Here is a 144,179-nt window from a genome sequence, read left to right as displayed (position 1 = left end):
GTTTGCTGGTTTATGGTGGATCACCACCACATATAGTTCTTGAGGAACTACCCTGGTGACTAGTTCCAATAACTAAGTTCCTATAACTACCCAATGCGAAAGCCCCTATTAGTAACTTTTGAAAGGGTGCTGGCCCAGTGACAGCTTTTGTACCTTTTTTGTGAGAGTGTAGCAACACTCTAACACTGACTACACAGTTGTCTCTTCATGCATCAACAGCTTGAGGCTGTCCACGCTTACATTTACATTTATGCATTTGGCAGACTCTTTTATCCAAAGCGACTTACATTGCATTCCAAGATACACATTTACATTGTTATCAGTTCTTACTTACCCTGGGGAATCAAACTCATGACCTTGGCGTTGCAAGCGCCAACACTCTACTGTTTGAGCTACAGGAAAGCTCAACACTTGACGCGACAAAGCGACCGTTGCAAATCCATTTGTTTATCGTGTCAGAACTTAGTAGTGCTAGCGTTTGAAGTACATCACAATTAGAACGGGGCATCAGTTTAGTGTTGAGCCGCATTCAGTGTAGACATCATCACTGATTATAATGGATTTTATTTGCTTTTGCATCACTCGCGTCTGGTGCACATTCCATTCAACTCGGAAAGTTGGAATGTCCATCTTCCTAGTTGGAACAGTGTAGTAAAACGCCACTTGAAGTTGGACTTCCAACTTTAAAACTCGTTTGTAAACCTAAAACTCTGATTTTGCAAAATCCAGATGTTTGACATAAGGATCTGTATTAAAGGCTTAGTTCACCCAAAAATGAAAATTCTGTCAGTAATTACTCACCCTCGTGTCATTTCAAAACCGCAAGACTTTCGTTCATCTTCGGAACACAGATGAAGATGTTTTTGATGAAATCTGAGAGCTTTCTGTCCCTCCATTGACACTACTGACACTTTCAAGACCCAGAAAGGTAGTAAAGACAACATCATTAAAGTAATCTGAAGATGAACGAAAGTCTTATGTGTTTGCAATGACGTAAAAAAATTCAATTTAGTGTGAGCTATCCCTTTTAAGATTTCTGATAATTGTACATTGCATAGCATTCATTGAATTTGAATGGTGATGTACATTTGTTTACATTTGCATTGAAAACATGACAACATGAGATTTGAATCCGTGGCGGAAGGAAGTAGTTGCACACAAAAGAGGGTTTTTACACTCCGTTCTTGTTTCCTATTTATTTACACACTTGTGCCGTCGAACTGTTGTATAAACGCAATATCTCACTCGTAGCTGATATACGTCTCTATATCAGCACGTCTGTGATTCGGCCGTAGGCAATGACAGCTGTGCTGATATAGAGCCATATCGCATGGCTAAGAGTGTAAAGTTGCTCATTTACATGAATTTATTTCTTTATATGTCATCTCCTGAGCATAAAAGCCTGTATTGTCTAAAGTTGACAGGACCAAGTACAGTAGGGGTATCCCACATCTGACTTTGATGCAGTATCTGCCTTGGGTTTCTTATAATGACACAAATAATGAAAGTCAAGCGTCTGGATTCTGGTGTGCAGTACACACACACACACACACACACACACACACACACACACACACACACACACACACACACACACATAGAAACAGTACTCGCTCACATACCAGGAAGCTGAAATTGTGACCTCTGAACTAGTCCAACTATTCATCATGGGTTGGCCTCATCTCAGATCGGATGGGTCCGCCAGCTGCGAAACATACGCACACACAGGCATCTGTGACCCATCTGCACACAGCGAGTCTTGGGGGCCGTTCATCAAATGCTGGAGACACTGAGACTAACTTTCATACTCGCACACACCCCAACTCTCTCTCTTTCTCTTTGTCTGCTTGTATATTTTACAGGGTTACATTGCAGCAGCGTTTAAAACTAATTAATAATCAGTAAACAGACATTGAAATTTCAGTTTTAATGTTTACATTTATTCATTTAGCAGATGTTTTTACCCAAAGTAAGTGACTTACAAATGAGGAAAGCACAAGCAATTTATCATACATTGTTATTGTTCAAATGTAGTTTTTTTTTTCTCCAAACTTACTATCCCGAAACCAAATGCTTTGTAACTCCTCCTAGAGCTTTCAAGCCACATCCAGCAACCTAAGCACAGACCTTCAGCCTATTCTGACTTACTTGCAATATCTTTTCTAACTGATTGGACATATAGCTCATCAAAAATCCCCAAATATTCACTTGACTTCCATTGAAGATTTCCGCACTTTGATGTCTTCAACATGCGTATATGGTCAGCATATACAGATCAAAACTTGTTTGGCGTTTGTGGCACAAAACCTCTCATATCTGTCAGATTGTTTTAGATTTAAAATCTGAGATGCTATACAAGTCCCAGGGTCATTTTCAGCAATGAAAAATATTACTCAGCATTTTCACTTGAAAGCAACTTGTATTTACAAGATCTTTACATGACAACTCTATTCGGTATATTAGATTAGTATCTAATCTATTGAACAGGACCACCTGAATTCATATCTGTCAATTTCACTAATGCTGGATTCTACATGCTGTCATCACATAATCATAATTAATTTCATTGTTAGAATGTTATTCAAAAGTGTAACTGACTATGATGACATCATATTATTTGCATACTGAATTCCGTTTGGTCTACTTTCTTGCATCTATTTGCACACGGCACGTCTGTTTAACCATCTATATGCCTTAAACTGCAAAGATGGTGTCGTGCTTTGCTTTATGTGCTGATTGACAAAAACACAAGATGTACAAGTGTCATGATAATCGCTGTAATGCAACTTTTACTTTCCATTTTCTCAGAACAAAGTCAGCTTCCCTAACATTATGCTAGAAATGCAAATCTAGTTTCGTTATGCTTTAGGTCTGTATACGGTCAGTATCATGCAAGGAAATGGGCCTGATTTTGCATACGTGTCCTAAGCTTACTAGCTATCAGGATATTTAATCACACCATAATTTGCATATTTCTTGTAGCTTGTTTAATAGTTTTAACTTTCTTTAAATGATTTCTTCGCACCTTAATAAATAGCTATTTTTGTCTATTTTACACTTGAATTTAGCTGCGCTTTTTAATCTTTTTAGTAGTTAACATTAGTCTTGTGATGATGTCATGAGCCTTGAGCGTTGATACGTTGCTTTGGTTCAGTGATTCAGGTAATGAAACACTTAAAATATCATCACTTCGTCAATTTAGATAGCAGAGAGAAGCAGTTGTCTTTCTCATGGACTAGTGTTTTCAATGTAAGCCTGTGGATGTTGTTGTAATGTTCTGGATTGCTCTCTTGAGTGGAATTATAAGTTTCAGAATTTTTCAGATGAAGTCATATCATTCTGGTCCAGAGTTAAGTTGAATCCAACCAAATTCAGCAAACCCTTGCAAGAAACAAAACCTTCCCACAGATGGAAAAGCTTTTTGGTCCGGCTTAAATCCAGGTTGTGTTTGGAATGGTTAAAAGGACAGATCTTCCATGGGTCACGAGTAAAGAAAACCTGCTCTTGTTTGCTTAATCAAGTGTAAATGCATGCTGTATTACGTGCCATAAACTGCCTCTAAATCATCAGTCGTATTTCTCCAGGCATTTAATCTGATTATATATCCACGTCTCTATGAGTCTGCTGTAATTTAGTGCGGTTTCTTGGCTGTGGAGGTCTTTGGATTTCCTCTGAGAACCTGTTGGATCGGAGTGTCCATTCCATTCTCCCCTCTCTCACTCAAACTTTCATAACTAATTCCAAATGTGGCCGATCCCACTCCCAAACGTCCCTCTTACACACCCTGCTTGGAGCCTGTTTTGGGGTGGTGGGTTAATCAGAAGCAGGTTTGTGAGTCTGTCTACACCCTTACAGTGGGTCACACTCACATAAACACACTGGACAGCCATGGAGAGGTTTAGATGGATTACATGTGCCGTACACCCTCTTTTCGTTGGAAAACAGTCAAAGATGGATCCTCAACACACACACACACACACACACACACACACACACACGCATGCACGCACACCCAGTAATTGCTGGAACACATTTCAACTCACACCCATACATCAGAATTTAATCTGTTCGTGTTTAATATCAACATACTGACAACATCAAAATGTAACTCTCTTATTAGATAGATAGATAGATAGATGGATGGATGGATGGATGGATAGATGGATGGATGGATGGATGGATGGATGGATGGATGTGCAAAATTGCATGTGTGCAAGGATGAAAGTTAATGCACAAATACTAGAGATGAGATTTATGGTACAGTGTGTGCAGTTATTGTTCATACACATGCTGGAAACTGCTGAGGTGCCTGTAATCTCAGCTGTAGCGTCAAACACACTGTTCCTGGACTGAAGAAGCTCATAGTCTGAAACAAACATCTGTTGAACGTGCACTTTCACTCTTCTTCCTTCTGTCATTCACGCATCCCCCTTTCACTGGAGCAGCTATTTCCTGTTTTCCTCTCTCTCTCTCTCTCTCTCTCTCTCTCTCTCTCTCTCTCTCTCTCTCTCTCTCTCTCTCTCTCTCTCACTGTAGACTGTCCTGTATCTGATCTGTTCTTCTGGATCTCTAACACTACTGTTAACAGTTCTCCAGGGTTCCTGCCCTTAAAGTCACAAATTCAGCTTGATCAAATTTAAGGTCAAAACGCCTAACATATCCGAAATGGTATAACAGAAGTATGGATCACATGGATCCACCAATAAGTATGGATATACAATATACATTTTTCTTTCTTTCTTTCTTTCTTTCTTTCTTTCTTTCTTTCTTTCTTTCTTTCTTTTCTTTCTTTCTTTCTTTCTCTCATGCGGTCTTTTTGACAGCAGTATATCATTTAGATTAGTCTTTCAGATGTTAAAGGTTTTTATATCATTACAAGCTTTCAGTGAGATTAATGACACGATTACAGAATAATTCGATCATGATGCTGCTATATCAGCATAAAGCCTTTTACTCTGTGTGTGCGTGCGTGTGTGTAAAGTTAAGCAGTCTGAATGATTCAGTGATGTTAGATTAACCCTCAGTGTGCCGTATGTGTCCACAGGCGCAGAGCTGAGTGAGCGTTTCTAATTCATTCTCTGTGAGCGACGCATCAGGCTTGTGCAAGGGATTGTGGGACTGTCAGCGGAACAAGTGATGAGAGTGTCAAAAACATTGAACTTAATGCTCATGAGATGAGGGCTAGCCAAGGTCATGATGTTTAAATCACATTGTTGCATATTAAAGGGATGGTTCGGAGTAAAATCAACCTAGGGTCCTTTGCACCATGACCTCGAGCCAGTTTGTAAGTACATCAGGAGTTTATTTAAATAACACTTGCCTGACGGCTCATGCAACCGCTAACCCGGACGTCGAGGTCCCTTCAGTGGTTTGGGGAAAGCACGTAAAAGTCCTGGCAGAAAGGATGTAGTGTAACGAAGAATTATAATTTTTTCCGAAGTGTTGACAACTTAGTGTTAACTAATAATTGTAGCAAACTGGTACTCCCAACAAAATATTAGTACATTCTTGGAACTGGGCATCGTTACACTACATCCTTATGCATCGCTTTCTGCCAGGACTTTTACGGGCTTTTCTCAACTCAGAGAAGTGACATCGGTGTCCGGGTTAGCGGTAGCATGAGCCGTCAGGCAAGTGTTATTTAAATAAACTCCTGATGTACTTACAAACTTTCCAATGCCTCGTGTTATGTGTACAGAACCTATTTGTACTACTGTAGAAGTTTGGTGCCATTCTGGGCATTATTAGTGGGGTAATTTACGAGATACATCATAGGATCCATTAGCGCCTGCACTAATCCATCCGGCTGATGTCTCTAAATAAGCTCTAACTTTAATAATGTTCAACCAAGGGAAAAAAGGCTTCTGGGGGGGTGTCTGGCTCGAGGTCATGGTGCAAAGGTTGATTTTACTCCGAACCATCCCTAATATACTTCATTGAGTGGCTTTCAGAATCCTTGGAGGCTTTCATTGTGGCAAGGTAGAGGCTATGTTTAGAATATTGTGTTATATTAATACTGTATGTATACTTTATAGCAGTGGTTCTCAATTCCAGTCCTCGTGACCCACTGCTCTGCACATTTTGTATGTCTCCCTTATTTAACACACCTGAACCAGATCATCAGCTCATTAGGAGAGACTCCATGAACTGAACTGAGTGTGTCAGATAAGAGAGACATACAAAATGTGCAGAGCAGTGGGTCACGAGGACTGGAATTGAGAACCACTGCTTTATAGGCATTCATATAAAAAAAATTTTATATTGCATTTTTCCAATTGTATATATATATTGTAAATAAAATAAAAAATACTTTTATTGCATTCAATTGATCAAAAGTGACAGTAAAGATATTTATAATGTTACAAAATATTTCTATTTCAAATAAATTCTGTTCTTTTGAACTTTCTATTCATCAAAGAATCCAAAATGTATCATGGTTTTCACAAAAATAACCACAAAACAGTTTTCAACATTGATAATAATCATAAATGTTTCTTAAGCCGGAAATCATCATATCAGAATGATTTCTGAAGGATCATGTGACACTGAAGACTGGAGTAATGATGCTGAAAATTCAGCTTTGATCACAGGAATACATTAAATTGAACATTTAATGTAATATGAACATAGAAAACACTTATTTTAAATGGTATTTCATAATATTACTGTTTTTACTGATCAAATAAATCCAGCCTTGGTGAGCATAAGATACTTTCCGATCCCAAACTGGCTTTTTTTATGTGTATTGAAAGCAATAATAGAGCATATTGATGAACATGCTGTAGATTGTACAGACACACCTCTAAAGTGGCAGACACCACAGACCTCTGGCTTTTTGGGTGGTATTGAGCGGATTTCTTCTGCACCGTTGGACACGGACGGTCAGGCCAGTTAAAGGTCACTAGATTTCATTTCCAACATAAACAAGAACAGGATCCCAGTCAAACACAATCTATAAAGGGCTTTAGAGAAAGAGAGGGACAATTTGCTTCATAAAATGGTTTGAACTCTCTCCTAACAGTGTCTTTTATACCACTGAAGAGATTGCTGTGCAGAAAAAACTTTTTTATTTTTTTTGGACAGCTTCCTCTAAACCAAGAATTCACACTGAGCAAATACATAAACATTAGCCTTTACTTGCAGGAAAACTTTACTACCAAAAACTTTCTACTCACATTTGCATTCAAAAAGCTCTCTGGCAGACGTGAGATGTCTCTGAAGATTTTCTTTCCTCTCCCCCGTTGAAGATCAATAAAGCTCGAGGCCTCATGTCCTATTCCTGCATTCACAATTACTGTTCACCAATACATAATGTAAGATTGACATGGGTTATGCAAATGTGGCTGCAACCTGTTATTCTTTAATTAATATAGTGCCTTCAAATGACAAATCTAAATCACATTAACATTAACTGTTGTCTGCATTAGCTATAGGTTTGGGGTCGGTAAGATTTTTTTATGTTTTTGAAAGATGTCTCTTATGCTCAAGCAAGGCTGCATTTATTTGATCAAAAATACAGTAAAAACCGTAATACTGTGAAATAGCATTACAATCTGATTTCTATTGTAATATATTTTAAAATGCATTTTATTTCTGTGATGCAAAGCTGAATTTTCAGCATCATTACTCCAGTCTTCAGTGTCACATGATCCTTCAGAAATCATTCTAATATGATGATTTGATGCTTAAGAATCAGATTTCAGAATTATTTGATGAATAGAAAGTTACAAAGAACAGCATTTATTTGAAATTGATTTTTTTCTGTAAAAAAATAGCTGTATCTTTTGATCAATTTAATGCATCCTTGCTGAATAAAAGTATTAATTACTTATAAACAATAAAGAAATATCTCACTGACCCCAGACTTTTGTACAGTGGTGTACATCTGATAAAAGATTTTTGGACAAAGAAATCATACAAATATATTTGTCCAAATATCTTTGTCTATTTGTCCTTTGTTTATTTATAAATATATATTATTTAGTTGTTTTTACTTGCATATTTGTGATAAAAAAATATATAGTTATTCTTCCATCTGCACCTTCTATTTCTTATACTTATTGGGAAAAAAGTTTAAACTAAAGATAAACGTCTGATGGCAAATGTTCAGTCATTAGAGGATACGCGAGTTATGACAGATGTTTAATGCATTGCAGGGTTACAGATCATCTGCAAATTATCTCTATCTTTATTACCTTTTTAAAGGTCACATTTGATGCTTCATGAGTTTTAATCCCTTTTCCTCCAATTGTCTTGCCTTCCAATTGCATTTTCTTGTTGCGAATCAGTGTATGCATGAATAATCTGAGATGCTTGCGTGCGTACTGAAGAATATATGGCACAAGAGAACACAAACCACACACATTCTTCACCTGAAGACTCGTCTCAATCACACATGTACCACCCAGCGTGAGAACATTCTTCTGTACCTTCTCAGTTTTACTCCTTCTCAATCTTTCTCATGGTTCAGGCGTCTCCAGCTGTTTCTAATACTCCTCTCAGTCATGCTGGATGCTTTGGAGCTATATGATTACAGCTGTGTGTGTGTGTGTGTGTGTGTGTGTGTGTGTGTGTGCTCTAGCCATATGTTCCCATCTGGCTCCATCCCAGGGGAAGTGGAGCCACTCTTAAAGAGCTTGGCTAAGGTCTGGTGTTTAGCAGCTCTGGGCTCGCTGTGTTCATTTCTGCGTCGGTGGAGTCTGGGCGCAGTAAAGCATATGATTGATGGATGAAACAGGAAATTGTTTTTCTTTCTTCCATTGGGTTTTCCATACAGAGATGCTGATTCAGTGGTCCGTTAAAGTCGGAGTTGGCCTAATGCCAGTTAGCTCTTGCGATGACTGGAGGAGTCTAGAAAAGTGTGCGTTTTCGCCTTTAAAACATTCCCTGTCGAATGTTAGAACGGCATGCGGCAGATGTTTTTGCGATGTTCATGAAACATACACGCTGTCAACGCCTCGTGCGTTTGAACATAGCTAACATGCGTTGGTCTGGCGGTAACAAATCTCAGTACTCAAGGGGGGGAAAGAGTTTCCATTTGTCTGTGTCATTAAACCAGATGTGATTATTCAGGGAAGTTGCTGACCTTAACTAACTTGCTTAGTTTCTCTTCTCTAGATTCTCTTTAAACTCTCGGTCCTCCCTGACAGTAGTTGACGTGAAAGGGAAAACTGTCTTTGTAAGCAGAGAGTTTACGGTAATAACTGCTTTAGTGCCGCTTGTGGCAACAAGTCAAGTCACCTTTATTTATACAGCGCTTTATACTATTGTTTCAAAGCAGCTTTACAGTGATAAACAGGAACATAATGATTAATGATGCAAATTCTGCTGTAAAGCAGCTCTAAAAAAGACAACGGTGTCATTAGTGTCAGTTCAGTGTTGATTCAGTTGAAGGTTCAAGAATTGTCTGAAGTTCATCAGTTATGAAATGAGTTCAATTCAGCTCTATAAAACAGTGATGTCATCATCCAGCTCAATTCAGCTCTCATCCAATAGTGTCAGTGCTATCAAATCAATAATATTACTGAATATTAAGTGTCCCCAACTGAGCAAGCCAGAGACGACAGTGGCAAGGAACTCGAACTCCATCGGTGACAGAAATGGAGAAAGAAAACCTTGGGAAAAACCTCCTCTGGCCAAATTCTGTCCAAATGAACAAACATAGTGTTATTATGATTCAGGTCAGATACTCAGATTGCAATACTGAGAATGTAAATTGTGCTTGTGTTGTGGATCGCAATAACGCACTATAAAATAAAGAGTGAATAGCGTAGCTTGATAGTTTGAAAGAATTTTATGAGAAATGTTTGAGTTCATATTAAAATCTCTGATTTTGACTTTTGCACAAATTTAGGTCTATTTGGTCTTTGAACTCTTGCTCTAAACTTACAGTTTATTATGTAAGTTACATATTTTGTCTGTTTATAGTGTCTTTGTGTGTGCATATTCAAATTTACCAGCAAAATTCTGTCCCGAAAGTGTGTGAGATACGGGAAAGAGTCTAAATGTATTTTTACAGAAGTAATTTGAAACAAATGTAGATGTAAAAAAAACAAAAAACAAAAAAACCCCAGCATAATTTCATGTGTTAAGCCACAGTTCACTTCCGGGTCAAATGGACCCAAATGATAAAGATATAACAATTTAGTTTAAATGGTTATATCTCTTAAAATAAAAAATAAATAATAAAAATCAGAAAAAATAAATCATGTGTATTTTGATAATTAATTCATTAATTAATTAGTCTTAATTAATTAGCATTTTTCCCCATACTAAAAGCTATGAATTATATATATATATATATATATATATATATTTTTTTTTTTATTATTATTATTCTTTTTTTTTTGCGTGTCAAAACTAAGCCGATTTTGATAGGAGGGTTAATATACTGACAACCACCTTAAATTACACCATCATTACACTAAAATAGTGAAATAAACATAAATTTAACAACATAATATGTAACATAAACCCCAAATGTGCCGTTAACTAATTAACTAGGTTTTTTTTACCATACCATTTCAACAGTCCCTCACCATTAAAATTACAAATTTGTTTGTTTTATTTAAAAAATTTAAATAAATAAAAAATTTGAGCTTGTGTCTGAAAATGTGATTTTTTGTTGTTGTTTTGAATTTTCTTTCCTGTATGGTTACAGATGAAATTACATTTTTGTGAAATATTTAGTGTCACATTAATACATGCGATTCCCCAATGGAGTCATTCAGTAGATTTCACCGTCAGGAAAACACGTCACCTGTGTTTAGCTCTGGGTAAGCTCTGTTTTGTTATCAGTGTGAATCCGACACTCAAAACCCATGTAAACACACAGCGCTCAGACAGACAGACTTCTGAGAATGTGCTGTCGTCACATTTAAAGTGTCCTGTAAATATGTTTGTGGCATGGTTTGCGTTTTAAAGTCTGCCAAATGGGGTCACGGTTGGTGGTGGCATATTTTCACTGGGTGATTCACGCGTGGAACATTCTGTGAGTGTGGGGGAACATGGTTAGAATATTTTGAAATGAATCATTTGATGAGGAATGAATGGACTTCTCAAGGGGGTTTTGTGGTGGCTCTTACATTCCCCTTAGATCTGAGAGTGTGACATTTCAAGATGGTTTCCAACCGCTTTCTGCTGTGGTTACAGTCATGCCCACTGTATCTTTGTCTTTGAAATATGATAGATATAGGAACATTTGCTAGTTCTTATAGAGATTGTTAAAAAAAATATTAAAAATGTTTTCCCCCTAAAATAAAAAATGCAGTCCCCATGTAGTTTTGTTTTTCTAGGGCTGTGTTTACACCTGGTGTTAAGATACTTTCAGTGAATCAGATCACAAATAGATGTTCTCGATTACACCTGGTGTTTTAATCCGTCTCTTTTGTCCACTTTCAACCACTTCTGTCCTGATATCTTCGAGGGGAGGGTCTATGGGCGGGTAAATGTATGGGATTTTTCAGATCTTTCAGTCTAGTTGATGAAATAAGCTCATGCAATTTGCATATGAACGTGAAAGCAGGCGACGGAAAAACATAAGTACAGCAGCAGCTTTCGTTTCTGATCTGACAGCCGCGAGACCAGCCGAACGCTGCGAGTGTGTGTTGGTGAGAGAACATTGAGCTTGGTACGTTTTTCACCTTCAAACCAAACTTTAAATCCCGTCTGGCTAGTGCGCTTCCCATAATGTTTACTCAATTAGGTCAGAGAGTAGACGTGTTTTTTGGCTGTTCGAACACATTCGACCACATGAGTGTTTACACTACGAAATCAATCCGGTCAATGCGTTTTTCGACTACCTCTGTCAAAAGTGGACAAGCTCAAAACGCTTTAGACCCCGTTTACACCTGTATGTAGCGTCGTCCACTGGATTGACGAAAATGCTTTTTTTAATATTAAGGCCTAGGTTTCTTACGAAGACAGACTTTTGGTGCTTAATCATTCATGGAAAATCTTAAAATTTTTCAATCATGCATATACTGTACGAATATACTGTCGTGTCGAGTTCAGGTGCAACACTATTTTTGATCACAGATATACTATTCAAGCTTTGGAGGAGGAGAAGTTTCAGAAAAATCTCTTAAAATGAGATTCTTAAAGATTTCATCTTTTGTGTTCCATGGAAGAAAGTCATGGGTTTAGAACAACATAAAAACATTTTCTTTGGTGAACTGTTTTTTTTAGAAGACACGTGTAATCCTACGCAGTGTAATCTCTCTGTAATCATCTCACATGTCCTCAGATCAAACTAGCACCGTCTGCCTTACAGTCCGATCCCTGAATCACAACGCAACCATCAGCTGAAGATGAAAGCCAAGAGGAAATGAGAAAAGTTTTTTTGTGAACTTCCTGAAGACCTTTGTTTTGACCTTTAAATAGTGCTCAGACTTCCACCAGATCTTGTGATGTGAAATAAAACTTCCTCTTCCTCTACTTAAAGTATTCATGGTGCTTTACCCAGAGCTGTCATCTGCTGAATCACAGTTTAATGAGATATGGATGGATCACCTTTAGCAATATACAGTATCTATAACTGTGGAAAACAATCTATTGTTATTTTAACTATATTTTTCTGTTATGTTTCTTGCATTGCATTTTGAAACTGTTTGATAACATTTGTGTGAGGGTCAGGTTTAGGTGCAGGGCTATATTTAGAGGATAGAAAATATGAGCTTTATATAACAACAGAAAGGAAAGTCCCTACCATGACAGAAAAGTGTGTGTGAGGGTAATATTTTCAGAAGTGAAGATGTTTAAGGTCAGGGTGATGCTGCTTTCACACCCAGCATTGACTTTGACAACTCACTGAGAAGATGAAGGAAGTCAAACATAACACACTCACACAAACAACTGATATACACACACATATATAAACATGGGGCAAGAAAATATGAGAGTCATAAATATTTTGACAGCTCTAGATGTGTGAGGTCCAATATCTGCACACAAGTATCACACCATTACTTCCACTGCTACTGTCTGCAACGGATGTGAACTCAGCTGTTTAATCACATGGTTCAAGCTCTTGCCTTAGCAGACAGTACGCTGGTTCTGTTCTTCTGGACTGGAGAAAGACCAGTTGTTTTGTTATTTTACCAAGCTAATCATGGTACAAATAACACATCTTTATTTCCTGGCTTTTACTATTAGCCCTTGTTCACTGAAATGATGCTGACATATTGCATCATTTACTCCTAGTTTAGAGAACTGAGACGCTTTTATGTGCCATAGTTTCATCAACATGCAATTGTGAAGGGGATTTGAGAACTTTGGCTGAGGGGATGAATTATCAGTGCGTGAAATTAAGTTCCTCATATAAAATAATAATATAATATAATATAATATAATATAATATAATATAATATAATATAATATAATATAATATAATATAATATAATATAATATATTTTGGAGCTTTTCCACGACCATATGTCCATGACCATATTCACTGAATGAATTCCACAGGAAAAACAGCCGCATACAGAGTAAATAGTGACAGATTTTTTGGTAACACTTTACAATAGTGTCTCCCCAGCTAACAGGGAACATTCTCACCTATATAAACAAACGTCCCGTAGATGGTCAGCTTGCACTTTGACCTCACGCACGAGCAGATCCGTTTCCTCTCTGGAGAAGCGTTCAGTTTTCCGCTTGCAAATTCTGTCATGTAAATAGAGAATCTGCCATAGCGCGAGCGCAACTGGCTTTTAATGGGAATGTGAGATGAGACTCTGATTGGTTTATTGCACGTTAACGCCCAAAACACACCCATTACTCATTAAGAGCATAGGGACGACCCTTTTAGACCATGCGCCGGGAGCGCCGACCATTTTTCCCGTCGTTAAACTAGCAAAAGTGGATTCGGACACAACCTAAGTGCACTTGCGCCATGAGCTTTAGACAATGCGCTTAGATCCTTAAAATAGGGCCCTTAATGTTAAATACATGTGAAGAACTAAAGGGTGGACGACACAAACGTTTTTTGGAAGTTGGAGCCTACTTCAAACTTCAAATTTCCAGCCAAAATGAAATTAACTTTACCACGCAGATTTAACTAAATCCTCCATTTCCCCCTCTCGAAATAATCAAGTTTATTCACGCAGTATACTACTTTATTCTCAAAATATTACGACTTTAATCTTGTATTGCTACGACTTTATATTCGTAATCTTAGATTTATTTTATTTTTTTACGTTGCTGTTCAGGGCTTTCGTAACTTACATCACTTACAAGGAATAATAGACAACAGGGGGAATTGTGGTTGGTCACTTTCTATGTCCTGTGGGTGGTTCTTGGCCAGAAAATGGGAAAGTGGACCCGAGTATATTCCAGTAGTCAAGACTAGCCAGCATGAACCAGTCTGGACCAGCATGGGAATGCATTCTGGTCTAAGCTGGTCTATTCAGCTGGGTGAAAGAGCAATATGAACAATACAAGAGAGGTATGGAGAGAGCAGAGGTTGGAAATGAATGTGAATGGTGGGAAAGTAAGAAGAAAGTAAGCAAAAGAAAAAGTGCAGTGCAGTAGGAGGTTCATAGAGAGAAAGAGCTCTTTAAAAGCGGGTGTGAGAATGAAAGAGGGCACGAAAATGGGGGAATGAGAGGAAAGAGGGAGATTTAGTTCTGTAGTTGGGTGTGGGAATGCAAGGTCAGAGCTCTGCTGGAAGAAGAGGCTCTTGGCAGGACACAGCTGAAAGGGATTGTGGGAATTTATCCAGGATTAGTGGAGTGTCTGATGCTCTACAACTCTCATACGAACACACACACACATCTTCGCTACAAACTAGGGCTATATATTTATGATGACTTTAACATGTTTTTCTGGTCCTCTGTGCTTCCTGAAGGTTGTGTCATCAGACTAGAAGTGTCTTGTGAATATGCAAGTGTTTTATTGGTGTCTTAAACTTCTGCTGCACGATTGTTAGAGTTGTTATAGTTAAAGAAAATTCTGTCAGTAATTACTCACCCTCATGTCGTTCCAAACCCGTAAGACTTTTGTTCTTCGGGAACACAAATGAAGATGTTTTTGGTGAAATCTGAGAGCTTTCTGTCCCTCCATTGACAGCTACGCAACTGACACTTTGACGCTTCAAAAAGTTCATAAAGAGGTCGTAAAACTAATCCAAATGAATCGAGAGGTTTAGTCCAAATTTTCTCTGTGCCATTGTGGTGTTATTCTGTCACTTTGCTATTCTTTTCTATTTAGAACTATATAACTTTATTGTTATCGTAATAGTTTCAATGAATCGATTCTAAACTTAACAATTTGTTTGAATCCTTACTCAAAAATGTTACATTGTTAATATGCTTTAGTAGAGTCTATGGTTATATTTGTGCATTTAAATTGTGAAATATTATTTTTCTTGAGTTAATTTACTAAAAACACACTGTGGAAAGTACGCCTTATTTGTTTTTACTTCTTGCATTGAACATTTGAATCAAAGTCGCAAAGAAATTAATATCAAAAAGGCTGAAAAATACTGAGAGTAGCTTCTCCACACACATAATGCAGTTCATACAAACATTTGTTAAGAAGCCAGCGGTGGATAGGGAGAAAATGAAATGTTCTCTTCGGCTCTTCTGTGGTATTTGGGCCCGTGTTGACTTTGGGATCTGGTAACGTTCCCTTTGCAGTCATCCATGTAGGCAAAGACAAGGAATTATAGCCTCACAGAACTCCAATGGAAAATAAACATATTTTCAGCACTGTTAGTACACATCTGGAGAAGATAAAAGATCACAATAATCTTGTATGTATATGTCAGTTTTATTTTAGTTCTTTCACCATAACCTAGTGTTTTGAAACAGATGATGTTAATGAAAACAGAAGAACCAAAATTTCATAGTTGCTAGTAGATTCAAAATCGATACACAAGTGAAGCTCTAGTTAAAATAATTAAATAAGCATTTTTCCATACTTTTTACTAAATAAACACAGGGAATAATGACGTCATTATTTTTATCACAGTATATGCACCCCAAAAACAAAATAAACAAAAATACTGTATTTACCTACATATATTTTTGCACTTTTAATATCTGAAAACATTGAATCAATTCATTGAACTATGTCTTATCAAGATATTCATAATATTGGTAATTTTTATTGCCAGCAAATTCATGTAAATATTTGGTTACACTTTATTTTAAGGTGTCATTATTATATATTTAAGTACTGAGTAATATTAAACAACTACATGTACTTACTATAGGGTTAAGTTATGATTAGGATTTGGTTGAGGGTTAGTTGCATGTAATTATGCATAATTTACTGTTGTTGTTACTATGGTAAGTATGTAACGTAACAAGGACACTAGCTAAGTTTCCATCCACTTGTCAATCGAATTATCTGAAGTTCGGTAAAAAAACTCATGCGAATAAAGCTGGTGAAAGTGTGTTTCCATCCAACGGCTTTAAAGCGAATAAAAACGCCTCGGTTACGACTGTAACCTCGGTTCCCTGAAGAGGGAACGAGCGTTGCGTCGAGTTTGACGCTATGGGAACGCTTTGCGTGATGACGTCTTGAAGCACATGTAAAATCAGTCCAATGGTGTGGCGGAACGTCAGAGGCGGGTGACGTCACGTACCAGGAAGCTATAAAAGCCGGCCCGAAACAGAAAACGAAAGCTTCGTAAAGTCTGAAGTCGTGTTGACAGGCATGAAGGAGATATGGCAAGGTGACGCAACGCTCGTTCCCTCTTCAGGGAACCGAGGTTACAGTCGTAACCGAGGCGTTCCCTTTCAAGGGAACTCGCGTTGCGTCGAGTTTGACGCTATGGGAACGTCTATACCAACGCCTCCATAGCTACAAATGTCTGTCCTGTGTGAAATCTGGTGAGCAGCACTAGGAAGACAAAACATGAGACCCTGGAGAAGAGTCTAGATCCAGAGAGTAGAACCTGACGAAAGTGTGCGGTGAGGACCAGCCTGCCGCATCACAAACGTCCTGTAACGAAACTCCTGATATAAGGGCCTTAGAGGCCGCCATACTCCTCGTAGAGTGCGACCGGACAGCCAAAGGAGAAGGCTGTCCAGCCGCCTCATAAGCAAGTGAGATAGTCTCAACCACCCACTGCTCATCCTTTGCTTAGACACTGGACCTCCCTTGTTAGGGGAGCAAATGTCACTTTTACGCCACAGGGCAGCTCTGTGGACATACGCGTCTAACGCCCGAACAGGGCAAAGCAAATTATTAGCCTCCTGGTCCGATTTCGAAAGGGAGGAGGACCTCCAAGTGCCACGAGGGAAACGAGATACCAAAGGGGTCTTTCCCCACAGACATTCCACCCAAAGGACTGTGGTAAGCACCTACGGCCGCCACATAAACCTTTAAAGTGGACGGGGTCAGACCTGCAGTGAACCGGTCCTGCAGGAACTCCAGAACTGTACCAATTGGGCAGTTGACTGGATCCAACCGACGGTCACTACACAAAGAGGTGAATACTCTCCAGTTCAGGGCATAAAGTTTCCTCGTGGAGGGAGCTCTGGACTGTAGAATGGTCTCAACAACCTCAGTTGAGAGACCTGACTCTATGAGCTGGGCCCCCTCAGAGGCCAAGCCCACAGGTTCCACAGTTCTGGGCGGGGGTGAAATATCGAGCCCTCCGCCTGGGACAGAAGGTCCCTCCTGACGGGTAGCTCCAGAGGAGGCCCGTCGAGGAGCGACACAAGATCGGGAAACCATACTCTGCCCGGCCAGCGCGGGGCTATAAGAAGCAGGCAAACCCGGTCCCTGCGAACTCTCTCCAGAACTCCCGGGAGCAGAGCAACTGGGGGAAAAGCGTACAGACGTAGCCTCGGCCACGTCTGCACCATAGCATCCAGTCCAAAGGAGCTGGATGCGTGAGGGAGAACCAAAGTGGACAGTGAGACGTCTCTCGAGACGCAAACAGACCCACTTATAATTTCCATATCAGCTCCACCACCTCGGGGGTGGAGCCACCATTCCCCGGGCCTCGGCCCCTGTCTCGACAGAGTGTCTGCTCCTATATTCTGGACCCCGGGGATGTAGGCTGCCTTGAGTGACAGCAACTTCCCCTGGGACCACAAGAGGATATGGCGTGTCAGCGCAAACCCCCTTGATATAGGCGACTACCGACGTGTTGTCCGTATGTACTACACATGGTGTCCCCTGAGACCTGTGATAAAGCTCCTCAGAGCCCGGAAGACAGCTAACATCTCTAGGCTATAGAATGCCAGGAACGATGATGGTCTTCCCACAGACCTTGAGATGAGCGACCCTCAGGATCGCTCCCCAACCCGTGAGGGAAGCATCCGTCGTTAGCAGTTTGCGACGACAAGGAGCTCCCAGCACTGGGCCCTGGGACAGGAACCAAGGTTTCTTCCACATAACCAAGGCACGTAGGCATCACCGCGTGACCTTGATTGTGCGAAATGGGTTGCCCCTCGGGGAAAAACCCTCTGGTCCTGAGCCACCACTGCAGGGGCCTCATGTGCAGCAGTCCAAAAGGTATCCCGTTGGAAGCTGCTGCCATGAGACCCAACAGTCTCTGGAACTGTTTGACAGTGAGTAGCTGGCCTAGCTTTACACTTCTCACAGCTGCCAGGATCGAAGCGTGGCGATGACAGGCGCGCCTGCATCGACACTGAATCCCAAACCACGCCTAAAAAAGTGGTCCTCTAAAATAGAGAAGCACACTTTTCTTGGCGTTCAGCCGTAACCCCAACTCTTTCATATGGGCGAGAACAACATCTCGATGTTGAACCGCCATCTAATGCGACTGAGCTAAAATCAACCAATCGTCGATGTAGTTCGTGATGCGAATACCCCGGAGGCGCAGAGGCGCCAGAGCTGCATCCACGCATTTGGTGAAAGTGCGGGGTGATAAAGCCAGGCCGAATGGAAGAACTCGATATTGGTATGCTTTGCCCCCGAAAGCAAACCTCAGGAACTTCCAATGACACGGACGGATGGAAATATGCGTCCTTGAGGTCTATCGTGACAAACCAGTCCTCGGACTAATCTGTGGCACGATTGTCTCAATGTTAACATTTTGAACTTGAGCTGCATGACAACTCGAAGACCTAAAATGGGACGCAATCCCCCGTCCTACTTTGGAACTATGAAGTACCGGCTGTAAAACCCGGTTTCCCTGTTGGAGGGAGGTACATATTCTATGGCCCCTTTCTCTAACAGAGTGTTTACTTCCTGTTCCATAACCAGAACCTGCTCGGGGCCCACCATTGTGGGCAGGACCCCCATAAACCGCGGTGGGCGTTACTAGAATTGTATCTAATACCCTTTTTACACGGTCTGCAGGACCCAACGAGAAACATTTGACAGTAGCTTCCACGCTGTCAAAGATTCTACTAGAGGTACCAGTCTCTCGAGACTGGTTTCTGGATTTTGTTGCTGTTGAGTAGTCGGTTCGTCGCCCTGTAACGGCGCACCGGCAGGGAACGACCAAACAGACTGCTCTAGCACCCTCCTCAGAGGGGGCGGGCATCCCGAGGCCACTACGTTTCCGGGTGGACCTTGAGATATGTGCTCGCCGGAGACCGCTGCGCCCTGTAACACCGGAGGCGGCAGGGTTAGCAGAACGGTCCCCTGAGGGCACCGAAGAGAGACGGCACCGTATTTTTCTCCTGCTGTTGAGCAGTCGGTTCGTCGCCCTGTAACGGCGCACCGGCAGGGAACGACCAAACAGACTGCTCTAGCACCCTCCTCAGAGGGGGCGGGCATCCCGAGGCCACTACGTTTCCGGGTGGACCTTGAGATATGTGCTCGCCGGAGACCGCTGCGCCCTGTAACGCCGGAGGCGGCAGGGTTGGCAGAACGGTCCCCTGAGGGCACCGAAGAGAGACGGGCACCGTGAAAAGAGGTGTTAACCGCTCTGCTTCGGGGGGACTACCCTCATTTGTCCTGAGCCCTCAGACATCAGGACTTTTTCCCAGCAGCCTTCTTGGCGGTAATAACGGTCCGCAGATCCGTTTTACCCCTTGAAGACTGCTGGGTTTGAGAGCGCCCTCCGTGTCCCCGAGATTTTTGTGGGGGAGCACGGGAGGAAACGCTCTGTTTCTGAGTGGCGCGGTGCTCAGCGCTCTTTCTAGAGGAGTGAGGCTGCTCCCCTCAGCAGCCTCATAGAAAGAACGGCGGGGGAGAAGTTTCTGGAGAGCAGCAGCTTGCTTAGCGGCTTCTTGTGATTTTGCTACCGCAACACTAACTGCATCACCAAACAGACCAACAGTGGAGACCGGAGCATCTAAGAGAACATGCTTTTCTTTATCCTTGATATCACTTAGATTGAGCCACAGATGCCTCTCAGTGGCCACCAGGGCTGCCATAGACCGCCCGATAGATTTAGCGGTCTCCTTGGTGGCCCTGAGAGACAAATCTGTGGCTCTGCGAAGTTCGGCCACAGTGTCAGGTCCAATTCCCCCGCCCTCCTCCAAATCCCCCAATAATTCAGCCTGATAGGCTTGTAAAATGGACATCGTATGCAGACACGCTGCAGCTTGACCAGCGGCTGCATACGATTTATGAACCAGGGAAGATGTTACTTTAACTGGCTTAGAGGGAAGTGTAGGAGCTTTCAGAGAAGATGCCGTTGCTGGAGAGAGATAGCCCGCAAGCGTCTCTTCCACCTTCGGCATCTCCCCATAACCATACTCTTTATATTTAGATATTGAGGAGTAGTGAGATGTTTGTGGTGTATAAACTCTGTGAGACACTGGTTTCGCCCACGATCTCGACACCTCGGTGTGGAGATCGGGGAAAAACGGCAGGCTCCTGCGCTGGGGCTGCGCACGAGATGGCAGGAAGCGTTCGTCGAGCTTACTTTTCGAACGAACGTCCTGCCTATCTTCTGGCCACTCAATAGACAGTCTGTCAACAGCTCTAGTAATGACATCGAGCAGTTCCTCAAACGCATGAGACTGAGGTGGCGAATCCTCAGACTCAGCTTCAATACTCACAACATCCAACTCCTCAGAGCTGGATAGTTGCAGTACTGGTGCCTCTATCGGGGGGGAAGAAACCGCCGCGCGTGCTTCCACACCCTGATGAGAGGCACTGGATCTGTCAGTAAGAGGCTGAGATAAGGCAGAGCCCGTCTCAACATCCACTGACAGATCCATTTGCGAACCCCAGGTCTGAGATCGCCGCCGAGCCTCAGCCGCGGCGGGACCCGAGCCCTGGGGAACGTGGTCGGGATTGAACCGAGCCAAGCGGGATCGGAGCGTCCGCAATGGAAGCGCACAGCAATGCACACAGTCACCACCCTCGAGTGCTGACTGGGCATGCTCCTCTCCCAAACAAACAACACAAAGAGTGTGTGTGTCACCTCCCGTTAAATAACGCGGGCAGGGATGGACACACACTCTAAACTGCTGCTCGCTCGCCATACTGAATATATATATATATGATATAGACAGACAACACCAAATATACAGACAGATTTCACACAGAGCGCAACTGAAGACTCAGAAAGCTTTCGTTTTCTGTTTCGGGCCGGCTTTTATAGCTTCCTGGTACGTGACGTCACCCGCCTCTGACGTTCCGCCACACCATTGGACTGATTTTACATGTGCTTCAAGACGTCATCACGCAAAGCGTTCCCATAGCGTCAAACTCGACGCAACGCGAGTTCCCTTGAAAGGGAACCTGTGCATAATGACGTCACATGCTGCGATCAAATTGGTATATCGAATTGATTTGAGACATTTTAAGGTATTTCCATTCATTTTCGCACTGAATCGCACAACATTCAAGCAAACATTTGCGAACAAAGTTTTGCTAGACAAAATGGATTTATACAAATAACGTTTCCATCAGCGTTTATCGCATAAGCCGTATATCGATCAAGATAAAATCCGATGAGACCGAACGTATTTCATTTGAGTCGATATTCATGAAATTCAATAGAATTTTACTGTTTCCATAAGGCATTTTTCATTCGATAGCACTTCATTCGGATAAAAACGTGTGGATGGAAACATAGCTACTGTCAAATAAAGTGTTTCCAAATATGTTATGGCTCCGTACAGTCCATAAAACTCTTTCTGTCATCATCTTTTTCACTTTTAAACATGACTCATACAACAAGCTTGACTTTGATGTTTTTCAGCATTCATCAGAGGGATGCCATTGCTCTCTGATCCGGCTCAGGGCTTCAGAACAGGAAGTGGGGGTCTTTACGAGCCCCTGTAAAAACAGCTCACAGCGAGACCCGCTGGAATGCTGATCATCATAATGCGGTCGGCGTACAACCAGTACCAGTGAAACTTGTGTCAGTTCAGCTTCACCATCAGATTTTACTGTGTGTCCCGAAAGATTTACACTCTCATTTAAAAGGGTTTACTTACTCACTTCTGTGGCCAATTATACAGGGAGATAATTATAAGACTGTTAAGTGTCACAGTTAACATACTTGAAATTAATCTCTGTATACTGAGAAAACGTTAATAATCATCTTGGGGAATGTTTAGAGAGAGAGAGAGAGAGAGAGAGAGAGAGAGAGAGAGAGACAAGAATCAATTTAACTACATTTACAGTTTTATACTGTGGTGTGAATTCAATTTTAGTATGTTAGACGACCACAGATATTTCCAAAGTCAGTCCAAAACAAATTCCTGCAGGATTTGCCTTCTGTCATCATAATGCATCCTTCAAAATGCTTAAGACTTTCTTTCTGGCATGAAATGCTAAAGAGGTTTAACAGAATGTTCAAGCTGCTCTTTTTAATACAGTGAAAATGACTGAGAACTGTATGTGATGTGCTTTTTGTGAAGACTGAATTTTAATTTTAATTTTTTTTCAGTGAAATTCTTTCCACTGCATTTTCCGCTGCACTCATTTTACTTATGAAAGTGCAAAGCGCAATATGGCGAAATAAGCTCCGCCTTCTAAATAAAAGAGCCAATCGCTAATCGGTAAAATCACTGCAGCTGCAGTGTTTAAAGGAGTTTAAAGAAGTTTAGGTTGCTGAAACTGTCAGTGCTCATTAATAATAATTAATTAAATAAATAATTAAGCTTTTTTTAACATTATGTGAGAATGAGAAACAAAATTTATGAGACAGTTGTTTTCAGATTTCATTGGTGATTTTAGATTTTAAATTTTAAATTTAATAATAACCTTGGTGAACAGCTTTAGAGATATTTCCCCTTTCGAAGAGAAAGGAGCTGTACTTGATGACTGAAATACTGAAGCTGCCCGAGAGGAGTTTCAGAGATGGCCGACACGTGAAATGACTTGTTTTAAAGAGACTTTCCCTCTCTGCAAGTCTCAGATCCCATTTGCAGTTTCACATGTACAACTCATGTCAATTTTATCTGTGTAGCGCTTTTCACAATACACATTTTTTCAAAGCAGCTTTACATAAATTCATAATGTTATTGTTTATAATACTGTAATGCCTTATAGTCCACATTGAGCAGTTTAGAGCTGGACAATAGGACAGTTTACATTCAGCGACGATAGAAACGATCAACCTGGTAAGATTTTCTATATAGTAAATATTACTTTATGTGAGTTAAATTGAATGTAAAAGGGTAAGTAATTAAAAAAAAAAAAAAAAATAAATTTTTTTTAAATATTGAAGATTATGAAATCTGTAAAAACATATCTCAGAACTTGAGACATATTGCACTAGGTTTGATGACATTAAATGTTTCCCTGCCAGCATTTTTTTTTTTAAAGTCGCCAGCATTTTTGATCATTTTCACAAAACTTTCATGGCCCCAGAATATTTTGTTGAATGAATGTCTGAACATACAATATAGCCTATCAAAAGAAAGAACAGAGCCTCTGCTTTTGAACAACAACAAAAACATTTTAAAAACAAAAAGTTGAGAAAATTGCGTCTTTGTCAAAGACTATGTCCGGATCGGATTCAGAAGGATGATCAAAACACAGATGGAGTAGATCGAGTCCATCAACACCCCTAATGCTTCACAGTCCTAAAGCTCGTCCTGGGCGACATCTCATCCGGTAACATTAGGGAGTTTTGATTTATATGCCATTTAATGTTGATGATCGCGGTATTTTACATGTGCTTAAGCAATGCTTCAATGTTTCTGCTTCTTCTTCACCTGTGTTTTGAACCGGAGATTCTTTACTATTTCAGAAGATGTGTAATAGCGCCCCCTATACCGTATAACTGTGAAAACATGGATGGAAAATTCTGTCAATGGCGGGGAAGTGTTGTGTCAATGCCGTGAAAAGAGTTAATAAGCAATCGCACAATTCCGAAATAGAATTTGACCACCCATTGTTCTTAACATTGTAGTAGAGTTCTAATCCTTCCTCATCTCTCTTGTTGGTTAATTAAATACTTTTGCTTTTTAATTATGCTTTCAGCTGCCAGTAAGTGTCTAGTACTCTTAGTTATGGTTACCAAATATTACCATATTAAAATTCATTGTGCAGATTTTCATTTAAAATCAGTGTGGAAAATGCCGTCTTTGATGTCTTTTGTGAATACACAACTTTTAATTTAATTTTTTTAAGTTGGAACTGCAAGGCCAAAAGTATGTGAACACCCCTTCTATTGAATGGGTTTGGCTATTCCAGTAATCCATCCTAAATCTTAATGCTACACTATGCAATGACATTGTGGGCTTCCAACTTTGTTCAAAGCGTTTAGGAAGAGCCTTTCTGTAATGCATTAAGAAATGGTTTGCTGACTCTAATGGGAAGATCTTGACTGGCCGGCACAAAGAACACATTCAGGATCAGTTGGAACACAATCTAAGGCTCTGAACGGGGATAAAACCTAAATGAATTAATTAAAACTAAATCCATAAAATGATCCCATGATGGATACCTCTAAAAGACTGTGTTATTGACATATCTATATAGAACTGTTTCTTCTAAGAGTGTAGTGGAAGTACCAAGTAAGCTGTGGCAGTGATGAATGCTTTTAAAGTTCAACAAGACACAAGAGCATTAGTGAGGTCAGGTGCTGATGTTGGCTGATGGACTTCTAATCCCAGCAGGGGATTTGTACACATTGAATGTACTGACCACATGAGATGTTTAAATTCTCTCTCTCTCTCTCTCTCTCTCTCTCTCGCTCTCTCTCTCTCTCCCTCCCTCCCTCTCTCTCTCTCTCTCTCTCTCTCCCTCCCTCTCTCTCTCTCTCTCTCTCTCTCTCTCTCTCTCCCTCTGTATGAATATTTGAACGTTCAACCTGTCATTAAACACACACTCAGTATTTCAGCCATGGTTTGATAGTTAATCATTCAGCAGCGTGTTTGTCAGAGTAAGAGAGATTCAATGATCCATTCTTATCTCGACACACTGAACAGAGAGACTACAGTTCAACAGAGCCAGTATGCATATGAACACTAGACAAGAAGCGAACCTGCATACAGTAAATACAAAAGTTTGGGGTCAGTAAGATTTTATATTATTTTATATTACTGCTTTTATTCAGCAAGGATGCATTACATTGATCAAAAATGACAGTAATTTATAACAGTAATTGTTACAAAAGATTTTTATATCAGTGCTGTTCTTTTGAATTTTCTATTCATCACAGTCTCCTGAAAAAAATGCACCATGGTTTCCACATAAATATCACACGTGCTACAGTATATGTAGAATTCATAAACCCTTGTTATAGCGCCACCGGTGTCCGTTGAGTGAACTGCAACCAGAAACGTACTGCTCATTCTCGACACGTACAAAAGACTGAACGTGATTCAAGGCCCGATATACTCACGGCGAAGTTCTTTTTCGTTCTTCGCTTAGAAGTAAAAAGAAGTTGGAAATACCTCTGCAGCGAAATACTGTTAACGAACATCCAGATGCCGTCCACGCGACATTTAGATGAATATGTAAATGTGCTGTGCACTTTCCTCTCAATTACAAAAAATAAAGACAGCGGTGAGAAAACAGCAAAGAAAGCATCTGATCATAGCGATGTGGAAATATTTGCACCAGCTCTGCGATTCACCAGCATCATGTCGACAGATAAGGTCATTAGAATTACACTGTTATACACACATATATATATCAACTATAGTTTGATTATAAAGTATATTTGAGACTATAGACGATATAGATCTGGCTATGAGAGACTATAGTTTGAATTAACCCTTTTCTTTGCATGACACATTGACATTACAGTACAGAATGGCTCTTTCTGCTTTATCCCTGAACATTGTATAAGCATTCGTTTCATGTCTCAGAATGGAAGAGAGGCACGTGTAAACGTCACATCCTTTTGATTTTCCTGGCAAAACGTCCCAAGTCCTTCACATGAAAATCAGTCTATAGGCTGACAAGGAAGTCGGGAAGGTCTCATTATTGAAGTTTCGTTATAGCTGTTTACATATTGGTAATTAAAAAAGCGTTAGAATGATTTCTGAAGGATCATGTGACACTGAAGACTGGAATAATGATGCTGAAAATTCAGCTTTTGTATCACAGGAATAAATTACATATTACAATATTGTTGAATACAAAACAGCTATTATAAATTGTAATACTATTTCACAATATTACTATTTTTACAGTATTTTTGATCAAATAAAGGCAGCCTTGGTGAGTGTAAGAGACTTCTTTCAAAAGCATTAAAGAATCTTACAGACCCCAAACGGTTGTGTGTATGGAATCAAGACAATGCATTTAATATTCACAAATGGGTTAAAATATGAATATAGCAAACCCATATCAGAGCCTCTAGATTATGACATGCACTGCTCATGTCTGTGCTGTGATAGTGTGCTCTTTTCTGAAGGGTCTGTTCAGTCTTAACCTTGTATCCAGACTTTTGCAGAACTTGCATCAAGCTCTAAATATGGGTGAGTATTTTGCATTGCTTACAATAACCTATAGTCTAAAAGATTTTTTGCAGAGTTGGTCATGCATCTCGCAGTAAATATCTGCTCTCCTGCAAAGCTCGACCTGCAGTGCTGCGCGTGTTACGCTGGTCCGCGCTGCTGGAGTGTGTAGTCCGCTTGACAACACACCGCTCAGTGCCACACATCTCAGATGTTGTAAAGGGGATTTCCTCTGTCAGCAAACACGTCCCACTCACTCTCTGTTTGAGTGACTGTGTGTGTGTGTGTCTTCACTTCGATGATTCGCATCGCTCAATTTTTCTGTCATTCATTCATCCTCCCTCTCTTTCTTTTTCAATATCTCTGTTTGCATGATTTGACTCAGTCATATATAGTGTTCAAACTAAAATGGCAGCGGCTGAAAAACCAATGGGGAAGTTTCTTGAGTTGTGCATGTTGGTTGCCAGCCTGCGCTTACTGTGGGTGAGCTCTCTCTCTCTCTCTCTCTCTCTCTCTGTGTGTGTGTGTGTGTGTGTGTGTGTGTGTGTGTGTGTGTGTGTGTGTGTGTGTGTGTGTGTGTGTGTGTGTGTGTGTGTGTGTGTGTGTGAGAGAGCGAGGGCAATGAGGAAGTGACACAGAGAGACGCTCTAAAATAACATGCTCATGAGTTTCAGCTCTTGTGCCATGACAAACACAGGCAAGTCTGAAATTAGCAACTTTACTAAATAGTTTCCAAATTTAAATCGGCAAATCACACAAAATTCCACAGTACGCCACACCCACACTTATGCAATCACCTACAAAATGGCTTGGCATTTAAAACTGGCACAATATGCATCACCTTTCATGTCTATTTCATCACTTATGATGTAAAACGCAACCTCTGATTCATTGATTTTTATTTTTTTTTAAGTTGCGTCTATTCTATTGTTTTAGAGTGAAAAAGATGTTCAACACAAAATAGTATGTAATAGGACTTGATTTTATCCACATTACTGTACATATATGAAATATATATAAGATATATATATATATATATATACAAAAACATATAAGTGCACATTACATATATGAAATATTGGACTGCAATCAAGTGGCGTTGAAAAACTGGAAGCTGGAAAGCCTTTTCAAAATTTTACTTTTTTTTTTTAAAGAAATTAATACTATTATTCTGCAAGGATTAATTAAATTACGGAGCCCCTAAAGGGACATGAAGGAAGAAAATATGAGATGGAGGATAAATTATTTGTCAATGCGGGGTTTTTTTATTAAAATGATTTGCTTTTGCGTTCCCCAAGAAACTTTGCGTTCGCTCGCAAAAACGTTTGCGTTCCGCCAAGAAACTCAAAAGGTTTTGTGAACGAACGCAAAGTTTCTGTATTTTTTCTATTTTAAAAAAAATACTATAAATACTGTCAGGACTTTTTGGATTTCATGTTGACTTTAAAACACTTTACACACATGGTTTCCGCTTATCTTTATTTTACTGTGAGGAATGGCAAAAGTGTGTTTATGTATCACACAGTTGGCATCCAGCAAAAGTCACAATGCAGTATACATTGTGCTAGGACACACACACACACACACACACACACACACACACACACACACACACACACACACACACACACAGAGAGAGATTTAGGGAAGAGCAGGATTAGGGCACTTGGGTGGTTGTTTTCTCTTGTGGAGCCACAGTTAGTCTCATGACCAATCAGAGCGCTTGATTCCTCCACTGTTTGCATTATCTGCTCTATGACATCACCAGGTCCACTTGCATACCTGTGCTGTCATTGGCTGGTTCTGCTGAATTTGCTGACCAGCTTCAAATATCACAGCCGGTGACATCATCAGCTGGAGCTCAACCAAATAATGGTGACACTTACAAAGAAAAGAAAACATCCTACTCAATATCACACACACACACACACACACACACGTTTGTTTCATTATATTAATGAGGACATTGCATAGACTTCCATTGATTTTATATCTAATTATATTTTCTATGGCCTAACACAACCCCTACCCCTAAACCTGCCTATAACAGAAATATGTGCAAAATACTAGAATTAAAAACATGTTTAGTCTGATTCATAAGCCTTTTTAACTATTGAGGACTAGTAAAATGTCCTCACTAGTTGGTTGTTATAATATTTCTCGATATAAGTGATTTATTTGGCCCTCACAAGTATTGCCAAACATGTACACAACATGCACAACATGCCAAACATGCACACACACATATTTAGTTTTATGGGGACTTTCCATAGATATTGTGATTTTTATACTGTACAAACTGTATATTCCCCTAAACCTACCCACCACAGAAAAGTTTCTGCATTTGTACATTTTCAAAAAACATTATTTAATGATTTATAGGCTAGGCTGTTTTCCTCATGGAGACCAAAAAAAGTCCCCATAAAAAAATTAGGTTATTTCTGAGAGAAATTGTTGAATACAACACCGACCTAAAATCTACTTGTGTGAATATACTTAAAGGAACAGTTCACTCCAAAATAAAATAAAAATTTACACCCCAATATTGTCCAAACCTGTATGACATTCTTCCATGAAACACAAAACAAGATATACTGCAAAATGTCGCTCTCAATTTTCATTTGTTGTCGCGTTCAGTTCAAACAGCTTGACATGTGAATGCATTTTTAGTGTGATAGGAGAGGTTAGAGGGGGCATTTGATGTCAGTGAAGTGTATCAGGGTTTGGTTTTTTTTTGGGGGGGGGGGGATAAAATGTCAATTCCTCATTTTAATCTCTGATTTAGAGAGAGATTAAACTGTTTCTAAAGACTAAACTGTTACTGTCTGAGTTCCAGATGGACTTCTCTGACAGTTTAACTTTCCCTTCCTTTTCTTTGTAGTATCACATTGTCTTTCTGTCTGTCTGGATAGTTCTGTCTAGTTCTTCTTTAGTTCTTTTCTGTTGTTCTTCAGCTTGTAAAGAGCTGTGCAAGTAATCCTCACTCCTCTGGCCTCACGAGGCGCGAGCCTCCCATGCTGGAAACGCCGGATCCAATCGTACATTGCGCATTGATTTTAAAAATAAATACATACCGTTCAAAAATTTGGGGTCAGTAATGTTTTTTTTGTTTTTGTTTTTTCAGCAAATATACATTAAATTGATCAAAAATGACAGTGAAGACATTTATAATGTTACATAAAAATCCTATGTCAAATAAATGCTATTCTTTTGAATCCTGAAAAAAAAAGTTCAGTTTTAACAAAAATATGAAGCAGCACAATTGTTTTCAACATTGATAATTATAATAAATGTTTCTTGAGCAGCAAATCATCATATTAGAATGATTTCTGAAGGATCATGTGACACTGAAGACTGGAGTAATGATGCTGAAAATTCAGCTTTGCATCACAGGAATAAATTACATTGTCCAATATATTCAAATAGAAAACAAATATTTTAAAGTGTAATAATATTTCACAATATTACTGTATTATTGATCTAACAAATGCAGTCTTGGTGAGCATCAGAGACTTCTTTCAAAAATATTTAAATAATTTTACTGATCTAACCCCAAACTTTTGAACAATATAATAGCCAACATTTAGTTTGATATGACCCAGTGCACTTTTTAACACTTAAAGGGGTCATATAATGTCATTTTTGTACAAGCTAATATGATTCTTTAGGGTCTAAATTAAAAGTTTGTAATATACTTTAATTAAAAATTCTCATTAGTATTGTAAGAAAACACTAATTTTACCTGGTCAAAAACAGCTCTGTTTTCAGCACGCCGTTTAAGTGCATGTGTCTTTAAATGATAATGAGCTTTGCTCACCCCGCCCCTCTGTCCTGTGCGTACACCGTTTAAAATAATAATACAAAAACCATAACGTGTTGTTCATTATAAACGTGGGATTATGAATTATATTGAGAACGTCGTACATAGAAAACATGCCATAATGTACCCTGAGTGTAAAAATAGCCACATTCATCGTGAAGCGTGCAAGCTATTTGCAAAGATTAATATAAAGATTAATATAAAGGTCAATAAAACGTTACACTCACTTGTTCTTCTGGAGGTTCAGCAGGAACACGAATAGTTGGTACTGATCCTTTTTTCAGGAGCAGCTTCTTAGCAAAAACAGCTTTATACTGTCCCTCGTTTGTAAAGCAGTCTGGTGAAATGATTTGCGCAAACATGACAGCATTGACGTTGATCGTGGGGAATATTCCCTTCGAAAACAAACTCAGCCACTGCGTCTTCAGCTGTACGGATTTAGAAACATCATCAATATGACTGCTGTGTTCGTTATTACACCCAAGAACAGAACACCACAATCGTTAGACGCCATTCTGCTCTGCACTCCAGCTATCAACAATGAACGCGCCGGTCGGGTCTGTGTTTGAAACGCTGCTGTCAATCAGCCATCGTGGGAGGGGCGTCGATATTGTGACGTCACAATATCGAACAGCTTGATTTGAGACAGGAGGAAACATATAAGAAGATTTAAAAAAAAACACTGGATGGATTTTTATCATTTTATGATGGTTGTGTACAGGCACTGCCAACACACATTTCAGTACAATCAACTTGTAAAAGTGCATGTACCATTATATGACCCCTTTAACATGGCAATTCACACATTCACATTCTTGATTACCATGATTGCTTTATGTACGTATGTGTTAGTTTTTTTAATTGCGTGTTAGAACATTTCACACCATGCACGCCGCATTATCATATAAAAACCCGTTTTGAGACCTCTGCATTCTGTTCCATTTCATTGTGCTCCGTTGAGCAGTTTTGAACACAAGAACACATCCTGTGCAAACAAAAATTTACTTTTAAACCTCTGTATTTATCAGTTGATGTTTTGCAAGATATTTTTTAAAGAGGACCTATTATGTCTTTTTGCAAGGTCTTGATTTTGTTTTTGGTGTCTACTAGAATAGGTTTTCATGTTTAAATGTTCAATAACACATTATTTTTCACATATTTTGCAGCACCTCTCTTCCCAGTCTGTCAGTAACGCTCTGTTTAGTTCCTGTCTCTATGAAGCCCCTCCTTCTGAAAGCACACTGTGCTCTGATTGGTCGGCTGGATCAGTGTGTTGTGATTGGTCAAGCGCTTTGAGTGTGTTTGGGAAATGCCACGCCTCTTACCATAACCGTGAGTTTCAGCAAAATACTCACTAACTCAACCAGGCCCCGCCCCTTTATGTTGCGTATGAATTATTTAAATGATGAATATTGTGACGTTTCCGGAAGAAACTCAAGACTACAATGGAGGCATTTCAGGGAGTTCAGAAACAGTGACGCTGATATAGAGAAGAACTCCTGCTGGAGGAAACCTTTTTCATGCTCAAAAAGCGACATTACACACTAAAGAAAGTTGAAGATGTAAAAAAAAGCATAATAGGTCCTCTTTAAAATCATTGTTCCTGTTTTTTGTTTGTTTTGTTTTTTATAATATGTCTCTGGTAATACAGCCTTCCGCATGTCAGAGGACACTGAGAGCTAACTCAGCTTGAAATAACCCAGGGGCTCATTGCAATCGCATCAAATAGGGAATGCCTGCTTGCTATGCTATGCTATGCTATGCTAATATACAGTGTGGTTTTGTTTCTGTATTCTAACAGACTCGGTGTTATGTGTGTGTACCTGTTTGTGAGGTTGTGATAGTGGTGCAGGTGTTTCAGAGTGAAACTTTCCCACGGTGATACGAAGCTTGGCTGATACCTTACGACAGCACGGCCCATTTACCCTCAGCAAGGAATTCATGTCAATAAATAATGTTCAGTCATTTTTAAACATGGGCCTGTCATTGTGCAATGCACCAGAAGATGAAGTCTGCGAGCGGCCTGTGTCAGCCGGAGGCGTCAGGCACTGAGCAAACTGGGTCTTTGAGGCTCTGCCAAAAGAACTGGCATTCACATGGTCGCTTTCACTTCTTCTTTCTGTTTGATGCTGAGACAGCAACCCCAAAAAACTATTTGAAGCATCTTCGTTTTAAACAGCAAGACTATTGTTTTATAATTCGGTAGTCAAGTCAGGTCACCTTTATTTCTATAGCGCTTCATACACTGATTGTTTCGATGCTGCTTCAAATAAACAGGAAAATAACAGTCTAGTTGCAAAGTTCAATTATTAAAACACAATTTCAGCTCTACAGAAGACAGTAGTGTCATTAGCTCAGTTTGGATCAATGTTGGTTCAGTTTAGATCATTAACAATGTCAGCGTTGCAAAGTTCATCAGTTATGAAACAAGCTCTATAGAGGATAATAATGTCATTATTTAGCTCAATTAAGTTCAAGTTTTGTTCTCATCCAATAGTGTCAGTGCAGTGACATACCTAAGAAACTATTTTCTATATATTAATATATGTAATCAATTAAAACGTTAAAAATTGCAAAAAAAAAAAAGTCCCCTTAGCCGCAGCTCTCATTCATTGTGTTTAATTAATTAAATTAATATTATGAATTAAATAATATCTAATGCAGTGACATTCATACATTTTTAAGTATGATTTCGGTGCCACTGAAAATGCTTTTTGGGGCCATTTTCTGGAGCCTTATGAAAATGATAAGGTGAGTTTGAAACATGGCAGTAGCAGGGGATTGTGGGATTGTATATTTGACCTGTCAGTCAGGGTGTCTGTGTTTTCAGCAGACAGCGGAGAGAGTGATGGAGGAGTGTGTAGGAATGCAGGACTGTGTTGCATCTGCGCTGGATGAGACTCTGATGGCTGACGAGTGTTTATGTGGCCCTGCTGGCATCAGAGATAAACCCAGCAGAGTCTGTCAACCACAGCCGCTACAGGAACTGGTGAGAATGCCACACACACACACACACACACACACACACACACACACACACAGACACACACACACACACAGACACACACACACACACACACACACACACACACACACACACACACACACACACACACACACAGACACAGACACACACACACACACACACACACACACACAGACACACACACACACACACACACAGACACACACACACACACACACACACACACACACACAGACACACACACACACACACAGACACACACACACACACACAGACACACACACACACACACACACACACACAGACACACACACACACACACACACACACAGACACACACACACACACACAGACACACACACACAGACACACACACACACACACACACACAGACACACACACACACACACACACACAGACACACACACACAGACACACACACACACACACACACACAGACACACACACACAGACACACACACACACACACACATATAGCAGCACAACTGTTTTCATCTTTGATAATAATATTTAAAAAAAATTCTAGTGCAGCAAATCATCATATTATAATGATTTCTGAAGGATCATGTGACACTGAAGACACTGATGCTGAAAATTCAGCTTTGCTTCCATAATTTATAAAATCAAGTGCAAAAAGTGAATAAGTGAATCACTGACTCAAACATCCATAGTAAAGGAAATAGTTCACGATAGTGTATTTGAATATTGTTTCAGTTCACTCGTCTGCATGCACATCATCATGTGACATAAAAACAGCGATGCAGCATTTCTGTCTCTCTAGCATATGCTGGAAAAGCTTGAAAGCAGCTGAACTAGCATCATGTGCCACTACGCTTAAGTTAGTCACTCTCCAGCACTGAGCCTCGCTAACACAAGAGCTTTACCAGATTTATTTGCCTTGTCTCGTGTTGTCATAAACTGTGACAGATTCATATTCAAAAGGCATGCATAGCAAAGGACACAGATACTTCTGCTTTTTCTTTCAGACGTGTTTATGCTGAATCGCTGTTCCTTAAACACACACTCAAGTGAACGGCACACTTCACCGGCCCTTACATGGTTCTCACTGAACCGGAGCTGTCGAGTCCTGTCGTGTGTTTTCTCTCCATTACATCAAGGACGTTTGCTGAATAGCTCAACTACTGAGGTTATTTCATTCTGAATCCTCCCCTTATCTTGAATTACTCTTCAAGTATTTTCCTTCCCTCTAGTCAGTAGTGGCCCTAGTTGTTGAGTATCCCACATTGCAATGCACTCTACTTTATTTACAATTGTGACAAATGATTTAGAAGCAATATCATCTGTGATTCAGATTTTTTTTTTCAAGGTGATGACGCCATTTATGCTCAATATCATGAGGTCATGTGACCACAGCATTACTGTTTACAGTTGCATACTGCCGGAGTATGCAAAGTAGCAGGAAGTACCCTTATGAAACAAAAATGCACTTAATTGTATTAAATGTACACTCGTTCTTGCAGATAATATATTTCATAAATAAAAAGGCTACTTAAGTGTACTTAAAGGGATAGTTCACCTAAAAATGCTCATCATTTATCACCCTCAAGTTGTTTCAAACCTGTATGAGTTTCTTTCTTCTGTAGAACAAAAAATAAGATATTTTGAAGAATATGGGTAACCAAACAGGTGATGGACCCCATTGACTTCCATAGTATGAGGAAGTCAGTGGGATCCATCAAATGTTTGGTTACTGACATTCTTCAAAATATCTTCTTTTGTGTTCAGCAGAAGAAAGAAAATTGTACAGGTTTGGAACAACTTCATGGAGAGTAAATTATGACAATCTGATTTTTGGCTGAACTATCCCTTTAAAGAAGCACACTTTCACGATAGTTTCTTAACACACTTAAGTACACTTTTAAAAAGTACTCTTTGTAATGTCAAATTAAAAGTTGTACCATAAAATACATTTGAAATGTTTTAATAATCTTTTATCATGCTTTAAAGAAGTTGATGAACTAAAGCATTTGAAGTACTTGAATTCAACACACCTGGTTTACCTTAAGCTTGCCATAACATTCCGATGTACACTTTAACCATATTTCAACAGATAATAGAAGTAATAATTAAATTACATATAAATTAAGTCCTACATAAGTGGGTCACTTCAACTAATTGCATTTAATAGAAATTTAAATATGCAATGAAGTGTAAACATTACATTCAGTTTGCAATTAAGTATATTCTTTATTTTAAAATTATGCTAACGCGTGCTACTTTCTCACTAGGGTATCTAGTGTACACTGCAGTGTTCAGTGAGTACAGTAACGCAGTGGTTGTCTTCTTCTCTTTGATGCTCTTCTCATGTTTGTCTTCAAACTTCATCATTCCTTCCACTTCCCCCGGCGCTCCTCAAATCCCTCCGCACTTTAACAGAAATGCACTGCTGTAGTAAATCACTCAATACACAGCTCAACTCGCTCTGTGCCAGATCTGTGTGTGTGTGTGTGTGTGTGTGTGTGTGGATGGAGAATTCTTGATGGGGCGATCCCAGTCCCTCACCGCATGGAAACTAGTTTCACCACTGACTGCATTATTTGGCCATTATTTCAACATGCAGCCTGAGAATTAAACAATCCCTGTTATTCCTTGTTTTCCTGAACGGTTAGACTTAGCTATGGTGTGATAAAAAGCACATGAGCTCTGGTTTATGTCTAACATCCACTTCCAGTGAACTTTGCACAAATGGAGAGCTTTTAATACAGGTGACCTAACCGTTTTGTCATCCGATCAATCAAACCATGCTTATTTTGCGGCATGTTGGATTGCATGGACTCCAGGAAGAGTAGTTGCTCGTGTGCAGCTAATGGAGATCGAAATAAATAAATAAATAAAATAAATTTTGACCAGGGAATAGTTGTGTGTGTTAGCAGACAGTGTACCTGATGTCAGTGAGTACCAGAGTAAGGTGTGTGTTGGTCCATCTGCCTCCTCCTGGTGCAACACACACACACTAACAGCTGCTCTAATGTCCAGAGAGACAAACACACATGCAGCTGCAAACTCACACACACACACACACTGCTGTCTGAACATCTAGAGTAAATAAAGATAAAGTGTGTTTTGAGTTTACGTAAAATGCATATTCATAGAAAATTGGATTTATATACTGTATATATTATATATTATTTTACATTATTATATTACTATAAAGCATATTTATTTATATTAAATTAATATTTATAATATATATATTTTACATTAAATATATTTTTATAAAGCATACATATATATATATGTAATATTTGTAATATATTTTACATTAATTATATGATAATAAAACATTTATTTTTATTAAAACGTTAAGGATTTTTAACGTTAAAAATCTCTTCAGGCGCTGTTGACCAATTTAATGCATTTTTGATTAATAAAAGTACTAATTTATTTCAACATTTCAACGTTTGTATAATATAATATGTATGTTTGTATTCAAAATGTTATATATTAAGTAATTAAGCAATTAAAATGACTTAAAAAACATAACAGAAGCACACATCACTTGTTATCAATCTCGCCACTCATGGAAAGTTGATACATTACAGCTAAATAATGCTTGTCACTAAATCCATTTCTCTTGACAGTGACTCTGTGGCCTCCAGCAACGCAATCAGAAAGAAAGCGAGAAAAGGGAAGAGTCAGTCAGCATCCACTCAGTGTTTCTTCCTCATCATTCAACACCACAGCTCTGGGTGAGTATCAGTGTTATTACTCTTCCTACAGATCAATACGAGATTCATCATGAGATACAAGATAATCACTGCAGCTCTACAGCCTCATTTAACCATAAATAAAGTACACACACATATGAACCTCTAGGGTCCTCTCTTTTCTACTTCCATGTCAAATGGATGGACCCCATGTGGGTAGTGCTGGTTCTGTATCCCACAATGCATCAGCTTTAACCACCTACAGTCAGACAGTAAGTGGCCATCCGAACCTTCCTGTGGGATACTACACACATCCACAGTCAATAGACCTCAATATAGCCCACATCCTCCACTCCTGATGCTGGAGTCACTCAGAGGAGATCTCCTGAGGAAAACAGCTTCATTGAGGATCTATTGTGTTATTTCCTCCTCCTTCATGAACAACACGCTCTGTCCGCTCAGTTTGTTCATAAAGACAGTTGTTCAGTTCATTCACACTCATTCAGCGTCACTCGTTCAGACAAGAAACACTGACTTGTTCACTGAAAGCACATATTCTTTAAGTAACGCCATCCAATTGATGAACGGCTTCTTCACAGCATACTATATAATTACAGTTGTTCATGTTACAGTCAGTCTGGAAGGCAGGGAAAAGGCACCAAAAATAGTCACGCGCTTCACAAAGGAGGCATTTACGGGTCCTCATATTACAAAACTATGGAAGGCCATTTCTGCCACGTTTTGGAAAATCTAAATTGTGACATAATAAAGTCGAAATTATAAGATAAAAACATTAGGGATGCACCGAAACTTCGGCCGCCGAAAATTATCAGACGAAAAGATTTTTTTGGCGAAAGAAAAAAAAAGGCAGAAAATATGCCGTGTTCAGCGATCAGGATTCACTCCGGCGCAACATGTTCTGCGAGCGGCTTTTTATGTCATGGCTACAACTAGGATGTCATTATTTTTTTACGTTTTATGTCACAAATATGACTTTATGGCAAAATTATGATGCCATAATTATGACTTTCAACTGGTGATTGTCATTATTTTGACTTCTCATTTCATAAATTATTTTTTTTCTTCATAATTTCGACTTTTAAATCTCATACTTTTGATTTTTCCATAGTATGTTTATTTATCAAATAAAAGACTTTGTCATAATTATGACAAAATCATAATTTCTCATGTCTTAATTTCAACTTTTTATCTCATAATTCTGACGTTTTCTCTTTGTCATGATTTAAACATTTTATGTCTGTGTCATAATTTCAAATTTTCATTCCATAAAGAAGATTTTAAGTCATAATTTTGACTTTCAATCTGACTAACATGACTCATTTTTATCTCAAATGCATGATTTACCAACGCATTTTTTTCTTATCAAAATTATGAGAGTTTTTATACCATAATATATCATGTTTTTTATCTTATAATTACGACTTTATGTCATAATTATTATTTTCCAAAGCATGTGGCAGAAATGGCCTTCCATAGTTTTTTCTTATGTGGCTTTTATAACAAATAAATACAAATGAGAAAGTATTAAAATAAATGATGTTTTTGAGTTTTTTAATTAAAAAAAATTATATAAAAAAAAACAAAACATTTATATGTATATTCTTCAAAATATCTCCTTTTGTGTTCCACAGAAAAAGAATGAACAGGTTTGGAATGACATGAGGGCGAGTGAATCGTTTCTTTCTGGGTGAACACTTTAGAGGACGCCCACTCTGACGGAGATCGACTCTTACGTTAGGATGCTGTCTTCAACATCGTTAGCCGTTTGTTTTACACCTCTCTATCGAACGCTCTACCTCTCTTTCCTGTTTTCTTCTTCTTCTCCGCATCTGTTCCACCCAGAGTGTGTGTCTGCGAAGGCGGCACGCTGCCAGATCTCACAGCTGCCAGAGAGAGAGAGAGAGATAGAGAGAGAGAGAGAGAGAGAGAGAGAGAGAGAGAGAGAGAGAGAGAGAGAGAGAGAATGAAGCACCGCACAGCTGGAATGCAGTCAACAGTCGTCTGTGACGTCACAGTCAGGGCATCTGCAAGAAACCCATGAGTCTGACCAGCCCTTCACTCTTTTCAGTGTAAACACCCTGCACGTCTCCAGTCACTATATCAATATCCAGAGCCAGAGAGCCCTCGACAGTTCAAAACTCATTTTACACTCTCAAAAACAGTAGAATATCTCCTTCATGAGCCTGCGTGGTAGCAGCTCCTCTGTTATAATGTTTATTCCATATTGCATCTTATCCTGGTCACAAATCCATGCATTCAGCCTATACATGCTTGCCAAAATAAAAGCTTGATGGTTTAAAATGAAGAAATTAAGATATAAGCACTGTAATTTTCACCATTAATAATTGTCACCATTAAAACTTTGCGAACCACACCTGAGATATTTGCATTATTCTGAACGCAAGAGAAAACGGCATTGATGAATTTCCCAAACAGATTCTTTGTAGACTTCTGTGAAAAAATTAAAATAAATCAGCGGAGGAACGTTCGAAGGCCACTATCTTTCTCTCTGCGTCCATCTAGGGTCTGGAAGTGAACTGTAGTGGAAAATCCTCCGTGTTGTTATGACAGCTCTTACAGATGTACATGCTCCACTTTTACATGCAACAACACTTCATGGTGACCACGTCCTGTCAGGCTCCGGGAACTACTTTTATGGCTCTTTCATGGAGTTTTTGGTCCTTGTTTGACAGCAACTGAAAGTGTGAACAGTCACTGTTTAAACGTGAGAAGAATGTATATTCCTAAGAGAAATGTCTGCTTTTGTGTTCCACAGAAGATAATTCACAGCATGAGGGTTGTAAAGGTGTAAATGTAAAGGTGAGTTAATAAACAGTTCCTTTAACTGTATATTTTGTATATTTCAAAGCATTCTCTATGCTGACTGCTTTTAAAAATTACAAAAACACATTAGTGATGAAATTTTTATGGAAGCTTGTTTCCACATGGAATAAAACTATAATTGCGACTTTCCATCTGACAATTCTGACTTTTTTTCTAGCAATTCTAACAGTTTTTCTCGCAATTGAAAGTTTATTTATCGGAATTCGGACTTTTTTTCTCGCAACTGCAAGTTTATATACCACAATTCTAACTTTTTTTCTCGCAATTGCGAGTTTATATATCGAAATTCTGACTTTTTTTCTCGCAATTCTAACTTTTTTTCTCGCAATTGCACATTTATATATCGCAATTCTGACTTTTTTTTCTCACAATTGCAAGTTTATATATCACAATTCTAACTTTTTTCCTCGCAATTGCACATTTATATATCACAATTCTAACTTTTTTTCTCGCAATTGCGAGTTTATATATCGGAATTCAGACTTTTTTTCTAGCAATTCTAACTGTTTTTCTCGCAATTGAAAGTTTATATATCGCAATTCTGACTTTTTTCTTGCAATTGCAAGTTTATATATCGCAATTCTGACTTTTTTCTTGCAATTGCAAGTTTATATATCGCAATTCTGACTTTTTTTCTTGCAATTCTAACTTTTTTTCTTGCAACTGCGAGTTTATATATCGCAATTCTGACTTTTTTTCTTGCAATTCTAACTTTTGTCTTGCAATTGTGAGTTTATATATCGCAATTCTGACCTTTTTTTTTCTGCAATTGTGAGTTTATATCACTCAAACCTGAGAAAAAATGTCAGAATTGCGGGATGTAAAGATTTTTTTTTTTTGAATTGTGGGATAAAAAGTCACAATTACCTTTGTTATTTTTATTCTGTGGCTGAAACAAGCTTCCATCATTTACATATATGGGTAGTTAACAGTTCAGAAACCTAATTTTGGAACTTTAAAGGCACTTTAAAATAGGCTGCAACACAAATAGGCCACCGGGAGTTAACATCATCCTGGTTCCCTCAACAAAAAGCCAATAGGATTTTTCCATAAGCTTTTGGCTTATGATTCCTACACATTTTGTTCATCAAGATAATCTTCACAAATAAACACGACTGTTATGAATTTTGAAGCCTTTACAATTGGCAGATGTAAAAAGCTAAAGTTAGGCTATAAATGAACTACATCTCAGTGTCAGTGTCTCCAGTTTCCAACAACTCTTTAAATCTTTATTTAAAATCTACAAATAGTAAAGTTGGAGTTAGAATAGTTTGCAAGAGCGAGTATAAACATGACAAGGCTGTTATAGAGGACTAGTGAGTATGAGTTTATTTTATGACTTTTGACTGATTTCTGATAGTCCACAAACAAATTTCAATACGATTTATATGACTTTATTTCAATAGTCCACTTTAGACATTCTTATAACTATAAGTAACTTTGCAAATACATGTCAGCTAACTCTCATTAGAGTATTAGTAGACTGTTAGGGTTCGGGTTAGTAGAATAAGTTGACATGACAACTTGCAAATTGTCTTTTGGAGAACATCAGAATAAAGAGTTAGCAGATATTAAACAGACAGTCTACTGATACTCTAATGACTGCTAGTTGACATAAAGTTGCAAACTTGCTTATAGTTAGCAGAATGTCTAAAGTGGACCATCGAAATAAAGTGTTACTGATGAGTTTACCTGTTCAGCATGATGATGTTAAAAGTCCTCAACAACCTCTGTAGTCCCATTTAGCCACATGTTCGTCTATTAAATAATATTTTAATTTAATTTTCAGTCAACATTTTTCCTGACAACATTGGCCATCAACGTATGAGCTTGGCACAATGCATTCTGGGATTACCTTTGCTAAGGCTACATGTCATGCTGCCTCATTAGGCGTCGGAACAGAGCTCATGTTTTCTTAGGCTTGAATCGTTCAACAGGAGGTTTTAAACAGAAAGTACAACAGTAAATAATTCAGTGTGTGTGTGAGACATTCTTCAGCATGTAGTAATGAGTATTTCACTCATCTGTCAAGTTCCTTATCATTGCATAAACAAGCCGTACCCTTTTTCATGAGGAATAAGTTCACAGCTGTTGGGCTCTTATGAACACAAAGTGAAAATATCAGATGAATTGGTCTGAATCGTTTCATATAATGAAGTATTTAGGGCCAAGTTTTGAATTAAAGTCTGATAACATCTTCAGCCATTCTAAGACAAATGTTTCTGCAGGGATACTGAAACCCGCCATAACCCTGTCATAAATTTTGGGGGAAGAAATTTATTGTTTTTAGGTTGAGTTTATGTTGAACTCATGTATGTAAAATGCTAAAATAAATCTTTCATCTGCCTCAAAAAGACGCACACACACAAAATCAAAGAACACAAAAGCCTTTCTTTTTTGATTGCTTTTTTAGCCCTCTACGGCATGTATTTTTCCAATAAGGTAATCTTTTTCCCCGTTAGATTTTTTTGACAAGCAATAACTCCAATAACTAAACAATGACTTATTCAATTGTTTAAAAAAGTAAAAGTAACATTTTCGGTAACACTTTACATAAAGTCCTAATGTATAATGCATTATAAAGATATTCATAATGGACATTATAATGCATTATGTCTTTCATAAATAATTGTAACCAAAAGTAAAATGCATTATAATATTTGCAGATTCTGTAATTGGTTGTTTGTCATGTGTTTTAATGCATTATACTTTCTAAAGGCGTGTTCAATGAATGGATAAAGATAAGTATTACAATGTTATTAATGAGACCATACAATGCATTATAAGTTAAAAATACTGCATTAACTTTTTTTTATAATGCATTATAAAGGCTTTAAGTAAAGTTTTACAGAATTTTCTTTAAAAAGTATTAACTTATCAACTTTACTTATCAAGTGTAAAGAGAAACAATATCTGGAGTTATTTCACACTATAGCAAAACTAAATGTGACCTTCATTATTATATCAAATAGCTTATGTTAAAAGTTTAAATGTTAAATCCTTCTTAAGGATTGATCATGTTCTGAGAAGTCTGTTCATTTGCAGTTTAGATGTATTTAAATCCTGAAGTCCCCCTGGACTCAATAATTTTATCACTTAAAGGGATAGTTCACCCAAAAATGAAAATTAGCCCATGATTTACTCACCCTGAAGCCATCCTGGGTGTACATGACACTCTTCTTTCAGACGAATACAATCAGAGTTATATTAAAAAATGTCCTGGCTCTTCCAAGCTTTATAATGGGAGTGAATGGGTGTATGTCTTTGGAAGTCCTTCACAGTGCATCTATCCATGATAAAAGTGCTCCACACTGCTCTGGGCTCTTCTGAAGTGAAGTGATGCGTTAGTGTAACAAAAATATCCATATATAAAACTTTATGGACTAAAATAACTAGCTTCCGGCAGACGGCCGTACGAAAGTCGACTTATGCCAAAAGAGTAACACTTGGCGATGTATGACGTAGATGTAGGAGTAGCGTAAGCTTTGACGCCTCTCGCGGTCCAAACAAACAGGGCTGGGAAACCACGTTCATCATTACGTTGTGCGTCGGGGTCAAGGGTTACTCTTTTGGCGTAAATCGATGCGTATGGCGGTCTGCCGGAAGCTAGTTATATTAGTCAGTAAAGTTTTATATATGGATATTTTTCTTACACTAACGCATCACTTCACTTCAGAAGGCCTTTATTAACCCCCCAGAGCAGTGTGGAGCACTTTTATCTTGGATGAATGCACTCTGATGGACTTCCAAAGACATACACCCATTCACTCCCATTATAAAGCTTGGAAGAGCCAGGAATTTTTTTTATAATAACTCAGATTGTATTCGTCTAAGTTTTTTTTCCTTGGAAAAAAAATTCTTCATGCCTTAAAATAGCTTGAATGTAACTCGACACCCTTGCCTCATTTAGTATAAGTGGTTCTATGAATATGCAAATGAGCCCCGCCTCCACTCACAGAGATCCACTGGTTGACGATCACACGTTGATCTGATTGGTTACAAGGTAGTTTGTGACATCAGAAACACCAGTGATTTCAAAGCGTGTTTCTGAGACTGTCTTTGGTTCACTGCAGTTTTAAGGAGAAAATACTCAGCAATACTGTCGACTTATGAATTTACACATGGTTTGTCTTAAAGCATATTAAAAACACCACATAGACATATAAACATCATTACATTCTTGATTTTCACCACAGGGGGACTATAAAAATTACTTTCAATAAACCATTTTATTGCCAGAAGTTAATTATTCCATTAATAACAGTATTGGTAATTGACCTTGATCTAACATGGTACCGGACTGAAAAAAAATGCATGCACACTATGTATATATTCACTGCATTTCTGCAGGTGATTCTGTAACAATGCTACTCTGAGACTACATGCCATAGTCCAGGACCTGAAACATGAGGAATATGATCATCATAGTAATAGTGGGTTCTGAATGAGGCCAGTATCCAGCTCTGTGCTGCAGTTATTAAAGCCATGTATTATAATAATGAAAGTGGCCTATGGCCATTGCAGAGGATTTTTTTTTCACGATCATATTCTTGTGTGAGAGAGTTACCTGATTGTGTTGAGATGAATGAATTCAACCGCTGTATCATTCCTTCAAAATAATGCCTGTAGAAATCTTTCAATCTCCCATTTGTAAAGGAAAATAAAAAAATAATATTGGTTGAGGCTTGGGCTATTAAGACCTAACAAAATGCCACTTGTAACCAATGTCCACCCTGTTAAAGGATACAGTATGTGTATAAAATAACTTTTTGATACTATAAGTTGATAAGCATTTGGTTCCAAAGACAACGTAAACACAGAATACTATAGGAAGACTTTACTTTTTTTCCTCAGAATTGCGTGATATAAAGTCGCAATTACGAGATGTAAACTCAGTTGTGAGAAAAAAGTCAGAATTGTGAGTTTATATTTCGTAATTCTGACTTTATAATATGCGATTGTGAGTTTATATAAAGCAATTCTGGGGAAAAAAGTCAGAAGCATTCATCCATAACCTGAAACCGTGACTTTCAATAGACAGTGTTTCTCTTGTCTTCCTGAGAATGATTTATTTTCCTGTCATGATGAATATCTGAATCCACTCCCAAACCTGTTACACACTATCATTACTTGACATGACAGCAGGATATAAAGACTAGTGTGTTACTTTTTCTGCAGTCTACATAGCTACTCTATCTCCTTAGGCAGCATCCTGTTTTTTTTACTAAAATGATATTCATAGCACACAAACACTAGGCAAAATAATCTTTTTTTTTTTTTTTTTTTTTACATTAGATTGCATTTCACTTCTGACATCTTGGTCGGCTAGCATGACCACGCATTTACTTGGAAATCATAAATTATGAAGAAATAAAATTACATTATTTTTATGTCAATCACATTCAATTTAAAAGAACATTTACCCCAAAGTCTTCAAAATGAAGCCAAACATTAATATATAATCGATAGATTCACATTTTGATTTCGCATGACTGATTTTTATAAACTGGAAAACATGAGCTGGTTTGATGACTGTTAATTGCTTTGATGAATTTAGAAGAATGTCTATTCATTTGAGAGAAAGAAATGTAATCTTCGTTTTGGTGATGAAATTCCTTTCTTGTATGACTATTGAATTTCTTTGAATTGCAATTGAGTAAATTCCTCTTCATGTCATTCAACTTCACCAACCTGCGGAGATCTTTCTGAAAACAGTGTCACAACTACTGGCATTTCAGTATTTCTGTCAAACATATCACAAGATCTAATGCAGATGAATCACTCCATTCTGTGCCAATTATGAGTCATGCATGTACTCTGAAATAAAAGAATGGACTGGTTTGCATGTGTAATACTAGTAATTACACAGAAATTGCTAGTACATTTCACAACAGTTACAGAGCAATAAATCCTACACCTTATTATTTATTTATTTTCCAAGGAAACGGCAAGTATACATTGAATTAAAAGTGAAATTTTGAAGTAGAAAGACTAAAACGTACAAACTTTGAAAAATCTTTTTTGCAGTAGTATTTTTGATTATTGGGGATTATTACCTGAATGATTGATTAAATTAGATGATAAACATTAATAAGCATTTGCAATCAATTTTACTTAAATAAAATTTACTTGGCAACAAAAGCAAAGATAAAACAACTAGAAAACAGTGAAAAATGCAACCGTATGAATTATTCATGCCCCGGTGCATGATGAGAACACCTGTATCAGAAAGTTGAGTAGGTTTTACTTCATTTTATAACTTTGATACTCAAAAAATCATTGTAAACATAGCAAACAATTCCAAGTAAAATATACTTATAAGTTCAAGCTTTAATTTCTACAAGCTTGAATTGAGTACTAATATAGAATTTACCTTTTTTTAATCTTGCCTGAACTAACTTGTTTAATGTAAAAATTACATTTGTTTTTGTTTGTACTGTACTATCAAGTTATATAAATCATTTTTATGATTGAAACATGAAAATACATGAGTGTAACATGATACTGCTGAGAAAAAAATGTAGGGTGGGGCTTAATTTTGATTCTTAGAATTGATGAATGGTGGATTGGTGACAGCACCTGTAAAGGAAAGTGGGATTTCAAAGTTTTTATATTTTGATGAAACGCTAAAAACTATTGTAATTATTATTTGAAATGATGAATCATTCACAATAAAACAAGAAATGTGCAGTAAGACAGTAAATAGTGTAAATTCTGATATCATGTTCACTTTATAACATCTTAAAGTTTATGGTATTACATTTGGTCTGATAAAATATTTAAATAACATTACATTTGTCAAGTATTAAAATCTCAAATTAAAATAAATGCATCTGTAAATATTGCTATTTGATATTTATTGTTAGATTGGTGCATAAAAATAATTAAATAATTTGTAAAATAACACACACACACACACATATATATATATATATATATATATGTATGTATATATATGTGTGTTATTTTACAAATTATTTAATTATTTTTATGCACCAATATATATATATATATATATATATATATATATATATATATATATATATATTCTTTTTTTTTATTTTATTGTATTGTACAATTTTTTTTTTAAACGTAGTGAATGGTAACACTTTACAAAAAGGTCCCATTATTTAATATTAGTTAATGCATTTACAATCATTAACTAACAATTAGGAATACATGTGTTACTGTATTTGTTAGTTAATAAAAATACAACTGTTCATTGTTAGTTCATGTTAACACTATTAAAACATATTAATATTTTATTAATATTATAATTAATATTATTAAATATTTATAAACATTTAATAATATTAATAAAATCCAGTTAATAATATTAACAAATACAACTTTTGATTTGAATAATGTTTTAGTAAATGTTGAAATTATTAACATTAACAGAGATTAATGAATGCTTTAGAAGTATTTTTCATTGTTAGTACATTAACTTAGTTAACTAATGTAACCTTATTGTAAAGTGATACCGTATTATTATATATCAAAATAATTGTATCTGTAAATATTGTTATTTGATACTATGTATTGTTATATTGGTGTGCATAACAATCATTAAATGATTCTTAATATAATAACATTTATATGATTACAGAATAATATTTTTCATAAATTATTACTGGTAATTGTGGCAAACGTGTTTGAACAGTTTTTGGGAATGAGGAAAGAAGGTCTGGGAAAAAAACCTGACGTCTCCTTTACTTCCTGTTAAAATCTAACTGCACACAGCTGCATGGGAAACGTGTGCGTGTGTGTGTGTGTGTGTGTGTGTGTGTGTGTGTGTCTTCATCCTCCTCACACAGGTGCAGTGAGATCATTTCCTCTTCGCAGGGACTGTTTCCGCAGAAAAAGCCTTTTCCTGTCCCAGGGAGAAATAAGGAAACGCATCCTTATCCAGCAGAGGTCAGAGGTTTGGGTCAGGAGAGAGACCAACAGACAATTTCTGTGTGTTTATTACTTCTATGTTATCAGCCACCAAATAAAAATCACAAGCTTGAAAACTTAGTAAAGCACCAGCACATTCGCACTAACGGTCCGGGACGAGTTTCATGACACAATCTGATAATGTTGAGGTTATGAGCAATAGTGATGCAGGCCTCAGCAATCCTGAATCTCTAATTATGTGTTGAGATGAGCGGTAAGTGTTCTGTACACACTTCAGAACTATTCCAGCTATTTGAGATGCTCTATCTAAGCATGTAGAAATGACACACACTTACTGTGTTGAGCAATTTTGTAAACGTGAGGCATGTTGAAACAAAACTCAGCACCCCTGTCATTTCCCATCTGATTCTGTGGAAAATGTGTCATGTGTCACATGACGTGTCTCTTCTCTCTATCAGAATGTGTGCATTCCTTCTCTCAATTCAAAGACAGGGTTATCTGCTGATATCCAGGTTATCAACTGTCTGCTGGCATCCTTGCTTCCTTTGCATACCAAGTGTGTCAATGTGTCACCAAATGTGTATGTGTTTTATAGGACACATATGGTGATATATTGAATGTTTACAGTATTTTGATACTAATTTAAGGAACATTAGCTTATTTCCATCCACCTATTTTTATGCGCATTTTGGGATATCTGAGGATGTGATTGGATGACTGGACTAACCAGCGGACCAATCACATCGCAGCATCTCAAATGTTGGTTTGGTGGTTCTGAAATGCCTCAAGATTGCGTTCACAAACACCAGCATCCGAACGCAAGAGAACATGACAGCGTTTATTGCGTTTCATCTGACGCTCTGAGTCATTTATGATGACGGAAAAAAGTCACAGTGGCTTCATGATTGCAGCAACTTCCATTTTTATTAGACATTATGCGCCAATTTCCATCACATGGGATGGAAACGCTGCTTTATTTGCTAATGTTTTAAGCCATATCCCAATTTTGTGTATAAGTTCAATTCGCAACTTTGAATGGAAACATTTAATGTTTTGATTTAATGTTTTTTTATTTGTTTTGTAAGTATCCTATAGACTATTACAGACTTGAGAGAATTAAAACAGATGTTTAAATAGTATCTTTAAGCTTCAGTAGCAAAAATAGATATCAGATTTGGTCTGATTCATTTCGAACAGTCCAGTTCAATGAATCAGTCGTTGGTTCAAATAAATGATTCACAGATTCATTCTTTCTCATCATGATCAAAAATATTCAAAAATAAAATATTATATATTAAATATAAATTGCTTATAGCGATTGCCCCGCCCATGGTTTCAGTGTTTGACTATTATGAATCGGTGAATGAGCGTACACAGGGTGCATTTCCTGTTTCACAGTCGTGTGTGTGCCGTGTCACTTCCTGTCAGGAGAGGATTTCCTGTTAGCTGTGGATGGTTTTGTCCTGGGCAGTGAAATATGACAAGGACATTTACAACTAAAGCAAACAATGTCTAAACTTTGCTTTGAATGCTTTTGCTTTAGAATCTAAGTCAAGTCTCACAATTACTTCCAGGTTTGCCAAGTTTTCCCAATGCTTGTAAAAAAATGCTTGTATTGAGATATTGTATATTCTACCAATGACAAAACTGTGTTAGATGTAAAGTTTTGTGAAGGATGGCCACTGGTAGGGACCTGTGTTTATGATCACTACGATATAGCCGTTTTCATAACAGTGACTGTAAAATATGTATTTTAAGTATGGATATGGCATATTTTGAGTTTTAGGATGGTCATTGGGCTACTTTTGGGTTATTTTTAATCAGCCATTGATAGTTTTGTTATGTGGACATGGCAACCTTAATATCTACTGCTCGTATTTAGGGTTAGTGATTAAGTGATTAAACACTGAGTGTGTAAAACGTCCCACAGACGTCCTCTGAAGACGGTCAAACACCTGAGGTTTGTATGAGGCTCCTGCGGGTCTGGGAATGATGACCCTGATCTTTCATCTTAAGGAGGATGAGCACAAACACACACACACATCTCTTATCCACGTCTGTCATTTACACTGGCATGTGTGGAATGAACAAAGGAGGTAAAAAGAGAAAGAATGAGAGATCAAGAGAGAAACTAGGCTGCCCATGTTAGTGTGAGATACAAAACAGTACTGTACAAACACTGTAGCATCAACAAAATAAGTTCATATTCACTGATCAGGCCTTTGTAAGGATTGTGAAATATCTAACCTTTGACCTCTGGGTCTTGAGGTTTGTGTGGTGTCGTGATCTGACTCACAGCTCTGATAATGGTGTCCGCGTCAGATAACACACACTGAATCCCGGAGATCTGGTCAATGTGGCTTCAGTTTCCTGCAGAAACATTAAAGCTGTGTCATTTTTTTCAGTGGTAAAATACATTCATTATCTAACCCGGCTTAAAATATGCAAAGAGGAATATTTAGTAGGTTGATTTCCCTAAAGTGTAAACAGTGTGTCCCCATGGCACTATCAAAACATCCGTTTGTTTGAGCAACATGAAACCGCATTCAAAAATAATTTCACTTCCTTAATGTGACATATTTCAGAATAAAACGATCAAAGGTGTGGGATGAGATATATTGTTTCCTTTTGTGGTTTTAGGGTATGGCTATATCAGAAAAAGAAGAATTTTTCTTAAATTTGCTGTTATAGCAGTGCTATGTATATATTATCATAGTATTTATTAATATTTTTAATTAGCTTTATTTGTATATTTTCAGTTTCATTTTAGTTTAAATTTAGGTAACATGTGCTTTTTTCATTTTCAATAGCTTTAGTTTTTTAATATTTCTATTTAGCTTCAATTTATTATTTTTTTCAGTAGTGGTTTGAATAATTTTAGTAACCTTCAACTTATTTTATTTCAGTCTGTTATGCCAAGGCAACATTTTCACAAAATATTCATATTTTATTTGATCTCAATTTCATTTCAATTAAAGAAAACTATTTTAATTTGATTTATAGTATATATATATATATATATATATATATATATATATATAAATAATACGCACACTACTCAAGTTTGCATCATCACAAAAATATTGTAATGAGATGTGAGAGGCACTATATTTTTTTTAATCTTATTTATATTTAAATTTATGGTTGCACACTAATGCTTTTATTTTGTTTTGTTTTTTGCTGTAACTAAATTGCAATTGTATATTTAGTTAAAATTCTCTGTTATTGGTGTAACATTAAAACAATGCTAAACTAACTATCTGACTATTGAAAGTGACCTTTTCAGAGGTGCGACAAGTTATAATATTACTATGAAAGATTATGAAAACCTTTGGAATAACATGGAATGATGAATCGTTCACAATAAGCGCCGGAATGTCAGTGAATTGGGTGGAGTTTGATGTCATGTTGACGTTCACGTGATTTTCAGACCAGTCAGATTTCACTACATCATTTCCTGGATAACTCTCAACCTAATAAAACCCACCACATCTCTGTCATCATCACCCCACCTCAAGACTGAAACACCCCAAACACCCACCGCCATCTGCGTCACACACACACCAGTACGTTTCCCTTCTGCTCTTATAAGACCACACACTCATTTACAGTGTGTGTGTGTGTGTATGTGGCCATTTCCTGGACCCAGTTTGGTTCTGTTTAAACAGCATCCTCTGATCTCTCCCGAGGGTCAGTCAACACAGGCACAGTTAAACTCCACGTTGAACACCATGGTTTTACCATGGTTAAGGGCCACTATTAGCTCACTAACAGCTCAGATCAAACCATCAAACTATGTGTGAAAACATGCATAAAGAGCGTCTATGAATGATGCATGTCAGTGTTGACGTCTGCAGTAAATCATGTGTAAAGGTCATGACGTGAAGTGGCATTTTAATCATGGTAAAAACTAGGGGTGTAACAATATATCGTGTCACAATATATCGCAATAGAAAAATGCAACAATATGTATCGTGGATAGTTCACCCAAAATAAAAATTACCCTGTGAGAAAAAATTTAAGTTTTCAGAGTCGGTACTACATTAAAATACAATATATTATGTTGAATATAATGTATAATAATGGGGGAATATTAGTGGGTCCTGATAATGCTTATGTTATAAGTCTTATGTTACCAGTAAAAAGTGGCCTACATTATTTTAAATATATCTAGCCAGTGACGGAGTGCAAGCATATTCGTCTAAAATAATTCTGTATTTTCAGGTTCAGAATCATGAATATATTTATTCTGGTGTCACCATTGTCCAAGCCTATTCATTTACACCCACAATGTTATATCAAATTTAGAATTTAATCAACAGTAAAAATTTTCTTAACCTTTTATTATATGTCTTGGAGTATCGCAATAATATCGTATCGTGAGTTCAGTATCGTGATATGTATCGAATCGTGAAATTAGGGTATCGTTACACCCCTAGTAAAAACCTAATGCATATTTGTGTGCCTTACTGATTTCATAAAAACCATTAACAGCAATACGATGGAAAAGGTTGCATTTTATTAATCGATAATCGGATAACCATTTTTTTTTTAAATCTTCACAATAAATTCCCCCCAAATTGTATTTTATTACATTTAATAATCATGTAAAAGTATATATATATATATATATATATATATATATATATATATATATATATATATATATATATATATATATATATATATATAATTTAAAAAGAGCACTTTATAATAATGTGGGAATAATATATATACTTTATAATAATAAAGTACTTTTTAAATCAATATTGTTTTAATAATCTTTTGTTACATTTTGATGTTGATACTAAAGCACATGTAAAGTGATATTTGTGTATATTTTGATATGTTTATTTAAAGTTAATATATTTAAAATGTACTTAAATATTAAATGTTTTTTTTTAATTATTAAATATTTACATTTAATTTTTAAATATGTAAATATTTAAACTTAGTGCGTAAATATTATTGCAGCACATTGCTACAAAACATTCAGCTATAATAAACTTTTTGGCAATTACACTGGCAAATTAATTGTTTATGATGAATATTGATAAGAGACAAATATTTATAGATCATTGGCATCGTTTATAATACTGCCATTGCTGCCCATTTATATAAAAAATAAATCAGAAAGATCACATCATGACTGACAGCAACCTTTAACCTTTAATGGTAAAATCACTTCTACTTGGCTTTTGGCTTAATTCTGACTGGCTGAAATATACAATTGGTACAATAACAGTCTGTCCTACTACTATCACCATCACTACTACCCAGCTGACAAAAATATATGTTCTAAAAACGTTTTGCTAACGTTTCCATTACGTTATGACAACATTATTTCTGAATGTTCTCAGAACGTTCAAAATGTCCAGTTTCTTAAATGTTTAAATGTTTTTTCTTTGTTATGTGAATGTTAAGGGAACATTCCATTCTATCATTAGCCGCGTTTCCACTGTCGGGCCAGTGCGAGCCAGGGCTTTAAACGGGCCGTGCCGGGCTAATAGCACCGGGCCTGCGTTTCCACTGTCGGGCCAGAAGCTCCACAGCGCTTCACTAAAACACGCCCGTAACACGCCTCTCTGGAACAACGTCACACTAACCCATCATTTCACCAACAAATAGAAGTTTTATCAGAAAACTAATCAGAAATCACTGAAAACAGCGTTGAAAACAAACATGATAAAAGCGTCCGTTTGCTGGCATTTGTGTTGTTTACTTGAATATTTAAAACCCAAGCATCGATGTTTTACCACAGGTTTACAATAAAAAGTGATACACTGATCATAATGAATTAATTTATGTCAAAATTGCACATTAGTCACTCAGAAATAAATTACCGTTAGGTCTATTTCACAAAAGAAAGAGGAGGTAGAGGACAGACTTACTTCTTCAGTCGCGTCTGTTTCTGTTTATCTGGTAGTTACAGGACATATTTACATCACATTTAGAAAGAATGATAATTTCTACAAATATATGCCACCAAAAATACGACCTGAGGAGCTTTAGCACTCTCTCGACTCCCATACAGATATTTTCAGTCAGAGAAACAGAGGAAGCTCCCGAAAAAAAAGTTGCTTTATTTTATGATAGTCTGGTTTAAAGAGACGAGACGTAGGCTACTGACAGATAAAATAAAAACATGACTGTGATAGCCTTTATGATTGGTCTGATTTCTTCAAGCGTTCACTATGTTTTTTTACTATGCTTATCTTCAAGCGTTTACTATGGTAATGGTTAGCGCGCATATCTTTGCATCACAAACAGAAGGCATTCAAACATGAACGCGAGTTAAATTATTTTAAAAGTCTTTAATGCTGACAGAATCATCCGGCGCTGGCGTCTCCCGACTCAGGTGGACTCCGCCTCTGTTCGTAACCACTCCTCTAGCCCGAGCTGGCCCGCTTTGGCCCAAGGTATTCGACGGGCCAGAAATCCTGGCCGTTGGCCCCGAGTAAGCCCCGATCAAGCCCCGGAAGTGACAGTGGAAACGCGACTGGCCCTGGCACGCACTAGCACGGCCCGGCCCTGGCCCGACAGTGGAAACGCGGCTATTCTTTAAACATTATAAGAATGTTACTTTTGAATGTTAGCAACATTTAAAAAAATGTTAGAAAAAACATTCCGTAAATGTTTTTGTGCTAATGTTTTGATAACATTTTTAAAGAGCAGATAACTTTGAACGAAGGTCCTATTAACATTACTGGAAGAAGTTTTTTTCATATGAGAGAACATTGTGAGAACGTTAGCTAAAGTTGTGAGAGCGTTCCCGTTTAACTGGGTCCTAATACTTTAATAAGACAGTAAATCAGTGTCTTCTCCTCCTGAATCATGTGTTCAGCAGTAAACAGCTCAGATCAAACCATCAAACTATGTGTGAAAACATCCATAAAGAGCGTCTGTGAATGATGCATGTCTGCAGTGATTCAGATATCACAGATTCAAGTATGAGCATGTCTGTGCCTCCAACGACACACTGATACCAATGTGATAAGACATTCCTGAGTCTACCAGAAATCACACACACATTCACATGTAAATAAACGCTCCGCGATCTTATCTGCAGAATTTCAGATCTGGCTTCCTTCCAGTTCATGAGCTGGAATTTGAATGGAAATGAAATGCTGAACACTGAGGATATGTCATCCTCCCTCAGGCATGTGAGGTCACTTCCTGTTTCCTGTAGGATGAGATGCCAGTGTCTTGCTCATGATGGGGGAACCACTTCCTGTGGCCTGGAGGAAGGATGGGAGGATAAGCGGATTGAAATGAAGTTGACAGATATTTCTTGGAGGAAAGCGTCTGCGAATCTCTGACTGAATCAGTTTCTGTCTGAGGGTAAAGCTGATTCAGCAGTGTGATTCACCACACATTTGATTAGCGTTTGGGAATCAGGGCTCATGGGAAAATCCCACCAGTGTGTGTTACTGTAATGCCCCAGTGTGCCAGATGTGCCAGCAATTTATGACATTTCTTGACACGGATTTGTATATAATTTAACAACTAACTGAAAACAATTTAAAGAAAGATCTGTATTTTTTTAAACGAATGCTTGTATCTAAAGTGATTTGCAGAACACTTAATAAAGGGACACTTGGAATAACACAGTGTTTCATAAACAGTTCAGCCAAAAATTAGTCATACTTTACTCTCTGTTCATTTCAAAATGACATTTTTGGGGAAACTTCCTCTTTCCATAAAATGAAAACCCAAAATATATATATATTTATTACATGGCTTGGTTGAATTCTAATGTAGAATGCGGTCTGTTATTTCTTGATAACACCGTTGCCATGGAAAACAGAGCGTTGCTATGGACGCAGGATTCTAACCGTAGAGACGGAACAAACTATTTTATTTAGCGGAAGCAAAACAATCGTTTTTAAATCAATAAACTCCTTTTTAAATCAATATTTTGTGTCAAATTATTGATTTATTTGGTGGGTAGCCATGTAATAAGCGGGATAATGTAGAGCGAGGCGGTTGTTATAGCGAATATAACCCCTTCAGGCTGATCAGGACCCCGACGCGAAGCAGAGATGTATATATGTCGTTATATATGTTGATGTATGGATATATATAGATGATATATATATATATCATATATATATATATATATATATATGAAGAGTTCAGATGCAAAAGCCTCTAAGTGCCATCTGAAATTTTCTTCTAGAATGATCATTTTTTATACATATATACATATAAAAGAGAAAAAGCTCTCGATGAATGACAAATGTTTACTAACTAAACTAAAATATACTTTAAGTTTAAAGTTTAAATGAAAGTTTAAATAGTTTAAATTATAATACAGGTGATTTAGTATCGATCCATCAAAAGTGAACTTCTTTAAAGCATGATAAAAGATTATTAAAACAATGAGTTACAATGTACTTTAAAGTAAAACTTTTAATATGACTATTATAATGTGCACTTAAGTATACTTAGACATTTTATGAGTATATTATCTGCAAGTATATTAAAAATACACTTTTAAGATTCGAAAGTACACTACAAGTGCACATACATAAAAATGTAGGGCACTTAAAGCATCCCAATCTTCATATGCTCTCCTCTATCAGTGACTCTTATCACATTCTAAGTGATCTCCTGTGCGCAACTGTTAAATAACCAGGTCTGATTGAATAACCTCGGTCAAGTATATTTTGGTTGTGTTAAGAGTTCATGTACAATCACATCATGTCTCAGATAGCTGGACTCCAAAACCTCACATTCTTCACGTGATTTTAACAGCTTAACTCGAGCGCACTAACTCACGCAGGATACGCTGAAAGCTGGACACGTACGAGGGATGTCTAGATTTTCAAGAAAAGAGTAAACAGACTTGACCTCTGTTTAACAGTTCTGGGTTTCCCAGCATTAACTCTTCACTGAACACTGCCAGATGCTCAAACTGCCTTTCTATGTGTTGTAAAGGTTTTTAGATGCAGTCCTTCTAGTTTTGGAGTCTGTCTTGTATTATTTTGCTACATCCTCAATATGTATGTGTGTGTGTGTGTGTGTGTGTGTGTGTGTGTGTGTGTGTGTGTGTGTGTGTGTGTGTGTGTGTGTGTGTGTGTGTGTGTGTGTGTGTGTGTGTGTGTTAAGAGGATGTGCTGCCCTGTTAAAACTCAGAAGTCTTTTTACTTCCTGCTTTGAAACTTTTCAGCCATAAAGACAAACAGCACCAGATGTGTCTAGGCAGACACTACATACTGTGTGTGTGTGTGTGTGTGTGTGTGTGTAATCCAGTCATGTAAATCCTGTGATTACGCTCCTGATTTATAAATCATGTCAGCTCTTCTTTTGGTTCATTTGCGTGAATGTCTTATGAAATGAAATCATAATCAGATTGTTAAACACACACACGCACACGCACACACACACACACACACACACAGATCTGCCTGTGTTTCTACAAGACTGATTTGATACTGTACAGTACAAACTCTTTGGTTTAATATGGAAGCTTGTTCCTCCCCGAGAAAAAAAATAAAAAGGTACCTGTGACTTTTTTCTCACAATTGGCAATTCTGACTTTTTTTGTCGCAATTGTAAGTTAGTCAAATATCTCACAATTCTTTCTTTTTTTTCTTGCAATTGCAAGTTTATATCACACAATTCTGATTTTTTTTGTCGTAATTGTAAGTTAGTTAGTTAGTTAAATATCACACGCCTTTTTCTAACTTTTTTTTTATCAGAGGTATGATATGAACTCGCAATTGCAAATTATAAAGTCAGAATTGTGAAACTTACTATAAGATATAAATATCCTTTTTTTATTGTTTATTCTGTGGCAGAAACAAGCTTCTTAAGTACAAAGTCAACATGACATAAAAATGTACCCTAATTTGCATCAATATATTTAAAAAATCAGTAATTTACTCACCATCATGCCATTCGAAAGCTGTATGACTTTCTATCTTCTGTCTTATCCGTAGGATTTTAAATAATTGTGCTGGTTGCTCTTTCCCATAAAATTGCAACGGATGGAGTCAGACATGCATGGAATTGCAAAGGATGGAGACTTTCAAGCTCCTGAAAGGAAGCAAAACAAAATATAAGCATCATAAAAGTGGTTAATAAGACTTGTGCATTATACTTCAAGATTTTCATAGTCATTATTCATGTGTCCCATTCATTTTCTCCAAAACAATTAAAATAATTCTTCAACCAAACTGCATGAACCAAACCAACCAGCTTTGAGATGAAATTATAAACTTTGATTGTAATTAAAACATTTGAAAACCTGAAAATGATGGATTTACAAGACAAGAAATGACGTGTACTTATTGTATTTTTCCAAAGATGTATAGCAAACAAAATATAAATGATGATGCAATAAAACTATTGTCACTGATCCTAAGTGAACATTTTTTTGCAAAATATTCAGAAGATATTTGCAAACATATGATTATGAGTATGGTCTATCTCTTCTGAGACTAGAGTGTGGTTTTTCAATTGCTGAACCTTGATTTCACATTTAAAACATTAAAACACAAACATTTAAACAAAATAAAAAAACGAATAAAAGTTTAAATTACACAGAGATCCTAACAATCTATTGAAAGGTTTGTTTAAAATCATTATCAATGGAGATAATGGGATTAAACTCGTTTTCAATTTTTAGTCAAAAGAACTATTTAAGAGATCATTTTTACTCAATATCAACATTAATAAAAATAAAAAAAAACTAAAGAACTGGATAAGCAGCAAATGTAAGATCTCAGACATTTGGGGGAAAAAAATCGAGTCCAAGTGGTGAATGAGGAAAACAGGCCTGTGGAGGGTTTCTGTGATGGAGGAGGGGAAAGAGGGGTTATTGAGGGCGAGGGATGATGGGGGGGTGAAAAATGGGTCACGCCGTCGTACACGCTAACCGAAACACAGCGCTATGGCAACCTGACAGCAGCAGAAGATCAGTGAAAACCTGAAACTGGAACAGAATAATAATGAGATGAAGAAGTCTGGGAAAGAGCGAGCGCTTCCCTCTCGACAGAGGTTTTCTGACAGTGTGTGTGTGTGTGTGTTTAAGAGAAAGATTGCTTGTAAGCTTCTAAATAGACTCTCTCTCTAAAACAACAGTGCAGTAACCCAATAACGGATTCAAAAGACACTGCAATACTGTCTCCACACACACACACACACACACTTCAAATGGTTTAAAACTGAAATGTAAAACAGAAACGAATCTGATAAAAAAAAAAAAAATCAATTTAAAGACTGACCCTGAAAATTGACCAGACTGACACAGAAACATTGGCTCAATAGTGGGCGTTTGAGGACGGGACTATCTGATTGTCCAGCCAATGGAAGATGCTACTAATTTTCTGGTCACAAAAAGTCTACACATTTTTTTTTTTTTTTTTTTTTTTGTAAATTCATGTGTCTCGACGATATTGTGTGAATGCTGGTCTATTATTGTTATCTAAACCCATTCTTTAACGGCTCACAAAAAAACAAAAACTATAATCGGTAACTTTACATCAGTCAGACGGTCAGAATATATTGTATATTTCCTTTTCTTGTTATTATTTGCTTTATTGTGCCACTGTTATATGTAAACACAACCTAAAGTACTTTTAATTTGACAGAGAGAGAGAGAGAGAAGTGAGATAGTGAGAGATTATGGTGCTGTTATGGCCGAGGTGGGTGTGACTGTAAAGCAGTTGCGCTCTCGGCTGTCAGTCTGCAAAACTCACACAAACACACACTTTCAGTTTTGCCGTAGGCATAACTGTAAGAGAACATCATCAGACATGATATGTGTAAATCAACATTCAAAACCGTTATATATTCAACCAAACATGTGACTGACTTCACCCAATATTTAACCGATTCTGCAGATCTCAAGGGGATTAATCAAATAAATAAGTGATCATTAAAGCAAAAAACACACACAATCTAATATACTTTTGCAGTCAATACAGCATCAGTTCGTCGTGGGAATGGCAGATACAAGTCCTTTAGTGTGGCCAGAGGGATTTTAAGCGATTTTGGCCAGGTCACGATGTGAAGCTGGTGGAGGAAAATGTTTTCTGACTCGCTCCTTCACAATCCAATGTCCAAAACTTTTCAGATCTGGTGACTGTACAAGCAATGGGAGATGTTCAACTTCACTTTCATCAAACCATTCTGTCACAAGTCTTGCTGTATGTGTTGGTGATACATTGGCTGATACATGGCACCTTCTTCAGAGTAAGTTTGAAGCATTAGATGCACGTGGTCCTCCAGAACGGTTCGGTAGTCCTTGGCAGTAATGCCCATATCAAACACAGTAGTTCCCTAGTTGCAGGTTGAAATTGAGGTTTATATATCTGATATCTGAAATCTGAATAAATAAGATTTAGCACATATATAGGCATAAAACCTCCGATATATATATATGTCAAAATGTGCTGAAAATATTTTGATAGTTGCCTCAGAATTTTTGGATCCCTTTGCATATTACTTAAAGAATTTGAGTGAAGTGTTTGTGATAGAGAGTAGATGTAGATGATTAGACTGCAGTTGGCACACTGACCCACTAACACTACAGCTCTACACTACACACATCTATACTACAGCTGTTTCTCTCTCTCTCTCTCTCTCTCACGCACACACACACATTAAGTTTCCATGTTATATGAGGACTTTCCATAGACATATACTGTACATATACTATATACAAACTGTCGCTTCTAGCCCCTAAACCTATACATCACAGAAAACTTTCTGCATTTATACATTTTCAAAAAACACCATCTAATATGATTTATAAGCGGTTTTCGAAGAAGGACAAGGATTTCGGATATTGCCATCTTTGTGGACACACACACTCCATTTCTCTCTCTAAAGTGTCTGCCCCTCCCCCTCCATCCATCTATTCTAATTCCAACTCTTTTCTTAAGAAAAGTCCACACCCACACACACACACACACACAAACTCACACAGAGCTTCTTGTAGTCATGCTTGAGTGGGAAGAATCTGTCAACATTTACCATGTTTAAAATTAAAGAATAGATTTAGTTACAAAACTACGGAAGCGTATTGCATTCACTTGAGGGAAAATAATCTACTCTGTTTTTCTGAATTAACAAGTTAATTATCTCAGAATTACGAGATCATTTTTCATGAATAAAAAGTTTTTGCTCTGTTTTTCTGAATTAATAACTTAATTATCTCAGAATTACGAGATCATTTTTCATGAATAAAAAGTTTTTGCTCTGTTTTTCTGAATTAATGACTTAATTATCTCAGAATTACGAGTCATATCAGCATATCAGAATTACTGAGATAATTAACTCGTTAATTCAGAAAAACAGAGTAGATTATTTTTCCTCAAGTGAATGCAATACGCTTCCGTACAAAACTGTATTAGTTCCGCCAAAAACAAAAATAAATCTATCACTACTGTCACAAACTTTTGAACAGTAAGGTATCTTTTGCACTTCCTCCTTATTATCTCACAGCGACTGGATGGGTCAAATTTCTCCACACCCAAACGTCGTTGTGTTTTTATGTTCCATGTAAGTTCCAGTCTTTTTCTACCAAATTTCCATGTAAGTTTCAGGAACATGCTGCTCTTTCTTGAGGATTTTGTTCCACCTCCACCCCCTCAGTTTCCCTGTCGACCCACCAGGCCGTGGGGTGAATTACCCAGCATCCCCGGGGGCTCATTTCCCTGCGTGCAGACGCTGTTGTGCTGAATGACAGCAGGGATCTTTGGGTGGCGAACACATTCCACACATACCGGAGGCGGGGGGTCAGGGGCGCTGAGTGTCATCATCACTGCAGTGGGTGGGGCATCAGAACCATGTGGCATTCCAGCGCTTCTGTTCCGGGTTCAGACTGACTGACTGTCTGTGCCACGATATCGATTAACACAGAAAATTATTTTGTTTCCCACAGACAAAAAAAGTGCATGCATAATAAAGCATTTACAGTAGAAGTACAGTACTTAATATGTGTTTTTTGTTAGGTGTCATATTTGATACATCCAGCATTTATGGCTCATATAGTATGATATAGAGAGAGTATGGATCTCACACTTCAGGAGGCCCAAAATGAGCCAAAATATGCAATTTGGTGTAGTTTCTGATATTTATATATCAGATATACATACTGGCAATAAAGCTCTTTCTAAATTCTGATAACATAAAAGTTATTCTTACATTTACTTCATTAAAAATTGCACAGCAAAAAAAGACACATGAACCATGACCTGAAGGTGGACATTTCTAGAATTACACAAAAAGGACTTTTACTTGCTAAAAAAGTATCAAGTATCAATCAGACACAGAAGGCATGATTGTGTTTTGCATGAACAGGTTTTTCAAGTTTAGATCATGTTGATAATTTAGAGGTCTTTGCGCATTAAATATGAAACAGTGGTGGTTTACTATTTTATTCCTATTTACATATGCTTCAAATGCAAAATGTTTGTGGGTTCAAGGCTTCGCTCATTTTTTCTCAAATGTAATCTGTTTTGCTGACCATCAATAAAACATCTGATGTCCATGTATTTGTATCTGTTGCTACACAACAAAAGCTGCCATGCACTTATCTGTAGTGTTCACTGGAAAGGGTTTCTCAAATCACACGTGTGAGGTCATAATAATATCACACAAATATGGGCCGTAACCTGGTGGAGGTGTGAATGAATAAAACCCTCATATGCCTCACTCCTGATATGCCTTAACAAAGAATTTCTATAAAAGTATAGAGTAGACATTCAAAAATATGCTGTGGTCAAAGTACAGTTACAGCTTGATTATTTACACAACGGCAAGAAAAGGAACAGAACGGAAGAGCTAACATTAGCCACTGCTCAGTGAGGGATTGAGAGATCAACTATCTTTTAAAAAAGGCTGATATTATCAAACCAAAATGTACTGTCATTTTACAGGATGGCGTGTTTTTGCAAACCAACTAACTAAGAGAACATCACATAATCCATTCATTCCATTGCTAATACTCACTGATGTTGGTGCTGTTGTTTTCCCTCCAAAATGATGTCATCACAGGACTGGCTTTTCTATAGGATGAAAATATAATAGAAATAAATTCATTCATGATTAAAACAAAATGATAAAAAAATCATGTTTAGTTTAATAAATTTAAAAATAAAGAAACATCTTGTTAATAATATTAATAAATTGCCTATTTTTCATGTAAGTTAATGCAGCATGACAAATGACATCTGATTATACCAAAGTAATTAAATAATTTAAAATTCATTCCTATGTTTGATTCATTTAATACTGTTTTATATCTCATTATCTTTTAGACATATGTTGAGGCTGTGAATACTACTGTTCAAATAATTATAAAATGCCCAATAAAGCTCCCAATAACAGTAGTGCATCAATCCAGTGGAGTCTTTCTGAAGCTCCAGTAATCTACAGGAGTGTGTTTGAATGGGGCAGATGAAGCTCCAGCCCTCTGGTGCAGATTGGGCAGCGTAGCTTCTGGGTGGAGTCACACAGACAAATACTCACACTTGTAGCTGTGAAACTCTTAGTTTGCTCTCCCCGCAGAGCCGTGTGGATTTACTACCAGAACCCAGCCTTTATTTCTGTCTGCTGAGCACAGCAGTTTAAAACACACACCAGGAATCTACGCGCTTACTCGCCGTCTCTGCTGTGTGGGTTTGAATTTAAGGACCCTCAGGTTTTTTTTTCTGCCTTTATTTTCATTTTTATCTCTTTGAAGAAGACACAAAGGAGGATGGGTGCTCAGTTGACTAAAGGTGAAGCGACAGTGGACGGAAAAGCCGTGGCTGATAAAGCCAATGGTCAGGTGAGGATCTATTCCAAGCACTTTTATGACTGAACTACCAGCTTTCTGATACATTTGAATGGCATCTTATCAATGATTTTTCCCCTTTTTTATTGATCCCATTTATCTAACAATTAGTTTTTAACAAATTAACGTTGGAATTTGCGGTACATTTTTTGATAATCCAATTGGTTATGGCAACAATAAGCTATCATCTCAGTTCAGAAAGAAGATTTTGTGTAGATGGCTTTTGTAATTTTGTAAGTTAAGGGTAAAAAAAATCTGTATTTAAACTCTCTCTCTCTCTTTGATTTGTTTTTAAGGATCGTGTTTTCTGAGCCCATATTTTAGTTGCTTTAGTTAGTTATCAGGCAGACTCTGTGGTCGTGTGCTGGCGCTGAAACTGGCAGTAACCCGAATTGAGAACAAAAGGTTGCAGAGCTGCATGCAAATGATGCAGAGCGCTTCTGCTGATCTGCAAACAATGCAATGCATGTGTGTGTGTGAATGCATGGACCATTCCTCTGGTCCTTCATTAGTACTCATTCTACCCACCCCCCTTAAAGCATATGCACCCTTCCCCCTCCATATGTAATGAGAGAGCTCTTCTCTTTATTAATTAACTAAATGTATTATTTCACATGCATCTTCATGCATGTGATTTAAAGACCCCAATACTTGAAACGAGATGGTGACCGTATCTCAGGGCTATAGTGCTCGGTTGATACGTCACCTGAATGGCTAGTTGTCCGATTTCCAGTAAATGTAAGAAAAAAGGAGGTGTTTTAGAGTCAGATATTGTTTTAAATGCCATCTCAGGTTGCTGTCTCCCTTTTCTTTGTTCTGTCTGGCAGTGGCTGGTTTTCTGAGCTGTGGATGATTATTAGTGGAACAACACTGCCCCTAGTGCATGCAGTGTGTAATTACACAATGTACTTCTGCTTTTGGGTTAAACTGGGTGTTGCTTCGGTTTTTAATGTAATGTAATGCAGCAGTCCTCACATTCATTTCTGCCTGAAAAACAGTATTTTCTAGGAATTCACTAACATGCTGTAATTAAGGGGTTTGTGATGGGCAGATTGATCTTGAAATCTCAATTCTTCTGATATTATACTTTCTATATTGAAGTGTTTTTAACTAGTGATTGCATTATTTTATTATATATATATATATATATATATATATACACACACACACACACACACACACACACACACACATATATATATATATATATATGTGGCCGCAGATGGAAACGGAACCGCGGAGGCAACCTAGACTGTTTATCTTTATCCTTTTTTTTTTTTTTTTTTTGAGATTGAAATATATAAATATATATATATAAATATATATAAATATATGAGACTTCCAAATCCGACGGGGACTCATTTTTATTTTGATCCAATACTTACAAAGCATAGTTTATAGTGTGTGTGTGTGTGTATATATATATATATATATATATATATATATATATATATATATATGTGTGTGTGTGTGTGTGTATATATATATATATATATATACACACACACACACACACACACACACACACATATATATATATATATATATATATATATATGTGTGTGTGTGTGTGTGTGTGTGTGTATATATATATATATATATACACACACACACACACTATAAACTATGCTTTGTAAGTATTGGATCAAAATAAAAATGAGTGGTATCACTACAGGTTAAATGAAATGCTTGAAAAATACTGTGCTATAAACTATACTATAGAGCAAGCATTTCATCACTATAACTATAAAAACAAGCATTTGCCAGCATAACCCCTTTGCTTTTTTCTGTCTCTGTGTGTGCGTGCCAAGATGCATTTGGCTTATCTACCCTGTTTCTGCTTATCTCTTCAGGAAAATGGCCATGTGAAAACCAACGGTGACGTTTCCACCAAGCCAGATGGAGAAGCCGTGGCCGCAGATGGAAACGGAACCGCGGAGGTTTCCAAGGAGGAGGAGGTCGAAAAAACGGAGGCGGGAGACGGCATTGAAGCCGCGCCTGCTACCGAGGGAGACGCCACCAAATCCGACGGGGAAGCTCCAAAGGAAACAAAGAAGAAGAAGAAATTCTCACTGAAGAACTCCTTCAAATTCAAAGGCATTTCCCTGAAGAAGAACAAAAAGGGAAGCGAGGAGGCAGCAGAGACCGCGACCGCGGCCACGCCCACAACCGAAGACAAAGTCGAGGAGAACGGCCAGGCTGCCACGGAAACCAAAGAGGAGGAGCCAGCGGAGGAGGTGACCAATGAGACAACGGCACCTGAGGTGGAGGCGGAGCCAAAGCCAGAGGCGGAGCCAAAACCAGAGGCGGAGCCTAAAGCGGAGGAGGAGCCTAAAGCAGAAGAGCCCGCCCAGGAAACAGAAGCCGCGCCCACAGAGGAGACTACAAAATCTGACGATAGCCCCGCCCCTGCTGAAGAGACCACGCCCACCACAACCTCGGACCCGGAGCCGGCTACAGAGTGACCTCACTTCTCTGTGGCAACCTAGACTGTTTATCTTTATCCTTTTTTTTTTTTTTTTTTTGAGATTGAAATATATAAATATATATATAAATATATATAAATATATGAGACTTGAGCCACAATCTTACAGTTACAGCAATACTACAGAGAATCCAAGTTCTTTTACCACCTTTGCTGATAACGGTCACTATTCAGTGGTGTGTTCCTGACCCGAGTCAGTCCATGGTGCCGCACGTCAAGAGCGTTGTTGGGAATGGGGCCTGTAATGCTCTATGTATGGATTGATGACTGATGGATTTTCCGCCTCAGAGGAAAAGCAGTGGATGGAAAAGCGTGGCTCCCTGTTCACAAACTTTTCAGTCATTTTTCTCTTTTAAACTTCATCCGATCCTTGATTTTTCAGGGCTGATGAGTGAAATGACAAATTGTCCTCTTAGGAGTTGGTTAAAGGACAATGTAAAAAAAAAAAAAAAAAAAAAAAAAAAAACTTTTTAAAAAGTGTTTAAATAGCTCTACATTCCAATTTTTAGCCCTGAAAACTGTAGGGTGTCAGAAGATCTGGGCGAGTGAATATAGGTTTTAGTCTTAGTCTGTTTTTAATGATGTTTTACAGTTTTAATCAGATCTACATTTCAAAGTTTAGGACAAAGGGGAATTAAACCACTGCTTTTATCAAATATATATTTTTGTTCTGTTAAGTCTCTGTACATACATTTTCTGACTCTTTATTTTGCTAACATTTCCAAGTGTTAATAAGATGTTGTACGATTAGGCCAAATAAATGTTTGACCCCCCTTGTGTTTGTTTGTTTTTCTGATTTTTTTTTAATTATTATTAAAAACAATATCAAACACCTTCATTATCACAAAGAACATGTTTTGAATTGAACAAAGAATTGCAATGCACATTTAGCTGACTGACATTCAAGATCTTTCAGACGAAAAAAAGGATGTTAATTCACACGAAAAAACTGAAAGACAGAAATGTCCAAGTATTACATGCTATCACATTATTAAAGGTATAATTTACCCATTTTTGGGCGAATTAAATGATTTCCCTCATATTGTATGCATTTATACTTCTGTGGACCAAAAAATATATAATTTTTTTTAGATGACATGTTTTTACAATGCTTTAACATTAAAATAAGTCAAGCAGTTTTGAACTTTAATAAGTCATACAACATTAACTCGGTTTTTTAAGTTAGTTTAATGTAATTTAAGTTTAAATTACTTAAACATCCAAGTTACAACTTTTTTTTTTCTTTTTTTTTGTGTACAAGGTCTGTTTTTTTTTTCTGTCCAAGTCAATGAAGTCCAGCATTCTTCAGAATATCAGCTCTTGAGTTCCACAGAAGACAAGTTTGGAATGACATGAGAACGTTAGAATTTACTATAAATGATGATCATATCTTTTACAAGCTTTCAAACACTGATTTTTTTTACTGAAAAAATCATGTTTTGATCAAGATTGGTGCATTTTCTCCATGGCTCATTCCATCAGGATTTCTTCTCTTCTCTAAGTCAAATAAACACTCCACAAGAGTCCAAAAGCAGCAGGTACAAACCTCAGATGCTGAAAGTTCTAGAAGGTGTACAAGTTAATAACTCATCAGTCTTTTCTACACCTGATGCTTCCTGCAGATGTAATACTATTAGTATTGTGGAGGTTTTTTTTCATAATGACAGTTAAAATTAAATGAACGTTGATATTCCTGGTAATTAAGTGGAAGTTTGTCCCACTTAAAGGGATAGATCACCCAAAAATGAAAATTCTGTCATCATGTACTCGCCCTCAAGTTGTTCCAAACCTGTCAACTGTCTGGTTGACAACATTCTTTAAAATATCGTCCACATATCTTCAACAGAAGAAAGAAACTCATACAGGTTTGGAACAACATGAGGGTGAGTAAATGATGACAGCATTTTTATTTTTGGTTGAACTATCAGTTTAAGATCCTGTAGGATGAAAGTACCTAAAAGTGTTTTACCCTTGTGTTCAGATTACGACACCAACACAACAAATATTAAATATATCACTTTCTCTAAATCTGTGAATATGGAGTAGCTTGTTCTTTATCTTGTATTTTATTAAGTACTAAATACAGCAGTGAATGGAGTTCAAATGGTTTTGTGATCACACTAGCGTGTCCTCAGAGAGTGTTGCCCTGCTGCTCTTGATGGGTCAGGTTAGTTACTGCATTTTTATGGGTTTTTAATGTTTGAGTGGAATTATTGGCCGTGTTTTACCCAAGTGAAGTTCATTCAGATATGCAAGAAAAAACAGCTAAACAGTCCCATTGTTACGAAGATATTTTTAATTTTCCAAAGGCAAAAATGGAAATTATGTGACTTGAGAGCAACACAACAATCTATATATTTCAACCATATATACATTCCTTTATAAAAAAAAAAAAAAAAAAATTTGAAGACACTAAAACAAATATGATATATTTATATTATCTTATAGTTATATTTGTGTTATACTCAACTTAAATATAATTATAATATCATTATTATTTTACTATTGAAATGGCCTAACAGTTGAAATTTGAGCATTTAATTTTTTGTTGATTTGTACAGATGATCTCTGGACAAATAAGTTTGTGTTGACACATGAATAACAAAGAAATAGCAGGCTGAATTTCAACTTCCATCATCAAATGGTTGCAGAATTATGAGAACAGCACCACCTAGTGGTTATAGCACCACCTAGTGCTGGAATTTGACAATATTTTGTATGGCACCTCCAAACATAACAGGTTAATTAGTCAATGAGCCATTCCAAAAAATCCATTGTTTTGTTCATATGTTTTTCATAATTATCACACAGAAAGATTTACTGAGTAACTGAGCAATAGTTTTATAGTCATTAAAGTGTTATTCTAATATAACAATCTACCCATTCAGTAACAAGGTCCTTTGGTCGATGCAGTCTATCATTCCCATTCCAATTCCGAATCCGATTCCGAATCCGATTCCGAATCCGATTCCGAATCCTCGTCACTGCAATCAAGGTCATATTCAAACAATCATATTTTTTAGAAATCAGTTTTTACATAGAAAAGATTAGTTGCTAAATCAACTACAGAAAATATGCACAGATGTGATAACTGAAACATTAAAGCTGACAAACAGGCTGTAAAATGATGTTTCACGTTCAAGGGTTAATTAAACACAAAGACATAACCACATAACCACAAAACAATTTCATATTATATGAATACACTAATTTCATTAATGGAAGAATTGATTATTGTTATTATTAAAATATTAAAGTCTTTTCTCGTAATACTGTTTTATTAAAGCAATAAAACAATTAAGGCTGTGTGTTAGAGGGAACACGTCTTAGACGAGATCTAAGTCATAATACATGATGACAGGAAATATCTATGATTAATAAATACCTCAGCCACTGCTGTCAGTTTTTTTAAAAAAAAGAAAAAAAGATTAGCATGTATGAAAAGTGTGGTTTAAAATTCATAAATACACTTACGAATCCATCTCCTTCAGCAACCAATGGCAATCTTGATCTAAAAACAAAAACAAAAAAACATGCATGTTTCAGTGAGTAAAGAACTAAAACATGACAGTTATTTGCTAAGTATAATGTGAGCATCTTTGAACAACCCATGGCCTTTAGTATTGAATGATGTTATGTCAAAAAAAATGTGTGTGTTTTTTTACTGATAGAAAAGTGTACTTACTGCTCTGGAACCTGTTTTTAAATATTTGGACATCAGCAACTATGAAGACAGATATACAATATTCACTTACATTATGTGGGAATTCACTGCATCAGTCAGATGACAATGTTATACAACATTTGAGGAACAGTTTTCAGTCAACATTCCCACAGCGATGTGATTTCTCTCATTTATATATTTATAACAGGACATTATACAGTCTCTGTCTCCAATGTTGTGGTGAATTTAGCGGCTAATAAGCACTCCATCTCAAACTGTTCCATTATATAGATAGATTTATTTATAGATTAAGTTGTGACAACACACTGTACTTGTACTTTTTGGTTTCTTTCTGTAGTACATTGTATCAGGCCACTGGGTAGATTTGATACAGAGGAAAAGTTGGGTACAAATTTAGTACTTTTAAAAAGCAGAATAGTTCCCTATCGTCCGGTCACTATGACGTACGTCGTGGTGACCGACGAATAGGAATCTCGCTAGAGAGGCCAATCTACTTCGAGTGAAACAAAAACAAGCCAATACACATTGGCGTGCAATCATTTGCATCAGCTGTGCAGCCTCGCAGCGCGGGTATAATAAGCAGCTGGTGATGATTGCACTTCAGCTTTTTGCTTTGGAGCCAAGCACTTCGATGCTCTCTACTAGAGTGACTTCAAAAAAGACAAGCCTTTCTGGACCTCTCCATTTTCGGAGCGGGCGTGACAGCACAGCAGCGCGGGCGGCCTTTTTTTTCTCATTACCTGGGATCACGGGATGGTCACAATCTCTGCCTCGTGTGTCTGGGCATTGAACACGCTGAGGCAGCTTTTGTGGATGAGTCATGTACCCATTGTGGGAAGATGACCATCGCGGAGCTGCGGTCGAGACTCTGGTTCCTGCAAAGGGTCGGAGTCCCCGTGCCTCTGCCTCGATCCAATCCTCCTCAGAGGGTTGCTTCGGGTAGTGACATGGGAGACCTGAAGATTACGGTGAGGTTGGTTCCTCCTTCGGGGAACCAACCCCTTAGGAGCCCTCACCCCTCTCACGCTCTGCAGCCAGTTGAGCCGCCATTGGAGAAAGCCGGACCATCCCCGAGGTGTGTACCTGTTGTCTCCTTTCTCCCTGTTGCCCGAGACGGACCCGGAGATGATGGCCATGCTTTCCCGGGCTGCCAACGGGGTCGGGCTCGTGTGGAACCCTCACCACTCTCATCCGCCTCTTCTATCGCCAGCAGGCAGCAGTGTGCAGTTCGAGAATGCAACCAAGCCGCCTCCTGCCCAGTGGAACCAGGTAAGTGTTGCACAGCACACTCAGACTCCGCTACGGGCTGCCTCCCAGAGAGAGCCTCCCGAGCCGAGTCCGTGTTCTACCTCGCTGCCCCACTCCATGTCTGGTCCCTGAACGGGACGCGGAGGTTCTAGGTGACTTACCCCCAGAGGTACTTAACACCATCCCTTCTGCGCGAGCGCCGTCTACGAGACGTGCGTACGCCTTGAAGTGGAACCTGTTCATCGAGTGGTGTTCCTCTCGCAGAGAGGACCCCCGAAGATGTTCGATAGGGTCAGTGCTTTCCTTCTTGCAGCAAGGGTTGGAGCGAAGGCTGTCTCCCTCCACCCTCAAAGTACATGCTGTTTCTATTTCAGCATATGTTGGTGCTTTGCTCTGTCCCATCTGCGCATGTACGTGGACAGAACTCAAAGCATCAGGACCTCAGACCAGCTCTTTGTCTGTTACGGAGGCCAGCCGAAGGGAAAGGCTGTCTCCAAGCAGCGGATGGCCCACTGGATAGTGGATGCCATCGCCTTGGCTTGCCAAGCTCAAGGCGTGCCCTGCCCGCTCAAGTTGCATGCATACTCCACGAGAGGTGTTGCATCCTCCTGGGCGCTGGCACGTGGCTCCTCGCTAGCAGATATCTGTAGAGCTGTGGGCTTGGCGACACCTAACACGTTCGCTAGATACTATAGCCTACGTGTAGAGCCCGTGTCCTCCCGTGTTCTCACCCTAAACGGGTAGAAGCACTGTGAGTACCGGCTCTGTTGGCTTGCTGCACCCTACTGTGCATCCTTATTGCTCCAGAGTCAAACCTGTTGAGTCCTCCAACACCCTCGGCCCGGACATGGCGGAGCGTCCGGGGCCAGGCCTTTATCCGCTGAATCCTTGAGAACCGGGTCTAAGCTGGGTCCCACATGGTTGACCCTATGGGGATCCCATGTGTGTATATTCTCCACGGCTGCTCCTAACGGAAGCCTGTGTATTTCCCTTGGGCTAAGTCACCCACTATTCATATGCAGTACAACCCTCGGGTTAGTCCATATGTGTATTCCCACATAACTCTCTTTAAGAATGTGGCTCCCGCAGCGTTCCACTCCCTCAGATCGGGCACGCTTTCCCAGTGTTATCCAATAATCTCACTGTATGGGTTATCACGGAACAACAGTGATAGATACTCTCGGTGTAAGCCCTCTCCTATCGTCCTTCCAGAAGGTGTGGAGGCTTACACAGGGCGCTGGATGGGGTGCAGCAGCTGTGGTGCTTTGGTAGGGATTCCTATTCGTCGGTCACCACGTACGTCATAGTGACCGGACGATAGGGAACATCTCGGTTACATATGGTAACCCTCGTTCCTTGAGGGAGGGAACAGAGACGTACGTCCCGTCGCCACATCTGCTGCTGCCCGCCGGGGCGACCAGCTTTTCAGGCTTGGCTCCTCAGCAAAAAACTGAAGTGCAGTCATCACCTGCTGCTTATTATACCCGCGCTGAGAGGCTTCACAGCTGATGCAAATGATTGCACGCCAATGTGTATTGGCTTGTTTTAGTTTCACTCGAATTAGATTGGACTCTCTAGCGAGATTCCTATTCTTTGGTCACCACGACGTACGTCTCCGTTCCCTCCCTCAGGGAACGAGGGTTACCATATGTAACCGAGACGTTCTTGACATTGTTATTTCACCTGTATTTGATATTCTGCCCATGTGCTCTTCACAGAGTTTGTCCAGTTGTTTCTTCAGGTGAGATACAGATTTCTCTACATTCTCAAATGTCTGGATGTCATTAATCTTCCTGGGTGAGGCTTTGCGCTGAGTGAATGTAGAACAGGAAGCATAATTCTGCAATTGAATATAAAAACAATACCTTTAAAACAAGAATCAACACAATCTAAAATATAAAAATAATAATAATAATAATAATAAGTTTACCTGGAAGAAATAAACATGATCCTCAGTATGTAAAAGTGGCTTCAGTTTACACTTCTCCTTCTGTAGTTTAACAATCTCCTTCTCCAGTCTCTGTATGTGATTCTCTACATCTCGCACTTCCTTGTTCTTCTGAGCTTTGATCTTCTTTCTCACCTCAGCTTGTTTGTTCTGAATGGAGCGGATGATCTTAGTGAAGATTTTGTCACTGTGCTTCACTGCTGCCCGTGCAGAGCGCTGTCACAACACACACGACTTGGTCAAACTTCTGACACACTGACATGACAGATCATATACAGTAGCTAAAATATACAATGTTAGTGGATTTTTTTTATGTTAAAATACTTTCTCCTATCCATAATCCTTTTCCTATTTATGCAGAGTAAAATATAAGTTAAGCAATTAATTAGTTGATGTCCTAAAAAGTGTAAAGACAGAAAACATTGCTGCTTGTTTGTGTCACGAGGTCAAGGTTTTGCTGGTTAGCTTCAGTCCCTGCTGGTATGACGCCATCTGACTTCATCTTGATGGCCATTTAATAATATCCAGCCTGATCCCACGATACAAACATAACTGTGCAGTGTACATACATTTATGCAAATTTCTACAATATTCCAGGTTTAATGAGCATTACCTTATGAAAGTCCAAATTTTTCGTACACTGCCGAATCTCCTTGTCTATGTCATTGGTTTTCCGAATGAAATCCCTCTTTTTTATTTTCAGTTTCTCCTGAAGATGAATTCACAATCAATAAGAAACCTGTTCTTTATGTAATCAGTTTATTTGTATATGTACATAAATCTGCTGTTCATTATCTTGTTTTTGCAATAAAAATTACTTAAATTAGAGACCACTGAAAAATTAGCAGTTTCTCTTGATTTATTATTTATTTTTATCTGTTTGAGTAAAACAAACATTTTTAATTTATTATACAAACTACTGACAACATTTCCTCCAAATTTCAAATAAAAATATTGTCATTTAGAGCATTTTTCTTTTTTTTTTCATAAATGACAACTGGTCAAAATAACGAAAAAAGATGTAGTGTTTTCAGACCTCGAATATTGCAAAACGAGTTTATCTTCATTTTTAAACAACACAATACTAATGTTTTAACTTAGGAAGAGTTCAGAAATCAATATTTGGTGGAATAACCCTGATTTCCAATCACAGCTTTCATGCGTCTTGGCATGATCCCCATTGCTGTTGGGTGACTTTATGCCACTCCTGGTGAAAACATTTAAGCAGCTTGGCTTTATTTAATGGCTGGAGACTCTCTTGCTTACATTCCAGAGGCTTTCAGTGGGGTTCAGGTCTGGACATTGTGAAGTAAGAGGGTCACCAGCCATAAGATAAATGCTGAAGCAAGCAAAAGTGCCAAACACTGAACGGAACAGGAAGCTTGTGCAACGTGGTAAAATTGCTGCATATTAGCCTGTAGGCTGCTAAAGGGGCCGTCGACAAATTCCACTCACAGTCCAAAAATATAAACGTCCAATCATTCATTCAAATGAACGATATTTACAAGATTATTGTAAATGCCTACTGTACCTGTTTTTTTGCCATTTCAGCTGCAGCTGAGACTGTTTTATGTCCACTGTGCTGATTCCCCATACAAACTACACAAATACACTTCTGGTCATTGTAGCAGTAAATCTCCAGTACTTTATGATGTTTAGGGCAAATCTGATGCTGTAGATTTGGTGAAGCTTTTACAAGCTTGTGCTTTTTAAAAGCTTTAGACTCATAATGAGGACGAACATGAGTTTGGCAGTAAGAAGCCATACAAACCAAACAAGAATGGATGGCTTTTACTTTTCTTCCTTTGCAAACATCACACGTCACGTCTCCAGGTCCAGCTGGATCTTCCAGCTTTATTCCTTCTAAAATATCAGCAAGCACAGTGCTTCTGCTGAGAGCTGGTCTTTGCTTGAATTTCGTCCTGCATATAGGACAGCTGTAAACACCTCTATCCACATCCCAGCATCTCTTAATACAGTCCATGCAGAAACTGTGCCCACAAGATGTAGTCACTGGGTTCTTTAGCAGATTCAGACAGATTGGACAGTTTAAATTATTTTCAGGATCAAAGAGAGATTCTGCCATTTTGGTGCTTTCAAACCCAGTGGACGATTCACTGTAGAATAACAGGAGTTTGGAATCTTTTTAAATCAGAATGGGTGGGGCTCCTGTGCAAACATGACCGAATAAAAATTATAATATGATTATAATGGTAAAAAATAATTTCCTGCACCAACGTAACATTTTCTGAAGATTTCATATATATCTGCACCATCCTGAAAAACACTTTCTATAGGCTACAAATACATTTAAAAATCAGAAACGCATCGTATTCTAAAACATTCACAAAAGGGCTTGCTAAACAAGTTGAGAACGGTATACACTGTCAGCAAGTTTTTATAAAGTTTCTCATAATTTCTTTCTTTCTTTCTTTTTTTTTTTTTAAATGTCTCAATCTAAATCTAATCTCTCTATGCTGATTTTATAACTCGCACCTGTGAGTTTAGCCTCACAAATCGGAGGGAAAAAGTCAAATTTCTGTTTGTTTTTTTTCCTCAGAATTGAAATATAAAGTAACAGCAGATAGTAAAAAATTCAGAACTGTGTTATAACACGTCGCAATCACATTCTTCCTTTTTTATTCTGTGGCAGAAACAAGCTTCCTTAGTGTAGACTAGCCTACTACACAAATAGCATCTGCACTAAACAATGCTGCCATATAACTTAACTTGCCTCTGCTGAGGTAGAGTATGGGAAAATACCCTTTATTTGATTTTTCACCTATGCACACAAACACACACTTTTATCACCTCTGGGCACATTACCCCATAATGCATTTTTAAATTTAAATTTAGTTAATTAAAGTAAAGTAGAGACAGACTTACAACGTGGCTGGAATTTCACAGGTGGTGGTGAGAGCGACAGTGCGTGCCTAACGATGCTTTGCACAGAAGCAAAGCACTGAGCGGAACAGGAAGCTTGGGTAGCGTGGTAAAGTTAGTTTGCTGCATATTCGCCTATAGACTGCTGAAGGGACCGTCAGCAAATTCCACTCACAGTCCAAAAATATAAACGTCCAATCATTCATTCAAATGAACGATATTTACAAGCTTATAGTAAATGCCTAGTGGGCAGATTGACTTTCTGTAGGCCACTGTTCTGCAAAGTTTAGTTCCAACCCTAATCAAACACACCCGAATCAGCTCATCAAGCACTTCAGAATCGCTTGAGATTTCAAAGGCAGGTGCGCTGAAGCAGGTTGGAACTAAACTCTGCAGGACAGTGGCCCTCCAGGAGCAGGATTGAAGACCTCTGCTGTAGGCTATATGAGCTTCTGCCAATATCTTGCTTGTATAGTACAAAGTAATAAATAAATAAAAAGACTAAGTCACCAAAAGTGTTTTTTTTTTTCATGTTCCAAAGGTTGTAGTCCGTTCCTAGTGACCAGACTGACTTACTACAGATGAAATTGTGCCAATAGCCTACCTGCCTTAATGTATGTAAAGTTATTATTTATTTATTTTATATAGAAATTACTGTAATTCACAAAAAAAAAAAAAAAAAAAAAAAAAAAAAAAGTTCCATGTTCCAAAGGTTGTAGTACGTTCCTAGACTAGTGACCAGACTGACTTACATTAATGGAGGTATTGGCACAATTTCACCTGTAGTACCAGTGGCATGAACAGACCTCCTCAGGGGCAGGGGTGGAAGGACCTTTTTATCCTTTCTTTCCTTGGCATTCTATGAAAAGACATTAATACAATTAGAATGCATAACACATCAAACGAAAATATATAGGGAAATGATGATAATATTACTAAATATTATTTACTTTACCAAACAAAACAGTGAGAATCAAGAAGGTAATTATTATGAGGAATTCATGTTTAGTTTTGTTGATGTTGTAAATTTTATGTAGGCCTATGTATTATATGCATGAAAGTGTTAGGCTAGCTATCATGAAATCAGTAACACTTTACAATAAGGTTTCATTAGTTAAATTTGTTAACGTGAACTAATAATGAACTGCACTTCTACAGCATTTATTTATTGAGTTAATATTAATTTCAACATTTACTAAAACATTATTAAAATCAAAAGTTGTATTTGTTAACATTAGTTAATGCACCGACTGTGACATAACATGAACAAACAATTAACAGTTGTATTATTAACTAAGATTAACAAATCCAGTAACAAATGTGTTTGCTCATGGTTAGTTCATGTTATTAATACATGAATAATAAACAAATTAACCTTATTGTAAAGTGTCACTATGAAATCAAAGATATAAATTCCTTACAATTTTGAGTTGGACATGGACTTAAGATTTCATTTCACTGTATGTATTTCCCCAAGCTAATAACACTTGCAATGACCTTGGATAAAAACGAATTACATAAGAGTTATACTTTTTATTGTTGTTAAGCATAACTCGCATGCTGCCGCAACTTTTACAGTAGCATGGAAGGATAAATGTAACTTTTCCGTATTAGCTTAACGTTACCTTCTACCATAGACAGTATAAGCCTTCTACTCGGTAGATTGAAGATTCGCGGCGAACTGCTGTAGCGCTGAAAAGGAAACTCCGCCCACTTCACTTTTTTTTTGCTTCCGCCAAAAAATAAATACATAAATAATACTGCATTTTTAACGTTTCAGTGTAATTATTGAATGATTTAACCAAGTAAAGTTCATTCAAATATGCAAGAAAAAAAAAATAAGAAAAAAAAAGAGGAAAAAAAAAACAGCTAAACAGTCCGATTGATATTTTTAATTTTCCAAAGGCAAAAATGGAAATTATGTGACTTGAAAACAACAATCTATATTTCAACCATATAGTTCCTGAGTTAAAGAAAAAAAAAAAAAACTATACATTCCTTTATAATAGCACCACATTATGGCTGACTTTTACAAAATGAAAGACACAAAAACAAACATGATATATTTATATTATCTTATAATTAAATTTGTGTTATACTCAACTTAAATATAATTATAATATCATTATTATCTTACTATTGAAATTGCCTAACAGTTGAAATTTGAGCATTTAATTTTTTGTTGATTTGTACAGATCTGGACAAATAAGTTTGTGTTGACATGTATAACAAAGAAATAGCAGGCTGAATTTCAACTTCCATCATCAAATGGTTGCAGAATTATGAGAACATTTCTGTTATAGCACCACCTAGTGCTGGAATTTGACAATATTTTGTATGGCACCTCCAAACATAACAGGTTAATTAGTCAATGAGCCATTCCAAAAAAATCATTGTTCTGTTGAAATGTTTTTAATAATTATCACACAGAAAGATTTACTGAGTAACTGAGCAATAGTTTTATAGCCATTAAAGTGTTATTCTAATATAACAATCTACCCATTCAGTAACAAGGTCCTTTGGTAGATGCAGTCTATCATTCCATTTCTGATTCAGATTCCAATTCCAATTCCGCATCCTCAACACTGCAATCAAGGTCATATTAATACATTAATACAAGGTCATATTTTTTTTAGAAATCAGTTTTTACATAGAAAAGAGTAGTTTCTAAATCAACTACAGAAAATATGCACAGATGTGATAACTGATTAAAAAACATGTTCAAGGGTTAACAATTTAATATTATATGAAAGCACTAATTTCCAGCATGCAGTTATGCCAATGAAATAAATTACTTGGTGGAAGAATTGATTACTGTAATTATTAAAATATTATTATTTATTTAACATTTGAGTATTTTATCATATTGCTGTTTTATTAAAGCAATAAAACAATTAAGGCTGTGTGTTAGAGGGAACACGTCTTAGATGAGATCTAAGTGATAATACATGATGACAGGAAATATCTATGATTAATAAATACCTCAGCCATTGCTATCAGTTTTTTAAAGAAAAAAAAGATTAGCAAGTATGATAGAGTGGTTTAAAACTTATGACACTTACGACTCAAAATCCGTCAGCAACACAGGGCAATCTTGACCTAAACAAATTAAAATAAAACATGCATGTTTCAATGAGTAAAGAACTCAAACATGACAGTCATTTGTTAAGTATAATGTGAGCATCTTTGAATTCCTTGATATGTATTGGTTGTTGAAACAAGAACAACCTATGGCCTTTAATATTGAATGATGTTATGTAAAAAAAAATGTGTTTTTTTTTCTAATAGAAAAAGTGTACTTACTGAACAGGAACCTGTTTTGAAATATTTGGACATCAGCAACTATGAAGAAAGATATACAATATTCACTTACATTATGTGGGAATTCACTGCATCAGTCAGATGACAATGTTATACAACATTTGAGGAACAGTTTTCAGTCAACATTCCCACAGCGATGTGATTTCTCTCATTTATATATTTATAACAGGACATTATACAGTCTCTGTCTCCAATGTTGTGGTGAATTTAGCGGCTAATAAGCACTCCATCTCAAACTGTTCCATTATATAGATTTTATAGATTAAGTTGAGACAACACACTGTACTTGTACTTTTTGGTTGCTTACTGTAATACATTGTATCAGGCCACTGGGTAGATTTGATACAGATGAAAAGTTGGGTACAAATTTAGTACATTTAAAAAGCAGAATACTTCTTGACATTGTTATCTTACCTGTCTCTGATATTCTGCCCATGTGCTCTTCACAGAGTTTGTCCAGTTGTTTCTTCAGGTGAGATACAGATTTCTCTACATTCTCAAATGTCTGGATGTCATTAATCTTCCTGGGTGAGGCTGTGCGCTGAGTGAATGTAGAACAGGAAGCATAATTCTGCAATTGGACGAAAAAACAATAACTTTAAAACAAGAATCAACACTGAATCAAAAACACTGTCAAGATTTCATTCAAAATATTTTTCTTTACCTGGGAGAAATAAACGTGATCCTCAGTGTGTAAAAGTGGCTCCAGTTTACAAGTCTCCTCCTGTAGTTTAACAATCTCCTCCCGCAGTCTCTGTATGTGACTCTCTGCATCTCGTACTTCCTTGTTCTCCTGAGCTCTGATCTTCTCTCTCACCTCGGCTTGTTTGATCTGAATGGAGCGGATGATCTCAGTGAAGATTCGGTCACTGTGCTTCACTGCTGCCTGTGCAGAGCGCTGTCACAACACACACAACTTAGTCAGACAGATCATATACAGTATGTAGAGTAAACTATAAGGTAAGCCATTCATTGGTTGTCCTAAAAAATGTAAAGACAGAAAACATTGCTGCTTGTTTGTGTCACGAGGTCAAGGTTTTGCTGGTTAGCTTCAGTCCCTGCTGGTATGACACCATCTGACTGCATCTTGATGGCCATTTAATAATATCCAGCCTGATCCCATGATACAAACATAACTGTGCAGTGTACATACATTTATGCAAATTTCTAAAATATTGCAGGTTTAATGAGCATTACCTTATGAAAGTCCAAATTTTTCGTAGACTGCCGAATCTCCTTGTCTATGTCATTGGTTTGCTGACTGAAATCCCTCTTTTTTATTTTCAGTTCCTCCTGAGGATGAATTCACAATCAATAAGAATCCCGTAAATTTATGGAATTATGTGTCTATAAATCTGCAGTTCATTATTTTGTTTTTGCACGTTATATATATATATATATATATATATATATATATATATATATATATATATATATATATATATATATATATATATATATATATATACACATATACATACATACACGACACATATATACATAGAGAGAGAGAGAGAGATCTCTTACTGTACCTGTTTTTTTGCCATTTCAGCTGCAGCTGAGACTGTTTTATGTCCACTGTGCTGATTCCCCATACAAACTACACAAATACACTTCTGGTCATTGTAGCAGTAAATCTCCAGTGCTTTATGATGTTGAGGGCAGATCTGATGCTGTAGATTTGGTGAAGCTTTGACCAGCTTGTGTATTTTAAAAGCTTTAGACTCATAATGAGGACGAACATGAGTTTGGCAGTAAGAAGCCATACAAACCAAACAAGAATGGATGGCTTTTACTTTTCTTCCTTTGCAAACATCACACGTCACGTCTCCAGGTCCAGCTAGATCTTCCCTCTTCATTCCCTCTAAAATATCAGCAAGCACAGTGCTTCTGCTGAGAGCTGGTCTTTGGTTGAATGTTGTCCTGCATGTAGGACAGCTGTAAACACCTCTATGAACCTCCTGGTCCCAGCAGCTCTTAATACAGTCCATGCAGAAACTGTGCCCACAAGATGTAGTCACTGGATCCTTAAGCAGATTCAGACAGATCGGGCAGTTTAAAGGATTTTCAGTATCAAAGAGAGATTCTGCCATTTTTGGTGCTTTCAAACCTGTAGAATCACAGTAGTTTAGATTTTTTAAATCAGAATGAGAATGAAATGAAAATTAAAGTAAAAATAATGAATCGCTATTTCCTGCTCCTGCATGGACTTTTCTTAAGATTCAGAAACAGATTAAGTTCCACTATCTGCACTATACCATCCGAACAAGCACTATACATATAAATTTCAAATTCAAAAAACACATTTGCCCTACTGTAAACCTGCTGCTCAATTCTCAAAACACAAGAGCTTGACAAACGAGTTGAGATCCCATGTGGTATGCACAGTGTTGTCTGTGTTTGTCAGGTTCTCCCAGTAGTGGCAAAAGGTATTTTGTGTAGACCTACAACACAACAATTAAAACAACACAGCTATAACAAACTGCTAAGGTAGAGTGTGGAAAAAACACCTTTAATTTTTTAACCTATACACACAAAATACGTTTTTATTATTAGGCCTACCTCTTTCTAGGCCCAGTTAGTATCAGTCACTTCACTGTCAACGTGTTACTGGAGGAGATAATAAAATAACGCAAATGAACAAAAGAAATGGAACAGATTTATGTGTGCGCGATTCGGAGGAAGTGCTCAAACTGAACAGAAAAAAGTGCGCTGCTCTTAAAGGGGTAGTGCCCAATTCTGCCTGCAACAACCGAACACCATTGCTGCGTTCAAATAGGCTCTATGCACGAACGCTGCTGACGTATTTCCAGTAGAATCTCAGCCAGCATCTTTACTTCCGCATAGCGCGTTCGCGAAGTGTACTAGCGGCAAAACTTCCATAAAATTCATTTTCTCAGAAACGGAGACAACGATTTTAGAAACCGATTCGCTAGTCAGATTTTGCATGATATGAGAGAATACTCACCCTCAAAGTTGTCGACATAGCTCAAAATATATAATTTAAAGCCCTTCTCTTTCTTACTCTTAGGTGTGACAGCTAACTGCCTCACAATATTGTTATTTTTTTTTCTTCTCAGAATTGAGATATAAAGCAACAGCAGATGGGAAAAAAAGTCAGAACTGTGTGACATCGCAATCACCTTCTTCCTTTTTTTATTTCATGGCAGAACAGGATAGTGTAGACTAGCCTACTACACAAACAGCATCTGCACAAAACAATGCTGCCATATAACTTAACTTGCCTCTGCTGAGAGAGTATGGGAAAATACCCTTTATTTTATTTTTCACTTATGCACACAAACACACACTTTTATTACCTCTGGGCACATTACCCTGTAATACGTTTTTTAATTTAGTAGATAAATTCACTTGCAGTAGAGACAGACAGACTTACAACACGGCTGGCATTTCACAGGTGGTGGTGAGAGTGACACATGATATACATCAACAGAGGTATTGGCACAATTTCACCTGTAGTAAGTCAGGCTGGTCACTAGGAACATACAACAATCTTTGGAACATGAAAAAAAATTTTTTTGTTGAATGACAGTAATTTCTAAAAAATAATTGTTTACAGTTACATTCATTAACAGAGGTATTGGCACAATTTCACCTGTAGTACAGTAAACAATTTATTTTAGAAATTACTGTAATTTACCAAAAGTTTTTTTTTTTTTTTTTTTCATGTTCCAAAGATTGTAGTGTAGTGTACTGACCAGACTGACTTACTTCTGGTGAAATTTCCCAATACCTCCTTTTCATGTTTCCCTCCCTTCTCTGAGACTGGCAAGAGCAGCTTCCAAATCCCCAGTACTCATCTTGCTGGATCTGTCTGCAGATTTTGACAGTTAACCACCAGATCCTCCTGTCAACCCTCAAGGCCAAGGGCATCTGAGGTACTGCACTCCAATGGTTCAAGCCTTCCCTCTCAAGTAGGTCCTTCAGGGTGTCTTGGAGGGGTGAGGTGTCTACATCGCAACACCTAGCTACTGGGGTGCCTCAGGGCTCAGTGCTTGGACCACTTCTCTTCTCCAGCTACATGTCAGTCATCACTGTCATCTGTCATTCAGAAACATGTTTTTTTCCCATCACAGTTATGCTGATGACACACATCTCTACCTCTCATTCCAGCCAGATGATCCAGCGGTAGCTGCTCGCACCTCGGCCTGCCAGACAGACATTTCTTGCTGGATGAAGGACCACTACATTCAACTCACCCTTGCGAAGACAGAACTACTTGTGGTCTCGACCAACCCAACACTTCATCAACTTCTCCATTCAGCTAGGTTTGTCAACCATAACTCTTTCCAGGACAGCTAGGAACTTTGGAGTTGTGATCAGTTAAACTTCACAGACTGAACTGCCCGGTCCAGTAGATTTGCCTTGTACAACATTAGGAGAATCACTATTTCAATCTATATTTTAACCCATATGGTAAACTATATATTCCCTTGTTAGTGCGACCTCATGGCTGAATATCAACAAAACAAAAAGGGAAGAGAGGAGGCAGCAGAGACTGCGGCCGAGGCCACGCCCACAACCGAAGACAAACTCGAGGAGAACGGCCAGGCTGCCACGGAAACCAAAGAGGAGGAGCCAGCGGAGGAGGTGACCAATGAGACAACGGCACCTGAGGTGGAGGCGGAGCCAAAGCCAGAGGCAGAGCCTAAAGCGGAGGAGGAGCCTAAAGCAGAAGAGCCCGCCCAGGAAACAGAAGCCGCGCCCACAGAGGAGACAGGCTTGTTCGACTTCATGCAGCTCTGCACAGACCGATCGGCGGCTGACTTGAAGCAGTGCATGCCGGTTAGAAATTTTGTCCGACATGATCCAGCGCCGACGCCACGTGACTCTGACTTATGCCATCAAAGTACCGCGAGAGCGATTCGAGAGTAGCCGGAGAACTCAGCCAGCTTCTCAAGAGCACTGGGCTGCACGAGGGCTGATGACGACACAGCTGTTCCACAATTGGCCGGATTCACCGCATGACAATGATCACGTGTGTTTCATGTTTATTCGAACACCTCACAAATCAGTTGTTTTATAACAGTAAACACTCTTTTCATGTAGTTGTGATGTTATATTGTGTCATGTTTATCAAATTAAAACTGATTAAAAAATGTAGACTCCACTTCATTGATAGCTTAAGTTGAACTTTATTCTTGTTCAAACAGACGCTATATGAAGCAGTACATAAAGTATTGAATGAAAATGTCTCTGAAACATCTGTGTATTATTTGGCAAATATTGCATTTATTTCACTTCAGCTGTGGTAAAGTAGGCTATGCAAACACCAATGTGAGCGGTCACTACGGGAACCAGAAAGTGTCCGACTTAACGTCTCCGTTTGCAGCTCCTCCCCGCCTGCACGCGGCTACTCTCGCCGATCGGTTACATCCAAGCGGCAACCTCCCCGTCTCTCTCTTGAAACCAACACGGAAGTGAGTTAAGGGCCGTACACACCGGGACGAATATCGGCTCGCGTTATTCGCCAGCGTTTTTCAACGCGTTTTTTGTGTTCACACCCAAGCGATTTTCGCTGACGATGAGCCGAGTGAACATGCAAATTCATTCCATGACATTAGATGGCGCTTAATGTAAAACAGAAATATCCCGTTACACAAGGTCCATTTGCTCTGCAATACTACTCCATAACAGTTCTCTTTTATCAAGATTTTTGTAGTCACTGTCGCGTTTGTCATATAGTTCTTTATGTTCCGACACCAACGAGACCAGCAGCTCTACATTCATCTTGCCTTGCATCTTCCTCGTCTTATTTCTTCCCAGTGTAGACGCTACTTGGCGTTTATCTTCTTCGCCGTTACGTATGTGTGCTCGGCAAGACCGTTTTGTGTTTGAGCGCCCCCAAGTTGTGTTTTACTGTAACTTCAGAAGCTCCAAACACGTGAGCAAAAGCGCCAATCTCATTGGTCGGATAGTTTTTGACGCGGCGCGTCAAACCAAAAAAACGAACCCGAGGCGTTTTTTTAAAAATGACGCTTTTACGCGTGGCGTTTTTCGTGTCGATGTGCACACTCACATTGGCGTCCTTTGTTTAGTCACGAGGCGTTAAACGTCGGCGAATATCGCGCGCGAAATTCGTCCCGGTGTGAACAGGCCTTTAAACTGCAATTCGTTGACTGGCCGCTTGAGGCTGTTGTCAGAAGTGAGTCAAATCTGTATCTCCCCCATGTTAAAATGCCAAATTTTACAGCAGAAAAAAACGTGTTTAAAGCCTGGTGTCTGTATGTGGATTTGGTCTATACAGCTAATTTTGCCCTTCATAACAACTGTGAGGGGGGTGAATTATTTTATAACTTTAGTTGATTAATATTTAAATTTAAGGGTGTGGCCAAGCCACTTGAGTGACAGATGGATTGCCGCTGTCAGTGCTAGCCGTTTGTCTGCTGTTACTAGCCGTCACTTCACCTCAGCAATGTTAGCTGCTGAACTTGCCATCTCTGCAGTGTTTGTGCTTTTTTTCGGGATTATTATTTCATACAATTTAATACTTGGGTAACGTTACAAAGCCCACGTCTTTGGATTCCGTCGTTATCGTTCGAGAGAACAAGCAGCGCTGTATTTCAGTTGTTTTCCTCTGTGAACATGCACTAATGGATGTCTGACAATTTCGTTGCTTTTTGGGGTTTTCAAATTTAAAACGTCAATAAATGCTCGTTCGTTCTGCTCCCATGGAACAGATGGATTATAATATGCTTATGTAAGTTACCGTCAGATGAAATCATGCAGGCGTCGGCGCTTTCTCCGTCCGTGCAATAAATGCACATGAATGAGCGCGGATTTTCTAGCGCATTTATTTGCACTTCAAAGGCAATATATCTATGGTTTAACGGTTAAACCATAACCCATTTGAGAGACGGCCAACATCAGAATTTGAAATGGACTGAATAAGCTCTCTACGAACTTGAGCGATGCCGCGCTGACGGACCATGAAAGAGTGACGGACATGTATGCACATAAATCACTGTCATACACAAACACTCTCGAAGTAATACACAGTCTCACTTGTAGCCATGTCTTTTAACTATTATAATATTTCGAAGGGCAAAAATAGGAACGTTTAATTGGCTTTACATCATCAGCTAACTCGATCACGTCGAGCTAGGTGATTTCAGATAGCCAGGCTCCTCAGCTCCACTCACGCCCCGCCTGTTGTCTATTTTCTGTTATCCGGGAGTGATGCAAGGCCAAGATGGCGACGGCCGGCTCCGCCCACTTTAGGCTTCAAAAATGCTCTTCAGAAACCTACGGGTGACGTCACGGACACTACGTCCATATTTTTTTACAGTCTGGTTACATCCATAGACAGTAAAAGAAATGGACACAGCGACCCCATTGGAACTCAATTGAGACAAGTGAAGCCCATTTTCAGCGATTTCTTAGCACTTCCTTTCCTGACGCGCAGACTCAAACCGAGCAAGGCGTTACACGGACCACGTGAGCAACCCGTCTGCCTTCTAGTAGCTGTGCCAAGAGAAATCTGAATCATTCCCTTCCGAATCTTGCAGAGACGGAGAGTGTGAGTAGGAGCTGTCCATAAGCTTGGAGCAGGAGAAACTTTTGCTAGGTATTCTGATTAATTATATTGTCATTTTGCCTCCACGTCCCCCCGATTGCCCGTGAGCTTCTCCTCCCGTCTATACGGTAATCTCTCTAGTGTGCGACAGAGAGTCGCGTGGTTATGACGCAATCGTTAGCCTACTTTTACAAAAACTGCTTCTACGGGTCCATAACATAAGCTACAAGGTAATGGAGCATTTTATACATTGTCGTGTATCTTTAGAAATAAATAATGGACAAATGGAGTCTTTAAACGCCTCAGATGTAAAGTTACTCGCTGTCAAAGTGACGCCAAAATGAATGGGAGTCAATGGGATGCTAACGCAAGTGAAGTTCTGCTACAAGATGTCGGCACCCGGCCGACTTCAACTTCCGGTCGACTTCCTTCCCGCCTGGTTACATCCAGCCGCAGCCGATGTCGAAATCGGACGAAAGCCCCACCCCTGCTGAAGAGACCACGCCCACCACAACCTCGGAGCCGGCTACAGAGTGACCTCACTTCTCTGTGGCAACCTAGACTGTTTATCTTTATCCTTTTTTTTCTTTTCTTTTTGAAATTGAAATATATATATATATATATATATATATATATATATATATATATATATATGAGACTTGAGCCACAATCTTAGTTACAGCAATACTACAGAGAATGCAAGTTCTTTTACCACCTTTGCTGATAACGGTCACTATTCAGTGGTGTGTTCCTGACCCTAGTCAGTCCATGGTGCCGCACGTCAAGAGCGTTGTTGGGAATGGGGCCTGTAATGCTCTGTGTATGGATTGATGACTGATGGATTTTCCGCCTCAGAGGAAAAGCAGTGGATGGAAGAGCGTGGCTCCCTGTTCACAAACTTTTCAGTCATTTTTCTCTTTTAAACTTCATCCGATCCTTGATTTTTCAGGGCTGATGAGTGAAATGACAAATTGTCCTCTTAGGAGTTGGTTAAAGGACAATGTAAAAAAAAAAAAAAAAAAAAACTTTTTAAAAAGTGTTTAAATAGCTCTACATTCCAATTTTTAGCCCTGAAAACTGTAGGGTGTCAGAAGATCTGGGCGAGTGAATATAGGTTTTAGTCTTAGTCTGTTTTTAATGATGTTTTACAGTTTTAATCAGATCTACATTTCAAAGTTTAGGACAAAGGGGAATTAAACCACTGCTTTTATCAAATATATATTTTTGTTCTTAAGTCTCTGTACATACATTTTCTGACTCTTTATTTTGCTAACATTTCCAAGTGTTAATAAGATGTTGTACGATTAGGCCAAATAAATGTTTGACCCCCCTTGTGTTTGTTTGTTTTTCTGAAATGATTTTTTTTTTTTTTTATTAAAAATATCAAACACCTTCATTATTACAAAGAACATGTTTTGAATTGAACAAAGAATTGTGATGCACATTTAGCTGACTGACATTCAAGATCTTTCAGACGAAAAAAAGGATGTTAATTCACACGAAAAAACTGAAAGACAGAAATGTCCAAGTATTACATGCTATCACATTATTAAAGGTATAATTTACCCATTTTTGGGCGAATTAAATGATTTCCCTCATATTGTATGCATTTATACTACTGTGGAACAAAAAATATGTACTTTTTTTTTATATGACATGTTTTTACAATTCTTTAACATTAAAATAAGTCAAGCAAGCTTAACTCGTTTTTTTTTAAGTTAGTTTAATGTAATTTAAGTTTAAATGACTTAAACAACCAAGTTGCAATTTTATTTTTATTTTTTTGTGTACAAGGTCTGTTTTTTTCTGTCCAAGTCAATGAAGTCCAGCATTCTTCAGAATATCAGCTCTTGAGTTCCACAGAAGACAAGTTTGGAATGACATGAGAACGTTAGAATTTACTATAAATGATGATCATATCTTTTACAAGCTTTCAAACACTGATTTTTTTTGACTGAAAAAAATCATGTTTTGATCAAGATTGGTGCATTTTCTCCATGGCTCATTCCATCAGGATTTCTTCTCTTCTCTAAGTCAAATAAACACTCCACAAAAGAGTCCAAAAGCAGCAGGTACAAACCTCAGATGCTGAAAGTTCTAGAAGGTGTACAAGTTAATAACTCATCAGTCTTTTCTACACCTGATGCTTCCTGCAGATGTATTAGTATTGTTGAGTTTTTGTTTTTTTTCATAATGACAGTTAAAATTAAATGAACGTTGATATTCCTGGTAATTAAGTGGAAGTTTGTCCCACTTAAAGGGATAGATCACCCAAAAATGAAAATTCTGTCATCATGTATACTCGCCCTCAAGTTGTTCCAAACCTGTCAACTGTCTGGTTGACAACATTCTTTAAAATATCGTCCACATATCTTCAACAGAAGAAAGAAACTCATACAGGTTTGGAACAACATGAGGGTGAGTAAATGATGACAGCATTTTTATTTTTGGTTGAACTATCAGTTTAAGATCCTGTAGGATGAAAGAACCTAAAAGTGTTTTACCCTTGTGTTCAGATTACGACACCAACACAACAAATATTAAATCACTTTCTCTAAATCTGTGAATATGGAGTAGCTTGTTCTTTATCTTGCATTTTATTAGTACTAATACAGCAGTGAATGGAGTTCAAATGGTTTTGTGATCACACTAGCGTGTCCTCAGAGAGTGTTGCCCTGCTGCTCTTGATGGGTCAGGTTAGTTACTGCATTTTTATGGGTTTTTAATGTTTGAGTGGAATTATTGGCCGTGTTTTACCCAAGTGAAGTTCATTCAGATATGCAAGAAAAAACAGCTAAACAGTCCCATTGTTACGAAGATATTTTTAATTTTCCAAAGGCAAAAATGGAAATTATGTGACTTGAGAGCAACACAACAATCTATATATTTCAACCATATATACATTCCTTTATAAAATTTTTACAAAATTTGAAGACACTAAAACAAATATATTTATATTATCTTATAATCATATTTGTGTTATACTCAACTTAAATATAATTATAATATCATTATTATCTTACTATTGAAATGGCCTAACAGTTGAAATTTGAGCATTTAATATTTTGTTGATTTGTACAGATGATCTCTGGACAAATAAGTTTGTGTTGACACATGAATAACAAAGAAATAGCAGGCTGAATTTCAACTTCCATCATCAAATGGTTGCAGAATTACGAGAACATTTCTGTTATAGCACCACCTAGTGCTGGAATTTGACAATATTTTGTATGGCACCTCCAAACATATAGGTTAATAAGTCAATGAGCCATTCCAAAAAATCCATTGTTCTGTTTAAATGTTTTTCATAATTATCACACAAAAAGATTTACTGAGTAACTGAGCAATAGTTTTATTGCCATTTAAGTGTTATTCTAATATAACAATCTACCCATTCAGTAACAAGGTCCTTTGGTAGATGCAGTCTATCATTCCATTTCTGATTCCGATTCCAATTCCGAATCCGTATCCTCATTACTGCAATCAAGGTCATATTAATACAAGGTCATATTATTTTAGAAATCAGTTTTTTACATAGAAAAGAGTAGTTGCTAAATCAACTACAGAAAATATGCACAGATGTGATAACTGATTAAAAAACATTAAAACATTAAAGCTGACAAACAGGCTTTACGGTTCAAGGGTTAATTAAACACATAACCACAAACCATTAAGACATAACCACAAAACAATTTAATATTATATGCATGCACTAATTTCCAGCATGCAATTATGCTAATGAAATAAATTACTTGGTGGAAGAATTGATTACTGTTATTATTAAAATATTATGTATTTAACATTTGTGTATTTTCTCATATTGCTGTTTTATTAAAGCAATAAAACAATTAAGGCTGTGTGTTAGAATGAACATTCTTAGATGAGATCTAAGTGATAATACATGATGACAGGAAATATCTATGATTAATAAATACCTCAGCCATTGCTATCAGTTTTTTAAAGAAAAAAAAAAAAGATTAGCAAGTACGATAGAGTGGTTTAAAACTTATGACACTTACGACTCAATATCTGTCAGCAACACAGGGCAATCTTGACCTAAACAAATTAAAATAAAACATGCATGTTTCACTGAGTAAAGAACTCAAACATGACAGTTATTTGTTAAGTATAATGTGAGCATCTTTGAACAACCCATGGCCTTTAGTATTGAATGATGTTATGTCAAAAAAAAATTTTTTTTTTTTTTTTTTTTTTCTAATAGAAAAGTGTACTTACTGCTCTGGAACCTGTTTTGAAATATTTGGACATCAGCAACTATGAAGAAAGATATACAATATTCACTTACATTATGTGGGAATTCACTGCATCAGTCAGATGACAATGTTATACAACATTTGAGGAACAGTTTTCAGTCAACATTCCCACAGCGATGTGATTTCTCTCATTTATATATTTATAACAGGACATTATACAGTCTCTGTCTCCAATGTTGTGGTGAATTTAGCGGCTAATAAGCACTCCATCTCAAACTGTTCCATTATTATATATATTTATTTTTTTATTTTTTATTTAACCTTTATTTAACCAGGAAAGTCCCATTGAGGTTAAAAACCTCTTTTTCAAGGGAGTCCTGGCCAAGAGGCAGCAAAAACACAATCAATTACATTTATAAAAGTTATACAACACAAATAATTAAAAACATTTACAATTTAAACAGGTCATTTCAGGTATTTATAGATTAAGTTGAGACAACACACTGTACTTGTACTTTTTGGTTGTTTACTGTAATACATTGTATCAGGCCACTCGGTAGATTTGATACAGATGAAAAGTTGGGTACAAATTTAGTACATTTAAAAAGCAGAATACTTCTTGACATTGTTATCTTACCTGTCTCTGATATTCTGCCCATGTGCTCTTCACAGAGTTTGTCCAGTTGTTTCTTCAGGTGAGATACAGATTTCTCTACATTCTCAAATGTCTGGATGTCATTAATCTTCCTGGGTGAGGCTGTGCGCTGAGTGAATGTAGAACAGGAAGCATAATTCTGCAATTGGACGAAAAAACAATAACTTTAAAACAAGAATCAACACTGAATCAAAAACACTGTCAAGATTTCATTCAAAATATTTTTCTTTACCTGGAAGAAATAAACGTGATCCTCAGTGTGTAAAAGTGGCTCAAGTTTACAAGTCTCCTTCTGTAGTTTAACAATCTCCTGCCGCAGCATCTGTATGTGACTCTCTGCATCTCGTAATTCCTTGTTCTCCTGAGCTCTGGTCTTCTTTCTCACCTCGGCTCGTATGTTCTGAATGGAGCGGATGATCTCAGTGAAGATTCGGTCACTGTTCTCCACTGCTGCCTGTGCAGAGCGCTGTCACAACACACACAACTTAGTCAAACTCCTGACACACTGACATGACAGATCATATACAGTATGTAGAGTAAACTATAAGGCAAGCCAATCATTGGTTGTCCTAAAAAGTGTAAAGACAGAAAACATTGCTGCTTGTTTGTGTCACGAGGTCAAGGTTTTGCTGGTTAGCTTTAGCCACTGCTGGTATGACATCTGACTTCATCCTGATGGCCATTTAATAATATCCAGCCTGATCCCACGATACAAACATAACTATGCAGTGTACATACATTTATGCAAATTTTTTACATTTTCCAGGTTTAATGATCATTACCTTATGTAAGTCCAAATTTTTCGTAGACTGTCGAATCTCCTTGTCTATGTCATTGGCTTGCTGACTGAAATCCCTCTTTTTTATTTTCAGTTCCTCCTAAGGATGAATTCACAATCAACAAGAATCCTGTTCTTTATGGAATCAGTTTATTTGTATTTGTACATAAATCTGCTGTTCATTATTTTGTTTTTGCACGTTCTATACACAGTGGGGAGAACAAGTATTTGATACACTGCCGATTTTGCAGGTTTTCCTACTTACAAAGCATGTAGAGGTCTGTAATTTTTATCATAGGTAAACTTCAACGGTGAGAGACGGAATCTAAAACAAAAATCCAGAAAATCACATTGTATGATTTTAAAATAATTAAGTCGCAGTTTATTGCATGACATAAGTATTTGATCACCTACCAACCAGTAAGAATTCCGGATCTCACAGACCTGTTAGTTTTTCTTTAAGAAGCCCTCCTTTTCTCCACTCATTACCTGTATTAACTGCACCTGTTTGAACTCGTTAGCTGTATAAAAGACACCTGTCCACACACTCAATCAAACAGACTCCAACCTCTCCACAATGGCCAAGACCAGAGAGCTGTGTAAGGACATCAGGGATAAAATTGTAGACCTGCACAAGGCTGGGATGGGCTACAGGACAATAGGCAAGCAGCTTGGTGAGAAGGCAACAACTGTTGGCGCAATTATTAGAAAATGGAAGAAGTTCAAGATGACAGTCAGTCTCCCTCGGTCTGGGGCACCATGCAAGATCTCACCTCGTGGGGCATCAATGATCATGAGGAAGGTGAGGGATCAGCCCAGAACTACACGGCAGGACCTGGTCAATGAACTGAAGAGAGCTGGGACCACAGTCTCAAAGAAAACCATTAGTAACACACTACGCCGTCATGGATTAAAATCCTGCAGCGCACGCAAGGTCCCCCTGCTCAAGCCAGCGCATGTCCAGGCCCGTCTGAAGTTTACCAATGACCATCTGGATGATCCAGATGAGGAATGGGAGAAGGTCATGTGGTCTGATGAGACAAAAATAGAGCTTTTTGGTCTAAACCAAAAAGAGTTTTGGTCTGGGGCCATGTATCGCGAGATCTTGGCCAACAACCTCCTTCCCTCAGTAAGAGCATTGAAGATGGGTCGTGGCTGGGTCTTCCAGCATGACAACGACCCGAAACACACAGCCAGGGCAACTAAGGAGTGGCTCCATAAGAAGCATCTCAAGGTCCTGGAGTGGCCTAGCCAGTCTCCAGACCTGAACCCAATAGAAAATCTTTGGAGGGAGCTGAAAGTCCGTATTGCCCAGCGACAGCCCCAAAACCTGAAGGATCTGGAGGAGGTCTGTATGGAGGAGTGGGCCAAAATCCCTGCTGCAGTGTGTGCAAACCTGGTCAAGAACTACAGCAGGGGTGTCAAACTCAGTTCCTAGTGAGCCACAGCCTTCAGAGTTTAGCTTAAACCCTAATTAAACACACCTGATCAGCTAATCAAGTCCTTCAGGCTTATTTGAAAACTGCAGGTGTGTGTGCTGAAGCAGGGTTGGAACAAAACTCTGTAGGGCTGTGGCCCTCCAGGAACTGAGTTTGACACCTGTGAACTACAGGAAACGTATGATCTCTGTAATTGCAAACAAAGGTTCTGTACCAAATATTAAGTTCTGCTTTTCTGATGTACCATATACTTATGTCATGCAATAAAATGCAAATTAATTGCTTAAAAATCATACAATGTGATTTTTCTGGATTTTTGTCACTCACAGTTGAAGAGAACCTATGATAAAAATTACAGACTTCTACATGCTTTGTAAGTGGGAAAACCTGCAAAATCGGCAGTGTATCAAATACTTGTTCTCCCCACTGTATAAACACATACACGCGACACATATATACAGAGAGAGAGAGAGAGAGACATCTTACTGTACCTGTTTTGTTGCCATTTCAGCTGCAGCTGAGACTGTTTTATGTCCACTGTGCTGATTCCCCATACAAACTACACAAATACAATTCTTGTCATTGTAGCAGTAAATCTCCAGTGCTTTATGATGTTGAGGGCAGATCTGATGCTGTAGATTTGGTGAAGCTTTGACCAGCTTGTGCATTTTAAAAGCTTTAGACTCATAATGAGGACGAACATGAGTTTGGCAGTAAGAAGCCATACAAACCAAACAAGAATGGATGGCTTTTACTTTTCTTCCTTTGCAAACATCACACGTCACATCTCCAGGTCCAGCTAGATCTTCCCTCTTCATTCCCTCTAAAATATCAGCAAGCACAGTGCTTCTGCTGAGAGCTGGTCTTTGGTTGAATGTTGTCCTGCATGTAGGACAGCTGTAAACACCTCTATGAATCTCCTGGTCCCAGCAGCTCTTAATACAGTCCATGCAGAAACTGTGCCCACAAGATGTAGTCACTGGATCCTTAAGCAGATTCAGACAGATCGGGCAGTTTAAAGGATTTTCAGTATCAAAGAGAGATTCTGCCATTTTTAGTGCTTTCAAACTCAGTGGAAAATTCACTGTAGAATAACAGGAGTTAGGATTCTTTTTTAAAATCAGAATGGGAATGAAATGAAAATGAAAGTAAAAATAAATTTCCTGCTCCTGGACTTTTCTTAAGTTTCAGAAACAGATTAAGTTTCACTATCTGCACCATACCATCCCAACAAGCACTATACATATAAATATCAAATTCAAAAAACACATTTGCCCTACTGTAAACCTGCTGCTCAATTCTCAAAACACTCTAACACAAGAGCTTGACAAACAAGTTGAGATCCCATGTGGTATGCACAGTGTAGTCTGTGTTTGTCAGGTTCTCCCAGTAGTGGTAAAAGGTATTTTGTGTAGACCTACAACACAATTAAAACAACACAGCTATAACAAACTGCTAAGGTAGAGTGTGGAAAAAACACCTTTCATTTTTTAACCTATACACACAAAATACATTTTTATTATTACCTCTTTCTTGGCCCAGTTAGTATCAGTCACTTCACTGTCAACCGTGTTACTGGAGATAATAAAATAACGCAAATGAGCAACAGAAATGGAACAGACTTATGTGTGCGCGAATCGGAGGAAGTGCTCAAACTGACCAGAAAAAAAGTGTGCTGCTCTTAAAGGGGCAGTGCCCAATTCTGCCTTCAACAACCCGAACACCATTGCCGCGTCACTCACGAATTTATTTATTTTTACAGTCAGACAATGAGCTGAGGTAACGTGACGGCTAACAGACAGCAGACAAACGGCTAATGATGGTTAAAAGTACTTTTCCTGCCTCTATGTATTAATGTTCATGGGTAGCCTAAATGGGTTCCATTCAGACCTTAACATTAAATATTTTACTGTTGTGTCAACAAGATTCAACAAGACATTTTCACCTGGCTGTACTCAATGTTTAGACCTGTTGTGGTATTTATGCAAATTAGCACATACGTAATTAGATTATGCAAGTTTGTCCATGTTAACAAACAATTTCAAAAAACTTGTAATACATTTTTTTTGTTTGTCTTGATACAAGTAATCAACTCAGTAATTTTCATGGTGATATCTAAAGGTTAATTTTTTTTTACCATATTCATGTAAGAAAAAGAATGAATAGGCGTATGAATAGGCTATATTTGGGTCTTTCTCAAAACTTTCCCCAATTGGGATTCTTTGGGGCTTTTTTTCCCTTACTCGGGACATATTGAGGATACAAAATCAGTTGAGTTTGCTTCTGTTGCAATTTGTTCAACCTTTTTTCATAAAATGACTGGACTAGTAGTACAGTAAACAATTTATTTTAGAAATTACTGTAATTTAGCTAAAGTTTTTTTTTGTTTTTTTGTTGTTTTTTTTCTCATGTTCCAAAGATTATAGTATGTTCCTACTGACCCATAGACAGTATAAGAAATGGACACAGCGACCCCATAGATTTCAACGGAGAAAAGTGAAGTCAATTAGTAGCACTCACTCCTGATGGCTGAGCGTAGAGAAATCTGAATCATTCCCTTCCGAATCTTGCAGAGACGGAGAGCGTGAGTAGGAGCAACTTTATGACTCTCTATGGGCTTCTCCCTTGACTTTATCGGTCTTTATGCCTACACGTCCCCCCGATTGCCTGCGAGCTTCTCCTCCTGTCTATACGGTAATTTCTCTACTGTACGACAGAGAGTCGCGTGGTTACGACGCAATCGTTAGCCTATTTTTACAAAAACTGCTTATACGGGGCCATAACGTAAGATACAAGGTAATGGAGCCTTTTATACATTGTCGTGTTTCTTTAGAAATAAACAATGGATAAATAGAGTCTTTAAACGCCTCAGATGTAAAGATATTCGCTGTCAAAGTGACGCCAAAATGAATGGGAGTCAATGGGATGCTAACAGCAGGTGATGGCTTGCTAACCAACGGCAGCCCCCAGGGAAGGTATGCTTTCCGGGTGCTGGATTACCCCCTTGTACTGACCAGACTGACATACTTCAGGTGAAATTTCCCAATACCTCCTTTTCATGTTTCCCTCCATTCTCTGAGACTGGCAAGAGCAGCTTCCAAATCCCCAGTACTCATCTTGCTGGATCTGTCTGCAGATTTTGACACAGTTAACCACCAGATCCTCCTGTCAACCCTCAAGGCGAAGGGCATCTGAGGTACCACACTCCAATGGATCAAGTCTTTGTGGTGTCTTGGAGGGATGAGGTGTCTACGTAAATCCAGACAAGACAGAGGTACTACTTATCGGTTCAAAAAACCGCCCACAAAACCTCTCACAATACAACTTTAACATAGTAAGATGTCCTGTTACTTTATCCTCTACAGTAAAAGACCTGGGTGTTATACTAGATTGCAACCTGTCTTTTGAAAATCATATTTCATATGTTACAAAAACAGCCTTTTTCCACCTTAGAAACATTGCTAAGCTACGTAATATGCTATCAGTTTCTGATGCAGAAAAGTTAGTTCATGTATTCATGACCTCGAGACTAGATTACTGTAATGCTTTATTAGCTGGTTGTCCTGCATCCTCAATAAACAAGCTACAGTTAGTCCAAAATGCAGCCACTAGAGTTCTTAGTAGATCAAGAAAATATGATCATATAACACCGATTTTATCATCACTACATTGGTTACCTATAAAGTTCCGTTTTAATTATAAGGTATTGCTACTGACTTATAAAGCCCTAAACAGCTTAGCTCCAGTCTATTTAACGGATCTTCTATCGCCCTATAATCCATCGCGCTCTTTAAGATCACTAAATTCGAGGCTTTTGGTCATACCTAGGATATCCAGATCCACCAAAGGAGGGAGAGCATTTTCACATTTAGCTCCAAAACTCTGGAATAGCCTTCCTGATACTGTTCGTTGCTCAGACTCGCTCTCCCAGTTTAAAACTTAAAGACGCATCTCTTCAGCCAGGCATTCATATAATATTTTTAATCTTACAGTTCAAACTACAATCCGGCCTCTAGTTCATAAACGCCAGAGGAGAACTGGCCCCCGACTGAGCCTGGGTTCTCCCAAGGTTTTTTTTTCTCCATTAGGTCACCTGATGGAGTTTCAGGTCACCATTAGGTCACTTGATGGAGTTTTTCGGTTCCTCCTTGCCACTGTTGCCTTTGGCTTGCTCAGTTGGGGATATTTTGGGGATATTTAATTTAATTTTATCAATCAATAAATTCCACTAGAAACAAACCTTGTTGTATTATTTTAATTTAATACTGTGAAGCTGCTTTGATACAATCTGTATTGTGAAAAGCGCTATACAAATATACTTGACTTGACTTGACCTAGCTACTGGGGTGCCTCAGGGCTCAGTGCTTGGACCACTTCTCTTCTCCAGCTACATGTCAGTCATCACTAGGATCTGTCATTCAGAAACATGTTTTTTCCTATCACAGTTATGCTGATGACACACATCTCTACCTCTCATTCCAACCAGATGATCCAACGGTAGCTGCTCGCACCTCGGCCTGTCTGACAGACATTTCTTGCTGGATAAAGGACCACTACATTCAACTCACCCTTGCGAAGACAGAACTACTTGTGGTCTCGACCAACCCAACACTTCATCAACTTCTCCATTCAGCTAGGTTTGTCAACCATAACTCCTCCCAGGACAGCTAGGAACCTTGGAGTTGTGATCAGTTAAACTTCACAGACTGAACTGCCCGGTCCAGTAGATTTGCCTTGTACAACATTAGGAGAATCACTATTTCAATCTATATTTTAACCCATATGGTAAACTATATATTCTCTTGTTGTAGTGCCACCTCATGGCTGACTATCACAAAATTTGAAAACAACACAAATATAATACATTTCATTATAATCCGTTGAAATTAGAGGATTTATTATTATTATTTTTACATTTTTTGAACATTTACAATTTTTTGTACAGATGATCTTTGGAACAAAAGGATGTGTTACCATATCTATGACAAAGAAAAAGAACACTGAACTTTAACTCCAATCATCAAATGGTTGCAGAATTATGTGAACATTTCTGTTATAGCACCACCTAGTGCTAGAATTTGACAATATTTTGTGTGGCTCCTCCAAACAAGTCATTGCTCAATTCGTATGTTTTGGAAGATTATTCACAACACAAAAGCATGTCTTTTCTCTGTAGCTATGTGTGCAACGGTGTTAAATGTAACGGACTAGGGGAAAAAATAATCTAAAAGGTACCGTTATTTAAAAATTTAGTTTTTAAAGCCATATTACTAATTATAATATATAATATGTAATGTAATCTACCCATATGAGGTTCATCTCCAATGTTGGTGTCTTGTAACCTTTTATTGTACTCTAGGAAAAAAGAATGATGATGTCCAGATGTTTTTAAGTGTTGTCAAATTATGTGTGAAACTGTCTCCATCTATCCATATATGTAGTCATCATCACAACTGTCCCTGCAATCAAAGTTCACATTTTAGTGGGCAAGCTTACATGAGAAATTATTAGATTGTTGCTAAATCAACTAAAGAGCAAATGTGCACAATCACTACTGTCCAAATTTTGGGATCTGCAATATTTTTGTTTTTGAAAAAATTTAATTTGACCAAGGCTTAATTTAGTTGGTAATTTATTTTAGGCTTCATTTATTTGATAAACATCTCAGCCATTTCAATCAAAACAAATCACATTTTTAGAAATGTTTTATTTATATTTTTTTAACTTAATAAAAACACTTACCAAATCTGCACTTCCATCCCTACTTCCATCTCCGAGTGGTAAACTAGATTTTAAAAAATGAAACATGGAAAGAGCTCAAATAACATGACAGTTAAGTGCTGAAAACAAGTATAATGTGAGCCTGTTTTCTAAGTAGTGTTTATTGAAAACTTTTGCCACAACAAAAAGAACAAGAACCAAAGAATAAGAAATTAAGAGAATAAACTGGCTAAAATATAATAATATTAAAGGACCTATATGTACGGATTTTCATGTGTAAGGACTTTTACCCGCTCTCCCAAGAGCCTCTCTTCCGCTCTATGACACATGAAACGAAGAACAAAAAAGAACGTCGCTGTGAGTATTGAATCTTTTTTTTTTTCTATAGAAAAAGGTACTTACTGCTCTGGGACCTTTCGGTTTCATTGAATATTTGGACATCAGCCACTACAAAGACAAACACACATTATTCGCTTACATTGTGAGATTTCTCAGAATAAATGTATGAAGACTGAACTGCCAAACTAAAAAGGCTGAATGACACGTGAAATGTTATTTCACCTTTGTTAAATATTCTGTCCATGTGCTCTTCACAGACTTCATCCAGTTGGCTTTTCAGCTCTGAGAGAGATTGTTCTAATTTCTCAAATGTCAGGTTAGTAACATCTTTGGATGAAATTGTAACATTTTGAATGCATTGTAACATTCCAGAAGAGAAAAAGCAATTCTGCAATTGTAAGAAAAAACAAAGAATTAAAAAAAAAAATCTTACAAAATCAACAGTGCCGAATTTCATTAAAAATAACCATCCTCTAGATATTTTTTTCCACCACCTGGAAGAAATTAACGTGATCCTCAGTATGTAAAAGTGGCTCCACTTTACAATTCTCCTTCTGTAGTTTAACAATCTCCTTCTCTAGTCTCTGTATGTGACTCTCTGCATCTCGCACTTCCTTGTTCTCCTGAGCTTTGATCTTCTCTCTCACCTCAGCTTGTATGTTCTGAATGGAGCGGATGATCTCGGTGAAGATTCGGTCACTGTTCTCCACTGCTGCCCGTGCAGAGCGCTGTCACAACACACACAAAACACTTGGTCAAACTCCTGACACATTGTACCAGGAAACCATTTGTAAAAATTGATAACACCTCAACAAGGTCCCATTAGTTAATGCATTAACTAACATAGGAATACATTTGTTACAAAATGTATTAGTCTTTGTTAACCTTATCCTTTATAGACAGGATCATATGGTAAGCCATTCATAGGTCCTACAAAGTGAAAACAGTGGCACTTCATGTATATGGAAATGAACTCTATTGTTACTATTTATTTGTTATCAGCAATAGGAACTTGCCTCATCTTTTTCAAACCCTCATATACCCCTTTTCCACCAAGGGCTGGTGCCGGTTCGGAGCCGGTGCCTACTCACGAAACAGTTCTTTGTGTTTCGACAGCCAAAGAACTGGTTCTCGGCCCGGAAAAATTGGTTCCAAAGCGGCACCAACTCTTTGCTGGACTAGAACCGTTCTTTTACCACGTCATACTTACGCCGGGGGCTGGGGCGGGGTTATTGTCGAACTTCTTCTCGAACATAACCTCCGTCTATAGTAATCCAGACGAGCAGCACAAATGTGTTCTAAACGTCTTCTTCTGACCCCAATATAGGATCTTCTGACCCCAATATAGTTCAGTGTCAGGGTCTTCTGACCCTGAAATTCAGCCGGCTCCTTTGTTTCCTGTCTGCCATTATTGGACAAACTGATTAATCCAGGCGTGTCTGATTATTGTTGTTGTGACTACTGAGGTCAGGCACACCTGGATTAATCAGTTTATCCAATAATGGCAGACAGGAAACAAAGGAGCCGGCTGAAGTTCAGGAAGTAGTGCAGCTAGGCATAAAGCCAATTGAGTTGATGGGTATATTTTTTTGGAAGTCCATCAAAGCCTATCCATCCGAGATAAAAGTGCTTGAAACAGCTCCGAGGGGTTAATAAAGGCCTTCTGGAGTGAAGCGATGCGTTTGTGTAAGAAAAATATCCATATTTAAAACTTTATCGACTAAAATCACTAGCTTCCGGCAGACGGCCGTACGCAAGTCGACTTACGCCAAAAGAGTAACACTTGGCGATGTATGATGTACGCCTCTCGCTGTTCAAACAGGGCTAGGAAACCGCACTTGACATTACGTTGTGTGTCAAGTTCAAGGGTTACTCTTTTGGGGTAAATCGACTTGCGTATATAGAAGCTAGTTATTTTAGTCGATTAAGTTTTAAATATGGATATTTTTCTTACACAAACGCATCGCTTCACTTCAGAAGGCCTTTATTAACCTCCCAGAGCAGTGTGGAGCACTTTTATCATGGATGGATAGGCTTTGATGGACTTTCAAAAAAATAGACCCATTGACTCCCATTATAAAGCTTGGAAGAGCCAGGACATTTTTTAATACAACTCTGATTGTATTCGTCTGAAAGAAGAATATGATATACACCTAGGATGGCCTCAGGGTGAGTAAATCATGGGCTAATTTTCATTTTTGGGTGAACTATCCCTTTAAGGGTGATTTATACTTCTGTGTCGGACCTTAGCCGTATCCTCTACGCTGTAGACTAAGCGTGGGTTTTCATTTATACTTCTGCGCCGTTGTCCGCGTTGACGTGTAATTACACATGCGCATGTGAAACCCGAGGGAGGGGTTCTAGCAGACCAATCACAGCAATTGTGGTCCGCGTAGAATTGACGCATTGTTACATTTTTGGAGAGGTGCACGTCAGGGTACGCTGAAGGCTACACGTGCTACACAACACCTACGACGTAGCTACAGAGTGAGTTCGATGCAAAAGTATAAATTGGGCTTTAGTCCTACCTTATGAGAGACCACAGCTTCCTTGAACTTCAGAACCTCCTTGTCCATGTCATTGTTTTTCTGAATTAAATTCTTCTTTATCATTTTCAGTTGCTCCTGTGAATGAATTTGCAATCAATAAGAATCCTGTTGTTAAGCGACTTCAAATAACAAAATAAAAATCAACTGTTGAATGGAATCAAAATATTTGCATTTGTACAGGATTTTGTTCCATTTTTTCAATAAAAACAAATTCCATCACCTATTTTTTACTAATTTGCTACCATTAGCTACCTATTCTTACAAACAAGATATTCTTATATCTCAATTATTTATCATAGAAGTAAGATTAAATTTGACTTGAAAGACTTGAGGTCTTACCATAGACTGTAAAAAAATAGGGTCTTACCTGTTTTTTTGGCATTTCAGCTGCAGCTGAGACTGTTTTATGTCCACTGTGCTGATTCCCCATACAAACTACACAAATACACTTCTGGTCATTGTAGCAGTAAATCTCCAGTGCTTTATGATGTTGAGGGCAGATCTGATGCTGTAGATTTGGGGAAGCTTTTAACAGCTTGTGCTTTTTAAAAGCTTCAGAATCATAATGAGGTTGGATGTGAGTTTGGCAGTAAGAAGCCATACAAACCAAACAAGACTGGATGGCTTTTACTTTTCTTCCTTTGCAAACATCACATGTCACGTCTCCAGGTCCAGCTGGATCCTCCCTCTTCATTCCCTCTAAAATATCAGCAAGCACAGTGCTTCTGCTGAGAGCTGGTCTTTGGTTGAATGTTGTCCTGCATGTAGGACAGCTGTAAACACCTCTATGAACCTCCTGGTCCCAGCAGCTCTTAATACAGTCCATGCAGAAACTGTGCCCACAAGATGTAGTCACTGGATCCTTAAGCAGATTCAGACAGATCGGGCAGTTTAAAGGATTTTCAGTATCAACGAGAGATTCTGCCATTTTGGTGCTTTCAAGTTGTCTGTCGACCGTTTGGGTTTGTCAGGTCCTCCCAGTAGTGGTAAAAGGTATTGTGTGTAGACCTACAACACAACAATTAAAATAATACAGCCATAACTTCCTGAGGTACGGTAACGTTACAGTGTGGAAAAATACCTTTAATATTTTTTCAATCTATACACAAACATGGAGCCCCGCACATGACACTTAGGTAAAGTTGGTTTTATATTCAAATATTCGCGGAGTTCCGCGTTCAATATCTCGTGAGCTGAATATTGTTACTACACAAATCACATTGTTTTAATATTTAAATCTTCCTCAAAACGAGCTTTACTTCGGGTTTGCACTTTGCAGATGGTCCCTTCTTCGCAGCCTCCGCATAGAGATCAATGTATTTTGTCCAGTGCGAAGTAAAGATCGTTTTGAGGAAAATTATGTTGTAGCTTCTGGTATTTTATCTGTAGTTATATGTGATAGGTGTTTTGTGTAGCAACAACGTTTAGTTCACGAGTTATTGAACGCGGAAGCCCGCGAATATAAAACCAACTTTACCTAAGTGCACAAGACATGCACGTGCGCACGATTTACTTTTTTTTCCCTTGCATGTCATGTGCGGAGATCCGTACAAACACGCTTTTATTACCTCTCTCTTGGCCCAGTATCACTCACTTCACTGTCAACCGTGTTACTGGAGATAATACAATAGCGCAAATGAGCAACAGAAATGGAACAGATTAATGAGTGCGCGATTCGTGTTTTTTTTTTTTTTCGCAAAAGAAGGAAGTGCTCAAACTTAACAGAAAAAACGAGTGCGCTTCTCTTAAAGTGCTGGTGCCCAATTCTTACCTGTTGACGTCAGTACATTATAATCTGTTGTTGTGGTCCAATACCGAATCGTCCTCGTCTGCATCGCGATGCATCGTAGAAACAATTAATTTCATGAAGGTAAATATGATGTCATAAAGAATCGCATGCGCGGGTAAGATTTGTGAAAGAAAGACGCAACTGTACAAATCGGGTTATATCGGGAACTTTTTTGCCCCATGCACACAAGAAGTCATTTAGACATTTGCAACAGCTTATTTTTTACACAAAGTTTGATTTTATGCAATTAATCTGTTTTGCAGTTCCTGACTCTGTTGTTTTCGGTTGCAAATTGCTGTTCACAGGCTTGCAGTGCTTTTGGCCGTATTTGTACGAAAAAAACGTGCCAAAAGTGTAAGCGTGGAAAAATGGAAGTCAGAAGTAGTGATGGCAAAATGAGGCTTCCTGAACCACTGAGACCTCGCAGCCCATTGCTTCACCCAAAGGTTCATTACTCGAAGCTTCATTCAGCATTGCTCACTAGTGACACCTAGCTACTGTGCAAAGAAATAGCAGACAAATTAATTAATTTTGAACCAATGACCTGAGCAGATATTTGTCCATTGCCTGGGTATAAAATAAAATATGTATCTTTCTCTGTCTGAATTTACTTGTGCAGAGACAACTGTCACACACACAATTGATTAATTATTCATTAACTGTTTGGATAGTGACAGTATGAACAGCAAAAGTGACACTGTGTTGAGTGCAGTGCTTATGGTGGAGGGAGTGTAATAAAGTAAACTGCAACAGAATAGTCTGGGGTGGGAAAAGTTAAAGGACAAGTTCGGTATTTTACACTTAAAGCCCTGTTTACAGATCGTTTCTGATGAAATAGAACGGTTAAGATTAAAATTTGGACACATGCTGCTGTCCCGAGAATTTTAGCTTTATTTCGCTTCTCCCCCCCACCTACACAATGGCAGCCTATGTGCACTGGAACAATCCTTCATAAAACGCATTAAACTTTCGTTTACAAAGACGTGAAACTCACCGAGTGGTCAGGGGTGTTCACTGATATGCTCACACAAAAATCGCTGCAAAAGATGCTTTCCAACAGGTTTTATCGTAGTTTTTGTCCAACTCCATTGACTTGTATTGGATGAGCTGTGTGAGGTATGGTATTACTCCGCCGCTTCTTCTTCTGCTTCTTCTGTGTATTCAATGAAATGCCAGTGGTTTGCTTGCAATTGGCAAAGGTGCATTATCGCCACCAACTGGGCTGGAGTGTCTATTATTCAAGCTCTCAACGGAAGAATCTACGGGTGTAAGACGTTTGGAAAAATAGATCCACAGTTTTACAACGAATGGTAAAACACCTATTAGAAAGCATCTTTTGTAGCGATTTTTGTGGAACATAAACAGGGAACATAAAGATGCCAGTGCCAGCTGGTATAAATGAGGACACTGATGCTTCTGTTGAGCCCAGACAGGGGAGGATTTCCTCTTTCTTGCTGGCTCCATTACCAGGAAAAAGGAAGAGGTCACAAAAAGAAAACAAATCAAAAAGGGCAATCCAAATCAAAAAGCAGTCCAGTCCAGATCCAAAAATACAAAGCAATCCAAATAATCCTAATTAATATAACAAGACTATAATATAGCTAGGTCTGGTATAATTAATAATAACAATATACTATAACTATTCTAACCTGATATAATGTAATAATATACAGCCCTAACACATATATGACACAATAACGACAATGACAATGGGAGTTCTCTAACTCTCTGACTCTTTGACACTACTACAGCTGCTTCTACTACTCCTGACAACACCCACAAGGTGGCGCAAGTTTCGAACCCCCTTTATCCGGAAGCGACACTCAGACCAAACCGATGACGTATCCACACAAACCCAAGGGGGTAATGTTTCAGAAAAAACTGAAGCTTCCCCGGGGGCCGCCATTGATTAGCGGAGCCCCACCTGCTGTAAGCATTCCATTGACTCCCATTCATTTTGGCGTCACTTTGACAGCGAATAACTTTACATCTGAGGTGTTTAAAGACTCCATTTGTCCATTATTTATTTCTAAAGAAACACAAAAATCTATAAAAGGCTCCATTACCTTGCATCTTACGTTATGGCCCCGTAGAAGCAGTTTTTGTAAAAATAGGCTAACGATTGCGTCATAACCACACGACTCTCTGTCGCACAGTAGAGAGATTACCGTATGGACAGGAGGATAAGCTCGCGGGCAATCGGGGGGACGTGGAGGCAAAATGACAAAATAATTAATCAGAATACTTAGCAAAAGTTTCTCCTGCTCCTAGCTCATGGACACCTACTCACGATCTCCGTCTCTGCAAGTTTCGGAAGGGAATGATTCAGATTTTTCTTGGCACAGCTACTAGAAGACAGACGGGTTAATTATTTTGTCATTTTGCCTCCACGTCCCCCCGATTGCCCGCAAGCTTCTCCTCCTGTCCATACGGTAATCTCTCTACTGTGTGACAGAGAGTCGCGTGGTTATGACGCAATCGTTAGCCTATTTTTACAAAAATTGCTTCTACGGGGCCACAAGGTAATGGAGCCTTTTATACATTTTCGTGTTTCTTTAGAAATAAATAATGGACAAATGGAGTCTTTAAACGCCTCAGATGTAAAGTTATTCGCTGGCAAAGTGACGCCAAAATGAATGGGAGTCAATGGAATGCTAACAGCAGGTGGGGGTCCGTTAATCAATGGCGGCGCCCGGGGAAGCTTCAAGATAATATGAAACCCTGCCCCCCTGGTTGAATGCAATGGGGTCGCTGTGTCCATTTCTTTTACTGTCTATGCACAAACCGAGGCCTCGTTTGTCATTAGTCGCGTGATTTTCACGTTAACAACACAAGCCTCGAATCGCGGCTTCATCTGGCACGCCCATTTTTTCTCGACACAAGCTCCGACGCCTCGGTTCAAATGTCACATCACTAGTCAGAAGAATACAGATCCTATTTATTTTGCGTTAGGACCAAGCTGCAGTTTCAAAATACATGAATTACACTTGCGAAAAACAGTAAAATGCTGCAAATATTTTTTTTCTTACACTTGAAAGGCGATTTACACCTTTACAAATCTTCTCTTGCGCATGCAAATTTAATTTACGCTTGCAAAAAAACTAAAAAAACTTTGCAATGATGGTTTGGGGGAGTGCTAGTTAAATAGTCCATGGGATGGGAATCAGGTGTGCGGTCAGCACCAGGTACGGGATTATGGGAAATGAAGTCCGTGATGAAATTAGTACTCAGGTGATGGTTTCCCCTGGTGGTGATCAGAAGGAGCCACAGAAGCTGGATTTGTGACATTAATGAACAGAATCAATATAACTATAATTATCCCAGATGCTTTTACAGTCAGACCTGACTCAACACTTGTCTTGTCAGTGTATTGCACAAGGCTCAGGGAGTGAGACTGGAACAGTCAAGATTTGTTTGTCATGTTTCCTTGTGTTTCTTGACTGACCAGTTCTTAAGGCATGCATTGCAGAAACTTCCAAAAAAAAAGAAGAAAATTAACACTAACAGGTCTGTTTTTCACACACACACAAAGAAATCCACTTAATTTCAACATTTATTCTCCTTTTCCAGTCCAATGCAAAACATGCTGGGATCTAGAAGTCCACTGCCCAGTTTCCAAAGTTATCAAGAAAATTTCATTAAGTTACTACAAATTTTAATCAATTATGCAGAAATTTGAGTTTAAATTACACACAATATTAAGTTTGTCAACATTACTATGTCAACAGAACTCAACACAATAATGTTTGCAACTTAAAGGTTTAAATATATTTATTTATTTATACACGCAACCATGCATTTATTAAATTTGTGGTAACAGGACCCCTGAATTACTTTATAGAGTGAATTATAGAATAGTATGTACTTCAGATGACTGAATAAGTTTATTGTAACGCTGAGTCAGCACAGTTGGAATCCATTTGCAGCTTTATTAAAAGGGATATTCTTATAACAAACAGGCAGGGTTCAATCAACAGCGACAGGGATATATCAGGCAGATCAGAGAAGTAATCACAAACCATGCAGTAGATCAGGACAGGCAGCAAACAGTACAGACTTAATCCATGAAGACAGAGCACAGGTAAGTAGGCAGGCAGCAGAGAATCGTAACAAGGTAAACAGTCCAAGGTCATAAACAGGGAAATCATAAACAGGAAAATACACTTAGAAATGTATAGCCACAGCAAAACAAAACTTCACAATGATGGTTTGGGAGAGTGCTAGTGCTAGAGCCACAGAGCGATTTGTGACATTAATGAACAGAATCAATATAACTATAATTATTCCAGATGCTTTTACAGTCAGATCTGACTCAACACTTGTCTTGTCAGTGTACTGCACAAGGCTCAGGAAGTGAGACTGGAACAGTCAAGATTTGTTTGTCATGTTTCCTTGTGTTTCTTGACTGACCAGTTTTTGTAAGGCATGCATTGCAGAAACTTAAAAAATATATTAAAAAAATAAATAAAAAAAATTAGCATACAAAAATGCATAAACAGGTTGTGCGGTTGAGAGAGACATTCAGACACACTGAGCAGACTGGTAGAATGGCTCTGACAGCGATTATTCTTCTGTGCTTCGCAGCTTTGCTGCCTTTCCCAGGGCTGGGAGAGCGTGACCACGCAGGTGAGGTATCTTCTATAAATGTTACATTAAAAACATACATTTTAACATTAGATGTTACATTTTGATGTTAACTCCACTATTGTTTTATATATCATTTTTCTATACAGTATTTAAATTACAAAAAAAAGTAAGAGTAAATGTAGCCTAATTAAATTACAGTAATTATTAATGCATTGCACCCAACACTGTGTATTTGTTATTAAAGCTACACTATAATAACTCTAAATTACCACTTCATGTATTTGATGTATTCAAACTAATGCTCTTTCTTTCTCTCTCCCCAACAGGTGAGCTGAATATGATCCCCATTGAGGTGACTGTCATTAATGATCGCAGTGAGCAGATTTCCTACTCCACCACTGTGGAAAAGGAATGGACAATGTTTGGGGACTTAAATGAACTGCAGGACAGCAACTCCAGCTTCAGGTATTCCTTCAAATTTTACTGAATTGATTTGAAGTTTAGTGCACTTCACATGCAGTAATGTAATTATATCATACCTGATTAATTTTACTACTGGTTGTGATTACCCACATACTTAAAGGCACACTGTGGAGAAATTGTGTTTTTGTCAAACAGCGACCCTTAGAGTCGCTTTGGAATACTTTCACTGTCGTAAATACCTGCATTTTATTGATCATCAGCTAAAATTTCTAAATCAAAGACCGCAATAAGCGAGCGCAGTAACAGCCCTGGTAAGATCACTTCATTTCTTTACTTTTAATGATGATGATTGTGTGTTAAGCGTCTGCGATTTACTTTCACTTTGATTTGCGATAGTTTGCACGTTGGCTTGATGAATCGATGCTCATCTGCGGTGATGCGTGTTCCAGTAGCGTCGTCATATCTGGCAATAACATATAGCCTATAACACGCTCTCACACGGTTTTCTTCTTTTTTTTTTTTTGGGAGGAGTACAATTTACAGATGTGGTTTCAACAACCAGATGCATTTACACTTGTCCAATTTCGTCTGGAATGCGTCTCCGACCTCCTCCTGAAGTGGTTTGAGCGATCGGATTCAAATCCGTCTCGAATGCGTTTCGGAGGGCATTTACACCTGGTCTTTTCACGATCAGATAGCTATCCGATCTGAGAAAACGCATGAAGTGGCCAGGTGTAAACAGCCCCCATGATAAAAACATACGCACGAAAGCCGAAAACAAACGCTGGTTGGCCTCTCACGTCCAAATTTGAGGAAGTGGTGGGGGAAGTGACGTATGCCGTAAAGCAGTCGAATTTTGTAGTTCTTTTTGTGCTTGGGTTACTACCCGAACCCCGAAGTTACGCAGTGCCAGTAAAAGTGATACAGACCCCGTCAGGCTATGGCAGACGCGTCATTCAACCTATTGTAAGTCGATGTACCATCACAAGGGTCTTGGAAATATATTATGAAGGTTGAAAAGATACATTGTTCCTTTAAAGGTCCCGTTCTTCATGATCCCATGTTTCAAACTTTAGTTAGTGTGTAATGTTGCTGTTAGAGCATAAATAATATCTGTAAAATTATAAAGCTCAAAGTTCAATGCCAAGCGAGATATTTTATTTAACAGAAGACGCCTACAGCGAACGGCCGATTTGGACTACATCCCTCTACTTCCTTCTTTAATGACGTCACTAGAACAGTTTTTTGACTAACCTCCGCCCACAGGAATACACAAAAAAGGGGGCGTGGTCTTGTTGCGCTCCCACGGAGAAGAGGAAGAGACGAGTTGCGTTTGTAGAGTGTGTTTGTCGCCATTTCGTCGAGACACTGTTATTTTCATCCCGAGTCAAATCACCTGATGAGAATGTCTCCTTGTTGTAGGTGTTGTGTGGCTGGATATATTAATCCACATAGCTCTCTCTATTTACTCCCGAAATCTGAGGCAGCCAAGACGAGGTGGAGTTATTTTGTTTTTAAAGAAAATGCTCCCTCAACTCTACCGAAATTCGTTTATGTACTTGCGCACTTCTTATAACTTACTGTGTTTACTCAGCTCTTACGGTGATTTTCTGGAGTAAAACTGACGCTTCATCTTTTGTGTGATGTACAATAAACTTTATTAAACTCATCAGTATATGTTTGATCATCATTTGGTCTGGTCCGAAACAGCAGACTTGTAGGCTATTAATAAATAATGGATACATACAAGCAGATGACAAATACGTTATAACCGTAATTAAACTACTAAACTATACCTGTTCCATCTCTATACAGCACTCTGACTCTGTAGGCATTATTGTCCGACTCGAAATGAACACCGTTACTGAGAGTTTCTGATATTATCATCATTCCGTGAGATGAAATTGACCTGAGAGACTGAGCGCGAGCTCATGAAGCTCCGCCCCCTGTGCCATGCAGCAGCAGCTTATTTGCATTTAAAGGGCACACACTAAAACAGCGCGTTTTTCTGTGCCCCAAAAAATGACAATTTAAACATGCTGTAAAAAATTATCTGTTGGGTATTTTGAGCTGAAACTTCACATACACACTCTGGGGACATCAGAGACTTATTTTACATCTTGTGAAAAGGTGCATAATACGGGACCTTTAATCAAAATCAAGGTTATAGGAAAATGGGGCATACTTTACCACTGTGACCACTAAGGAAAACAGGAACAAAAAGATCAATGCAATTCTGTAATGTACTATTATTTTTCTATCCATTTCCGATAAGCCTGCAGATGCTGAATCAACGCTTGTCTTGTCAGTCAGTTGAACAAGGCCCAGGACTAACAACATTTCTAGAAAGCAGACTTCGAATGGAATAAAATGTTTGTGCTAATTCTGCTACCTTTATTTCTTTTTTAACAAAAGATTCACATACACTACTGACAAACACTATGGCTTATTTCTGGAGAGTGTGAACGGATTGCCTGGAATAAAGGACAAGTCATACTGGGAGCTTCTGTCTCAGATACCAGGAGGACATCCCATCCCACTGGAAGTGGGTAAGGGAAAAGATAATTATATACTGTAGTATTACTTTACTGAGCAGGAAAGTTTAATTTAACTTACAACACACAATAATTAATAATTAATTAATATTTATACTCTGGAATCCCTCAATCTTTTGCAGGAATGGGCTGCTACCAACCCCAAGAAAATGAGAATTTGATCCTGAAGTTCATCACTTATGCCAAAAAAAGAGATTTGTTTCATGATGATCTATGAAATGTGACTGCTGAATTAATACCACATCAGTCATGTCATCAGTGTAAAGTTTAAGTGAGTGGATAAACTCCTTTATTTGCATCTACAGTAGGATAACATTCTAATAAACATATATAACTGACAGAACTGAAAAGCCTCCCTGATCTTTTGATCTTTTAACAAACGTTCCTAACTAATTTGATTCAAATAAATAGTGTACATTACCAGTACAGTATTCAACACTACCTCTTCACCGGCACTGTAAAAACTAAAGGTGCCTCAAGTATCCTGTCGGATACTCAATGAACTTATAAATGTAATTTAAGTGCCTCAAAGCTCTTTCTCCTATAGTAGGGTTACTGGAGGAGCATTGGCAGTCTTTGCAGTTCTTACAGGAACTTATGGGATCCTTTAAGCACTTTTTATTCAGTTCAGAGGACCTAGAGTCACCTTTTCATTACCACGAGACCTCGAAGTGCTTTGGGGGAAATTAGAGGAACTCGAATTCTATAAAAGGGTTATTGTAAGATCTTTTAACATTTAAGTGGTTCCTGAAAGATCTCTTATGTTAAAGCCAGCATCTGGAGGAACCCAATGGTTCTGTGAGGCCAAGATTTTTATTATCCTATTATTATTACATTTAATCATTTAGCAGACGCTTTTATCCAAAGCGACTTACAAATGAGGAGAGCAATAGAAGCAGTTAAACTAACAGTAGGACATGTAAGTGCTGTGACCCTTCCCAGTTTAGTCTGACGCAGTATTCATTTATTTTATTTTTTTAAACAGATATAAAGTAGAAGAGAAGAGAAAAGAAAGCGTTAGTATTAATTGATTAATGGATTAGTGTTTATATTTAAGTTTGATTCAAGGCTTACATTTATTTAGTATATTTTATTGATTAATTTAAACCTTAAAGGTCCCATATTGTACACCTTTCTTAAGTTTTATTTTAGGTTTTGATGTCCTTAAGCATATATATTTTCGGTGTAAGTACTAAAAAACATCTCAATATATATTTTACAGGATCTCTTCCAAGAACACGACCCGAACATGGACTTCTTGCACATCTAGAAGGAAACTCGGGAGTTTCCAGTCACAGCTTTTAGCTGTTCATTATTTTACATCATTATTCTATGGCTGTCGATTGATTAAAACAGTGAATTTACATGACCTATCTTGAACCTGCTGAAATGGTCCTAATAAATATATTTTCTTTCCAAACTGTGCATTCTGAATAATAAGTAAGGGATAATGTAGAGCGAGGCGGTTGTTATAATGAATACAACCCCGACAGGCTGATCAGCGGAGGGGTCTTGAATCAGCCTGAAGGGGTTGTATTCGCTATAACAACCGCCTTGCTCTACATTATCCCGCTTATTACATGGCTACCCACCAAATATATCAATAATTTGACACAAAATATTGATTTAAAAAGGAGTTTATTGATTTAAAAACGATTGTATTGCTTCCGCTAAAGAAAATAGTCCGTTCCGTCTCTACGGTTAGAATCCTGCGTCCATAGCAACGCTCTGTTTTTCATGGCAACGGTGTGTTATACTTAGCAGCGGTCTGTTATCAAGAAATAACCAGGGGGCCAATGTTTCAGAAAAAACTGAAGCTTCCCCGGGCGCCGCCATTGATTAGCGGACCCCCACTTGCTGTTAGCATTCCATTGACTCCCATTCATTTTGGCGTCACTTTGACAGCGAATAACTTTACATCTGAGGCGTTTAAAGACTCCATTTGTCCATTATTTATTTCTAAAGAAACACGAAAATGTATAAAAGGCTCCATTACCAACGTTATGGCCCCGTAGAAGCAATTTTTGTAAAAATAGGCTAACGATTGTGTCATAACCACGCGACTCTCTGTCACACAGTAGAGAGATTAGCGTATGGACAGGAGGAGAAGCTTGCGGGCAATCGGGGGGACGTGGAGGCAAAATGACAAAATAATTAATCAGAATACCTAGCAAAAGTTGCTCCTGCTCCTAGCTCATGGACACCTCCTACTCACACTCTCCGTCTCTGCAAGTTTCGGAAGGGAATGATTCAGATTTCTCTTGGCACAGCTACTAGAAGACAGACGGGTTGCTCACGTCACATCTACGTCATCAAGCTCAGTTTGAGTCTGCACAGTTCGCTCAGCCATCAGGAAGTGAGAGCTTCTAATTGACTTCACTTTTCTCCGTTGAATCCAATGGGGTCGCTGTGTCCATTTCTTATACTGTCTATGGAAATAACAGACCGCATTCTACATTGGAATTCAGTCTGAATGTAATACATAAATATATTTCCCTACTAACCTGCATCAGTCCAGTGCTCATCTTCTCATTAACAGTGTTTTTCTCTAACTGATCATATTTCATACCTGTTGAGTTTACATTTTTAAATGACATTGACTGATAAATAATATTAAAATATTTGAATGAATGAATGTGCAGTATGTGCTTTAAATTTAACCATGTATATTTAATCAATCTTAAACCGTGTTGAGGAGAATGATAGTCAACTACTTTGAATGTTAATTAAGAATTTTGGACATAAACATGTACAATGCATACAGTAAAATGATTGACTTTGAAAAATTACACAAAATAGTGCTTAAAATATTTAATACAAATAAATAAAGGTTCGTATTCATCAGGTCTCTGAACTATTTCAAAACAGAAGTGTGTCACGAAGCTCAGTGCAAGTTCATTAATCTACTTCTATGCCTTAAAAGTATTTGCTGATTTTCTGATTTACTTTCATGCAGAGACTATCCTAGACAATCCCATTGACTATGTTTGCAAAATGATGCATGTAAAAGTTAATGACCAAATGCATCTTTATAAAAGTTCCCAATGCTGTTGCAGATAAAATATAATGTAGAATGTTATGTGGAATAACATTGAATAAATATCTTTTTGTCAGATTGGATACTGATTACAATCACTCAAACCTCTTTATCTAAGACTACATAACCGTAGGTCTAGCACATACACAATGCTTATAGTTTTTAACACTTTTTGTGTTTGTAGTTCTAATCCTTGTCCAACATGCAATGGGTTGTGGGTAATATTAGCTGTTAAGAGTGTGCATGGATCTGTACTCCGGATTCTAACGTAGACCATCCGGTCACTCACTTCAACATACTGGGATTTGGATACATTGGATTCAAATTTAGGAGGAATAGAATGTGAATTGGGATACAGCACATTTATTTAATATAAATGTGTCGGAGAGGTGAAAACTGTGCTATCAATGAAAATGTGTTAATTTACATATTTTTCACAGTTAATTAATAGAAGCCAATGAGTTTTAGTTTGAAAAAATAAATAAATTTATAAGCCTACTATGTTTTAAGCCGGCATGAAACGAAAGGTGCAATAGTCTTTTCTTCCATGTTTAGACATATCCAAATAGAATGGCTTTTCGAACAAGACATTTTTGTTTTTCTGTGGGACTTGATTTTGTCCATGGGCAACTGATTGGATGGTTGTGATTGGCTATTGGTGGATCTCACGTGAGTGACAGAATGTTTGGACTGGTTGACTATCCAAACACTTTGAGATCATCCTTATAGTGGCTGTCTGTTGTGAAGCCAACCCTTAACTTCCTCTTACTACTGCAGGCCACATTTTGTATATCAGCCGTTTTGAAGTGTGTGTTTGGGGTCCAGAGTTCCTTGGAGATAAAAACTCACCACTTACAAATACAAAGGGTGCTCACAGCTGATAGATCCAGTTTCCCTTTGAGATCTTTTACTCAGAACATAACCTAAGCTGGAGCAGGTTAGCCATGGAGTGCAAGTTATTATGGCTATGAACACCAATAAAAGCAGAGCCACTTTCATGGGGTCTAAAACCCAGGGTTGGCACAAACTAAACTGAAACCAACCTGGCCAGCGACCTAAACCGACCTCATGGTTTAGACCCCTGGTCTCTCTTCACTGCCTTCCTATTCAATACAAAATATAGTTTAAGGTTTCATCATCTGTAAGGGACTAAATGGCTAAAAGTCTTTTCTGAAGACATTCCTTTTCTCTGCAGCCCATGGAACCATGCAGGGTCAACAGTGTTAATTTGAACTGATGTGTGTAATCTGATACACGTTTGCATTTATGCTTCAAGTCAACATTTCTTTTTTTAAATGTGCTATAGATGTAAATTTAACTGACTGACTGGGGACATAAAAAAAAAAAAAAAAAAAAAAGGTTTGTTTGCAATCCCACCTGTGTAATTTAAAGTCATGTTACTAATTATAGTACATGTAATGTAACAAATCTAGCCATACAAGGACCTAGACGCAGACCATCTCCAATTTTGGTGCTCAAATTTTATTTTACTATAGGAAAGAATGATGTCCAGATGTTTTGAAGGGTCATCAAGGTATACCTGGAAGCATCTGATCCTCATCGCCAAAGCCCCTGCAATCAAAGTTCATATTTTAAGGAGCAAAAAAATAAATAAAATAAAAAATTAAATAAAAAATTAAATTATATATATATATATATATATATATATATATATATATATATATATATATATATATATATATATATATATATATATATATATATATATATATATATATATATAAAAAATATTATATTATAATATATATATATATATATAAATAAAAAATATTATATTATATTATATTATATATATATATATATATATATATATATATATATATATATATATATATATATATATAATATAATATAATATAATATTTTTTATTTATATATATATATATATTATAATATAATATTTTTTATTTATATATATATATTTTTTTTATATATATATATATATATATATATATATATATATATATATATATATATATATATATATATATATATATCATACTCCTTTTTGAAACACAGACTGAATAAAATTAAGCATTGCTGGGTAATTGGTTGAGCTAAATTGGTATTATATAATTGTGTACTTAAATTTAACAGCGGACAGATATACAACCTCATTCATTTGTGTGAGAGTCTAACAGAAGGATGGCCAAAACCAGTGAAATATCAACTGATTTGATAACTCTGAGTTCTTATCATATTTTATTACCATTTTCTAAACTAAAGCAAATAAACTGTGATGATGTGTGAAATGTTGAAGGTGTCTGAATAAATTTTGGTTTGACTTTTTAATTTATATTATATATAAATAACACATTTTTCTTACATATACATACATGCATGCATGCGTGTGTGTTTATACAACATAATATATATGCACAAACACTACAGATCAAAAGTTTGGGATGAGTAAGATTTTTCTTTTTGAAGGAAAATTAATACGTTCACCAAAGCTTTGTTTATTTTAGGCTTTGTTTATTTAATAAACATCTCAGCCACTGCAATTAAAACTCACATTTTTCGAAATAAGATGTTTCCAACAAAAAAAGTGCAGGTACAATAACTGTTATTTGTAATAAATACCTTTACCACAAATTCTCATCAACCATCTCTTTCTCTTCTTCCTCTTCTGAGAGGTCATCTATATTTTCAAAAAAATGAAGCATGCATGTAAAGAGAGCAAACGTATGACAGTTAAGTACTAAAAATCATCAAACATAATGTGAGCCTGGTTGATTTCCTAAGTAATGGTTATTAAAATATTTTGCCACTTCTTTTTTTTTTTTGTGTGTGTGCATTTTCTCCCCTTTAGAATGATGTACTTACCATCCTGGAAAATTTGGACATCATCAACTACAAAGACAGACACACATTAACTTACAATGTGAAATTTCTCTTGCATAAATGTATGATGAATAACATAACATTATACAGCTGTTGAGGAGCAGCTGAGGTTTAAACTCATTTTCAGTCAGCAGTCTTTATAATAGACACCTTTATGGCATAATTTAAATCAGTCAGTGCCCCACAATAATGTCCCTTTAAGGCAAAGACCGCCCACTTTCAGCCATATTAGTAATAACCCCAAGGTAGATGTCACTAAAAATGCAAGTTCAGCTCTTATTTAGATGAATGGGAAAGAAAGACAGTTGAAAGTAATTTTTACCTTCGTATAATATTTCACGCATGTGCTCTTCACAGACTTCATCCAGTTGGCTTTTCAGCTCTGAGAGAGATTGGTTTAGTCTCTGAAATGTCAGGTTATTAACATTCCTGGATGAATTGGACGGGAAAACTCCAGAATAGAAGCAGTAGTACTTCTGCAACTGCAAGAAAAAAAAGAAAAAATTCCTACAAAAAGTCGAAATCAACAATGCAGCATTTCATTAAAAAAAAAAAAAGCCATCCTCTAGATATTTTTCACCACCTTGAAGAAATAAACGTGATTCTCTGTGCGTAAAAGTGGCTCCGCTTTATAATTCTCCTTCTGTAGTTTAACGATCTCCTGCTCCAGCATCTGTATGTGACTCTCTGCATCTCGTACTTCCTTGTTCTCCTGAGCTTTGATCTTCTCTCTCACCTCAGCTTGTATGTTCTGAATGGAGCGGATGATCTCGGTGAAGATTCGGTCACTGTGCTCCACTGCTGCCTGTGCAGAGCGCTGTCACAACACACACAAAACACTTGGTCAACATTTTGGTAACACTTTACAATAAGATCCCATTAGTTAATGCATTAACCAACATTAAAGGGTTAGTTCACCCAAAAATGAAAATTCTGTTAGTTATTACTCACCCTCATGTTGTTCCAAACCCGTAAAACTTTCATTCATCTTTGGGGGGAAAAAAAGTTAAGATATTTTTGATGAAATCTGACAGCTGATCTCACTCCTCCATAGGCTGCTAGGTAATTTATATTTGCCAGCCCAGAAAAGTTAGTAAAGACATTGTTAAAATAGTCTACCGTGAAAAGTAAAAAGTGACTACAGTGGCTCAACCTTAAAGGGGTCATATAATGGTACATGCACTTTTACAAGTTGATTGTACTGAAATGTGTGTTGGCAGTACCTGTACACAACCATCATATAATGATAAAAATCCATCCAGTGTTTTTTTTTTTTTTTTTTAAATCTCCTTGCATGTTTTCCTGTCTCAAATCGAGCCGTCTGACCGTGTGACGTCACATGGTCAGACGCCCCTCCCACGATTGTTAATTGACAGCAGCGTTTCAACACAGACCCACCCTGAGCGAGCGGTCTGTCATCATAGTCCACCATTGTTGATACGCTGGAGCACTGTCTATGAGCAGAATGGCGTCTAAGTGATTGTGGTGTTCTGTTCTTGGGTGTAATAAGGAACACAGCAGTCATTTTGATGTTCCTAAATCCGAACCGCTGAAGAAGCAGTGGCTGAGTTTTGTTTTCGAAGGGAATATTCCCCACGATCAACGTCAATGCTGTCATGTTTGCGCGAATCATTTCTCACCAGACTGCTTTATAAACGAGAACATTGAAAAAGGTATAAGCTCCTGTCTGAGTATGTGTTGTTTATGTGCCTAATGACTGTCATAGTCTCACAGACTGGTTATTTTTTTAAACAGATCAGTAAAATGTTAGTGCTTCAGTCCTGATAGTTGTACCTAACACTGCATAGATAACGTTACGCATCACAGACAAGCCTACATTTACCGAAAAAAAGTTTTTCATGACCATTAGCTGTAACATCAATCTGTCAATGAACTAACGTATACATCAGTAAACACACAACGTTCGTATCTCACTACTCTACCCTGCCAGTACACACAAATATAGATCAAAGTGACATTACGTTAACCAACCATTCAGAAACGTCCTGTTCGAGCCTTAATTGTCGAACTTCTTCGGGGCCGTCATTTTGTTCCGGGTCCGACTCCGGTTCAAATTGATACGATTGCACAGTGTCCTCAGAGACTCCCGCTGCCATTCTTTCTCCAAAATATACCCTCAACTGTTGTCAAGGCAACACTCCACGTGTATTGTGTCAAAACGCCCCACAGAACAGAGGGGCGGGGTGAGCAAAGCTCATTATCATTTAAAGACACATGCACTTAAACGGTGTGCTGAAAACAGAGCTGTTTTTGACCAGGTAAAATTAGTGTTTTCTTACAATACTAATGAGAATTTTTTATTAAAGTATATTACAAACTTTTCATTTAGACGCTAAAGAATCATATTAACTTGTACAAAAATGGCATTATATGACCCCTTTAAGTTTATCAAGCGACGAGAATACTTTTTGTGCGCATAAAAAAACAAAAATAACGACTTCATTCAACTATTCATTTTCTTCTGTGTGGGCCTCTGACGCGAGTTCACGAAGAGCGCCACAATGCATGCGCGATTCTCGATTCTCTCGTATTCTCGTCGCTTGATAAACTTAAGGTTGAGCCACTGTAGTCACTTGGACTATTTTAACAATGTCTTTACTAACTTTTCTGGGACGGCAGATGCAATTACCAAGCAGCCTATGAAGGAGTGAGACAGCTCTCAGATTTCATCAAAAATATCTTAATATGTGTTCCGAAGATGAATGAAAGTATTACGGGGTTGGAACAACATGAGGGCGAGTAATTAATGACAGAAGTTTAATTTTTGTGTGAACAAACAATAAGCATCTTAATGTTGGTTAAAAATAAACCTGTTGTTGGTTGTTCTTGTTTGCTCAGGAAAATTAATAATATTAACATATACAATTTTTTTTATTTTAATAATGTATTGATAAATGTTGAAATTAACATGAACTGAGTTTCATGTTTTATTTTATTTTTTATTTTATTATTATTATAATTTTTCATTATTGTTAGTTCATGTTAACAATTTGTACTATTGATCCATAATCCTTATTAATAGGCAGGATCAACTCTAATCGAAGCAGAATCTGGCTGGATGCTGACAGCCAATATTAAGTCTGATCTCATAACAAATAAATGCAAATAATTTTAGTCCCTTCTAAACAATTAAGAATGGAAATGAACCTGCAGTTGCGTATAGCAACAGATTCCAAGTGAAATGTCTACTGAATGGCACCAAAAGCAATTTTATTCTCTATCATACAGACACAGACATATCTCCAAATGATGTTCTATCGAATTTTTCCAAATGTATTTGTTAGGACAGTAGAAATATACAGAAAACAATAAGAGAGGACCAGGACCAGGAAAGGACCACCGACTTTATTTAACCAGCACAACTCTGTTGTTAGTATTTCTGTTAGCAGCTGATTGGCTATAATAGGAAACATTTCTCATCTTGTTCAAACCCTAGTTTTAGCGGTCAATCACACCTACCTCAAAAGAGAACACAGCTTTCTTGCACTGATGAACCTCCTTCTTCAAGTCAATGGTTTTCTGAATGTAATCCCTCTTTTTTATTTTCAGTTCCTCCTGTGGATGAATTTACAATCAATAAGAATCCTGTTCTTAAGCAACTGTTGAATACTGGAATAAAGATCTTAATCTCAAACTGGCCTCAGACTAAAACAAGTTAGTAGAAACAGCTCAATGAAGTGCATGTAATTGAGAACTCTCTTCATACAGTATATATTAAATATAATTACCTCATCTTACCTGTTTTTTTGCCATTTCAGCTGCGGCTGAGACTGTTTTATGTCCACTGTGCTGATTCCCCATACAAACTACACAAATACACTTCTGGTCATTGTAGCAGTAAATCTCCAGTGCTTTATGATGTTGAGGGCAGATCTGATGCTGTAGATTTGGGGAAGCTTTGACCAGCTTGTGTATTTTAAAAGCTTTAGACTCATAATGAGGACGAACATGAGTTTGGCAGTAAGAAGCCATACAAACCAAACAAGACTGGATGGCTTTTACTTTTCTTCCTTTGCAAACATCACACGTCACAGGCCTAGCTGGAGCTTTCTGCTTCATTCCTCCTAAAATATCAGCAAGCACAGTGCTTCTGCTGAGAGCTGGTCTTTGCTTGAATTTCGTCCTGCATGTAGGACAGCTGTAAACGCCTCTATAAAAATCCATATCCCAGCATCTCTTAATACAGTCCATGCAGAAACTGTGCCCACAAGATGTAGTCACTGGGTTCTTAAGCAGAGTCAGACAGATCGGACATTTTAAATGATTTTGAGTATGAAAAAGAGATGCTGCCATTCTGGGGTTTTCAAACCCAGTGGACGATTCACTGTAGAATAACAGCGGTTTGGAATCTTTTGAAATCAGATTGGGAGTGGCTCCTGTACAAACATGACCAAATGAAAATGAATCATTATTTCCTACTTCAAGTTTCAGAAAATTTCACTATATATATCTGCACCATCCTGAAAAGCACTATACATGCATTTAAAATTCAGAAACACATTTGCCCTACTGTAAATACAACTTGATACTCAATTCTCAAAACAATCTCACACAAGATCTTGACAAAGAAGTTGAGATCCCACTTTATGTATGCACAGGGGTGCAAAGGGTATTTTGTGCAAACCTACTACACATTCAATTAAAGGGATAGTTCACCCATAAATTAAAGTTATCCCATAATTTACTCAGCTTCAAGTCATCCTAGGTGTATATGACTTTCTTCTTTCAGCCAAACAAAATCGGAGTTATAAAAAAGATTTAAAAAAAGAAAGATTTTGAAGCCCCAAAAATGTGCATCTAGTAATTAATGACAGAAGTTTCATTTTTGTGTGAACTAACAATAAGCATCTTAATGTTGACGTAAAAGTAAAAAAAATTTAAAAAGGGTGTGTGTGTGTGTGTGGGGGGGGTTATAAAGTCCTTCTGAAGCGAAGCAATCGTGTTTGTGTATGAAAAATATCCATATTTAAACTAAAATAACTTGCTTCCGACAGACGGCTGTACGCATCAATTTACTGCGAAAGAGTAACCCTTGACATATGAAAGTATTGACAAAGGCGTAATCGCACAGGATACAGCAAAACAAAACACCGATCACAAATTAGAAGTCTAAAATTAGATTTTTTTAAAGAGAAATGTTAAAGGATTTCGATAAAAGAGAAGAGGAACTTGAGTTTGTTGCCCAGCCCTATTGGTTTGCTTACGCTACTCCTACGCCATACAGGGGTTATTCTTTAGGCGCAAGTTGACTTGCATAGGCAGTCTGCCAGAAGCTAGTTATTTTACTTTATAAAGCTTTAAATATGGATATTTTTCTTACAAAAACCCATCACTTTGCTTCAGAAGGCCTTTATAAACCCCCTGGAGTCGTATGGACTACTTTTATGATGGATGCCCTTTTTTGGACTTCAAAATCAGGACCGCCATTCACTAGCATTATAAAGCTTGGAAGAGCAATGATATTTTTTAATATAACTCCGATTGGGTTTGTCTGAAAGAAGATAGTCATACACACCTAGGATGGCTTGAGGGTGAGTAAATCATGGAATAATTTTCATTTTTGGGTGAACTGTCCCTTTAAGGGTGCTTTCACACTGGCTGTTTAATTCGAAACAGGGCATGGTTCACATAAACCGGTAATGTTCAAGTTGTCGTTATTCATCATCATCGCGGCCATGAGACAACCAGAAGGAGGTGGTGGTCTATGTGTTCGGTTGCACTGGAAGTTCTAGAACTGTGGATCGATTCGCGTGAATGTGAAAGCAACATGTGCGCACTTGTTCAGGAAGCAGCCTGCGCATCATTAATTTCACAAAACAATGTAGGGCATGGAAGTTTGATGATTTACCTTTGATACAAGGTTACGAGCTAAATTGTAGTGTAATCGTGCCGAGTGAGTGGAATCAGCTTACTCCTCAAAGGAGTTCGTTTGCAAGTCTTCGAGCGACGCATACAGTAAACTCAAGTTTCCTTCACTTTGCTGCGCATAACAGCACCAAATTAATAAAAATAAAAAATAAACTGCGTTCTGTTTTCTATCATGCGACGTGCAAGTTTGTGATGATGTAGGTTGAAGTAGAATGCACGAGGGTTCGATGGAATCAAAAGAGTGTGAAACCGGATCAACGCTGCAGTCGCACTCGGACTGTCACTCAAACCGCAGGTAAACGTGCCAGGTATGAAAGCCCCCGGAACAAATAACAATACAGCCATAACATCTTGAACCTGCTGATGTAGGCCTACACTAGAGTGAGGAAACATAGCTATAATTGTATTTTTCAGTTATACACTCAGTCTCAAACACCCTGTAATGCGTTTAATTCACCTTAGATCCAGTAGAGTTAGACTCACAACTTAGATGGCATTCCACTAGTGTTGGTTTAACTTCGCGAATCACCGTCAAGTAAGGTATCAGTCAGTCACTCCACTCAACCGCGTTAATGAGCAAGTAAATATAGACCCTTTGGGAGCAGACGTCACAGCTACGTCACTGCAGGGGTAGCTGACTTTTTATTTTTATTTTTATTTTTTGTCTGTTTATTTTACTTGCTTTCACTGGCTTTTTGTCTACTGTTTATAATTATATTATTGTTGGTTAAAAAAAAAAAGGGGGTAGCAGATTCGACTCAAGTTTGCTATTGAGGAGTTGAATCGATACCATTTACTTTTCATCAAAAAGGGTCAGGAATAGTTTAGGCGAATGTTTAATTAACATTTAGCAATTTAAATCTGCAGTCCGTAACTTTTTGGCGCTCTAGCGGTTAATGAACAGAACTGCATGCGTCTTGCGGAAGAACATTGTAGCCGAGTTACTTCTCTCTGTTTATGCCAGTGACTCCCGCAGGTACTGAACTACTGCAGTGGTACGAACCGAACCAGTCCAGAATAGTCCGAATATAAACACTTATTATAGGTGCTGGTGTAGTGATTCAGGATAAGACAAAAACATGTTTTGGAAAATGGATTCATGATGTAATCGCTCATTATATACATTTTGTTCAGTTTAAACACAAAAAAAGTTACGGATTGCAGCTTAAAAGTAAAAGTTATTCTACAAATTGCATTAACTTAATAGCCTAAACACAGGCTTTATCCCCTTCCACCATAAATTGTCACTGTTTTAGTCACAAACAGGTAGGCGGATCATCACAATACTGTTGAATGAGCTTAATTTGCATTGAACCTGGAATATTCTTTTAATCATTTTCATTTTTTTTTTGTTACATGCTTACTTTATCAAAATTGCTGTTTTCTTTGATTATATAACTTCTCATGTTAATTATTTGTAGTTATTGGTTGTCTCCATTTGCTTTTCTGCTTGTTTGATTGTTATAATAAGATTGCTTGTCTCTTTCTCTGTCAACTGTTTGTATTATTTTGTGAAGCGACCTTGGGCACTTGAAAGGCGCTATAAAAAATAAACATATTATTATTATTAATCAAGAGGGCACTAAATAGAAAAAAAGACACCCAACTGTATATATTATGTCTATGAACAGATTAGATGGAAGAACCCAGGCTTCTGTGTGTGTTAGACTACGTGGCAGCTCATCTTGTCCATTAGATGGCAGCACAGTCCAGGTTTTGCAGTGATTCTTTACTTTCCTGTCCACCTCTTGAACATTACACAGGCCACATGCACCACACATGACCTCTTAGACTTTTATGAATACAAATCACCAGTAAATGACACATTTAGTGCCTGTCTCAAGTTCCCACAACTCTGGGTTGCCAGATTTCGATACTAAATCACACTCATAAAGTAGAGTTCACGTGGGAGATCAGAGCATGCCTGTAAAGTAACATCCATACCATTTCTTGTCTAAAAAATGCTCAATTATTAATGAAATAAGTACAGATTTCTGTGAGTTAGACCTGACAACATTGCACTTTTAGGAATAGCAGGATGAATGTGCTGGTTGACTGATTGTACGGAATCCCAGATCCGCTCCATCCATATCAAAACAGGAGGGACGTGGCGTCGTGTTCAGGCTATCAGCGTGCAGATCTATCACGACACCTCCTGTTGTGTGCTTTATCTGTGGATCAATGTGAGGCTCAATGGGTAACCCGTAACTGCATGAACGCACACTGATTCAGAACACTGAGCACCATCATGAGTAAACCCAACTTATTTTGATGCAGCGCTTTCCTTCAGATATGCTCAATTCATCATTCAGTGTCTGTTATAACATGCTGTATGAACACAAATGTCTCAAAGAAAAACTCAATGTTTGAAAAACGACATATTTTAAATGTTTCAATGACTAATGTCAACTTCATATTAATATATTTCTATATATTATAATACATCATAATATATTTTTGTATAATAATATAATATATTTATATTTCATAATAAATCATAAATATTATAATATTTCTAATTTAATATATTTTAAAAAGAAAATTATTCCTGCAATTTGCTGCTCAAGAAACATTATTATCAATGCTGAAAACAGTTGGATTGCTTAATATTTATGTGAAAAACCATGATACTTTTTTTTTCTGGATTCTTTGATGAATAGAAAGTTGAAACCCCCCCAGCATTTATTTAAAAAACATTATTAACATTAACATTATAAATGTCTTTACTGTTACTTTAGATCAGTTTAATGGTTCCTTGCTGAATAAAAGTATCAATTTCTTTAAAGTCTTACTGATCCCAAACATTTTTATGGTAGTGTATGTCTTAATATTTTCAATCAAATTTTAAATTCAAAATTATAAAGATGCAATCATAGTTTGTTTTACATTAAGTAGTTTTGGTTATGACATTTTGGTTACTTCTAACATGAAAAACTATAGCAGATTATTAAAAAATATTCCATGTGTTTCTTTACTTTTTCACTTGTCTTACACAAAAACATGTCTTCCTGGGAATATATTTTTAAATTGTATTTCCCCCCTGTGTCCTCAGTATCATTTTCCATTCTTTTAAATTCCTTTAACTAACAAAAGCCAGTGTCCACAGTGACATTATACAGGAAGTAACATTATTTTTTATGGGAATTAACTAAAAGGTCAAGGTTTGGCTCTTTATTAACTTTATTAACTGTATTAACCAACTTTACCTATTTATAAAATGTTAGGCATGTTCTTTTCATTCACAATGAATCAAGTTAAATTGCCTGATCAAAGCAGATTTTTGAAAGTCTGGTAAATGTTTTTATAACTCAAACATATTAAAGTTCAAAAGGTACTTCATAACAGGAATGACCATTTATGAATATACAGCACAGTGAATATAAAGGTACCCTGTCTTCATTTCCTAGACAGGCCTGAAACATGCAAACTCAGGGGAAAGACACAAACACAAACACAGACTACAGTCATTTCTCCCACAATGTTTCCACAGGCATATCATCTTAACACACCTAACCCGGTAACCCATTAAAAAAAAGCAGTATGCACAGCTGGTTTAGGTAACTTAAACCCTTAATGTAGAAACAACTATTAAAAAAAAAATGTGATTCATAGTGACTCAATGTTGTTTCAGATGCAGATGGAGCTCCAGGAGCAGCGAATGGGACCAACAATTACTAAACACTCATAAAAACGACCTCGTTGTAAATGAGGTATGAGGAGGCCCTTCTAAAACAGAACATCTATTTGCTATTTTATTCGACTATATAAATTCCCAGCCGACAATATAAGTGCCAGGGTGGGCTGTTGCGTGTTTCACTATGAGAGCCAAATTTCTGAAAACATCCTCTCAAATACAGTAAAACCTCTTACAACTAAGTTGTCAATATGATCCTCATTAGTAAAAAAAGAAAAAAAAAGAAAAAAGGCCAAATAACTTCTTAAATAAAAAAATGTGTCTATAAGGTCTACTAGACTAGAATATTTGCTAAGTGGTGTAGACAAAGTATATAATAAACTATGACCAGGGATACAACCAGCCGACGCAGTCATCTCTCCATAGTAAAAAGCGGCGTGTTGTCTAACGGATTTTCCTCCTCTTTGTTTACTTCCAGGAGTTCTGTTGGAAATTTCCTGCATTTTAATTCTGACCAATCGAAGTGCTGTTATGGAAATACGTTCAAAAGACACATCTGGCCAACGAGTGATGTTGATGTTGTCACATGACTGCATTTTTGTTCGTTTCTTCAACTCATCAACTGATTCGGACCAAAGCGATCAGTGTGGTGTGAAAAGGAACCAAAGCGCCTGAAAAATGCTACAAAGTATCATTTTTCGCCCTTGGTCCAGAACAAATGAACCGAACTACAGATGTGAAAGCACCCGAACTCAATCTGGGGCACGTTCAAGTTCAAAACGGTGCGCAACGTTTTGCTACGGTTTCCGGATTGAACGTCATGTTTCCTGGAAACGGCGTGCACCGGTGTGCAACGGGGTTTGAGATACGTTTTCTCTTGTTTGGTGGGTGTGTCAGAACTGCAGTCCAATCAGCAGCAACATGTATATAAAGCAGGCGGTATTAAAGTGAACTCGCACAATGGGTTCAAGGAAAGTAATTTACAAATGTGTTCGATGCAGCTCGGTATACGCAACAACTGAGTATATTAGAAGACATGTTTGTCGTAAGTTTTATTGTAAAAATATAGGATATCAACATAATGATGTAATTGTTTATATTTTTAGCTTCATTGCAAGTGTATGACATTTGGTATAGAAATAAACAATGGTAATTAAGTGCTTTTCCTAAAAATGAGAAAGAAAATGCAGGGTATTAAAACAGTATGAACTACAAATAAAGTCAGTATGTGAGGCTAAATAGATGTGTTTTAGTCTGAATTAGGTAAGATGTGTGCTTCCATTTCAGTTTCAGCAATTCCTTCACTCGATTGGGATGTTCTCTTTTGTTCTGGGTGGCAAGTGCAGTAACTGTAACATCAGGCATATTTTGTAGAATTAAACACATATTTATACCGACTTCATCAGGCTCTGAAAATTCTTCACAAAGAACACAAAGAATGGCCTTCTCAGCTGCCATAGTTGCAACTCTTGCGTCATCAGAACAGTGTGTTCAACGCATCACCGTTTCTGTTTAAAAAACGTTGTGCAACGTTTTGTCGGGGCTGAACGCAGCCCTGCTTGCAATCACATCATTCTCTGTAGGGCACAGCTGATTGGTTCCTGCCGTTTCAGTAGCCAATGAGCTCGCTGCTCAACCTTCAAATACTTGGTCAGCATTTGCTAAAGATGCAGTGCACTTTCAGAAGCCCTCCACCTTCCCCAGCTCCACCTGTATAATTCTGCTACGGGTAACTCATGTATACGCTACAGTATATTGTACAGTAGCGGCACGACTTGCTAACAGCAGCGTATCGTGTTTGTATTGGCAGTAGCAAGTCCCGTACTTGCTCTGAAGAAGAAGCAGCTGCAGCAGAAGAATAGCAGATCTAAGACCAAATATATCAACACTTTCATATCCATTACCATGCCAAACACGTCGAGAGTTGTCATGTTAGAATTAAACAACAGAGGTTTGTTCAGATCGCTAACCCTAAGTATGAGCCTTAGCAAATACCACTGATTTGCTTCAATTAAGAACACTAGACATCAGTAAAAGGTACAAATGAATGTTTATCACTTTTTCTGTCCAAGGTTTGTCATCAAAGGCAAATTACTTTCATGCCTAGGCTAATAAAATCCCCTTCAGCTGTCATGCTCCTTATTCACACTGCACATATTTCATGTAGAGACTGTGGTCTTCAAGCAGGTCAAGTTTCAGAGCTTTTTGAAGTTTTTCATATATGGAATAAATCACAAGTTCAGGCAGATTAATTCAGTGTATTTTGGAGAACTCAGAGCAGTCAAATATCTCAGTGTTTTTACGGCTTCCGTTCTCGTGTCTGTGTGTGGTGGTGAATTCTGCTTGGACGTTTTCTGACAGCCCTCGTGACAATAGCGCAGCAAAAAAAAAAGGGAAAAAAAGAACACTAACGGGCTCAGATTTAAAAAAAAAAATACTATTTAAATAATATTATAATATCAAATCTTTTTGCCAACATTCTCTAGATGTCTTAAGGGGAAAATGATCCGTTTGAATAATGTCAGTCATCATTTCAGCCTGTGAAAATCTAAACCAGTTGGTGGCTGTGCTTTTGCTGGTATTTGGTTTCTTTCTGATCTCTGTGCATGAGAAAGTATTGCTCCACATGAAAAACCTGTCTTGCCTGAACTGAATGTTAAAATATTTTAATAAAAAAAAAAAAAGATCAGCATAATATTTTTAAGGCAAATTAATCACAGAGTAAAGTTGCTCTGCAGTGCCACACAGTGGTCTGATCGGTTCATTACTCCTTTAAAGAGCACCTCCATCTCAGCATAAGAGAAAACTGATAATCAAATGTATACTATACTTGCCTTTTAGAAAATCTCAAATTACCTCAGCATTCCCCTTTACTTTGGAAATATATTATAGGTTACATACAGGGCCAGATATGAAAGATAAAAGACTTTTCAGTGGTCATAATTACACTGGAGGTTGTTTTAAGAGAAAATTAAAGAAACCAAAGGAACATGACTTAAAAATCACTATTTTTAAAAGCACGTGTTACGATGAGCATTCAGTTGAAGCTGTGCCAATGTCTGGGTCTGTTTCTGACATCCTCCCCCAAGACTGATCCGCTTCGACTTCACCCACACCAGACTAAAAGCTTCTTTATCACTGTGCAGAACAGAGACGCTGGCCAGTTGATAACCCTCATACATCATTCACACACACACACACACACACACACACACACACAGCAGGACCGAGCTACGATAACACATCCTGACCCGGACTCATCTCTGCTGCTCTGACAATGTGTTTAGGAATGTGGGGTTAGAATTAGTTAATAATTAAATTCATAGTCAATAGTTAATGTTAAGCTCTTTAGTGACCGGTGATTAAAGAAAATCATTTTAACTTGTCTCTGTGTTAAATTATTTTCATGATTTACTAATCTTGTCTCTGTAAGTACTTATTAATGTCATGATGATATACACTGTCCGGAAAAAAAAAAAAAAAAAAGAGAGAAAAAAGTCACTGTTTGGATTTAAATAGGCAAATGCTTAAGAGTGACTGGATCGTTATTGCAGTGATTATTATGTTTCTAGCATGTTATATGCTTGGCATCAGTTCTTCTAACCCTCATTGATGGAGTGTGTAGCTTTTCATCTCTTAAACAATCATGTAGGAAGACACATCATGGACATATTCCAGGAATATTCCAGTCAAGATTCATGAAAACAAATGTTGTGATGCTATTTCTACCAAGAGGTGCATCAATTTTTGGTCAAGATCTTGTATTGTCAATGCAAGAGTCCAGCACTCTGTAAAGTCTCCTCCAGCACATCCCAAAGACTATCAATGAATTTAAGCTCTGGACTCAGAGGAGCATCAGTTCATGTGTGGAAATGATTCTTCATGCTCCTCACAATCATCCTTTCACAATCTGAGCCTGATGAATCTTGACATTGTCATCCTGGAATATGTCCATGATGTGTCTTCCTACATGATTGTTTAAGGAATGAAAAGCTACACACTCCATCAATTAGGGTTAGAAGAACTGATGCCAAACATATAACATGCTAGAAACATAATAATCACTACAATATACACTATAATATTTTGGCCGGGCAGTGTATATAATATGTATAATACAAATCTAATATAAAAATGAATATATATATATATATTATTCTTTATATATATATATATATATATATATATATTAATATGTACACTTTAAATGAAAATGTTTTTAATTCAATTATTATTTTTTTATTTTTTTATTACAAACACAATGCATGCTACTTGTCTGACCCTTGAGCAATATTAAATCAAAAACAGTGTTAATAGTGGCAAAATATGGAAATAAAATGAATAAAAACATGTTTTTTAATATACTTTTATCTTTTATATATTTAATAAAAAAGATCAAAATAAAATATTCCTATAAAAGCACATGGCAGTGACCGTTCCTTATTTATGGAGCATCAAGAGACTGCAAGAACATGGCAATTTTGTAACATTCTTCACCTAGTTATTGTGGAGGTCCTGCCAGCCTTTCCCAGAATCTCATTTGAGTTATTGCGCTCCCCCTATGAGCCTGTTAAAATGACTTGGAAATCTCCTTCCCAGAGAGCAACACTAACCATTAACTCCCTTCATGAGGAACACGCTCAAACGAAAAATAGCAAATCTGGTTGGAAACCTAAGAATACCTGTGATTTCTGGTAAATACGCTGCCTTTAATAAGTCCCAGCCCTGAAATACAAATCCAACTTTGAAATGTTGTCTGTGATAGCTTTTATTTTTAAGCTTTATTTCTATATTTTGAATTAATTATTGCAACGTCAATTAGACACAACTTTAAATAACACACACAAAGACACACACACACACACACACACACATACACACACACATATATATATATATATATACAGTGAGGAAAATAAGTATTTGAACACCCTGCTATTTTGCAAGTTCTCCCACTTGGAAATCATGGAGGGGTCTGAAATTGTCATCGTAGGTGCATGTCCACTGTGAGAGACATAATCTAAAAAAAAAAATCCAGAAATCACAATATATGATTTTTTAACTATTTATTTGTATGATACAGCTGCAAATAAGTATTTGAACACCTGTCTATCAGCTAGAATTCTGACCCTCAAAGACCTGTTAGTCTGCCTTTAAAATGTCCACCTCCACTCCATTTATTATCCTAAATTAGATGCACCTGTTTGAGGTCGTTAGCTGCATAAAGACACCTGTCCATCCCATACAATCAGTAAGAATCCAACTACTAACATGGCCAAGACCAAAGAGCTGTCCAAAGACACAAGAGACAAAATTGTACACCTCCACAAGGCTGGAAAGGGCTAGGGGGAAATTGCCAAGCAGCTTGGTGAAAAAAGGTCCACTGTTGGAGCAATCATTAGAAAATGGAAGAAGCTAAACATGACTGTCAATCTCCCTCGGACTGGGTCTCCATGCAAGATCTCACCTCGTGGGGTCTCAATGATCCTAAGAAAGGTGAGAAATCAGCCCAGAACTACACGGGAGGAGCTGGTCAATGACCTGAAAAGAGCTGGGACCACCGTTTCCAAGGTTACTGTTGGTAATACACTAAGACGTCATGGTTTGAAATCATGCATGGCACGGAAGGTTCCCCTGCTTAAACCAGCACATGTCAAGGCCCGTCTTAAGTTTGCCAATGACCATTTGGATGATCCAGAGGAGTCATGGGAGAAAGTCATGTGGTCAGATGAGACCAAAATAGAACTTTTTGGTCACAATTCCACTAAACGTGTTTGGAGGAAGAAGAATGATGAGTACCATCCCAAGAACACCATCCCTACTGTGAAGCATGGGGGTGGTAGCATCATGCTTTGGGGGTGTTTTTCTGCACAAGGGACAGGGCGACTGCACTGTATTAAGGAGAGGATGACCGGGGCCATGTATTGCGAGATTTTGGGGAACAACCTCCTTCCCTCAGTTAGAGCATTGAAGATGGGTCGAGGCTGGGTCTTCCAACATGACAATGACCCGAAGCACACAGCCAGGATAACCAAGGAGTGGCTCTGTAAGAAGCATATCAAGGTTCTGGCGTGGCCTAGCCAGTCTCCAGACCTAAACCCAATAGAGAATCTTTGGAGGGAGCTCAAACTCCGTGTTTCTCAGCGACAGCCCAGAAACCTGAAGATCTGTGTGGAGGAGTGGGCCAAAATCCCTCCTGCAGTGTGTGCAAACCTGGTGAAAAACTACAGGAAACGTTTGACCTCTGTAATTGCAAACAAAGGCTACTGTACCAAATATTAACATTGATTTTCTCAGGTGTTCAAATACTTATTTGCAGCTGTATCATACAAATAAATAGTTAAAAAATCATACATTGTGATTTCTGGATTTTTTTTTTTTAGATTATGTCTCTCACAGTGGACATGCACCTACGATGACAATTTCAGACCCCTCCATGATTTCTAAGTGGGAGAACTTGCAAAATAGCAGGGTGTTCAAATACTTATTTTCCTCACTGTATTCACCTTATTTTCGAACGCGGAAGTAAACATGGGTCCAGTATCCGGTTTTTGTGCGGCACTTCCGTTTCCTCGCTTCCCTGGGCTAACTAACGATATCAATCGCAAAGGATTAAATGCAGAATTGACAGAAAAATGTTACACATAACGTAACAGATGAATACAACAAAGATCTAAAGCCCCGCCTCACCCAGTTCGGGTACCGGACCTGGTTGAAAACACTCATGCATCTAGCTGGCAGAGTGCCAACTTCGCCGGCGCCTTCAGCACCGCCCTAAACACGGCCGAGCCAGCGCTGGACTAATATATCTATGGAGGTATTTTTGTCATGTCGAATGTATTAATAATGCCATCAGAATGCAACCAAAGCACAGGACAGCAATAAGTAGATGTCTATAAATAATTGTAAATCATACAAAATAAACGCCATGATGACTAGATTTTATACAGAGGTTACTATGATTTTGTTTCTCCTTAGAGTTTTTTATTGAGACTTCATAGCCCAGCCACTTTTCTGGTATCGGGTGGTCTTCTGTAGGTCTTGTGTTCACGAAATGAAAAGAACAAACATACGGTCGTTTCGGTGGTTTCTTCAAATGTAAAGCTTTTAACCACAGGCGAAGGGTAAAGTAGGTTTTATGTTGGACATTCGTTAGACATTCGCCAAGCAAATTAAGGGACTGTCTTAAAACTGCACACACACACAAATAAGCATTCCAAGGTGCGAAACCACGCAAAGCATACTAATAAAATGTAAATATGTGAATTAAGTGGACAACCTATTTTGCGTCAATACTGCCGACGTTGTCTTTGCTGCTATATATTTATGTTTAACATAGGCCTTCCACAACTCTCTCCCCATATGTCGAATATATCACCAATGAGGCTTATCATATGTCACCAAGCAGCAGCAGCGCCGCGTCAGACACGTTTGGTGTGCAGAGATATAGAAAACGCCACGCAACAGAAACGCCAAGTAAATCTTTCTTTTGTACCAGTTATTATGACAACCTCTAACTGCACAAACAATCCCGGTCTTCCTTGAAGCCATAACGATGAGTTAGTTGTTATGAATACTTGTTTGATTAACCGCTACGGTGAGCTCACCAGTAACCGGAAGTGCCTGACCGGAAGTCTCGCACAAAATACCGTCAACTGGCTGCGTCCGTATTTCCGTTAAAAATAAGGTGAATATATATAAAGAATTTATAACGCTATTTTACTGGAATAAACTTCCTGCTGATTTTCGTTTTGGAAGACTATACACAAATTAAATCGTGAATAAGCTTAAATTATTTTACAAGAATAAACGTAATGCTGATTTTCACAAAGTAAAACTAATACCATAAATTAGAATTAAGAACTGAGCTTAAATATCCCACTTTACCTCTTCGCCGCAGCATTCAGTTGCTTTATTTGTGCTAAAATTCTCACAGACACACAGTTTAAAAGACAATTGCACTAATGGGGATGAAATTACCTCGCAATCGGCCTCTCCTGTGAGTCATTAAAGTAATTACAACATTTTCAGAACAAGATCCCTCCGTTAATGGATCGTGATTAAGGTTGTGAATCTGCTGGGCAGCAGAAGAAAATGAAGAATAAATAGCATTACAAAAATATAAATCTCTGGAATTTTGTGAAAAGGTACAAAACAATATCTAAATGTTTGGACGGGACCATCAGATCAGTTATCAGAGGCTGGACGCTACATCAAACCACCCAAACAACAGCTAAAGTTCACAGCAGAATACTATCCATCAATATCCATACATCCTGTAAGGGCGTTTTGCCCATAAAATACATTAATAATCTCAGAGATCAACATTTCAATGTAAGATTTGTAAAGCAATTTAAAATTAAAAGAGCATTGGTATTGGCTAAGGATCTGAATCCCTGTGCACGTGTGTCTCGATTCCTCTTGTTTATAGATGAATGGAGGAGGAGAGAAGGACAGGAGGAGGAACTGATGGTAATGCAAGCCAGGCGGTGACATGACAGACAGCAAATTTCAGAGCTGGGAAAAGGGGAATAGCCTAATAAGAAGCAGCTCCAGATTCCCAATCACAGCTGCGCCGACTTACAGAGCCGTACGCATGGCAAATACTTCAGGACACCTTTGCACACAAAATGGAAAATCCACTTTATTTTGAAAGTTGACCATCCGGGGGGGAAACCAGAAGCCTTGAGCTCATTGCTGACTCAAGAATGAAAATAAGGGGGACATGACAGAGTGTCTGAACCTAGACAAGCTAAAGCATAAATTATGTTGATGAGCTGATGACTCTGTTGCTCTTCAATTACAGGGTAAATGTCACAAAGCTGGTATGTAAATTGTGAAATTGCCTGTTTTCTGTTTGTGTGATGACAGAATGTTACTAACAACAGAGTCCAGGGAAAAGGCGTTCTGCCCGCTAACTGACCTGTCTTTGTCTCCGCAAATATAATATGCTTGAGAGTCTAAACATTTACCTGGGACTGCGTAATGTAATGGTGCACGGTACTCTGAAACTTCTTTGAAAACTGCAGTTTTTATTGTTTACTCAAGGAAGAGTTTCCTAACTGAAAGCTCAAGCTGAGGACAACAGACGCCACATGAATGGGTGGTTATTCAGCTGTGTGATGGATTTTTTTAATTAATCATAACTAACATTTATTTTTCTTGCAGGAACAACATTCATATGCAGACTCTGATGACAGCTGTTTGCCGCTGCCAGAACTACACCAATAAGCAGAAAAAAGTTTCTCCATTGACGCCTTTTTTTCTCTTTTTTTTTTTTTTGCATGCTACATATAAATTGCATGCATTATGAGCCATTATAGTAGATGTTTTGTAAGCTTAAAAAATCTCAAAAGCATAAAATGGACTGATAATGAATAGCTTTCTCCAGGTGTTACACCTCCTAGGCAAAACAAGTTTATATGTAAATGTAAAAAAAAAAAAAAAAAAAAATATATATATATATATATATATATATATATATTTATTTATACATTTTATAATAATTTATTTTTCATTAATTACAAACATAATGCAAAATTCTCTTTTGCTTTGTATCTAAGATCTAAATGTTTAAATTATTTTTTTGTCATTTTAAATAAAAACGTTACATTCTAATATATTTTATATAGCCTAATATAATTTTATTCAAAAATATTTATACATTTTATGATGTTTTTTAGTCATTACTTACAAACCCAAACATAATGCAATGTGGACTATGTCACAAACCACCAAAAAAATCTGAGATAAATTGCACAAACAACATAATAAGGATCGTCATAAAGCACACTGGAGTCGCTTTTAACAATTAACTGGCAGAGATGGACGGCTAACTGGCTAAAAGGCTTCATAACATAGAGGATGTGCAAAACTGTTTACCATGAACTGTCACGAACCCACTCTCATTAACATTATACGAGCCACATTACTTTACAGAGTATCGCTCTGAATTGTTTTACAGTGGGGTCACGGGCTGATAGCATTAAACGTGAGATTAAAAGAGACATTTGTCACATGTGTTCGTGAGGTCATATATGCCCTGGCTTGTGCTCTCCACTCATGAATCAACAGAGATGGATGTCTATAAAATGCTTGCTCGTCCTCATAGGCCAGCTGGTCTTGTGTATATTTGCAGATGTACAGTACATCATGTGCCCTTGGCCTGTCCCCTTTATAATGTGGACAATGATGGAATAAAATGTCATGTTGGATCTCTACCCACTCGTTTCAGCATGAACAATTATTTCAGTTCCTGAATGTGACCCATATATCACATATACAGTAAATAATCTGTGACAATAAGAGTGTAATAGTTTCCAGCACTGCAGGCAGACACAGAACACATGGCTTGAATGTGTACATTTATAAGACTGATGGTAACACTTGTTTTTGACAAAGAGCTACAGGATCGCATGACGGTATCAGTCACCATCGCTCATCACGACTGACCTCACCGGGTTTGTTTTGCTGCCTTCAAGTCCTCCAGAGGATTCTGCTTATGAATTTGCAAATCGTATAATTATGATGTGATGAGTGTGACCGTTGGAGTAAAATGAGTGCGTTAGCAATGGCAACGAAAGATAGCTTTGCATTAGGTGTAGTGTTGTTTTTGACGGCCTGTTTTAATTTTAGTTTTAGTCTAGTCTTTGTGTCAAGCTGTCATTTTAGTTTTTATTAGTTTTAGTCACGTTCATACTCTTTTTAGTCTAGTCAAGTTTCAGTCGACTAAAAGTCTGAGCATTTTAGTCTTATTTTAGTCAGAATTATCCATGACATAACATCTCGTCTCGTCTCGGTCAACGAAAATGAAGAGAAATGTTAGCATAGTTTTTATTTTGTAAACCACATTTAGTCTTGTTTATATTCGTCAACAATATTGCATTATACAGTTAATTATAGTTATCATCACATGACCAGCATTTACGTTGCGTCTCGTCTCGTTTTCGTCACGTGATAAAGGTTCGTTGACGACGATATTTAGTCATAATTTTCGTTGACGAAAGCAACACTAATTAGGTGTGTAATTCATGCTTTATCAATTCGATCGTTCCTGTGATGCCACAGTGAAATGAAGTTTGGTCATGCAAGTCTGTTTTTTCATAAACTGGCTAAATGAGCAGTATTTATATCACTACTCTTCATCAACAATATACAAAATGCATATTTTGTACAGACAACTTCAACAATTATAACTTAGCATTAATACCAATTTGCTTATAATTTGTTAACTGGCCTGTTTCGACACAGAAAGTTGTAGACAGTGTTGGGGAATGTTGCTTTAAAAATATACATAATAAAATAGATTTCGATGGATTTAGAAAGGTAGAAAAATAGGCTTGGGATATAGTCTATCATTCGTATGGACTACTTTTATGATGCTTTTATTGTCTACTTTGGAGCTTGATAGCAGTGTTCACTATGAATTTCTGTCATTGTACAAAAACCATGCAGTACTATACCATTCAAAAGTCTCTTATTCTCACCAAGGCTGCATTTATTTGATCAAAGTACAGTTAAAAAATATTGTGATTTATTATAACAATTTTAAATTTTCTATTTTCTGTGATCAAAGCTGAATTTTCAGCATCATTACTCCAGTCTTCAGTGTCACATGATCCTTCAGAAATCATTCTGATATGCTGATTTGCTGCTCAAGAAACATTTCTGATTATTATCAATGTTGAAAACCATGATAGCGATACTTTTTTCAAGATACTTTGATAAATATACAAGTTCACTAGAAAACAACAATTTGAAATAGAAATATTTGTAACTTTATAAACATTCTCACTGCCACTTTTCATCAATTTCATGCATCTTTGCTGAAAAAAAGTATTATTTTTTTGCTAAAATAGCAATAAATCTAGACTTTTGTATGGTCATTAATAACAAACCCAAACATAATGCAATGTGGACTCCAGTGATGAAGTCACAAACCTTGTAAACAAAATTAAATTAAAATCAAAATTAATAGTATTAATTTCTTGCAAAAATATCAATAAATCTAGACTTTTGTATGGGATGTTTCTTCAAGATCCCCCCCCCCCCCCATCTTATAATGCAACTATACAGTGAGTTATAAACCTATCATCAAAGGGTTTTATCCTTGATAGTACATACAGTATGTGTGGGCGAAACAAAACAGCATATTCCGGTCTTTAACTTTGCGTCAAGCCTCCCATTGACTGCTGGGATGCATTAGCTGTCATACTAGTCAAAGAGAGCGCAGAGAAACAGACTGAAGCGAAGTTGAAGAAAAGTTCCTCAGCTACAAAGAGCTCTATTTGCTGGGAAATGATTATGCTGTGCCCAGACCTGCCTGAATGTGTTTTCTCTTCCCCAAGGAGGTTTACTGTTCGGAAAATCACTTCTCTATCCCTTCCACCTCCCTATTATCCGGTTCCCCGCCCTTCATCTCGCTCTCTGTTTGTTTTGCTCTGTTCGTGGGTCATCTTCAGGTCTGGAAGGAGCATCTGTCCTTAGCTTGCTCATTCCTCCAGTCCCACTGTTATTCCTGAGGGTGTTGGAAGCAGGGGTCTCCTCCATTTTAGATGAAGCAGCATGTCACATGTGTGTTGACTTGTAACCCTCCATTAAGCTGCCTGGGTCATGAATCTGTGTTGAGCATTTTTAAGCATAGCATCTTAGCCTCATTAGCTCAATGGTTGGAGAGTGAAACACACTCAAAACCCTCATACGCTTATTTCAGGGCAAACAAAGAATCTCATGTTGTTGCATGTGTTATTACCAAACATTTTTGTTTGCAATTAGCTGAACCCGATTGTTACTAGAAGAAGTAAAAATTAGTAAAAATTGTATTTCATATAGTGAAAAAACAAAAGTTAAAAAACATCACATTTACAGGTTCAGGATTTTTTGACATTGGCTAATGGCCATATTGCATGCAAGTAAACAATTAAAAGATTTCTATATATCTTTATTTTTATTTTATATATATATTTTTTTATATTTTTGATGTTTTATTTTATTTGCATTTTTTTATATTTAATTTTTTACAAAATTTTAAGTTAAAATAAATTAATATTTGTTTATTTTATTTTAAAATAATTTATTGTTTTATTATGAATTATTATTTTTTTTTAATCTTACATTTCAAATTAACAATTTAATTGGCAGCTTTTAATCAGCTCACGAATGTTCATGAGCCCCAGTTTGGGAAAGCCAGCTTTAAAATCATGATCATTTGCAGCTCATTTTACTTCTGTAATCTGAATATCAAAAACATGATATTCAATGAGACTTGATTTCATCCATTTGGGAAGTCTTTTCATTTTGATAAAATACTTTCTTTTTTTTCTTCCCAGAACAACTTGCACTGATAAATCAAACACAATAATATATTTTGATGCCATGCTGACTGCAACTTTTAGGCTTATGCGTCTACAGGAAGTGGTTTTCATTTCTTTGTATTTATCAATTAATGTATAATAAAAAGAGATGCTCATTTTAAACAGTAACACTGGTGCTAAATTCAATGGAAATTTTAAAAGTAACACACACATTTGCCTCAAAACTGTATGCAGACTAGAAAACAGAAAGTGTTTAATAGAAATAGAAAGTGTTGGTATGTCGGATGATCAAATGGTTAAATTATGACTCCAAATCTGACATGCTTGCCTGTTCAAAGATGATCTCTTTTTGCCAGAACTCAAACGTCAACTCTTCACTGAGGCCCTGTTTATACCTGGTATTAAGATGTGTTTTGGTGGATCGGATCACAACGGGAAGTGGACGACGCTAAATACAGGTGTAAACAAGGTCTAAAATGTTTTGAGCTTATCTACTTTCCCCCACTTCCAGAGGTTTTTGAAAACGCATTCAACTGGACTGCTTTCGTAGTGTAAACGCACATGTGGTCAAATGTGTTTGAAGAGATCTTACTCGCCTACTCTCCGCCTACTGACCTAATGAGTGAACATTATGGGAAGCGCGCTAGCCAGACAGGATTTAACAAAGTTAAAGTTCCTAGACAGCAACATAGTGTCGGCCCAGATCCGGCCCACATCTGGTAAACGTGGATTCCACACGGCCCAGATGTGGGCCGGATCTGGGCAGACACTATGTTGCTATCTAGGAAACTAGAAACTCTGAAAAAAAAAAACACATACATGAACAAATACCTGAAGAAATCAGGACAGAAGTGGTTGAAAGTGGACAAAAGAGACAGATTAAAACACCAGGTGTAAACGGGAATGTGTCTCCCTCGTCTACTTGTGATCCGATCGACCAAAACACATCTTAATACCAGGAGTAAAGAGGGCCTGAGTTACTTTTTAATGATCTCCCTTTCATTTTTCACTCCACAGTTTTTCTCCTGATCAGGAAGCGCTTGTTTGACAGTCAGACTGACAGGCTCATTAAGAGCTCATTACTGATGCATGCTTCCACAAGAGGAGGCTTCTGACCCGACATACACCCCGCAGGAGAAAACAGATGATGAAGCTGGCATAACCTCGTCTCAGGTTGATCTGGATCCAAGTTCAAGCACCCAAGAGTCGAGATTCCAAACATCAAATTCATGTTAACAAATCCATTCTGCATTTACACCATCAAACAACTCTGTGTTTTCCCATAGACATCAGTAAAGAAACACTTATGAGAAAAACCAGAACAAATATTCTTCAGACAGAACAGTTCAAGAACTCTCTCTCTCTTTGTGTGAGGTGAATCTGAACATGTTTCGACATTCATTAAAACTCTCCTTGGGCAAAAAGGCAGCAAAGCATATAAAAGGATTATGTGTCTGTGGTAATTATGAGATTAAATGTGTTTTTGTTTGCACATTGTTATTTGTTTCTAAGCGCTGCCGGCAAAGTTGAGTTCTTGAGAGCGGATCTTAGAAAGAAGACGTATAAAATATGACTAATAAAGACTTCATCACCAATGGCTTTCATAACAAATCAGGGGTTAAACGCTTGATTTAACATCACCACCTTAACCAAAAACCTGTTCCCTGCCAAATTATAACAAAGTGTTAAAGGGGTCATATAATGGTACATGCACTTTTACAAGTTGATTGTACTGAAATGTGTGTTGGCAGTTCCTGTACACAACCATCATAAAATGATAAAAATCCATCCAGTGTTTTTTTTTTTAATCTTCTTATATGTTTTCCCCCATTTCAAATCAAGCCGTTCGATTTTGTGATGTCACAAAATCGACACCCCTCCCACGATTGTTGATTGACAGCAGCGTTTCAACACAGACCCGCCCTTGCTCGTGAGTGAGCTGTCAATCATAGTCTGTGCGGTCATTGTTGATACGCTGGAGCACTGTCTATGAGCAGAATGGCGTCTAAGTGATTGTGGTGTTCTGTTCTTGGAAGCAAAAAGGAACACAACAGTCATTTTGATGTTCCTAAATCCAAACCACTGAAGAAGCAGTGGCTGAGTTTGTTTTCGAAGGGAATATTCCCCATGATCAACGTCAATGCTTTCATGTTTGCGCGAATCATTTCACACACCAGACTGCTTTACAAACGAGGGCCAGTAATGTTATAAAGCTGGTTTTGCTAAGAAGCTGCTCCTGAAAAAAGGATCGGTACCAACTATTCGTGTTCCTGCTGCACCTTTATATTAATCTTTATATTAATCTTTGCAAATCGCTTGCTATGTACGACGTTCTCAATATAATTCATAATCCCACGTTTATAATGAACAACGCGTTATGGTTATTGTGTTATTGTGTTACAAATGGTGTACGCACAGAACAGAGGGGCGGGGTGAGCAAAGCTCATTATCATTTAAAGACACATGCACTGAAACGGCGTGCTGAAAACAGAGCTGTTTTTGACCAGGTAAAATAAGTGTTTTCTTACAATACTAATGAGAATTTTTAATTAAAGTATATTACAGACTTTTAATTTAGACCCTAAAGAATCATATTAGCTTGTACAAAAATGGCATTATATGACCCCTTTAAAAAAAATGGTTTATCACTATGGTGTTGCTTTTTAAATGTAGCCTATCGTTGTTTTCTATTTTGAATAACTGATGCAATGATTAATTGTGCACAATAGGACCAATGAATTAAGAATGTAAAAAGATTTGTTTTGATTTCTACTTTAAGTAATTTCTCTAGTGCTGCTTAGATTCGTGAATTACATATTTTGTTACACACCTACATCACAACACTAATTTGAGATATTAAAGGGGTGGTATAATGCCCTTTTCATAAGATGTAAAATAAATCTCTGATGTCCCCAGAGTGTGTATGTGAAGTTTTAGCTCAAAATACTCCACAGATATTTTTATTTAGCATGTTAAAATTGTCACTTTTTGAGGGTGAGCAAAAACGCACCGTTTTGTGTCAGTTCCTTTAAATACAAATGAGCTGCTGCTCCCGGCACAGTGGGCGGAGCTTCGATTACCTCCTCGCACAGACATGCACTGAAAATTTCAAAAACTTTTAGCCTTTAATGTTTAAACCGGATTCAGACAATGATGGAGAGACTCAAGAAGAAGTGACAACATGTAGACAACATTTCTGAACGGTTAGTTGGTGAATTTATGTAGCTTATGTGTAGTTATCTTCTAGTCATTGATTAACATATTCTGTCTTGATAATCTATAAATCACGTTCCCGGGGGCGGGGTTTAAGTAAATTTTAGGGTTAGTGATGTCACTAATCCGGGAGGAAGCTCGTGTAGTCCCTACCAGCCGTTTGTTGTAGTCCTTAAAAAGCAATTTCTTTAAAAGTAAAGATCTCCCTTTGCTTTGAACTTTGAGCGTTGTAACTTTGCAGATGTTGTTTATGCTCAAACAGCAACATTACAC

General features: G+C 37.7%; 6 protein-coding genes and 1 long non-coding RNA gene across 14 annotated transcripts; 2 read left to right on the top strand and 5 right to left on the bottom strand.

Moving 5' to 3' along the window:
* Positions 1-39,087: 39,087 nt before the first annotated feature.
* On the bottom strand, positions 39,088-65,749 carry LOC311069390. 3 transcript variants are annotated; one of them, XR_014603515.1, is made up of 5 exons: positions 64,506-65,150; positions 62,974-63,029; positions 57,902-58,050; positions 50,257-50,379; positions 39,088-39,149 (listed from the first exon to the last, which is right to left on the bottom strand). It is a non-coding gene; the product is annotated as an uncharacterized lncRNA (long non-coding RNA). The 3 variants fall into 3 exon arrangements; XR_014603514.1 differs by lacking the exons at positions 39,088-39,149; positions 64,506-65,150 and adding exons at positions 45,100-46,689; positions 65,630-65,749; XR_014603516.1 differs by lacking the exon at positions 39,088-39,149 and adding an exon at positions 45,100-46,689.
* Positions 63,512-67,061, top strand: marcksl1a (MARCKS-like 1a). The gene is made up of 2 exons (XM_084092505.1): positions 63,512-63,793; positions 65,653-67,061. Exons 1-2 carry the CDS (start codon positions 63,722-63,724, stop codon positions 66,262-66,264), a joined length of 684 nt encoding a protein of 227 aa, XP_083948631.1. The 5' UTR covers positions 63,512-63,721; the 3' UTR covers positions 66,265-67,061.
* Positions 66,708-76,173, bottom strand: LOC311069388 (E3 ubiquitin/ISG15 ligase TRIM25-like). Of its 3 annotated transcripts, none has more exons than XM_084092502.1 (8): positions 76,052-76,173; positions 74,697-75,334; positions 73,779-73,874; positions 73,148-73,381; positions 72,901-73,057; positions 69,970-70,008; positions 69,759-69,795; positions 66,708-69,268 (listed from the first exon to the last, which is right to left on the bottom strand). In XM_084092502.1, exons 2-8 carry the CDS (start codon positions 75,249-75,251, stop codon positions 69,202-69,204), a joined length of 1,185 nt encoding a protein of 394 aa, XP_083948628.1. In that variant the 5' UTR covers positions 75,252-75,334; positions 76,052-76,173; the 3' UTR covers positions 66,708-69,201. The 3 variants fall into 3 exon arrangements, with proteins under 3 accessions (XP_083948628.1, XP_083948629.1, XP_083948630.1); XM_084092503.1 differs by having other exon boundaries at positions 74,697-75,282; positions 76,052-76,133; XM_084092504.1 differs by lacking the exons at positions 66,708-69,268; positions 69,759-69,795 and having other exon boundaries at positions 69,802-70,008.
* A 1,753-nt stretch (positions 76,174-77,926) lies between these two features.
* On the bottom strand, positions 77,927-82,066 carry LOC311070268 (E3 ubiquitin-protein ligase TRIM47-like). The gene is made up of 8 exons (XM_084094052.1): positions 81,932-82,066; positions 80,902-81,813; positions 80,567-80,662; positions 80,034-80,267; positions 79,784-79,940; positions 79,352-79,390; positions 79,111-79,147; positions 77,927-78,633 (listed from the first exon to the last, which is right to left on the bottom strand). Exons 2-8 carry the CDS (start codon positions 81,460-81,462, stop codon positions 78,585-78,587), a joined length of 1,173 nt encoding a protein of 390 aa, XP_083950178.1. The 5' UTR covers positions 81,463-81,813; positions 81,932-82,066; the 3' UTR covers positions 77,927-78,584.
* Positions 82,067-89,709: 7,643 nt separating this feature from the next.
* On the bottom strand, positions 89,710-95,669 carry LOC311069541 (E3 ubiquitin-protein ligase TRIM47-like). 2 transcript variants are annotated; one of them, XM_084092757.1, is made up of 8 exons: positions 95,519-95,669; positions 94,484-95,409; positions 92,558-92,653; positions 92,008-92,241; positions 91,758-91,914; positions 91,143-91,181; positions 90,926-90,962; positions 89,710-90,383 (listed from the first exon to the last, which is right to left on the bottom strand). In XM_084092757.1, exons 2-8 carry the CDS (start codon positions 95,042-95,044, stop codon positions 90,335-90,337), a joined length of 1,173 nt encoding a protein of 390 aa, XP_083948883.1. In that variant the 5' UTR covers positions 95,045-95,409; positions 95,519-95,669; the 3' UTR covers positions 89,710-90,334. The 2 variants fall into 2 exon arrangements, with proteins under 2 accessions (XP_083948883.1, XP_083948884.1); XM_084092758.1 differs by having other exon boundaries at positions 94,484-94,978; positions 95,519-95,649.
* Positions 95,670-108,872: 13,203 nt separating this feature from the next.
* On the top strand, positions 108,873-115,067 carry LOC311069387 (uncharacterized protein). 3 transcript variants are annotated; one of them, XR_014603513.1, is made up of 6 exons: positions 108,873-109,016; positions 109,304-109,442; positions 111,816-111,949; positions 112,078-112,226; positions 113,178-113,420; positions 113,484-115,065. XR_014603513.1 is itself a non-coding variant. In XM_084092501.1 (4 exons), exons 1-4 carry the CDS (start codon positions 108,878-108,880, stop codon positions 112,170-112,172), a joined length of 507 nt encoding a protein of 168 aa, XP_083948627.1. In that variant the 5' UTR covers positions 108,873-108,877; the 3' UTR covers positions 112,173-112,250. The 3 variants fall into 3 exon arrangements, 1 of the variants encoding a protein (XP_083948627.1); XR_014603512.1 differs by having other exon boundaries at positions 113,178-115,067; XM_084092501.1 differs by lacking the exons at positions 113,178-113,420; positions 113,484-115,065 and having other exon boundaries at positions 112,078-112,250.
* A 1,395-nt stretch (positions 115,068-116,462) lies between these two features.
* Positions 116,463-124,304, bottom strand: LOC311070267 (tripartite motif-containing protein 29-like). Its single transcript, XM_084094051.1, has 8 exons — positions 124,204-124,304; positions 121,617-122,254; positions 121,338-121,433; positions 118,441-118,674; positions 118,180-118,339; positions 117,840-117,866; positions 117,597-117,654; positions 116,463-116,564 (listed from the first exon to the last, which is right to left on the bottom strand). Exons 2-7 carry the CDS (start codon positions 122,169-122,171, stop codon positions 117,599-117,601), a joined length of 1,128 nt encoding a protein of 375 aa, XP_083950177.1. The 5' UTR covers positions 122,172-122,254; positions 124,204-124,304; the 3' UTR covers positions 116,463-116,564; positions 117,597-117,598.
* Between the last annotated feature and the right edge of the window lie 19,875 nt (positions 124,305-144,179).

This window comes from Abramis brama, assembly GCF_963993115.1.
Source record: "Abramis brama genome assembly, chromosome: 19".
Lineage (NCBI taxonomy): Eukaryota > Metazoa > Chordata > Actinopteri > Cypriniformes > Leuciscidae > Abramis > Abramis brama.
Note: the sequence above shows the minus strand (reverse complement) of the source record. Positions and strands in the feature narration are given on the sequence as shown.

What these genes read in the sequence shown, in the direction of transcription:
- marcksl1a (XM_084092505.1), top strand. Translation starts at nt 63,722, where the DNA reads ATGGGTGCTCAGTTGACTAAAGGTGAAGCGACAGTGGACGGAAAAGCC. An exon ending in CTGATAAAGCCAATGGTCAG is followed by an intron (nt 63,794 to 65,652) that starts GTGAGGATCTAT and finishes TTATCTCTTCAG; the next exon opens with GAAAATGGCCATGTGAAAAC.
- LOC311070267 (XM_084094051.1), bottom strand. Translation starts at nt 122,171, where the DNA reads ATGGCAGCATCTCTTTTTCATACTCAAAATCATTTAAAATGTCCGATC. An exon ending in CTGAAATGGCAAAAAAACAG is followed by an intron (nt 121,434 to 121,616) that starts GTAAGATGAGGT and finishes ATTCATCCACAG; the next exon opens with GAGGAACTGAAAATAAAAAA. An exon ending in ATCACGTTTATTTCTTCAAG is followed by an intron (nt 118,340 to 118,440) that starts GTGGTGAAAAAT and finishes TTTTTCTTGCAG; the next exon opens with TTGCAGAAGTACTACTGCTT.
- LOC311069388 (XM_084092502.1), bottom strand. Translation starts at nt 75,251, where the DNA reads ATGGCAGAATCTCTCTTTGATCCTGAAAATAATTTAAACTGTCCAATC. An exon ending in ATCATGTTTATTTCTTCCAG is followed by an intron (nt 73,058 to 73,147) that starts GTAAACTTATTA and finishes ATTCAATTGCAG; the next exon opens with AATTATGCTTCCTGTTCTAC. An exon ending in TTGCTGAAGGAGATGGATTC is followed by an intron (nt 69,269 to 69,758) that starts GTAAGTGTATTT and finishes CCTTGATTGCAG; the next exon opens with TGACGAGGATTCGGAATCGG.
- LOC311069541 (XM_084092757.1), bottom strand. Translation starts at nt 95,044, where the DNA reads ATGGCAGAATCTCTCTTTGATACTGAAAATCCTTTAAACTGCCCGATC. An exon ending in ATCACGTTTATTTCTTCCAG is followed by an intron (nt 91,915 to 92,007) that starts GTAAAGAAAAAT and finishes GTCCAATTGCAG; the next exon opens with AATTATGCTTCCTGTTCTAC. An exon ending in GGGCAGAATATCAGAGACAG is followed by an intron (nt 91,182 to 91,757) that starts GTAAGATAACAA and finishes CTTTCTTCATAG; the next exon opens with TTGCTGATGTCCAAATATTT.
- LOC311069387 (XM_084092501.1), top strand. Translation starts at nt 108,878, where the DNA reads ATGCATAAACAGGTTGTGCGGTTGAGAGAGACATTCAGACACACTGAG. An exon ending in GGGAGAGCGTGACCACGCAG is followed by an intron (nt 109,017 to 109,303) that starts GTGAGGTATCTT and finishes TCTCCCCAACAG; the next exon opens with GTGAGCTGAATATGATCCCC. An exon ending in TCCCATCCCACTGGAAGTGG is followed by an intron (nt 111,950 to 112,077) that starts GTAAGGGAAAAG and finishes AATCTTTTGCAG; the next exon opens with GAATGGGCTGCTACCAACCC.
- LOC311070268 (XM_084094052.1), bottom strand. Translation starts at nt 81,462, where the DNA reads ATGGCAGAATCTCTCTTTGATACTGAAAATCCTTTAAACTGCCCGATC. An exon ending in CTGAAATGGCAAAAAAACAG is followed by an intron (nt 80,663 to 80,901) that starts GTACAGTAAGAG and finishes ATTCATCCTCAG; the next exon opens with GAGGAACTGAAAATAAAAAA. An exon ending in GGGCAGAATATCAGAGACAG is followed by an intron (nt 79,391 to 79,783) that starts GTAAGATAACAA and finishes CTTTCTTCATAG; the next exon opens with TTGCTGATGTCCAAATATTT.